The following is a 121,896-nucleotide window of genomic DNA, read 5'->3' on the forward strand; positions in this document are numbered from 1 at the left end:
CGATGAATGTGAAAAATGAACGGCGTGCCTATTCGATGTATCAGTGCCGATTCAGACCAAAGCATGCATGCATAAGACATACCTACAATATAATTAGGTGTGTGGTAAGATAAATTTGTTGTCCCCTAGACCCCCATGAGAACAGTGGACAATGTCTATAGTGACAGAGCCTCAACAGAAGCTTAGTTCCTGCATGTTTATGTCCGGTCCATATTGTTATCATGAACCACTTTCATTCATTTTTTGCATATATTGAAATCCTTGTCCTTATAAGGCACAGTATGTTGGTCAATGAAATGCACCTCACGTCCATGTTGTATTTTTCAGGGTGACCGTGAACAAGAGCTGGGTTTGCCCTTCTCACCTCTCTGTGATAGGAAGAACACCCTGGTGGCTGAGTCACAAATTGGTAATGTGGATGTTCAGGGAGAGGTTGCGATGTGCACAATCTTCACTAGAGGAGTCTGTGATACAACTGTTCCCCAGCAACCTAATAGGCTATGCTTGTCATACAAGGCGACATAATGGATGCACTGGTCAGATTCAGTGACTTACTTTACTAGGTGATATCAATCACAAGTTGTCTGGCCCAGATTTGATTATTTTCAGGCCACCATCTGAGTACTGCTGAGTGTGTCATTAAACAACCAACAAACAAATGTTCACTTGAGCTATGTTATAAACTCATGTTATCTCAGGGGTCAGAATACCTGGGTTTGCACAGACATGAAATATATCCCTTGAAAAGGGAAACTTTTCCTTTCCTAACCCCTCCCATATGCAGTAAATTACCAAAAAATGAATGTATCTTTTTATTGTTCGAAAACATCTTTTGAAAACTGTTCATTCTAGGAAAAGTGTTGAATACAAACTATTTATATATCAATAACCATTGGGTTATCTACTGTTTAATATTGGGCAGTTTCTGTTGAGTATGCCCGAATCCAAAACAAACTATGAATGGAAAAATATATAAAATTGAATTTGAATGGCCTTTGATTTTGAAATACATTCAAAATAAACTTCAATCTGACAAGGTTGTAACTCATTCATGAACTCCTTAGCTTTTACCCGAACATTCACCCTATGAGAAGAGCCTTTAAACAATCTGATTCAAAGAAGAAAGGCCTAAAATATCTCGATTCTGTGATTTTTTATGAAGCCATGTTTTTTGGCACAGGCTTCATTGACTTCATAGTCGACCCCAGCTTCCAGGTGATGGGGGATATGTTGGATAAAATACTCAGCCCACTTCACAAGCAAGAGCAATCCGCACGCAACATTGATGAGGCCATCTCAGAGGAAGTGTTTGAAGACAAAGTCAACCGATCATCGGGCGGATCCAGCTTGAGTAGTCGTCCGAGTACGCCCAAAACACCTCTCTCACCGGGTACCCTAGCCTAGACATAGCTGGACCAGATATTTCATTGTTCCATGTGCAGACTTTAGCTTACTCCACTTTCACGGAATAGTATTTTGTGAAAATTAAGCGACAAAAAGCTTTCCATATCCAATAGAAATCTCTGCATAAAGCAGAGTCAATTGTACCATTCCGACTATATTATGAGCATGTGTTTATAAATCACTATCAAAAAGTAATGATACCAGGTGTTCACGAAAAGGTGAGAATATCCTGCCTCATCACAAACTCATGCAAAGGCAAGTCAATTGTCATGAAAAAAAAAGAAATTATGGTACATTCATCATTATTAATCACAGGAAATAAGAGTCTTTTTTTTCCATAATGTAATTAAATGTTGATATTTTATTGATGTCAGTTGAATTTATATATAATTCAGTGAGAGTGTGAGCATCAAATTATGAACTTATCCTAGCTTTAATATCAGTATAATGTATTTCTTATATTTTGGCAAGATTTTCCTACAGATTAGAGGCATTGGATAGGTACTTATGCCTTTGGGAAAGACAATTATTTAAAATTTGATTTTAGTCATATAAATATTCTTTTCGACTCACAAAAACCACCTTGAGTGAAAACAAATTGTTTCTGACTTTTTCTAAAATTATAAAAGTGTTATCTGTGTAAAATTTATGTTTCTCATAGGAAAAAGGTGGCCACCTGCAGAAGTTTTTTAACATTAGTTCAAGAGAATTAGTTATGTATTTTGTATTGCAAGTATATGTGTGACATAGGTATCTCCTACAGGATTTATATAATGGAACAAAATTACATGTTCCATGAAAATACATGAGGGATCCTGGTTGAATATATATTTGGCACAAGACTGGAATTAGTACCTTTGAACAGTTGCAGGGAACATATTTATTGGCATCTTTTTGCAGTCTGTGACTCTAGTTACTATGGATACTATTAAACTTTCTTTGAGAACAGACTCAAGTAGAATTAGTTCACAGCAACCTGCGATGTTGGGAGAGGCAATTAGATACATTGAGTGCTGACACTCAGTGACTTGGTTGATTGCATGTCATCGTACCCTGATGGTGTATATCGTAGTTCATAATATCACTCAGTTGACTGTCTGATCCAAACTTGATTATGTACAGTCCATTACTGGAATATCACTGAGTGCAGCATTAAACAATAAACAAAACAAACAAACCTTTGACCACACTAATTTATATAACAGAGGAGATACCTATGTGCTCATGTATGTCTGTATTTTTGTATATTTAGTTCATATTTCAGACAGAACATCTTAAATGCATCTGGTGTAGGGTAAGGATTCTTGTTAGGACATGTTACTTGCAGATATCTGGTCCTGCTAGTGTACTAACAACAAACTTATAATGAACTGTATCTAAAAAAAACCTCAGATATTGAAATCTAAACCAATGTCAACACCTTACCAATATTTAATACATGCAATACCTTTCCTATTTTGTTTTACCCAACACAAATTGTGTTTGTCTTTCTCCTATTTACAACAATCACGACATATTCCTGTTTCTCAACACAATGTCATCCAGATGTCTTCATCCCCCCAAACTGCTATCTATTCCCCCAATTTCTGGCTCACTATCAAGTAGAAATCCTTTCCCTGGTCTATCTTCTCAACTTGCTGGCCTGTCTATCTAGACTAAAAAGCTTTGCTTGAGTGATTACCAACTCTTGGTTCTATGCTCTCTGTTCATTGTAAGTTAGAGTATAGAGAGTAGCTACTAACCAGATTTGAAGTGTGTGCATGCAGATATGGCTTTTAGCTCACCTGGCATAGTCTCGTGATCTCCTACCACTGTTTGTTGTCTGGTATTGTCATCAAATTCCATCCTATACAATTCAAATACTGAATACTATTATTGCTAGTTGTAAGAGACAGGTAACTTGGGGATTCAAGGTTAGAATTGGTCACTAGGAATCTATGGTAGTTGTAATGAGGTGACTTAATGGATTGAGTGGTCAGACTCTGCGGACTTTGTTAACGTCAATGTACCCCAAAGATGTGCATCGTGAATCATTTTATCAATCACTGGACTGTCTGGTACAGACTCGCTTGTCTACAGGTCATCATCATAGAGCTTGAATATTGCTAATTAAATGACATTAAATAACAAACACATGGAACATCATTTATGTATCAATGAATGAAGAAATAGTTTTATATTTTCCTAAGTGGTGAATATTGTATTAAACAAGACGATATGGAATATCAACACAATCAATACCTTTAAAACAAATAGTGTACGGGTCTTATGAGATCTTAAGCAAAGCACTAGTTTGATTCATCACCAACATGTTGTGCATGCAATTATTAAACATCCCGATTTACATGTACACAATATTCAGACTACTTTTTGATAAGCAAAGAATATAATCAAATATATATTGTTTCTATCCAATTAGCAAAAGAGGTCTGATATATTTATATAAAGAAACCTAATTAACTTACTTGAAACCATGGTTTTTGAAAATACTCAAATTCCACTTAGAGGTTTCAAATATCAACAACATGCCTCTGATTAAAACAGGTGATGTAACAGACACTTTACTTCAGATAGATTTCCACATAGCTTTCCATGTTAACCCATTGTTAATCTATACATGAAAAAGAGTTAGTGTGCCAGTGTGAAACAGTACTGCCCATGAACATGTGAAGGTATTGTGTTTTATAGTTATGTTGAGTTGCTTCTGGTTCATGTCCATTTATCAGTTTGGTTTAACCACTAAGATGCATGTTTTATAATGGTAATTTGATAATAATGGTCAACCTTTGATTCCTTTGTCAGTGTCAGCTCTGCATATCAACATATCAATTTTAGTTGAATTTAAAATTCAATTCATTTCCATTTTGCATGTACGTTTATGGTTACCCTTTCTATTATATACACTCAAGATGGAGGCACTGACTTATAGCCTCACCCGCTCTACACTTCTTCCTTACAGATGACTACATCAAAGTCCTATAGCATGGTTTCTGTGTAGTTCAAGGACTTGCATCAATTGTATCGTCCTTAAGTTAGATTTTGTAACAAAGTTTCTACTAAATCTTTAAAGAGAAAGAAGATCCCAGGTCAATGCCTTGTATCGAATGACTAAAAAGTTTAACTGTCATATCACAAGGCATTTTCAGTGTATGGTAAGATACAACATGTGAGATTTGTTCAGATCGCATGCTTCAACATTTTGATGTCAGGTTTCTAAACAATACAAAATACAGGACCCTGTTCCACAAAGCGACCACAGCACCACACCAGTCGTAAGTCTATGTTAAATATGGGAGTTTCAATCACCTCAGCTCTGATATCACTTTGTGGATCAGGGCCCTGAACTGTAGAGGGTATTTGGGGATAAAGCATGTAATCAAGTTTTCAAAGGATTTGATTTAGTCTACTAAATTACACATTAGATATAGTCTTGGTTAAGTGCTTTGACTATGGTGCTTTGGTCTGGACTTGTTTAGACTCTTATTTTGTAGACAAACACTTGACGATGTGTGTAATCATTTCAATATCTGTTGTCAGGAGGACGATACGAGTTAAAGCGGCCATGGGTTGAGTGTCTGTCTCACAACAAAGTCAACTGGAAGGAGAAGGCGTTGAAAGGTTGTGATAGGATGTTGCTGGGTTAATGTTGTATAACTGGTGAACTATTTTAGTTTTTAGAATAATATGATTGAAAATTTACTTATCTTAATGATAAGTGATGTCATTTGAAATTAAACCCACATAGTGAAAACAATTATCTCAATATTTCATAGATTCTGTGTTTCTGCTGCTATACAGTTAAATATTGAATACTTTCTTTCAAATTATCAGCAAAAACATCTTCTGTATATTAAAACAGCATTCATTGTTATGAAGTATTTCAATTTTGAATGCCCTTTGCAATTGTTTTCAAGATGCTGAGGAGCGTCATCTAGCAGCAGCACGAGCAATTGCAAATGACTCAGTCAACAGATCCAATACCGAAGATTCAGAGAAAAAACAGGCCAAAGAAACTGAGCCTGAAAATGAGACAAAAGACTCGACAACAGAGTCTGATAAGCAATCGAGTGCCATGAACTCAGACAGTATCAGTATTAGGCCACTTGTGAAAGGTAAGAACTAATGGACACAATGTTGTGCGCGTGCGTGACGTGGCATTAGTCAGTGACTCTGTGTGACTCTTGGCCACGTGAACTCCTCAACTGTACATGCGTACCTACTTGTAGGGCAGTGTGCATACAAACTGTGCCGTGAATCACCCTCCTCCCTTGGCTCCTAGTGCATCTTTGTTTCTCTCTCGCTCTCCTCGAGGTCAGTCCGTACGTGATGGAATGTTTCATCTGTGATCAGTGTAAAACTTCATTTTGTAATGAACAAAATCATATCCATATTTCTGTGCCGTCTTGTGAACTCTGACCTTGACCTCTTGACCTAACCCTGCAACCTCTGACCTTGAGCTCATCTCAGGACTTCTGGAAATATTTTAGAGCTACCTTCTGCTTGCTTTGTTTGTTGAACAAAACATTTCGTCCTGTCATCTCTCTTCCCTCTTCTGTGGAGTAATCTCGGTGCGTACGTCATCTGTGTGCGAATTACCTGCGTGCGTGCGTGCTTGCGTACGTACATGTGTGACATGAACTCGTCTGAGGACTGCACCACAGATCACTTCTACATAACAACTGTTTGTACGAACATGATGTGTACATAGATCTTACTTTCTGCCCACTGTTGGCCAAGGAAGGCTTCATCTCGAGGTATCAGAAAGGATGCATGTGATCTAGAGATAGGGAAAGCAAGGGTTTTACTATGCACTCCAAAAGCCCTAACTTTTTTTTTTGCTCTTTTATCAGTGCTTGTCCACATACTAAACTTGCCAAATTGTCAACCAGTGTGACCATCAAGGTTACAACGTTATTTATGCATTATCATTTATTTTAAATATGTGAAAATGTGATGTTTGCCATTATTATTTATTGTTTCATTACGATAATAGGATTGTTAAGTAGTAGTGCTGATATCCACCCTAGGTAGTTGTTAGGTGAATAGTCTATGACTAGGTGGAATTAATATATACCCCTGATACCAAACATAATATTTGATCTGATTTTTCATATGTATATAATATATTATCTGTTGGAATCTTAAATGTTTACAAAGAATCTAATTTAATTAAGAGTATTGTGAAAACAACATTCCTACCAAAGCTCAAAGAGATTAAATGATAGAATGTTTAGACAAATAATATATTCTGCTCAATATTATGAAAACAATAATTTTTTTGTACAGCTGAAAAGTATTTTTTTTTATATAATTGTTTTTACTATTTTCAGTTAAATCTCCTTTGTACTTGTATAAACTTACTAAATAGGTTGTGTTATATACTCACTGCCAACAGAAACGAGAATACTACGCATGTTGATAAATATATGAAGACTTACTCATATTCAAGAGATATTAGATTGGATCGATGTACAAACGAACATAATGTCATGTTGTGTGAACCGATACTCATGAATGCATCATGTGACGTCATAGAGCCATGACTCAAGATGCACCATGCATTTGTCTTGTGCAGGATTAGTGTTTAAAGTCTGGAAATCATGTGTATATCGTGATAAGAATAAGGGCACTGTTGTAACACTTGACTGATTATTAGTTGTGTCATTAATTGGTACACATTGGAAACATCTCTTCTTAACATAGATACTATGTTTCTATTATTCACACTTCTTTTGGCTGTGAGTATATATTAAGAAGTACATGATTGTTGATAAGGAAAATTTATGTTTTGATCTCTTTCTGTAAATGAATTATGATTGAATAAGTAAAGTATTATTATTTTTAAACAGAAATTAAAAGGGGAAAATATAGACACATAAAGTTATGTTATTTAACAGTTAATAATCCAAGTTCACCTGTTCTCTAACATGTTGTTATGTTATTTACTAGTTAGTCTTCTACTTGATTAACCAGTTAGTTATTTACTGATTGTTATGATAATGTGGTTGATTATTGTGATATCATAAGTTTATCATCATGCATTTTAGGTGTAAAGGTATATTAATTTAGGTATTCTCAGACATGGTATGATATAAACATTCTTATCAGCAACATCTCTTAATGCACAATTTGAATTTTCGATGCTGAAGCAAATCATTATGTTTCAATTTCATTATTTTGATGTTGACATGCACTTTTGATGAGAGAAAAAAGGCCATTTAAACTGTATTTAAACTGCTATTGAAACATATTCATGTGAAATAACTTCCAGTCAGAATGTTCTTAAAATGCCACAATTAATGGGAGAGAGAAATATACATCAAGTGCCAAACAGCATCCTGCTAGAACTTGTTTGATTGATGGCAAACGGCAACCAGAGAAATGAACACATGTCAATTTCGACATCTGATTTCAGTAGTCAGAAAAATAAAGAAAGAAAAGCAAAATAATGTCTTAATAAAAATATAATTTGTATATAAGTCTGATTTAGTTCAACAAATGTTTATCACTTACATATAATCAGAAAGAAATATGCAGCATGTTTTTGACAAGTTATTAAAGGGCAAATGAACAAGATTGGAGCTCACAAATGATATTAACTAGTTATGATGTTATTACACTATTATTGATCCAATTACGTGTAACAAGTCTTGATGAAATATGCAAGACTTTTCGTCACGGTTGCATGTTTCTACAACTGACGATGTTGAAATACACATGTTCCCATTTCTATTTATTTAAGGGAAAGAGTGTATTTGACTGTACATACATTTTTAACTATTTTTTTCTTTAATCATATGTGATATATCTCCATGTGTCTATGACTTCACAGACCTGTAGTTGTAACATAGTTTTCTCTATCATCAAATTTTATAGAATGTCACTATCATAGACGAGCGAAGTGATCAGTCCACTGATCTGTTCTCTTATAGTGTTAGGGAATACGGGAATAACTCTTGAGTGTGTGACAGGAAATATATGTCAGGATCATTAGGCCTCAATATATGCCAGAAATTGACTCAAAATTTACTGCAAAGAAAATATTTTCTTACCAATTAATTGTAATTGTTATGTTGAAAAATGTTTTCACTTTGTGTCTCACGTTCATTATTATTTGCCAAGGGACAGTTTCATGATACCATACTGTAACATTTAGGGAATGTTTTTCTTAGATATAGCCATCAAATATATATTTGCTTACTGTATCCAAACATTGCTATATATGAATGTGCAATTTATTGACATTCTTAAAATATGCATTTGAATTAACCTAGCACACTTTTTTTCCAATGCACACTTTCTGAACTAACACAATTGTTTTCACACAACTAATAGTTCTACAAATTTCTTAGTTATTATCTTATTTTAGATTTATAAATTCTATTATTTTCAAATGTATATATATATATAAACCAGCATGTAAAATTAAATTTATTTATTTCCAGAAAAAAAACCAATTGTTTTAAAATTTGAGTCATTATTTCCTTTTTTCAGTCCACAAGTCGGTTATTCGAAAATCTCAGAACATCCGAAAATGAGGAGTTTTGTTATTTCACCAACAGAAAACAGCATTGAGAAAATACTCACAAAATATATACCTCATGGGGGGGATGATCATACTTGATATAAAGACTTAATAGGGGAGAGAACTCTGACATTGACATTTGATATAGCTGCCCTCAGTATTGCAGATATATTTGCACACACATCAGATTTTATTTATTTCATCTTTTGTTACTTCGTAGTCATGGACTTAGATTAGATTGAATTGAATTTAATGTTGAATTTTCATTTAGAAATAGACTTGACAATTTTTGACGTATTGAAAATTCATCATAGAGTATAATAAGCAATCATATTATTTAAATTCTGTGTTAATGATAAAGTAAACAAAATTGTTTTGATTGAATAATATTTTAGAAAATTTCTGTCACAAACTCAAGAGAGTAGGGAATTTAACAGTGATTGTCTACCAGATATGTTATTGTGCCCTTTCTGTAGAATATGGCATTATCTTGTATAAATCTTCACAAGACAATTATTTGTGTAAAGCTTCAAGAATCTGGAGGTGTTAATGCATAGAGCATTGACCCTGTTCATTTCCAGTGTCACATATCAATAGTTACTGTTGAGAAAATTCATACTTTTGTATAATTAATTTCAGACATTGTTTTCAAAGTGTAAAAAGTTCCTAATTGTTACAGTGTTGATTGTTAAGGTGTTATTGATTGTTGTGTACAGTTGTTCATAGCGAAATGTACGTCTACAGAAGGGGCACTGAAGGTAGTGATAAGGCTGTGTGAATGCATTTGATTTCTTCCAGGCCTGTTATAGGCAAGACGTACATGTATACAGTAGTATACAGTGGTAAAGAAACATTATGCAAGTTTTGATCCATATGACTAGAGGAATCCTGTTGGAAATATACATGATTTATTTCATATGTACCTGTCAAGGATTAATGGACATCTGTGATGAATGTAAATGAAACCTGTAACCATTTTGTTGAATCTCTTGTTAAATAATATTATTGATCCATTATCATTTGATTAAAGAGTATGCACAATGTGTTGTTTGTGTTTGTTGATGGCAGAGAAATTGACAACACCCTGGACAAGAAGAGTTTATTTTAGAGGTATTGAATAGACACACAGTAAGAAATACAAATATGCTTATATTATGTTCCATATTACTTAAGAACATCCTTTAATTTTATATTACATGTCAGTACCTGTTATGGATTCTGTCAAACTACTTCCGTTATCAATTTTATGCATTATAGAAGTACATGTATGAAATTGAAATCCCTTTCTGTCCCCAAATACAAGTGCATGTACTAGGGTAGCAATAAATAAATTGTAAGCACCATTTATATAAATTTCATATTTCTTATATATAATATTTATGATTACTTATATTTATAACATGTGTGAAAATAACCTTTAAAAAGTAACCAAAGAATCTGTAATAATCCTTAATATTTGCTATGTGAAGGTGAAGTTATGTTACAAATTACATGTCAAACTTCATCTTCTATTGCCTGCAAGAATTATTAAATGTCAAGTTAAATGACTGACAATAAAACATCTGATCATTAACTAATGAACTTTTGTGAAACTGTATGATTTGAAAAAAATACAGTAACACATACCTGATGTATATATACTCTTTTTGTACCTGATAATCTCCAGATTACGAAGTATGTAGAACGGTGGCATTACATGTATTTAATGAAAATCCATCATTTTTAACATATTGAAACCCAACCAAAGATTATTGGTAAAATTCTACACGAGGGTTAATGTTGTAACTCATTGTCAGACAGATTGATGTGACCGGGCTTTAAAAAGAAACAATATTAATGTGGATCCTAGCTTCTGCTGACGCTTTACACCAATATATACTCTTTAAAAAAGTAGGGGATACACGGACATAACTAGAAATGTCAAAAATTGTAAGACATGTTAGTTTCAAGTAATCGTTGTATGATAATAATGAGCGAACTGGGAACATATTGCAACCAGTAGTAAAGTATAACAGTATATGTTGTGACCGCCAACGATCTTGAAGGACCATAGTGGGGAGATGGGACGTTTCAAAGTTGACGGTGTTCGATCAGTAGTGCGTAGTACCGCCACGATGTGTGAAACATTCATTCACTCGAGGAGGCTTGCTGCATGAGCCTCCAAATGGCGATTTGAGGGAGTCTGTCCCACTCCTCTTGCAGCGCCAACGTGGTGGCGGTCTATGACGTTGACGCAGACGCCTCCCTGTCATGTCCCAGACGTGTTCAATGGGGGAGCATCTGTGCTCATCGCTGGCCATGGCATTCTATGGATCTTGTGCTGTTGGAGTTGAGCATTGACGATTCGTGCACGGTGTGCCCGGGCGTTGTCGTCCTGAAAGACCGACCCACGCGCCTTGCGAATGGCACAAGAAAGGGTGTCAGTATGTTGTCCAGATAGAACCCTTCCTTGATCCTTCCTTGCACAATATGGAGTGGGGTTCGGTCAGGTCATGGTGACACCACACCCACAACATAACCGATCCACTGCCAAATCTGTCATGAGGTCTCAGGTTTACATTTCGACGTCGCCAGACACGACCACGCCTATCAAGGAAGTGCAAAAAAGTGAATCGGAACTCATCTGAAAACAGTCTATGAAACATTGAACGTATTAGCCAAAGTACTATGACTTCTGACGAGCAGAATCAGTTAGATTGACAGAATTAATGATTTAATCGACCGTCTTTTGAAAGTGTCACAATAAGAAATGACACCCTACTCACGTGTGTGGCGTTACTGCGTGAGGCGCGTGCAAACTATCGGATGTGTTTTGGTGTTAAGGTTTACAGACAAACGTTCTTGCATGTTATGTTTGTCGTGAACACTTATCTTTGTTCTTATACTTGGTATTAACATATATTTTACATGATCCCCTATCTTTTTTTAAGAGTATATATTACACACATTCTGAAAAAACATTGCAGGTATGGTTGACAGTTGTTTATTTAACTTTCTGTCATCGATGTGACGACTATAGACATACAATACACATGAAAGATAACCTCAAGTGTATATCAAGGACTCATGACTGAGACACCAGGGCCAAGTTCTACGCTGTGATATTAGCGCTAGATGATCAGATACCTGAACATAGACCTTCAACTACATATAAGATGACTTTGCATAACAGGGACCAACTTTTCTTTCTCAATAAGTTTTACATGTCTTTCTAATTTTTCCAATAATGATAATAATGTGGGTTATATGGTTTTACACCTGGATCAGTCTTTTATCTGTGTAGACAAGCCTGAAAGCTTGAGGTGGTTATGATATCTATTGGGGTCATAAGGGAAGGTCTGATAAGGATTTGCGCCATTACTTATGAAAATGACACGGAAAATGCTTGTCACAACCCTAGAAAAGGGATAACACTTGATAGAACTGCAAAAGTACTGTTTAAGTGGTGTTAAGTCAAATTATTCTGGTTGCTTTACCAAAACTACGACCTCCTGGAATCTAGTACCCATTAAAATGGGAAATGAACCTCTCAGGAGTCACAAAGCGATCTTCGCCATACCCCTTTCGTAAGTCTGTGTTAAAGTATGGGTGTTACGATCGTTGCAGCGCTAAATCACTTTGTGCAAGTGGACCCTAGGTAACTCCTTGTAGTTTTCCAGCAACCTGGCCCTTGTCTTCTGTAATGAAACATCATCTAACACAACTTTCAATTAACGTCAGCAGTATGCCGATACTTTTAATATCACTTCAACAAGCCTTAGATTTAAACTGAATTATTAACAATATTAAGGTAGACCCCTTCACTTGAAGGATGCACATATGGAAGAGGTGGTTGAATGAACCCAAGGTTTTAAACCATCACCGGATAGGGCATTATTAGCAGTTTATGATAAACTGCTTTCTTAATTAATCGGGAATCATTTGTCATTAATATTACACCACACACACACACACACACACACACACACACACACACACACATGATGATTGTGATGAACCGTCAAGGTACCACCATAAGCAAGATGTTGCTATAGCAACTCTACGAAACTTATGTCATGAAAGGTTGATGTAAAGGTAAGTAAATATATCTCTCACTCTCTTCAAGCATGTCCTCTCTGACTATTGCCCTAAGATTGTCGCATGTTCTGTCCTACTCATATATGTCAGTTTATTCTTCCCCGCAACAGTATATGAAAATGTTTGTCTGTGTGTGATATATGCATTGAATCTAAGTGTAATTGAAAAAAACCAACGTTTCCATGTATTTGTTGGAACCTTTGAGTATCAATCATTTGTTGTGTTTCCACGAGATAAATTGTGTATGTTATTTTCACGTCTTCCAAACTAAGGCATCTGAAAAATAACCTTCACAGATGTAATCACACAATATCTTAGCATGGTATGCATTTTCCTAACGAATAATCCGCAATATGAATGCTGGACGCCGTGAGGATTCCAAGTTGGAATAAATATCCCGAGTAAGAACAAGTACCCCAACAGGTGAATCGTTACTCACTTTATCAATCACTGGTTTGTCAACCTGTGCTGGTCGTAAGAGGCGACTAAATAGATGGGGTGGTCAGTCATGGTGATTTGGTTGTGTGGCATCGTGCCCGACGGCTTGGATCGTTGCTCACAATATCAATCACTTGTTTATCAACCTATGCTGGTCGTAAGAGGCGACTTAGTGGATCGGGTGGTCAGGTCCGGTGACTTGGTTGATAGTGTGCCATCGTACCCCGACAGCGTGGATGGATGCTCATGATATGATCACTAGAGTATCTGTCTGGTCCAGACTTGTGTTTTACAGGTCGTCGTCATGTAACTGGAATATTGCTGAGTGTAACGCGACACAACAAAGAAAGTTTTAACAGAATGCACAAATATAGTTGTGCTTGCCATGAGACAACTCCATTTGAGATCGGACAGTCACTGTGGCTACAGAGCATGGCACTTAGCTTTCACGTGTGAAATCTCCCACACAGCATGTATTCACACCACGACCGTTAGCTAAATGTCATGTGTATTGGAACTTCGATTCCTTGAGCCACTGGAATCACGAAATATCACGATGATTAACTGACAAAGATAAGTCCATGTGTGCTGATACATTTAAAGTGAAAACAAGCCATTCCGTCGATTAGGAATATTACTTATAGTAATGCAAGAAATGGCAAAGTGCACTTTTCAAGAAATGTCCATTTTCTTAGCGATAAACATCACCATTGAGTTTTGATCACGTGGTCACAATCCGTTTAAGGGTCGGCAGTCAGGTGACTGGAGCGACACTATTCAGCAGCGTGTACAGCGTACGTACATTATCAGCACGAACTGAAAGAAAAACACTCAGTGTCAAAAGTGGCCTATGTCACTTCTTAATATAACTACCCGCAGTCACCTGACTGACGATTCTTACCCGAATTGTAACCACGTGATCAAAACTCAATGATGTTTGAAATTATCGCTGAGAAAATGGCGCACATACCAATTTTTTCATTACAGTATGTAATATTCCGTATCGGCGGAATGGCTTGTTTTCCACTTTGTAAGTATTAGGAAACATTCAGCTATGTTTGTAAATTAATCATCGCGATAGTTGATGATTCTGTTTCATGTGTCGAGGTCAGTTGAGCACATCATGTGCTAAGTCGCATGTATTTGCGATGAACTTAACATACAAACGGATAGCAAAGTGCAATATTTCTATTTGTAAAATGAATATACGTATACGGTAGAAACAATAACATAGCAATAAAAAAAATTAATGCACGAAGAATTTTGTTATAAATGTATAGAAGCCATTACAGTGAACAGCTTACCATAGATATAATGCAGACAGGCAGATGACACCAAGACACCTAGTCACTTAGGGGGAAACACCACACGTTACGTGCAAAGTATGAAGTCATAATTTGATTTCCCAGTAAGTTTACATCCGCGTACCATATCTAGGTGGAGCATTTATTCTCACCGCATCGGATGGCACATCTTGATTTTTCGTCTGTGTAGTATTCTGTGCGTACGCACGAAGCAACGCTTTCAAAAATGGTCGTGGTGTGAATCCAGCCTTGAGTGTCATCATACTCAGATTCGATTTTACACTTGTCTTTTCTGATCAACGTTGAATTACCGATGGGTTATTACTAATCAAAGTTTAAATACTATTCACTCACACATTCTTCCATCAAATAAAACGTGATACTCCATAACAATTATTATTATTTGTTCTCCCCTTTCTTCGAAAGAATGATATTTGTTTAATTATGGGTTTTGAAGATTAATATATTTTCTCATGTCAGATGATATATCAAGTAATTTAATATCACTCGACGAAAGGGGAAAAGAACGCAGCAATACAAAGAGCCAATATGAAATCTGCTTCAGTGCAAGCTATAGAATTAAGTACTTGCCTTAGTTTCCAATGATCAAATTTTGACTTTGCTTCAACGTTTCATCCTTTCATTAACTGAGATAAACTCTTAAAGCGCTGTCACTAACATACACGTCTCAAAGGGAGACCGAAAATGTTATAAACAAGGTGGTTCATTTTCATCAAACTACCCTTTTATAATCTATTTTCTTCTAATCTTACGTGTTTTTCATGCAACACCTATTATATCAGTATAATTTTTTTTGTACAATTCTCAGGCATAAGCCGCAAAACCTCAACCGCCGACCTACTGACGACCTCGGTGTCAAGATCAACGTTCAGGTCACACGAAGGCAGGTCAGAGACTATCCAATCCGAAGATAGCTCAGAACCGGAAATGATTGACTCCGGATGTGGAACAGATGAGCTTTCACCTTCCCAGAAGTCCCCGCGGGAGTCTCTCACCGGACGCAGCAAGCATCTACCCCAAGTGTACGAGTCCAGCAATTATGAACACTCCACAACAGAATCTGAAGGCGAGACTTACCCCAGCAGTTAGCGGGATGAAGCGGCGAAGGAAGACCTCTTCAAATAATATACTTACAGTCGATAAATGTTATCCCGCCAGTCCCTCGCAGGAGAGCATTTGACACTAATGTTATCTCTATGCCAATATTTTCACCAACGTCATGTAACTTGTACATAGTATAACATTCCCAAAACGCTCTTCGTGGAGCATAATGTAATCTCATAGGATGTTTTCTGAATCATATTTGGTATGTCTACTGTTGTAATGTCCATTCATACTTAGGGACGAAGTTTCATTAGAAATTACAACAAAATTTGTTCGCACGACCACTGGCGGATCCAGAAGGGGATGCAAGGGAGAGCACCCCCTTTTTCAGATACTTTAGATGTTAACTGCATACTCGGCCAAATCTCACACACACACACGCACGCACACACACACACAATCACACAATCACACACACACACAATCACACACAATCAGACACACACAATCACACACACAATCACACTTTTCAAAATCTTGGATCCGCCTGTGAGGACGTATTAAAAATAATGTGTTAAGGAAAATATTTATTGAGCTCAATTCTGAGATATAAAAGTGTATTCCTTGAAACAGTAACCGAAATATTTGCTATCCCTAACAACAGTTTTTAAGACTGTACCGACTGACATATCCATTTCATTGTTCACCGACCCGCTGTCCATCTGATGTTCAATGTGTGGATTTGAATGTCGTTATTTGTGTGTTGAACTGTACAACCCAATGAGAGTATGCACACTATGTTAGGGCGTCCTGCGTCTGTTCAACATGGTGACGGAGAATAATGTATGTCATGTACGTCAGCAATAGGTTTTCGAGAACTACGTGGCGCCCGGTCTTATAATCAAACATACTCTTTACATACATAAGCAGTTGATGAACCAGGGTCCTTAAAGAATTACTTTTTCTTTGCAATTCATGTATTTATAGTGAATAGCAATCTAATGGACCCAAGTACTACTTTCACACTGTTGAAAAGCTTCGTGTGACAGTCGTTTATATTAGATCTCTTGAAACTGGTATACGTTCGTTATACAATAAGACAGTATCGACCGGCGTCGGTATTGATATTTTTCACGCTGTCTTCAAGTGTTGTGAATGCTAAAGGGTAAATGCTTTAGGCTGCTTAGAAGGAAGGGCATTTGTTTAGTCCATATGGCAATAACAATGATCTGGAATACAGACAATTACACCATCATATCAGCGAGAGACGAGGTAGAGCGATGACTTGTTTTACACTGACAATGTCAACTTTAAAAGTTATTGGATCCATTTCTATTTCTATATTTGGGGCGTTTTAGATTAATGGGAACATGGCATACAGAATCTTGTCTAAAAGGGAGATAAGGGCCTGTTTACCCGAAAATGTAACTATTTTAGCTTCTACGATTGGGAATATTATTAGAAGCATGATTTCTTAAATTTCATTTCAATTTATTTCTCAATGCAGATTAAGTGGTCGAAAAATTATTCAATTCATATCTTGTCCCGTCTTGTTGATTCCAAATGTCACTGGTAGATATAGTAAATTGGGTACTCTGGTTTGTCATACTCCCCTGAACGGATCGTATTCGTTACAGTATTTCTATTACACCAAACACAGAAAATTGATTCAACCTAACCACTCAGATCTACAAATCCCACATTTTTATAAATTATTTCTTTTCTTACTGGAGTTGTTTCTTTCATGGTTAAATGGCAAAGGCTTTCTGTAGCAGTTCTTTATTTTGTTATTCATTCGGAGCTCACATGCTGTATTGTGTTTTACTTTGGGTAATCTCAGACGTGGGACTCTGGAATAACAGAACATGCATTAATGTAATTTGGAACACATCAAAGAAGCATCTTGAAGAAAGGACTGGTAAACTTGCAGCTATTTGGGAGTAGTAAATCCTTTTGTGATACAACAAGTGTTACCAGGATGCATCCGGACATTTGGCTTTGGGTAAACTTCCCTCGGCTCATTTCACCGTCGCTGTGTACGCGAAGGCGATGTTTCCGAACTGTTGTGACAATGAGAACATAGATCCCACCAGAAACCTTTCAAATGGCATGAGTCGGCTATTTCTTAAACATGTATGTAAGCCCTGCGTTGCCAGTTGACGCCACGCGGATGTCACCTGATACATGCATTATGTATATAATGTTACACAATGACACAGGAATAGTTACCTGGTGTAAATTGATTGATTCAAAGAATAAATCAGAAAGCAGCTAGTGTGCCGGTACGAGGTCATTTAGTAACGACTGATAAAACTATAGGTGTGTAGTTGATGGCGATACATCAACATGTTAAATTTAGGGATGACTTTTTAACTTTCCCTTTATGTCGAGCAATATTCCGTCAACTCTACCCTTTGGTATGTACATTTCACAACGTTTGAGATGCAATCGAGCATGCTCTTTCTACCAAGATTTCAGCGTCATACAACTCTTTCTTAGAAGTTGTTTGATCAATGTTACAGCATTCAAGACCTCAGTAAAGCTTTCAAAAAGCTTTATGCAAAACATGTGGAGGACATTCCTAAATTTGACGTATCAGCGCCCAAAATGATGACCGATGCCATGCCCAATTTTGACGTGCCGTATGTACAGATATCTCATATCAATACAGAAAGGGGTTTGTTGCTTTTATTGATAAAATCTACATTGAGGTGAAATGTGTTTATATCATAATATCAACGAAAGTGGGATATTTGAGTTCGAGGACAGTGGTATTGTAGCATTAATAATAGGCTGTTAACAACATTCCTGGTGAGAAGAGGACCTTACGACCTAAGCTTGTAGTATATGGCGACTTCGTGGATCGGGTGGTCAGGCTCCGTGACCTATGTCGTGCCCCGACAGCGTTGGTCGTTGCTCATTATAACAATCACTGGTTTGTCTGGTCGATTATTAACTGGCCGCTGTCATATTGGAATATTGCTGCATGTTGCATTTAACAGTACGGACGAACAAACTAACGTAAGGAATATTAACACGTATCTAGTGTTGTGCGGCAGAATCATATCAGAGTGTTGTCTTATCCGGTTTGTTAGTTGATTTATAAACTGCTACTGGGTTGAGAACAGAAAGGCCGATTAGTAGTTTCATTGGACTGTGTAAATAACTTCAATTTACGGTTTATTTTCACAAAATTCAAGTAACAGTAACATGTGCTAGTCTTTTTTACTTCACTGGATCGACCAGTAGATTAAGACGCCGCAATGAGCTATTCAGAGTTGCGTCCCTTAGCTTTGCCAGGATCCTATGATCGTGGGTTCCAATTCCCATATTTGCCGAGGGTATGATACTTGGATTGTCAGCACCATACCCCTGTTCGTGGGTTTTGACAAAGTGTAAACATCAGACCTGCATCACTTCGGGCTTTCCTCCCACATCAAGCTGACATGCTAAGTTCAACTGGAACACTGTTCAGATTGGTTTGAAACCCAATCCATCCAGTCACCCTGAATGAGATTGAAAGACAAGAACCAAGAGGAAACACACCATACTGGCCCTATTTTTCTATATTCTAGTTCACATCTTCGTTAAATGGTTAATAACCAATGACATCTACAAGAATATTACACGATATATCCGTCTTGTGTCCAATCTTACATCAGACTTCAAACTGGTCGTTTTTAACATTCAGCTCGTAAGCAGTCGACATGCTTGTATATTTCTAAATATATCGACTTCGACTATACCGTTTTAACAGTGATATTCATCCAACCTTGTGATTAACCAAATGGATATTATGAATTATGCATTTCCTAGTTTTCAGAATTGAAAGATATCGGTTTTATTATAATTATGATTTGACTGTATATACCCCTTCCCATAATAAATGTTACCTTATTGTATATACATTTACTGTAAACTGTTAATATTATTGTTTATTTCATTCATATGTAAATTAATCTAAAACAAAATCAATAAATATTTCAGATCTTTGTTGATGTCTGTTTTCCCATGTATGCCTGGTGCGTTATACCCCGGGTTAGAATAAGTCCTCAGGACTTGATTGCTTGAGGCCAGAAGGTGTGACCATGCTCGGTCACTTGGCTAATATATGTTTATTTGTCGTTTAACGCTGCACTAAGCAATAACCCAGCTTTTGTTACGGCGTTTTGTAATTAATCGAGTCTGGATCAGACAATCCATTGATAGACATCCTGAACATCATTCTACGAAACTGGGATGCAATGACATGCGTCAACCAAGTCACCGAGCCAAACCACCCGATCCCGTTAGTTGTCTATTACGACAAGCATAGTCAGCTGAGGATCAGTTCTTACCCGGATCTTCATGGGTCCACTTGGATAATAGTGTACCCCGACGGCGTGAGACGTTGCCTATACTATCAGCCACTGGCTATTTCCAGGCCACCGTGATACAACTGGAATTGTACCGACTGTGGCGCAAAACAACATTGATATCGTCACGTCATTACATCCCTGTGCATACAAATCAAACTAGCGGTGAAGCAGTATCTATACACAAAGAAAGAAGTTAAGCACACCCTAATATATCAGTCAACTTCCTGTAAACACAACTGGGCGTAACGTTCATGACGGCGCCTCCACATCCTCGCCCTACCATCAGCAAATCGAAGATTAAATCGGGATTCATCACTGAAGACGACTTGATTCCAATTCCTCTGAGTCCATCGTAAGTGTCGCTGTGACCACAATTGACGTTGACGTCTGTGTAATTGAGTCAGAATCGGCCCGCAGTATGGCCGTCGTGCTTGAAGGTGAGCAGTTGTCAAACGGTTTCGAACAGTTTGCGCACACAGTCTACCCCTAAACAGTTCATTTCTGGTTCGTTTCTGAGGTGACGTAAGACAATCTGACGATCCTCTGCATGTGACGTCACACGTGGTCGACCTAGCCGAGGGCGATCAGCGGTGGTACCGGTTTGCTGTAGACGCGTCTGTAAATCATAAACAGTCCGTCGACTACAACCCATCGTCCTTGCGACTTCAGCTACGGACGTTCCCGTCTGCAAAATGCCGATGGCACGTTCACGTTGCACATTTGAAAGGCGTGGCATGACAAATGGTCGTAAAGACTTTTGTTTTCTTGTTTTTTTGTTGTTAATGACTGCTAACAAGTGTGGCTGAAAACACGTGCGGTATTATGGCCACGTGACCAGTTGCACGTGAAAAAATACTTTTGACACTATAGTGCTGTGCACATGATTTTGATCGATTCACTTGCACAAAAACGGGTGTTATCTGAAGACAATACGTGGCCATTACTGTTTAAATACACAATAAGGGCCCACAATGATAACTGGTTAAAATTTTAGGATTGTGAAGTTTTTTTAATTGGTTCAGTATATAATCGTACATAATAAAAACACATGCTGACCGGAATAAAAGACCACTTGATATCTTGTCACACTATGTTCCACATACGTCAGCCTACTTCCTGAACTTGAGACCGCCTCCGTGGTCGAGTGGTAGAACGTCCGCTCAGAGAGCCGAAGGTCCGGGATTCGATCCTCGGCCGCATCATACCCATAGACGTTAAAATATTTTACTTGTTGTTACACTGCCTGGCGCTCGGTATTAAGGGTCTTACTTAAGGACTGATCGGCTCGAAGTCAGTATACTGTGTGTGAGAGGCGTATTCCTGTTAATCTGCGGCCAGTGAGCTGGCACTATAATTCGGCATTAGTCCTGACTAGTATGTATATATATATATACACACACACACACATACCACACACCACACACCACACACACCACACACACTGTGAACCTCACTTCATGAGAGACAAATTCACGATCGTGTTTACTGTTATGGTACATGACAAACATTGGGAAACAACCATTGTAAACACCACCGAGACATGAACAGAGAGAAAGTAGTTATGATCTGAAGAAGTAGACGTCGAAAACCGTACACTTACTGCACAAGAAGGTCCTGATTAGGAGGGAGACGCCATTTCTAGTTTGATAAACAGACTTTTAAATATTGGAAAGAAAATTGTCATACATGTTCAGCTGGCTGACAACCAATCTTTTCTGGCATGACCAAGGCCATTAGAACGAGTAAAAAAGGTAGAATTTCAAAATTGAGGCGAAGCATGAGCAAGTCCGTGACCCAAGATGAATTATTTACAATATGTTCTAAGTGTCTTTACATCATCTGAAACAATCCGCTTGGTCATATCCAAATATCAGAAAAAAAACGTTTCTTGTAAAACCTCTGAGATTAGCCTTTTCGACAAATTTCAGCATTACCTATTCATTTAGAGCTAGTTGTTCGGTTATAAGACATAATAAATAGTCGTTTGTCTATCAATTAAGACACTGAATAACTAAAAGACGCAATTTAGTATCTTTTGCGGTTGTGTAAATAGATTCCCGATTGGGAACATAATGTACTAGGAACCATGCCATAACGTACACCAATCGTTGTCCCACGAAAACTGCAACAAGATTCGCTTCCTAAACCACTGGCCTTTAGATTTATGTGTACTTATACTGTCGATCATGCAACTGTCTATGTACTTATGTGGTTGGAATCATCACCGATAGGGTACAGGTTCATGGCCGCAGTCGCTGAGCGCAATGGCGGATACAAAGCTCTACTAGTCCGGTTTCCAACTCGATAATTTAATATATTGGTGCACAATCTCAAATCTAAGTACTCGTATTTGAAGTCAAGTGTCTTAGGAAATGAATTATGCTTGATCACGACGCATGCACTCTGCTGAAGCACATAAAGTGTGATGCAGATTTGGATTGGGAATCTATTAGGAAAAACAGTTAGAGACAGCCCGTAACACTGTGTAGCGTCAAGTCAACATCACACTCGTTTAGTTACAACTTAGGGGTACGCTTACCACAGCTGTTGTACTCGTATCCAATATTGCAGATTGTGAAGCCTGTCACGAATTTGAAGTTGTTTTGGTCATTTTCATCTTCTGTGACCGTTGAGTAGTAACCATTCTTAATTTGTGGTTTTCAATTTCAAAATTCCATGCTAAAAACAAATCACGCATTGGTGTGCTTTGTTTGTAGTTTCAGAGAAGGAGGTCCTTTTTACAATGTTAATATATTTTTTATTTTTTGGAAAGAACAGGTATATGAAAAAAGTGTCAGGTTACAGTCACTGATCCTGACACAATAGCTACAAAGATTTCGACTGCCCCCGTGGTCTAGTGGACAGAGCGTCCCCCTTGAGGACGGAAGGTCAGTGGTTGGTGGTATGGTACTGGATGTTACCCTGCCTTGTGCTCGGAATTAAGGGGCTAAAACCAGGACTGGTCGGATCGGAGTCAGTATACTGCGTCTGAGTTGGGTATCCGTGTTACAACTACAGCATGGTATCTCAGTAGGTTAGTGCTATGAACCTTGTGTATAAGTCCGGACCAGTACAAGCAACCACAAACACGTTTATACAGTGCAATCTGGAACGAGACGTTACACCCCATTTCAGGTCACCTCGCCAATATCCCACTGGACCAAGTCTCCGCACGATACAGATCAACTAACATCTCCCACATCTTATCGTTATTGATGCTTAGTTATGAATCTTGAATGGGATAGCAGCTTTCCCAGGCCTACGTGCTCAAAGAGATTCGCGGACTGCGATTATAGTCTACAGGTTCTGATTATGCTAGCTAACCACCTCCGGTATTTGTCATATCTCAATAAGAAAACTGATGGTTACAGGTTTTCTTAATGTTTTATTGAATCCCATCTTCATAAACATGGTATAATGTATTTACATGTATAACGGAAGAATGTCGTTTTTAATAAGAATGTAAATTTTTCTGTAATTGTATTTTTTTATCTTATTAGATTGTCCCTTAATATGACCTTTACGAAGTTCGAAAATTCATGACACATATAACTGAGTGAATGAGTGAATGAGTTGGGTTTAACGCCGCTTCTAACAGTATTCCAGTTATATCGCAGCGTGTCAGTTTACTGTGGGAGGAAAGCTCAAAGCGATGCAGGTCTCAGACGTTTACCACTTTGCTGAAATCCACGAGCACGGGTATTGTGCTGACAAACCGAGAATCATAATAGGTCGGACCGGGATTCGAACCCACAATCATACGTTACTGGCGTGTGCAAGGGGAGCAAGCCTGCAGAGCCAATTGCGTTTCCACCCGTGCACCCGCATATTAGTCAGGGTACAACATGGTTTGCTAGAAATCAGTGAATAATTTCAAGAAATACTACTTTTCCCCAAAAATATCTAGTTATACCTTGGTAGTTTGAAATACTTGAAACGCGTGCGCCATGGCTTTTGACAAACAGATTCTCGGGGATCATGTCATCTGATAGAGGAGAGCTTCAAAGTCAGAATTTCTTTGCTTCAGTGACTATGTTTTATACATGGCTGTTTATTTCGTCAGTACATAGAAAAGACAGGAACGATTTTCGTTTCACAAAGCAGCCTTGCTAAAGGTTGTTTAAGGTATGTGTTAGTCGATGCCGAAGTGTGGAATTGTCATGCGGGATTTGTTGAGGGGAAATAACTATAACGACGTCTTATGGTATATGAACCAGAACCAACAGTGCCCTAGATAGCACCTATACTGTGTAGGTGATATCCCATGTGCATTACTGGTCTGTTCATAAACAACACTACACGCGTCATAGATCTTAACATTACACACATACACAAGGATATTGGCATAGGTGTAATGTATGATTAATGTGTTATGACTGTACACGTGAAATGAACCTATTGTATAAAGAAGACACCCTTTTCGATTACTTTCGTGAAGGGGGGGGGGGGGGGGGGGGGGGGATACTTTTATACTCTAGCGTTTGGTATTCGTAGTCTGAAGCATTGTTTTCATGAATTTTCGGGAACAATATTCATTTCCCCGATAAAACCACAGGCCGTCCCCAAGAATGCCTAACTCCTGTTTTAACAGTATTTCAGTTATATGACGGCGCGCCAGCTTGATGTGAAATGAAGGCCTATAGGGATGCAGACATTTACCGCTTTGGTGAAACCAACAAGTACGGGTATGGTGCTGACAAACCTTGAAACTTAATTGGGGCGAAACTTGGATTCGAACCAATCAACGGCACTTGATTTAAAGCCTTACCAAGATTCGGGGTACAATAGGTCTTCAGCAACCCATGCTTGTCGTAAAGGACAACTAACGGGATCGGGTGGTCAGGATGATGCATGTCAACGTATCCCAATAGCGTGGATCGATGCGCCTGATGTCAATCACTGGATTGTCGGGTCCAGACCCGATTATTTACAGACCTCCGTCATATCGCTGAAATATTGCTGAGTGCGGCGTTAAACAACAAACAACAACAACTTCAAGACATAAGTCAAAGTAAAACGTCAAGTAAATGGTATGATTCAGGATCTTTCCTTATTTACAATGTCACTCCGAATCTTTGCTGAAAACATACGACGTAAAGGTAGAATACGTACTTATATATGTTGAAGGTAACAAATTTTTTTTTTGGCTGTAAAACGCATCACACAGTGACAAAAAGGCAAGATTGAACCATATTCGGGAGATATATAGTGAGTTATATATAGTCTCCGTTTCCACCAACCACATTGAGTGAGTTTGGTTTTACGCCGCTTTTAGCACTATTCCAGCAATATCATGGCGGGAGACACCAGAAATGGGCTTCACACATTGTACCCGTGTCGGGATTCGAACCCGGGTCTTCGGCGTGACGAGCAAACGCTTTAACCACTAGGCTACCCGACAGCCCCTCCACCAACCATACCATACATAAAAGAATCGTCGCTTCTATAGGGATAACAGTAAACAAGAAGTATCGATTGGTGTGTGGTTATGCTTAGGTAGCTGCTCTTCCGTCCTGGGCGCGCTGGCTATTTTCACAGCATGCAGCAGAGGAAAGGTTCTCCGAAGACCAGTCGCTAACTTAAGATGAAGAAACAGACATATTTTCTACTGGTAATATTATATACAACGTTTGATCATACAGGTAAGAACCGTTGTAGTTATTATGTGTTGGTAAACTTACTGTGGCATGAAACGCCGACTTGGATGGAATATTTGATAAGTTTGTAAGATACCTGCTTTAGTCTTCGTTTATGTCATTTCTAGCTTTTGTTTTGCTCTGTGAGCGTGTGTCATGTGTTATCAGAATGCCATGATGTAATATTTAAAACTTTATATAATACTGTATCTCGAGGTATGTATTATTTCAGGATATGTCGCAGTTTATGTATATATTTTGCCTTCAAAGGTCTGGGAAGAAATAACGCAGTATATAACATTCCGACGTCAGTGATCAGATATAATTATGTCTGGAAGTTCTTGTTAAGAATTCACGTCGAATATAATGTCTTTCATTGAATTTTCAAAGTTTATATTTTTCAAATTTTCGGTAAATATTCTGTTGTGTGGTATTCCATACTTTCCTTCTCTCTAATTCCATCATCAGTTGTGTGACGTGTACCGAACAAGTAACACAAACAGGTTTGTTCTGAACTGTGTTAATGTGCGCGAATTATAATGATTAATTTGTTTTGTTTCAATATATACTCAATATATGATCAGTTACATTTATTCATGACCGATATTTCATAAACATATTGGTCTTATGGCCCATTTGTCTAAGAGGTTAAAGACCGCCTCCGTGGTCTAGTGGTAGAGCGTCCGCCCGGGGAGCGGAAGGTCCGTGGCCGCGTCATACCAAAATACGTTAAAAGGGCAAAAGTTTCAGTTTAATAGTGATGATACCAGGTGTTCGCGAAACGGTGAGTGCATCCTGCCCCACCAGTCACAAACACACGCAAAGGCAAAACAATTGTTTACCTTAAAAACCTCTGGAACATATGGTACAAGTCGAAAGAAGGAATTGCATCGGACACCATTTTTATCATCGATACATTTAATTTAGAAATGTCTTCCACAAAGCTTTCGAAAGCTTTTCTGAGGACATGTAAGATCAAACAACTTTTGAGCAAGATGCGAATGGTTCTTTAAATAGTTCGTGGAAAGAGCATGCTCTATGGTTCTTCAAAAGAAGTGAAAAATATACATCAAAGGCTGGAGCTGCTGGAATTGGCTCGACACAAAGAGAAATTTGACTATTGTAAAGTTGAAGTCGTAGTGGTGAACCTTTGCAGATAGATGTTACTATATTACATGGCCATCATGTTCAGTGCCAAACGACACATGGAGCAAGGACTCCTCATTATAGACTTCTACGTCAGATCTCTTTGTCAATAATCATTTTAATTTTTAAAAAGACGTGCGTGTGTGTGTGCGTGTGTGCGTGTGTGCGTGTGTCATCTTGTACCAGACAATGTCAGTTTTATAGGGTTAGCCCACTTAAGTCATGCCGCAGTTTGGATTCCCTACTCTGACAAATTTAATTCACTCACCGACCAGTTCTTGTTCTAGCCAAGAGTATCAAGCAAGATAACATCAAGTACCATATTCGAATCTTCGACGGTCCTCAGACAATAAGAAACAGAACGAAGATCGATACCAAAACTCTCCAAAGTTACTTTCTCCCTTCATAGTTCAGCTAGATAGCCTTCTGGTGTAAGGAAATCTGCAAAAAATAAAATAACATAACATTTGTGAAACCCTTGATTATGCAGTGTATTTTTTTCGTCATTCTGTTATGTTTAATACCCTCGACCCAATCGCTGACGTAGCGTCGATTGAGCCCTGTTGGAATTGCACAACGCAAATAATATTCGTCCAATAAAATTACTCTCACGAGCGAGCATTATTCTGTGGTTAGTAATAGAGCGATGGAGGTGGTGACGAGATACCGAAACTATGGTGGCGACTAGGCCCAGGGTATTTAGCATAATAGAATGGCGATATAATGCACTGGTTAAACGAGGATACCCACGAGCAAGGTATGGTTATTAACCATGAATCATTATCGCGATGAATTTGTTACTGACATGAAACAAATTCTTTATTTGTATATTTAATCTCATAATTGGCATAAGCCCAAGATATATCGGGATGTGAACTCCTTTTACCAAAGAAAACGCGTTCGTGAACAATGTGCATTTTACCTTACGTATTTGCGCATTGGTCTATGTAAATGTATCTTCATTGGTTTCTGGTTGATATATGTAATTAGTTTAATACCCTATTTTCCTTTCCCTACTGTGTGTTTGTGTTCCACGACAGGTATATTGACATTACTTAGAAACTACATAACATGGCAGTAATTATGATACCCAACACAGTCGATGTTCAATACATTCATTGAATGAAATAGATAGTGTTCCTTTAGAGGAACTAACTGCGTCAATGTTTTCTATTTGTCAATAGCGTTTTCATTACAACACATTGATCGTCATCCAGATCCTTTGTCGCTTAGGTAGAAGGCAATAAAGAACGACACTTGTGGACATACACTAATAAAACACACACACGAGAATACACACTTGCTCTAGGCAGAGACCATATACACTCTTCAAAATAAGAAACGCACAGGTAGATTTTTAGTAAACGTGTTGATATCGATGTACTTAATGTAATATCATAGATACAAATATGAAATTTTGGAGCTCGATAGTCACATGTTGTCGTTGTGGAAAGGCATTGCAAACTGTTCATTGTGAAAACGATGCCGTTTAAGACATTGCAAATCGACAATGACTACGTTTTGACGTACCGTTTGCCGAACATCAGGCCACCAACATTTTACAATAACATAAAACTTTATATTCTATTTATATACCGGACTTTTTGTGTAGTCCGGGTCAATGAACTCCATACTACCTGTGCGTTTGGAGAGTGTATATTGATGGCAAAAAGATGCACTCAAAGTGAGGATAAGGTAAAGGTTTCAGTTTAAAATTATTTACTACATTCTTACAACTAACAAATATCTATATAGAATTGGATATGTTGATTCTCCAAGTGTAATTTCTGTACAAATCAACCTGAAACTATAATCCATAAGTTATATGATTGTGAACATGTAAGAAAGATTTGGGAGAAACTCGACATTTTGATAAAATCCGTTGCGGAAGGAACCATTGATTTAAAAAGAGAAAATGTTTTGTTTGGATTTCAAGGCAAACACAACAGCCCATTGAATATTGTACTTTTAATAACAAAACAAGTAATATACAGACAATGTAGGAAAGGATTAATGCCACATTTTGAACACAGACAGCACGAGATCATTAGTTATTTCAATGCTACAAAGGTAATATCATTTACAAATTGTAACTATGCAAACTTTTTTAGCTTGTGGCCTTCCTTTCACACTTTGTTTAACACCAACCTGTAAGACACACTGATACAGTACGTTGACTTTATAGGTAAGAATTTATATGTATGAAAAGATATACACTTCTTGAAAACCATATACCACAATTATGCCCCGGACCTGATGAATACATTTCAATTGTAATACCTAATGTAGGTTTTACAATTTCTCGTTTCGTTAATTTGACTCTTGATGTGAACACAATTGTGTTTGGTGATTGGTTAAAAGTCACAAAAAATTTGAACATGAAAATTCCATGGTGTGGATCGAGCCTGCAACCTCATATCGTGCTAATTTATGTAACCCAGTTTTCCCCACTGAGCGGCCGGGACTGGTGATGTCAAGCTGTTACGTTTATCCTGTCATGATTCCAATTGTCCACACTTGCACGTGGTTCCTCTCTCTTCCTTTTATACCGCGATACACTGTATTGTTTCACTATGAGGTATGTCGTTTTTTTCTGGGGGTTTTGTGTGTGTGCATTTAGTCGGTTCATAAGTTGGATAAAGCACGTACGCCTCCGAGGTTTTGTTTGAAAATGTACAACCTTGACCTTGGGAAAAGCACTCGGGGCCCCCCGGCCCCTGTTTTCCCTCACTCGCGGGTTTACATTTTGAAACAGAACCTCGGAGGCGTACGTGCTTTATCCTATACTGAAAATATATTTGCTGACTGATTGGGTCCCCGGACATTTTCTGAATTATTAACTGCGTATGAATACTTTTGCTGAAAGTATCATATCCTAAATTTGAAGGAAAGGGCATTTGGCATGGCAACAAGATTACCGCATCCATTATATACTCTTCAAAAAAAGATTGTTTCAAAAAAGGACACAGAAACCATGATTGAAACACTGTTTGAAGATCAATGTACACAATGTTCAAAACATTAATCGTGTCTCCTGGACAGACACACGTACACGATACAGTTAATGTCACAGGGGTACAGAAAATGTCAGTATCGGTTGTGCCCACCACGTGCATCAATCACCGCTTGACACCGACGACCAATAGATGCAATCAAGTTGTCAATAACGCGCTGTTGGATGTGCTGCCATTCATGCTGAAGTGCACCAAGAAGCGCCGGAAGTGTTTGGGGCGGTGGATTCCTTCTGCGAACGCGTCGATCCAACTCGTCCCACAGATGCTCAACCGGGGACAAATCTGGTGACCGGGCTGGCCAAGGTAATGTCTGGATGTTGTTGTGCAGTAAGAAGTCCTGACAAATACGTGCAATGTGCGGTTGAGCATTGTCCTGCTGGAACTGTCCGTCATGAACGTTGCCGTGAGGAAGAACGCAAGGCTGTAGGATCAAGTCTCTGTAACGCACACCTGTCAAGGCACCTGCCACATGCACGAGAGGCGTCCTACCACCGTGATGAATTCCGACATACCATACCATAACACTCACGCCGCAAAATGGAACAACCTGCTGCACACAGTTGGGGGCGTTACGTTCACCCCGACGTCTGTAGACACGTGCGCGCCCATCAGCAGGTGTGAGTAAGAAACGGGACTCGTCAGTAAACAGTACATTGCCCCACCTTGCACGTGTCCATCTAACCCTCTGTTGGCACCAAAGCAGACGGTCCGCCAGGTCAATACATAACGTCGAACAGGTCTTCGTGCAAAAAGTCCAGCCTCCCTCAATCTGTTGCGTACCGTTTGATCTGATATTCTGCGTACTCATGAAATCTGTACTCATGGTCTCGGGGATGTCGCAGCCGGATGTATCAATCTTGTTCTTGGGTTGTCACCCTTGGTCTTCCTGACCTTGGTCTGTCGTCAACTCTGTTGGTGTTGTATCGGGTCCACAGTGCGGAGATTGTCTGTCTGGATACGCCAAAGTGCCTGGCCACTTCTTGCTGAGTTGCTCCAGCTTGTAATCTCCCAATGGCATTGTTCCGTTGAGCTGCATTCAGTCTTAGCATTCTGTCACCGCCTCTACTGTCGTTATAAGGACTGCATGAACAGCCGTTGAAGTGGATTTTTTCACCAATTCAGCAGGGGGGGATGGGGGGGGGGGGGGGGGGGGGGGGGTTCATGCCTAAATGCAGGATCCTGTGCTGCACGTTTTTTACAGGCGATTGCGTTTGGATGAAGCTGTAAAATTGATCCCCAAACGCTACGTTTACGTGCTTTGCATGTGTTTTCGCGAATTATAGACACATCATCTTTCTGTTTGACTTATTTGGTTCTCATTTAATGTAATTATTTTAGATAATTGGCAAAAAGTGGTTTTACATTTATGTCAAGTTTCTTTTTTTTTGAAGAGTATATATTTGGTTTGAATCCCCTTGTATTGTAACCGTTGTCCTCAACAGGGAGCATAGCGCGCCTTGACTCCACATTTTTCCGATTGGTGTCAATAAACCTGCATCAACGTCCGAGTAAGCCTGTAGCATGGCGGGAGTTCCTTGTCTTTGCTTTTACGTTATATTAATAACAATAATGATAATGTTAATAATAATAATATACTCTCCGTACAAAGTTGTCCGACTCCCCATTGTTCTCAGTGCCTCAGATTTGGCACCTCCCAATCTGTTGACCGACATTAGGAGAGTACCCGGGTTAGCACTTCTGACAATCTGGGTAATGCAGAAGGCTGCAGTGTTGGGGCGTCTTCACATACTCCGAGGAGTTTTAGGTGGGTTCGATTAGGCAGCGCTTCCTGGCAGAAGGATAAATCAAAGCCTCTTTGCTGCATTTTGTATTATAATCTGTAAATAATAATAATAATAGAATTGTATTGTTCACTTTTCGACACTTTTCGGGCTGCAAGGGTCCTGAGCTGATGATGATGATGAGGCTAACAAGCCTGTCTGTGCCAGGATCACCCAACCCCACTTTGCTTCATTTCTTACTTTAATCTGTAAATAATAATAATAGGCCATTCATATTGTGCTATGTTCAACACCACACAAGGTCCACTGTGTGCACTCGATTAATTCTCAGCTCCGAATGAATTATACAACCCAAGCTGCCTGTGAGGCGCTAGAAGGTTAACAGTCACATTACAATCTTATTCAAAAGGTACCTAATCACTGCTGGGTTGACAGAGGCACTTGCCAAAGGAGACAACACATGTGCTAAATGTGTTTTAGTTTGGGTCAGGACCGAAGCCCTAGAAATCTCAGAAGTCAAGAGGTCATCCATCCATTTACTCTCCGTGACCAACGTTGCTTTGTGACCTATGCGCTGTACTCGTGCCACCGTAATAATAGGACTCAGGTGACTACGTGGCGTTAAAATAACTTTTTTTAACTGTGAAAAATATTCTGTCAAGTCAAATATTTTTACAAAGAAATCTGAAAAAGCATCTGCATCTGAGTAGCAAGGTCCAGAGAGTTGAAACTTCATAAAGTAATCTGTAAAAGAATTGATGTTACTTGGACATATTCATTATATGTGATCACCAAACAAATAGATAGTTGGACACGGTTAAAACAACCACAACAGTAATTTATGAGTATGGTAAAAGATTGACCAAATATTTTGACAGCTCCTGTGGTTTTAGACAAGGTTGCATCCTCAGTCCTACATTGTTTTCTTTATTTGTAAACGAACTTGTCATATCTTTAGAAGAAAAGCTTGATGACGGTATTTTCATCACTGAGGAAATGTTAAATATCATAGCGCTGTTGTTTGCCGATGACTTGATCCTGGTGGCGGACATAGTAATTAAGCTACAGCTGAGACTAGATGCATTGTATTTATATTGTCATCAGTGGGGCATGGACATTAATACTGATAAAAGTAAAATTATTGTTTTCAAAATGGGTGGTCCATTGTCAAAATATGAAACATGGTTTTATAATGGTTAAAATATGAAAACTGTTAACGCATATAAATAATTTGTAAAAGCTTGCAAAACTTTATCTGAGCAAGCTAGTAAAACTCTCTTTCCAGTTAAGTCTTTAATAAGACGTTATGAGTTATCAATTAAAGAAGCTTTTAATATATTTGATAAGAAGATTGTACCAATATTAACATATGGAGCAGAAATCTGGGGTTTGGAGAAAAGAGAAGGTATCGAAATTGTACACCGAAAGTTTTGCAAATGTTTGTTACATACAGGGTACTAGGGCAGCCAATGCAGTAGCATATGGAGAATGTGGTAGAGTTCCACTGCATACTATTTATCATATTAAATTTATTAAGTACTGGCTCAAAATTTTACAAATGCACTCAAGTTGGTATCCATTACATTATTATAAAATGTTATTGTTAACGGCCGACAGAAAACGTCCTGATTGGGCAACTTCTGTGAACTATTTAACTATTTCGTTATGGTTTTGGCTTCGTCTGGTTTGCACAAGATGTGGGTGATACCAATATTTTTGTTTATAAATTTAGTGAAAGAGTTTATGACTGCACAATTTAAGATTGGCTTGCATCGCTAGATACCATATCACCTGAATTTTATAAGTCTCATAAGTTTAATTTAACTTGTGAACATTATCTTTTAAATACTAATATTTGGGAGTATAAACGACTACTAACTAAATTGAAGTGGTAATAACACCCTTGATATTCATTTGGTTCGTAGAGGTTTAGTAAGCTGTGATGACCAAAATGCTTTGTGCAAGCATTCTAATGTAATTGAAGACGTAATGCATGTCATATACTAAGGTGTGCTCTACGATAAAAAACGGAAATATTTAATTCCCCAAACTGCAAGTGATAACTATTTTTCATTACAAAGAATATGTCAGTCAACAGATGATAATGTCAGGTTAAACTTTGCCAGGTTCCTGAATTCTATCTCCACAGGAAGTTAAAGCACCTGTTTATCTTCCCTCAAGAAATAACTCTCTGTAATATGGTACTTGTAAACCTTTTTGAACTATGGGTCTGATGGCCTTCCTGCCAATCAAACTGTCTGTCTGTCTGTCTAAAACAACCTCACATAAGCAAAATGTTTTCAGGGAGCTGCGATGGGGTCCAGCTGTAATCATGACTTTCATTTCCCAAAAAGGTAAAAAGTAAATCACAGTGATCTAGCTGGAACTGCAAATTTGCACTTTGGCCATTGTTGACGATGTTGCGCAAATCAAAATACATGTATCTTGGCCACTGCTTAACCAGATGCTGGGGAACTTCTTATAACTGTGTGTTCCATAACGATACTCTTTAAATTCATTGATTACATTGTGATGATGATGTTATCTCATATAACACATTACTTAATGGCTGAAGATTTCGCTACTTAAACAATTCACTTGGAAGGTACCTGGTTCGCCAGGTTGCTTTAGTGATATGATGTATATACTTGTGAACATGTAAGTTGAATATTGTCCTTCAATATCTATCAAATATTGCCTTTAAACTAAAGACGTCTTTCAGATTCAATGAACCCCCTCTCCTTCAACACCTTTTGAACTTATAAATGCTGAAAGTTTAATATTTTAACAAAAATAAACATAATGGCGATTTATGAACTAAAGTTCACTGATCTTTGTCAACTATAGAGCATCCTTGAAAAGAGATGTGAGTCAGATAATATCCATTGTTTTAGTTTGGTCAATACCTTCAAGTAAAGCTTTATTGATGTACTGCCTTTTGTATAAGCAGTTAATGTTGTCCCTCCCAAGACATGCATATCTTGTAGTTGAGGGGCGGTTAGCTAATCGTCTAAGGCGCCGCAGTAATATTTTGATACTCGGAAAATCTGGAAAACAAAGCCTCAGGCTTTACCCACCAAAACACTGCTGGCCGTCGTTAAAATAAATATGACGTGGATCCAGTAAAAGTGTTGGCTTCTCCTTTCAGTGAAAAAATATTGTACGGGGGCTGGTCAATAAGTTCTAAGTCTGACTAACTCTCAATTATGGGCCATAACAAAGTCAATGTAGTACATTGTTAGATTAGTTCATTGCAAGTGTATTTGGTCTTTTGAGGCCGTTTGTATATTAGTGACAGCCAGTTGAACGTGATAGGGGTCCAAATGGACTCAGAAATGGAAAAGAACGAGTACCGAGCAGTCATCAAGTTTTTTACTTCAGAGAAAAATACTCCCCAAGAAATTCATGACCAGACGTCACAAGTGTATGGGGATAAGTGATCTAGCTATTTCACTGTTAAACTTTGGGCGAGTGCTCTAGATATTTCACTTAAACATTTGGGCAGCTATGTTTAATGTAGAGAGAACAAGCCTACATCTGGACGTCCCTTAATTTCCATCATTGAAGATTCAGTCAAGAAGATGGAAAAACATTTACTGTCAGATAGAAGTATTACCATTGCTTATCTTGAGGAAGACACAGGTCTAAGCCATAGATCTGCTCGCTGGGTGCCAAAGTTGCTAACCACTGATCTTAAGAGCTAATTCAGGAAGATTTCGTCAAATTCAAAAAGAGATTAGTAACGATGAGGAAACAAGGATCTACCACCATGATCCCGAATCAATACGTCAATCCATGGAACAGCTACATTCAATTTCTCCAGCACCAAAAGAAATTAAGTCTTCAATATCAGTGAAGCAAGTTATGACCAGTGCATTCTGGGATGCAAAGGGTGTGTGATCCGTGTTGATTACTTAGAAAGTCATAAGACGATTAACGGCGATTACTCTACTGATTTGCTTATTGCCTGACTGATTTAAGCAAAGATCTTTATTTTAAAAAAGCGTCGAGGTCACGGCTGGTGTTCTACTTACTTCATGGCAATGCCTCTTCTCACACCTCTCGACTTGCAAAGACTGTTGTACGACAATGTGGGTTCAAAGAGCTTCCTCGCCCTCCATACTCGCCGGACCTGACCTCAAAGCTGCAGTAAATGGGTATTTCAGGGTGGCTTCAGCGTCCTGACTGGAATTGAAAAGCTTCACTATCGATATGTGAAGTGTATTGAAAAACAGGGAGATTATGTTGAAAATATGATTAAAAACACTTTCACAATTGTTGGTTTTGTTTGTTAGGCTTAGAACTTTTTGACCAGCCCTCGTATGTCTTGAAATAATACCAGACATCTATTTCTCCAGAATATTAAGTGGCCGGTCCCTAAGGTAAAGACGTTTCCTTTATCGGAGTGAACGTCCATAAAATATAAACTAGTCATAAAGAGCTCCATTATAAGCTGTTTGGGAGTATGTGATCCTGAAACAACACCATCGCTATTATGCACCTGGGAGTTAATGAACTGATCGTCCTTCAACCAAACCGTTCTTAATTCAGCTGAGAATTAAATCTCTCTTCCTCTTTAGTTAGTACATCTGTATGATGGGTGCGACATGCCTTGCAGGGAATCACAGTTGAATGGATGTTTACGTGCTGGACACAACTCTCCTTTAATAAATTAATAATTCAAACTCATAAACATAAAAGCATCCAACAATGCACTTGTTCTGCCAATATATAATTGAGAAATCGATGCCATGATATCATTTTCAATAAACGCATTTCAATAATGTATCAGCCCAAAGATATCTTTTATGTTTGACTCTGCATAATGTCAAATGCATTGTTTTTGTTCTTAATTATTGACAATAATATTGTGAAAAAACATAACACCCCATCCTTGTGTTTCGTTGACATAGCCTCTGAGTTTTGCTTATTTAATCGATTTGTATTGATGTATTTTGATATCCAAAGACAGGGGGGTCCTGTATTAACTCCAATATTGCAAGAATATCATGTTTGAAGTTTACAGTGTTTTACCTTACAGGTGCACAAAATTCTTCTGGTTACGAATTTATCATCACTTTCCTGGATGCAAGGCCGATTGGGACCCCTTTAGACAAGGAGATATTATTGGTATCGACGTTACCGCATGACGTTTCCGTCAACGTCACATTCAAAGAAGACATAGGCGAGAATGTCACCGATAAAACCATCACAATCCCTAGTGACGGCCAATATAGAATCACCCTACCAAATAACATCATAACAGAGGGAACGGGAAAATCAAAAAAAGTTGTTCACATGCTTGGAGATGCTCCCTTTTCCGTATTTGCCATCAACATTGAACACCTTTCAGCTGACGGTTACCTTGCCCTTCCTGTCAACTCCCTTGGGATGGACTACTATGCTGTCACATATGGTCGGTGCAAAAATGGGTGTCAGTTTGCTGTGACATCAGGCTCTGAACCAACCAATGTCCGTATAGAACTCCCATCTCTCGAAAGTGAATTCCCCGTATATTTTGACGGTGTTCTTGTGGACATAAAAGGCTCCGTTGCCATCACCCTTGATAGTTATGAAACCTTTCAACTACAAACAAGTCAGGACCTCACGGGCTCCTACATACATGCAGAAAAGCCTGTTGCCTTTTACAGTGGTAATAAGAAGACGGGCTATACTGGGACCTGTTGCAGGGAACATCTGGTGGAACAGATTCCGTCTGTGCAAACATGGGGGAAGACGTTTCTAACGCCTATAACGCCAGGCCGTAAAGAATTTCTCATCGACTTCTATAGAATCATCACCAGCACATCCAACACCACGGTAACCCTGCCCAATGAGACTGTATTCCTGGAGCATGAGGGCAACTTTGCGGAATTTAATCTCAGTTCTGAATCTATGTTCTCGGTGATCTCAGATCAACCGGTATTGCTGGTGAAATTTGTAGTTGGGGACGACGGGAAGAGTACTACAGACCCCTGCATGATGATGGTAATTCCAGTAGAACAGTGGATAACAGAGACAGTCGCGACTCTCCATGGAAGATATGACGTCAATTATGTCGTCATCACAGGTACTGCTGATCTCAGAGAAACCTTGACTCTGAATGGGGAAGCCTTGCCAGAAGAGACGGTTTGGATGTACCACAATGAATCCAGTCTTGTAGGAGTGTATCTCTTACTCACTAATGAAACAAACGTTATCAGGGTGAGCGGTTCGACGACCTTTGCTGCATATTTGATGAGTGGACGACATATAGAAAGTTACTGCATGCCAGTTGGAATGAGGCTGCTTCCCATCAACACGGTAAAGCATTCTGTATGATGTATAACGCTAAACTTTAGATTGTAACCATAAGCCACAATTTACGGTTTGGTAATAATTTGCATTTTGAAAATGTTTTGATGAAAGACATCATCGGGACAAAATATAAAATTGTCATAACTATAAAGAAACATCATCTTAATTGTATCTAATATATATTTGTTAATTTGCATCGTATTCGTCAATGATACTCTTGTCAAACCATTGTAAAATCTCATTACCCTGGACGGTACTGTACCCAGTTAAATACCCAGATGAACAAATTGAGATCAACTGCTGATGGCTACAACATCATGTCACTTTGTCCATATAGACGTTCTCAGTGTCTGGGTTTCCATTAAACCAGTGTCAATGCTAGTAAGGTTTCAAGGTGAATCTACATCTTTCTTTTTTTTCAACAGAACTGGACCAGGACCATTCCCCCTGCTTTCAATCCGTGTCTTGGACTCTACAACCAATCATACTGGGAGGATCAGTATTTAAAGTTCAACACTGAATCGCCAACCACAACCAAACAGGAATGTCCAACATCTGCTGTTACAACCGCTACATCTACATTCACAACAACAGAAACGGCAATAGCAACTTCCGCCGTGGCGACCGCAAACTCAACAGAGATGTCAACGCAAATGACCACAGAGCAGTTGCAGGTTGTTCTTGCAAGGATTGAGAAGCAACTTCGACTATACCCTCCTGGCACTTCCGCTTTTCGCCGGAACATGCACAGTTACCAAGTGAATGACTACATCAGTGCTATCATGGGTTGGGTCGCTGTGGGGATAATGTGTTTAATATTTGTCTTGTTTTTGTGTATTGACAGAGAAAGGCTTGTAAAAGATTTTTTCGGGGGAGTCCAGCCTGAATACTCCAGGGTGTGAGGTGAACAGCAAATGACCATGCACAATTTTCGTCCTCCAAGATCTGCTTGACACACCTCACATAACATTTTGGACATTTTGACGTGTGTTCATGTGAATTAGAATAATACAATGTTCTCTACAATAATTCAAAACCTAAGACTTAAAACAATACCAAAAGTATGGACAAAAGTATTAAACATCAGATAGCCTATTTGTTGGCAGATGTATATGCAGAGAGAACGGAATTACTGCAAGTATTCCTCTTGTAATTGGATCATTACTCGCTTAGATCTTCTCTTGAAAATTGCCCTTTTCCACTCATTATAGCTCTACCTCTACTATTGTTTCTGTCACAAGTCTTAAACCTACATGTGTAGTAAAACAACACCAAAAACTTAGTTTTCAAATATAATAAACATGTGCGTGAATTTGCAAAACATTACTTCGATGTAAAACAAATATAGCATATCTGGATCCCATTTGCGTCTAAGTGTATTTTGATACATTCATAACACATGAAGTCGATGATAGCGTGTATAGCATAATATATTCGACCTATTGGAACACAATCGTGTTTTCATCTGTGGTCAACTCACCTCGTATTTATTTTAAAACAACCATCAATTCTCAACCCTAAGCCTCGCCGCCGAGGTAAACAAGAAAAAGGTGGCTGGAAATTACGGCGATACACGGGTATGAACTCAGCAAACGTTTCTTGAATAAGAACCAAGATGGCGGGTGTCACTCCTTGTCTATATATAGAGAGAGTTTTTTTTGTCTATACGGATATATTATGCTATACACGCTATCATCGAGTTCCTGTGATTCATTACATGATCATCAAATGTGGTATCATAAACCAGCTGAGGTTTAATTTTCTCATTTGCTTGTTAACATGGCACCCGAGTTAACATGGCACCTGAGTGAACATGGCATCTGAGTTAACATGGCACCAGAATTAACATGGCACCCGAGTTAACTTGGCACCTGAGTTAACATGGCACCCGAGTTAACATGGCACCTGAGTTGACATGGCACCCGAGTTAATATGGCACCCGAGTTAACATGGCACCTGAATTAACATGGCACCTGAATTAACATGGCACCTGAGTTAACATGGCACCTGAATTAACATGGCACCTGAATTAACATGGCACCCGAATTAACATGACACCTGAGTTAACATGGCTCATGTTTATAATGTTGATTGTCCTTTCCGAATTAACTTACTACCGAAAACCATCAGGACTGTGGACTTTGTTACAATTTGGCTAATATTGATATTTCACCATTGCCTCCTATGAAAGAAAAGATGGAATAGCAACATGATATTCGAATGTAGATGCATGTCCTGCAAATATTTTTGAAGAACACATAAAAATGGTAAAATAATGCATGTTGTGCCTTCACTCTCTGTAACAAGTGCCTCACACCAAAAAATCAATCTTCGGTTGTCGGAAGATATCAGTGCTAACCTTTTACGCCACAAACAGTCGTTCACCATCGAAATGCAAACAAGAAGAAAAAATCATATTTATGTTCTGCGCTTTTGAATTCGGTAGATGTACATCACACAGGCGATTGACCACCATCATCTGTCTTTAACAAGGCTGTGACAGTAACCATCGAGAACGCACATTTATCAGTCAAATCAAACAGCTAAAAGCAGACGCCATTGAACGATTCCAACTGTATCAAGAGCATGTGTTCGACGGACGGAAACATAACATCGAACGGGGGGAATGGTATATGAGTAAACTGGGCATAAACGTGTTTGAGCTGTAGTATTTATCACGTCAGTTCTGATTGCAACTTTACACTCACGTGCTTCGTTTCGCTCACAGAAAAACATGAACAACAACAAAACATGAATCGCGACAAGGAAACAATATGCACATATTTCTGAAAACTGATGTAACCAGGAAGAACCACTTGTTTTAACTCAGGTCTACTACATGTTTTATTTGTCAGTACGGATTACCATTTCAACTAAATTTAAATATAAGTACATAATTTGTTGAAGAATTGGTGTAAATTACACTGTACTTTTACAGCGATTTTAGATGTGGGCCGGAGGGAATGTATGAATGAACCTGTTTACCTTGCATAGATTAGCTACATGCATTTGTAATAAGCTAAAACTAAACAAAAGTATATAAATAGATTTCTGCGTCTCTTTGTTTGCCTTCTGTCAATGGCTCTCAGTGGTCTGGTACAACTGACATGGGACGTCATCTGATCACGTGGTCAATGTGACTTGTGTCGCTACAGACCAGATCCATATTTTAGATGTGTACAGGAGATACTGGGTCCTATAGGACTTGAAACAACCACAACAATATCAAGTCCAAACAACATCAACCACGTATGAAGCTCTGTCGTAGCAATTGTTGGGATCATTGATCATGCCTGGGTCACTGGACCGATGAGTTCGGATTTTCATAAACATTGACGTGAGTGAGTGAATGAATATTTCGCTGCAGTCAGCAACATATACAGTCTGATTCGCTCCCAGTGAGAACGATGAATTGCAAAATAACTCAAAATAGTGAAAATCAATTGTTTCACATCAACTGGGTAGCGCATCTTGTCAGTCAACAACGATGCATACTATCTAGTACGTGCATTGCGTATTTGCTCGGGTTCTCCTACCGTTGCGCCCCCCTCCTTCAAGATGTCAACTTGTAAACATAACAACAATGTAGTTTCTTAAACAACATGTTCCACTGATGGGAATAGAAATAACAAACAGCAGATCTTGATGGGTACAGGGTATTCATTGCCATGTACCGCATTGACATGTAATAAACTATTCCCTATTTTGTTTTTTGTTTTTGTTTGTTGTTTAAGGCCGCACTCATCAATATAACGACGGTCTGTAAATAATCGAGTCTGGACCAGACGATACAGTGATTGACACCATGAGTATCGATCCACGCAATTCGGATATGATGATATGCATCAAATACACGATCCCGTTAGTCGCTTTTGAAGGCAGTTCCCTATTTTGAGTTTTTATGCGATTCATCATTCTCATTTTGAGCCAAACGGACTGTACAAGATACTTGGCTAATAATGTTCATCTCATGTGTCCTCTAGCTTTCTGAAATGTTCCTCTTCACTTAATCCTGTCACCAAAATGTCATCTTGATGACACAATACTTTGTCCAAGTTATTTTGGCTGGTGCAGAGGCAATGCCAAAAGCAAGATGTGTCCACCCGCCAAAGTATCAAAGAAATCTTCTATTTTGTACTAATGGGTACCTGTTGATATTCACCGCTGGGTTCATTGTAGACCACATACATTCTCACTGTTATATCCCCTTTGATTTCAGTACAATCACAGATGCCCCACCACTGTGATCCACTAATCAACACCCAGTTCTCCATTTCCACAATCTCATTATATTGTAATAGTACCAATGTCTTCAGGGAAAACATCACAGTACATATCAGTACTTCACGACAATTAAAACGATCTTTGTACACTTTGTATCAAGTTATATTTTCAATGTCATTGTCAGAGGTGCCACTTCCGGTTGGCCTTGATTCTTAATATCTCTCCTTATTTTTTAAAACAACAACAGTACAATATATACTCTTCAAAAAGGGAGAGGCAAAGTGATTTAAGATGTATATTTTATATTTCATATAAATAATTAACACATATAAATCGATTGTTCAAAATTGGTAAATATCATTATTGTCTTTGGCCCAGGTTCCACGTGGCACACGTGGAGCAGTAGAAATTCTATGTGTAGATCATCTGTTCTCAGTATGATTTATGGCCACCATTAGAGTCCAAAACAGACCGGCATTGTCGTCCCATGGAAGCAATCAATTGTGGTTGTGATTCCTGAAAAAGGCTGTTGCCAGTCTTGTCGTGTGAGGTTGGACGTTGTCTTGTTGGAAAATGATGTTCGCTTGTTGCACCTGTGGCCGAAGAATTTCATCCGTGTAACGCTGTCCCGTTAAACCAGGTCTGTTTTACCAGTGTAGGCCGCCCACATCATCACACTACCTCCACCGAAACTGTCCACTTCACGTATGCAGTTTCGGGCATGTTCCCCGCGATGCCTATAAACACGACGTCTACCATCTGCAAGTCGAAGCCGATGATGCAGATCTGTCAAAATGACAACTCGAACTGGCCACGAATACCTTCAGCGCGTAAATTGTTCCTCGCTGTCAAGGCTGATATCCTATCCTGGTATTGTCGTAGTCGTAGAGGTGACCGTGGTTGTTCTTTCACTTAAGTGACGTGGTCACGTGGATCCGTGATCTAGTAGTGATATGTAGTCGACCGGATCTGGTTGTCCCGTGTTGTCCCATATGTCTGATAACGATTCCTCAGTCGTGTAAGGGTGATTGGTGCTACGTTGAAAAACCTGGCTTTAGCTGAAGATGATTCTTCTGTTTGATGTCAGCCAATGTCGTTGTTTCGTTGGGCTTCCGTCAGCCGTGGCATGTTTTCGCTATTCACTTGAAGTGATGATTAATTCACCATCCAAAATGACAAGACAAATTAAATTTGACACCTTTAATGAACCCACAAGTATATACAAATGTATTTACAAACGTCTCCCAAACAGTGGAGACATGTGGTTTTGCTAACAGTTGGTTATGTTAAATATAAGTTTAATGTCACTTACTGGGACTAGTTTCCCCTGTTGCCAACTTGACAACAGTGGTAAGATTGTGGTGGCATGCAAATGAAAACAAAACGTTTTAATAGCCCAACAAGTGATGTTGCACGTGCAATCATGTTGATGTGTTTCGGCGCTCGGCGCTCGGCCCTCGCGTGGTTGTGTTTTTGCCATCTTTTCACCATAATTCATTTTTGGTATTAATTTGGTATGGATAGCTACAACATTCTGTCAGATTTTACTACTTTTGCTTTCTTGTATTTTTTTGCAGTGTATAATTTTGTTGTATTGGTGAAGACGCAACCTTGTTATGGCAACAACAATCAATGCTCAGCAAAACTGGTTCTGTAGACTGAGTTGCCTTACAGTTGAAGCAATAGATATTTTGGCTTTGACCAGCCAAGGGTTAATGGTTGGTTGGATGGCTGGTTTGTTGTTTAAGGCCGCACTCAGCAATATTACAGCTATATGACGGCGGTCTGTAAATACTCGAGTCTGGACCAGACAATCAAGTGATTGACATCATGAGCATCGATCCACGTAATTGGGATCGATGACCTGCATCAACCAAGTCAGCGAGCCTGACCACCCGATCCCGTTAGTCGCCTTTTACCACAAGCATAGTCGCCTTTTACGGCAATCTAGGGCTGCTGGACCTATTCTACCCCGGAATCTTCACGGGTCCCAAGGGTTAATGGACATACTAAACAAAATGCTGGCCTCCTGTCCACGGACAGTTTAACCCTGCTTAAACTTGTTTCACAATAATTTTTGAAAACAATAAAGGCCAAGCCTTCTTACATCATCACCTTATTCTGCTCGAACCGTTCCTGTTTGGGTTTCCATGGTAACCATATAAGGAAAGCCTACATTTTACCATTCCTCCTCAATGTAAGCAGATCATTCACTGAAATGTGGTGGCAGGCTAGTTTGCAGTGGGGTCTAAGGTAGACTCTTCCAATTTTGCACTTTAATGGCTGCATGGATTCTGAAAAGTAAATTGTTTAACATCTTTGATTTTTTAATTTAGGCTAAATTAGTAAATTATACATTTCTGATCCACTTCAACCTTGTGGAAACAAAAATCTCTACGACACAGGAGTTGATTGATGATGAACAAACTTGAATAAAGTTATATCATTCACACAAAATTCCAGCTTTCTGTATCTGTTTGTTTTTGAGAATATGATTTTTAACGTTTTTGTTAAATTCAATTTTAAAACAGCTTACGACAAAAATATGACATTGAAAAAATCAGTTATTTGAAGTAAATATTATGTCATCATAAGAAGGGGCATGCATGTCAAATGTCAGTTTCATTACTCCAGAAGTTTCACAGGAGCTCTCTACAGAGCTGAGAATGCCTTGTGTGATAATTTAAGGTGTGGTGACATAAAATGGGGATTATTGTACTTAGATATCGATAGTTAATTTAAGGACGTGGTAAAGGTGGTATCAAGGTCAATGTATAGAATATCGTAATCAAGAACCACTACTAACTCCAAATACACCATAATTCATTACATTTGGTCAAAAGACGGCCACAGTATGGTCTTTAATTGGGGTTGATATGGCTGCCATGGCATAGTTGGTTTCAGCTTCAAATGTCCATGGTTTCTGATGAGATGACCCCATGCTGCTGCTGCTGTCGACGGACACTGGACAAGCAAGTCAGGACATCAGCTCACTTGAATTTTAGCGAAGCATGGCAAGTATTATGGCAGAAATCAACAGTCTTGATACTCTCAATTGATGTTTATTGTCCCTTATTCCTTGACAATAATAAGTGAAAACCTCATTCGTTTGGATCTGTTAACATGCTTTTCCTTTTAACGTTAGCTTTGAATGAACAGTGTTGAGGTTCAAGAAACTAGAAAATAATAGTCTCGGTAAACTGTCATCCATTATCAGGCCAATGTCATCCACTTGGATATTCCGTTTTGGGATCGTGTCACTTTTGCCGTTGCAGTGACACCAATTACTCCTTTCTCCATCTGGACCAAAAGACATTGGCCAAATATTGGATCCGTCTCCACCTTTTCCGCATGTATACTTCATTCTTCTGGAATTGGACAGGAGGTGGTACAGACACGCTAGTTTTCATCTGTGGGAGATTATTTGGAGTAAGTGGACATAGGTCATCAGGACTGTCAGATACTGTGGTTAGTGGCCGTGAATTGACAATTGCCTCAACTTCGCACATTAAAGTTCGGAACGATTCATCATCCAAGCGTTCATTAAAATCCTTCAAGAGTCAGGGTTTTTCTAACTGTTCTGATAATCCGTTCCCAGGTGCCACCCATGTCACTGGCCGATGGAGGGTTAAAGTTCTATTTGATGCTACTTTTCAACAGGTCGGATTTGATACTATCTTGATCCATTACTGACACAGCCTTCTGTAGTTGGTGCCATTGTCACACCATATCTCTGACACTTGTCCTCTATGTGCTATGAAGCGTCTTAGAGCATGAATAAAAGAGTCAGTGTCAAGTGAATTTGCCGTTTCAATATGCACTGCTCGGCTAACTATAGCGTTTTACGTACTTGCGTCCATCTTTGATAACGAAGGGTCCGTAAAAATCCACACCGGTGAAGGTAAAGGGTGGAGCAGGTTTGAATTCTAGATGGCAAGTCAGCCATTTTCTGTTGATATGTTGAACCACGCAGACGTCGGCAGGTTACACAGTGTGACAAGACGTTGCGGACAGCAGAGTTAGCCTTTATAATCCAGTAGGTTTCTCTCAGCATGGAAAGTACATGGTTACGTCCTGCATGGGCTAGCTTTATGTGCTGGTCTGTAATAATCAGTGACGTCACGTGACTTCTGTAAGGAAGTATAACTGGGTGCTTCATCTCCTTGGGGATATTAGCTCTGCCAATGCGACCCCCGACTCTGAGAATTCGACTTTCAAGGAATGGGTCAAGTTTATACTCTGAACTTGTCATTGGAACTCGGCCTCGTGTACCTTCACATCCTTGAAGCAGTTCAAACTCTTTGCTAAAGTGTATTGTCTGCACACATTGAAGAATACTCTTCTCTGCTCGACTGAGGTCCTCCACAGAAAGAGATCTGTTGCTTTTAGCATGCCTCTTATTGTTGTATTGATGTTCATCGCTCCGTGGCTCGAGTGAGTCAAACAATCTGTTATCTATGGCTACAGCACGCTTGAGACGATACCAGCTGGAGTAACGTTCGAACAATTTATTCACAGTGTTGTGAGAGCAGTCATCCTGTAATGCATCGGTTGCTGTGACTGTTTCTTCAAGCATCTTCTCATCATGGATAAGATGTGGCTGTACTGGCCATTCTGATTCTGAAGAAGAAAGAAATTTGGGCCTATGAAACCAATTCATACAGGTAAGCAGATGTGATGCAGATATACCTCTGGATGCAACATCAGCCGGATTGCTTTTTCAATCTACATACTTCCACTAAGTAGGTTCTGAAAAGTCTCTGAATTGCTTGACACGGTTGGCAACGAAGACTGGAAACCTCTTTGTTTCATTGTTGATATAGTGTAACACCGTCGTTGAATCTGTGTGGTAAGTGACACTTTCAGGTGTAGTCTCCAGTTCCTTCATTAACAGTTGTCCGATGTGAATAGACACAGTGGCTGCAGTTAATTCCAACCTGGGAACAGTGATAGTTTTCACTGGAGCAAGCCTAGACTTTCCAATCAAGAAAGCTGTGTAAATACCGCCCTCATCGTTAGACATACGTAGTTATGCTACACAACCGTAACCAACAATGCTTGCATCGGAGAATACATGTAGTTGAACAGAAACAACATGTATAAAATCAGAAGGTTTGAGACATCTATCAAACCGTAGTGTATTCAAATGCTGAAGCTCTTCTATCCACTGCTCCCACGATGCCTTGTATTCCACGGGTATGTCATCATCCCATCCGAGCTGCTTGTTGATGCACAGATCCTGTAAAATCTTCTTGGCTGGTAACAAAACCGGTGCAACAATTCCTAAAGGATCGTAGAGTGACGACATCGTAGACAAGAGTCCTCTTCGTGTGAATGGCTTACTCTTCAGGTGAACTGAGAATCCAAAAACATCACCGTTGATATGCCACTGCATCCCTGGAGCACGTTCAACAGGCAGTCCGTCATAGTCTAAATCACGTGTTTGGGGTTCTTTTGAGTGATGTTTCTGTGGTATGGATCTGAGAAGATTGTTGTGAACTTAGTAAGCTTGAAGCCACCTTCTGCACATAAAAATTGTTGCAGATTGTGTCAGCAGCAAGGCTTCCATACTTCTCTTCAGCTTTCTTTGCATCAGCTTTGAGAGCAAAGTTGGATATGCTGGGGGAAGAAACTGCTCCAAAAATGTGAACAGCCATCCTATACTCATGTAGCTCCGAGTTCGTGAGATCAGGTCCTTTCAAGAGTCTGTCATTTAAAGAAAACCCTTCAAACTTTGCTCTGCAGTCAAATACTACGCAGATTTTTGAAGGTTTCTTCGGATGGTATACACCATGGTGTGGCAGGTACCAAACCTTTCCTGGTACAGGTGCCAGCTCATCACTTGGTAACTTGTAGGCATATCCATTGGAAAGAAGACTATCCATAAAGGCAGTATAATGTTCATGATACTCGTCATCGTGTAGCATTTTCATCCTTTGCCACATTGCTCTCTTCTCGGCTTGCTTTCTGTTGTTGGAAAACTCAATGTCTGGATCACTGAGAGGTAATGGCAATTCAAAGTGGCCGTTAACTTCCGCGATGACTTTATTTGCTATGTCAATAAACTGATCATCCTCTCTAGATACACCACGTTCACCAGATAACATTCCAGTGTCCTTGGGGTTAAACTCCATTTCGAACATATTCAGTATCAAATCAGTGAGACATTCTTTTGCCGAGGTGAGTTCTTGGAAGAGCACACGATTGCATGTGAGCGTATTATCAAATGGGTTGAACTTGATATGAAGCGGCCCACTGACAGTCCATCCATCTCTGCAGAGTACGGCAATAGGACCTTCACCTTGAGATGGAATCACTTGCTCAGGTCGTAGTGCAAGAGGACGGTTACTCCCAATAAGAAGACCAATATCCAGATGAGGTAGGTATTTGGGCAACTTGTCAGCCATAGCACACAGATGAGGCCATTTCTTCAGAATGTCAAGATTGGGAATCTGACTATCACTTCTCGAGTGAAAGTTCTTGGAAGCGTCACTGCATTATCACCACTGAGATCTGACCCAACAAGACCTTCCAAAACATGCGTACTCACAACATGAAGTCCGTGCATAGTCCGAAGTTTCAGTGAAGATTCTGTTGATGTAGTCTCAAGTCGCTGTCTAAGATCCTCCGTTATAAAGCAGCCAGTACTCCCAACACAACTTCAACACAACAGCTTGCAAGTTAACAGAATGATTAAGAACAGTCATGTGTGACATAGTCTTCATTGCATGAAAACATTTGATGAGGAAGTGAGAGAATTGTTTAAGTCCATGACAATCATCATGCTTGATCTGAGGCCATGATAGAACTTGATTAACATAGGCAGTTGAAACTTTGTATGGGTCACCATACTCACTACTCAACAGGTCCCTGGCCTTAGTGTAGCCTTCCTCTGGATCCATGTAGAGACATCCAGCGATCAAAAAGTCCTTTGGTTCTCCCTCAAGCTGCTGCTCCAGAGAGTAGAGTCGATCTGTAGAGCTGCTAGTGTGAGGAACAATACGGGCAACAAAAGACATGATAAATGCACCATATTATGTAGGGTCACCTTTAAACTTTGGCACCTTAGGCTGAGGTAACAACATAACTGTTGCCATCTGTCTATGAGCTTGCAAATCAGTTCATTCTGATCATGTAAATGCTGGGATGTATCTTCTGTCCTGGAACTTTCCATACCAGGACACTTTGAAAAGGATGGTTGAAAGTCAGAAGCATTAGGGTTAAGCCCTTTCTGATGCACAATATCGTCCAAAGTTTCATGTATGAATACAAGATGAGGTCTTTTGTCAAAAAGGTTTCAAAATGGGGTTACTACTTTCAACAATACTGGCATCTGACAACTGGAGCTTAAAATCAGCACTATATGAACTACCCACTCCAAGACATTGGGGCATGTTGCCAGGAGATCTTAACATATCAGGCACAGTAGCTTTGACATCAGGCATGGAAGGCTTGACATCAGGCATGATAGGATTGACACTAGATCTTGATGCTACAGAGATCCTATTATCATGAACAACTAAAGTGTCAGAAACATAAGGATTACACTCCACTACGCCAGGCGTATTAGTTGTTGTGTCTGCTTGTGAATCAGCATAGACTTTCTCACGTGCCGTAGATTTAGCAATTTTAATGTCTAACTTCAAAGATTGCAATTTCTTAGACTCTTCAAGTAAAGACTTTTCAACTAAATGTTCAGCCAACCTTGCACGATCCTTTGTATATGCTGACCTGGTTGAACTCCTGGAATGTCTCAATGACTTGAAACTTTTTGATGAATTGAATTCTCTAGAAGACACACTTTCAAGAAGATCCGCCAGGACATTCTCCATAAGAGTATTCCAATTTTCTACTTCACTACGAAACTGTAAAATGGAAATCTCACTCTCCTGGTGACGCATCTGCTCTGAACTCTGCACATCCTCTGAAATAAGCTCTTCATAATAATTTGTGAAACATACAGAATACCTTTGACACAAGTCTTTAAATTCAACAAAGGTAAGCTTAACAAGATGCAAATTGTCACTACTGCAACTGAACAAGAGTCTAGAAAGTTTTGTTCTCTTCTTAGTAAGAGAAGAGAGAACACCAGTCAGTCTGTTTTTCAACAAACGAATATGTTCAGCTTTCCCTTTCTCAGTAAGTGTCCTTTGACGAACAGAACGACGTAGAATGTTCTCACCACCAGAAACACTATCCTCCTGAATGTCATTACTCACTTCATTACCTTGTCCAGTCTCAATCACACTTGCACCTTGAGCTAGTTGTTTCTGTTCTGTAGCAGTCTCATCACCACTATCTATCAGCATCCTTTCTTCTGTGTCTATGCCTCTGTTGTCATCTAGAGCGTTGTCGTTGGGTAATACACCGTTAGGATTCATGATGTTGTAACAATCACAAAACTTCAATGAAAATTCACAAAATTCAAAATCCAAAATATGTTCAGTCTACGTTCAACAGTCTACACAATGTCTTCCTAATCATTCAGATGCAGGTAAGATTTTCTTGAACTATATTATGGCAGAAATCAACAGTCTTGATACTCTCAATTGATGTTTATTGTCTCTTATTCCTTGACAATAATAAATGAAAAGCTCATTCGTTTGGATCTGTTAACATGCTTTTCCTTTGAACGTTAGCTTTGAATGAACAGTGTTGAGGTTCAAGAAACTAGAAAATAACAAGAAAATGTGCTAAGTTACAGTGTAAACAGTGAATTGGCTAAGTTGTTACAAATACAAAATTCTACAAATATTATATCATTTGAAGATAAATGATAGCTTCAACATTATTTAGATGCACACATATTGTATAAATATGAATAAGCAGGTTATTAACTTACATCTGTGTTCTGCAATAGTTCATGAAATGTTTCTCCAACCTGGAGACCTTTCAAACTGAAGGTGACAGTGGATGAGGTCACAAGACTAATCCCATGATGCAACACAACTGATTATAAGTCACAAAACCTTTTGCCTGAACCTGGGATCGAACCCTGGACGTTTATGCTGCTAGTCCAGTGACATAACCAACAGACCATTTTTGGCTGATATTTGTACATGAAATTCATAACATTTTGTTACAGATTTGCAACATAAATTATACATTCTGCACTAACACACTCGGCCTCTTAAACAGACCGGGCTGTTTAACACAAATATAACAAAACAGTACAGAAATCACACGCTTGTATATACAGACACATTTCTTTTGACTGATGGCTTAATTCGACAAAATCACGACTTGCTGGATAGATTTGCAACATAAATTATACAACAAGCTTCAGTTTCATTAGTGCAGTAGTATTTTAAGAGCAGGCGATGTTTAGAGGTAAAATTCCATTTCACACAATTGTTGTCAAATCATGGTCAAAACTTAAGATATTGCCCCAAAAAGTTATTTGTTGACTACTTCTGACTACACACATACCAAACTCAATTCCATTTTGAAGTAAAATCGCATAATCGCCATAAAAAAGTTTGGAAAATGTTTGCCATTGATTGAAACCTCTTGAACAAATTTGGGTGTTATCATTTCTGGAGACATGCATGCAGGACAATGTTTTAGTATTAGAGGACCATTTTGACAGACAAAGGACAAGCAGGCCACGACATAGGCTCCTTTGACTTTTAGTTAGGTGAGCTCAACATCATGCCTTAAAAAAGGAACATGTATTTTGAATTAAACTCAACAAATACCAATTTTACAATTTACCAGTTGGTACAGCAATGCCCATAAATATGGTTGCTGTGGTGGGGATACTGAAAATCAGATTCGAAAGTCTCGGACACTTTTGAAAGAATTTAAAAGCATGGTCAAAAAGCAAAGATCAAATAAGGATCAACATTTAAAATATCGCACAAGGAATAAAAAAACATATGTGGTGATTCTAACTACACATGTACCACATTACAATTTATTTTTAACAAATGTGGTTGCTCAAATGGTCAAGTTTCAGCTTCATAGGTTTAGTGGTTTCCAAAGAGAAGATGTTTGTGATGGACAAAGCATAACGGACAGGAGACAAACAGGATACGACATGACTCAACTTTCAGTCAAGGGGAGCTAAAAACGGATATATGATGGTAAAAGGTCGTAGCTAAAACAAAAATCAAATTATCCAGATGACATAGCTCACTTTTGTGAATTTCAGTCAGGTAAGCTAAATATCTACAGAATTTTTTGTATTGTGACGGTTACATTATAATTCTCTTATTCATCCCTTTGCTGTGTTATTATTAAGAAATGGTCAATCATGTTCATGTCATTAGTATAACATATAACGTTGTCTGTTACCTGCAGTCATGCCACTTCTCACAGAAGCACAATGGAAGCGAGAGAATTGCAGTCAGTTGGAGTTAGGGTATTCAGTTTGTATCAGAGCACATCTCCAGACTTGACTGACCCGGGTCAGGGGGACACAGGACTTGATACAGCTGTACGTCATTTGTCTCAGAGATAGATAGCCTGTCAGAGGTGTTGTTTTCATGCATAATCATCATCACCTGAGACATCAGAGGTGTTGTTTTGATACAATATCATCATCAACTGAGAAATCAGAGGTGTTGTTTTCATACAACATCATCATCAACTGAGAAATCAGAGATGTCAAGCACACACAGTATTGTCTAATCAACGTTGTCAAGATGCTAGGATCTTTCTTCATGAACGATTTGCAAACAAATGCGTAGATGAGGTTATGTGGTGTCAATGTGATCATGAAGTCAACAATCTCCCATTGAACTTACGTAATCAGGCCCTCTAAATTGAAAGATGTGAACCCAACATAACACATTGTTTGGATTGCTGTATATATCCTAAACCACAGACACTGCAACAGCTTGCTTGAACTGAGTGGGTTAACCTTCCTCAATGTGTGATCCTCTCATTTCATTCACATACCAAATTAATCTAAATATCAATTTCTATCTGCTAACTCTACTGGGTGTAACCCTACTGGGTACAAGTCTACTGGGTGTACCTCTACTGGATTTACCTCTACTGCTGTTCCTTTACCGGGTGCACTCCTACTGGGTGTGCCTCTACATGGTGCACCTCTACTGGGTGCATCTCTACTGGGTGTACCTCTGCTGGGTGCACCTCTGCTGGGTGTACTGTATGCACCTCTACTGGGTGCAACTCTACTGGGTGCAACTCTGCTTGGTGCACCTCTACTGGGTACACCTCTACTGTGTGTACTGTATGCACCTCTATTGGGTGTACTGGGTGCACCCCTATTGGGAGCACCTCTATTGGGTGCAACTCTACTGGGAGCACCTCTACTGGGTGCACCTCTGCTTGGTGCACCTCTACTGTATGTACTGAGTGTATGTCTACTGGAAGTACAGGATTACTGGGTGCTCCTCTACTGGGCGTAATTGGCGCACATCTACTTGGTTCACCCCTACTGGATGTACTTGGTGCACCTCTACTAGGTGTACTGGTTGCACCTCTACTGGGTGTACTGGTTGCACCTCTACTAGGCGTACTGGGTGTACTGTTCGCACCTCTACTTCTAATGGTTGTACCGGGTGCATCTCTGCTGGGTGTACTGAGTGTATCTCTACTGGATGTACAGGATGTACTGGATGCACCCCTACTGGATGTACTGGAGGTACCTCTACTGGGTGTACTGAGTGCACCTCTACTGTCTGTACAGGATTACTGGGTGCTCCTCTTCTTAGTGTAATGGGTGCACATCTACTGGCTGTACTGGGTGCATCTATACTGGGTGTATATCTGCTGTGTGTACTGGGTGCTCCTCTACTGGGTGTACAGGGTGCTCATCTACTGAGTGTACTGGATGCACCTCTACTGGGTGTATCTCTACTGGGTTTACTGGGTGTTTCTCTACCTCTACTAGGTGTATATCCACTGGGTGTACTGGGTGCACCTCTACTGGATGCACCGGGTGCACTTCTACTGTGTGTGTCTCTGCTGGGTGTACCTCAACCTCTACTGGGTGTACTGGGTGTACCTCTACTGGGTGTACTGGGTGTTTCTCTACTGGGTGTAATAAATAAACAGTATAATGGCTAGTTAATCTTTTCAGTTTCAATTTTAACGCATTATCAGCATTAAACTTATACACAGTAAAAACATGAATGAAGACATCAGAGACCAAAAGAACTTTTATTGTACACAGCTAAAGTATTAACAAAAACTAAGGATTTCACAGTGCATAGGCAACGAAACAACACGTGCAGTGCAGAAGAGTTATGTTTATTACCCAATTAACCTAAATATCAATTTCTATCTTCCCTTGGACTGTGAAGCTAGATGAGTTTATAATTCTTATATATATCAACTTGAGCAATGATGTCTCATCCTGCTGGTTTATCACTGGGTGTATCACAGCCGGGTGCACTTCTACTGGATGTACTGGGTGTAAAAGGGTGTACTTGTTACTCGTCTACTGGCTTACTGTGTGTACCTCTATTTGGTGTACCTCTGTGGGGTGTACAGGGTGTACTGGGTGCTCATTTACTGGGTGTACTGGGTGTCCGAGTCGCACATCTACCTCTACTGGGTGCACTAGATGTATCTCTACTGAGTGTACCTCTATTGGGTGTACTGGTCGCATATCTACCTCTAATGGGTGTACTGGATGCACCTCTGCTGGATGTACTATGTGCATCTCTACTGAGCGTACTGGGTGTACATCTATGGGGTGTACTGGGTGGACCTCTACTGGGTGTACAGGATGCATCTCTCTCCTGGATGTAACTCTACTGGGTATACTGGGAACACCTCTATCTCTACTGGGGGCACCTCTACCTGTATCTCTCCTGTTTGTACCTATACTGGGTGTACCTTTACTGGATCTACTGTGTGTACCACTACTTGGTGTGCCTCTATTGGGTGTACCTCTACTGGGTGAAACACTACTGGGTAGATCTTTACCTCTACTGTGTTTACCTCTGCTTGGTGTACCTCTTTTGGGAGTACGTCTACTGGGTATACTGGGTGTATCTCATCCCCATGTACTGGGTGTACCACTACTGGGTATATCTCTACCTCTACTGTGTTTACCTCTGCTGGGTGTATCACTGCTGGGTTTACCCCTACTGTGTTAACCTCTACTGGGTGTACTGGATGTACCTCTACTGGGTGTACCCATACTAGGTGCACCTCCCCGTGTGTAATGCATGTGATGTGTAAGCATACCATGCATTATTAATTATTAGCATTTACTAGTTTAATCTGGGGTAATTTGCAGGACACGTCTGGTTGCTTAGGTGACATAACAATACATGTGAGGATCAATTGTCATGGTTTGAACATCATGTGTGTAGTCTACAGATATGATCAGCATAATCCTCTCATCATGTCATGTCATCGTATGCAACAAAATTCACGACAATGTGTAACATGACTTTTACCCTTCCACCTCTCCTTAGATCACAGTCATATACTGGCATATGGTCTCTGCTGGATGTACTGTCACCTGCACCCCTCCCACCTCTCCTCAGATCACAGTCATATACTGGCATATGCTCTCTGCTGGATTTTCTTTCACCAGTACCCCTTCCATCTCTCCTCAGATCACAGACATATACTGGCATGTGGTCTCTGTCTTGGTGTACTTTCACCTGCACCCCTCCCACCTCTCCTTAGATCACAGTCATATACTGGCATATAGTCTCTGCTGGATGTACTGTCACCTGCGCCCCTTCCACCTCTCCCACACCCGGCAGAATGGCCAAGGTAACATAAACACTTTTAACCAGGATCACCAGCACAAGGAAAAAACATTCTCCATATGAAATGTAAATCAACACACCATGCACTTACAAAGCCCTTGTCCTAAATCTGTCAGATGACAGGATTAGAATCAAAAGAAGTTTGCTTGTAGTTTTATGCAACAACAAGATTCTAGCTATATCACAAGGACCTTTAAACAATCACGTGCTGCACATAAAATATTCTTACCTGAGGTAAAAATTGTCAGCATTATGTTTAGAAACAATTAGATTAGAGAATTAAACATGTCAAGCTCAGAGTATTCTTCCTCTGTTTGGCTTTGCAGAAATAACAATCTTTTGCAAAACTCTCACTATTATATATTATGTCACGAGAACATTAATGTGTACATGTCTGTCAAAATGGACCAGCTCCAAAACAGGTTTGTACATGAACTTCCATTGTTGAAATGAGATGTATGCGGCCCCTTATTAAATGACCTCACCAATAGCCATCTAAATTCTTCTTTGAACCCTAAAGTTGTCCAATGCAGTACAATTCATTCCTACGCCTCTAGCTTCCCAACTAAGAAGTTCTAAGCACATTAAGTTTTATGATGTCATTTTGGGATTTAGGAAAAATATACCCAACGCAATGCAACTTTTTGAAAAAGGAGGTTCTTTGCTTCTAGCAACTTTAATAACTAGTTAAGCCTTATGGTGCCACTTTGCTATCATTAATTTTTAATTTGTAATCGAAATTTCGAGTTCTTTCTTGTTACTTTAAATTCGTTCTCGTTATTTTGATTATTTACTCATTATTTCAATTATTTTCTCGAAATAAAGATTTTTTCGCGTTAATTCAAATTAGTTCTCGTTATTTCAAGTTTATTTAAAAAACTCAAAATTTCAGTTTTTCTCTCGTAACTTTGACATTTTCTCATTATTTCAATTATTTCTCGAAATTTCAAGTTTGTTTCTGGACAATAAACCAATAATTGAATTTACAAGAAATTTTGATTTAAAAAAAATATATGCAACAAAAGTGGCACATCAAGCTTTTCGGAAATAGCAAAGTGGCTTAGGATATCATTACTTCCAATCTGCGGAGATCTTGTGATGATGATGTTGTGAGGTTAGAATAGCAGCCTATGCTGGTCATAAACATAATATATACCTCACAAGAGTGACAGTACACACAGCAGACAACCAATCCATGATTGTCAGTCAGGTGGGCTACAAACTTTTGTTTAACTTTTAGCTTCACTGCAAACATGTGGTGGAATTCTAATAACCACTGGGTCATTTTCATTAGAAAAGTATGGCATTTTGGTTGGATTTTCAGTCCATTGAAAATTTTGCCACAAACCTAGAATTGCCATTCGGCAGTAGAATTGATGCCACTACGAAACATAACAAAATTCACACTGAATGGCCATGAGTCTTTGGCTACTAGGATCTGCTGCTCTCCAACTTTTGTTCCACTTCCCACCCTCAGGGTCTTGTCAGCCCATTGCAGCCAGACATGTTTTAAAGTAGTACAGTCAAGTATACTGATCTCCCTGTGAACCAGCGTGACGGGAGGTCTGTTTGGCCAGATTTTCTTGATGGACATCTCTGTGACGTTTCCTCTGTTGAGACCAATGCCAATGCGGTACAAGCGTCTGTTTGTCTCAGCCAGTGCCAGGACTGCAGAATGACATGACTTCACCTTCAGCCGCAATGTCATGCTTGGCGGCACAGAGAAGTCTGATGGTGATGGCTTCATCCAAGATTTGGCGTCAGATGTTTCAAGTCTCGTAGAAAAGTCTGAAAAGTGAAAGCATGTACTGACCAAATCTCTGAACAGAAAGATGAAGTAGTGAACATTCAATGTAACTTAATTCAGGCAATGGTAAAATGAGTAAATATATTGTCAAAACACTCTTATATATCTGGAATATCTTAAGTTGGTTTACAACTTTTGGGTCTCAACCGTAAGTTTGTTAAAAATATTTAAAAAACAGCTATCAAATATATATTTTGTCCATTGTGAAAAGATACGGTTGATAGGTATAAAAAGAAAAGAAATACGAATTGTAGCCTAGTGGTTGAAGTGTTTGCTCGTCGTGAGGAATGCCTGGGTTTGATTCCACATATGGGTTCCAGCATGCAAGGCTGATAGGGCTTTTATTTCATGAACGTGAATGGTTCAAATTCGGAAGTGTCAGCTCTGCATGCTGACAACTGTCTGATCTTAAAAAGTGAAGCCATCCAGCTACTCTGGTTTTTGAATGTCTTCATCTGAGAGTGTCATGCTTGAAATGATAACACGTTGTCTGAGCCAGATGTGCGGTTGTGTCGATTTCCCCAAAAATCGAACAGCATTAACACCACCAAGATGAAGACCTGATGGTTTGTTGAGGACTGTATGATCTATAGAAAATCCATCACATTGAAGAACTGAAATAAGGGCAGACCTGTATCCTTTGATGGTGCTGTGATGGAACTTGGCATCCAGGGTGCCATGGTACAAATCGAGCTCAGTGCAAAGGTGATTGTAACTCCAATAGCATAGGCTTATGGCCGTTACAGCGCTAAGGCTGTTTTGTACAACGGCATCCTGGTGAAATGCACCACCATAGGAATATTTATAGGTACCATCACTCCTCTGCTATTGCCACAATCTTTGCCATTTACAGAACTTCAATCTGTTGTAAATGGTGGACAAATGGTCTCCATGTGCCACTACTGCTAAGATGGTTTTGGAGTAACCAGAAGCTTGCATCTTATGAGTGATAACTTCCAGGCATTATGATGAAGACTGTGTTTACTGCCTTACATGAAGTATGATCAGGGTCTTTGGAGAAGATCTCGCATTCCAGTAGTTTGTCCAGGTGCAGCGAAAACAGTCTGGGAAACCAAGGCCGAACTTGCAACACCAGTGCCACGAGGATGATCACGCAGACTGTTTCCTCTATCTTCATTGCATCTAAGAGAGACTGTGGCGGGAAGGCATTTGTAAACATCCCCATCCAGTCCATGGATAATGGATGATGTGCCTACTTGGAGAACAAGTCCAGGTGAGTTGTGTCCCACACCGATGTTGTCCAATGTAATATTTCCAGGCGAAGAAACCATTCCGTAGCCACACATGATAAGCTGCCTGCCAAGATGTTGAGCTTCTCCAAGTTTAATGACAAGATGTCGGCTGCAGTTTTTCCAAACGTTTGTTTGGTTTTGATGATTGTATTGCTTAAATGGGCGTACGTTATCATGCAAGCAGCAGTTTTCAAACTGGCTGGTTTATGAGGACGTACATTAACTTACCTTGTCTGCAGGTCCTGTTGTTCTTTTGAAGTGTGGAGTCTGATACACAAAAGCAAATTCGTTTGGTTTGATTGAGGGGGTAACACCCTTGACTACAGTCGTTCCTTTTTCCACTGCATATATTAACAACTGCAAAGAAAAAGTGTTTAAGCATAAAGATGAAGTATATTGTTAAGGTGAAAAAAACATCTGATGTGCTGAGGTAAACTTTCATATTGGTTTGGGTCAGAGCAGCCTGAGGTGTTGGTTTAACTGTGGTATAGGTGTAAGTTCTCAAGGTGACATCTTCAAACTATCTGAAAGCTTGGCCACCATAATCAATAGTAGTTTAACAGGAATACCCCATTTAGACACAGTATACTGACTCCGAGCTGACTAGTCCTTGTTTTAACCCCTTAATACCAATCGTCAGATAGGGTAACAACAAGTACCATCTTTTCACGTATTCCGCTCTCCGGGTGAACGCTCTAATTCTGACCACTACCACTGGACCACGGAGGCGGTCTGAATCACATGAAGTAGTACAATGGATTCAGTATTTATCTGCTGGCTTTACCCTGCTGAGAAACCCACCCTTTTCATGAGTAACCAAATCTCTGCTGGTGTCCTCATGTCGATGATACTCAGTGTGTGCAACACCGAAGTGACAAAACTATCTTGGGACGAAGAATAATACAAACAGTATTTTATATCTGAATAGTTCATGCAAACACCAAGCTCCTTTGTTCAAGAAGGTTATCATGCGTACGTTGATGCAATCTATCAAAGTTTATGGTGTCAATACAAACAACACTCACGGCTTGGATCATCCGTTGTGTTGACCAGTCGCACCCTTGTGACAGAGAATGGCAGCACATATACAGCTGCCCTAGCGCTCAGGTCAGAATTTACTCGCATCAGCCTGAAAACAATGGAAGTCAGTGTCATATAAATAACTATCCTTATAATGCATAGTGAATGAGGTATTTTAGAATTGTATAACTACCCGACCCAACAAATACAAATGTTAGGTTGATAAAAAACATATACCAGTAGTTCTGACATGTGTAGTAAGGCCTAACTGGCTTGCCAGTCATTTTGTAACGACAATAGTGGCCAGACACAGTCATAATGTAACAACAATACTGGCCAGACAGAGTTATATTGTAACAACAATAGCATCCCGATACAGACATAAAGTAAAAACAATAGTGGCTTCAAAATTATATAGTAAGAACAATAGCAGCCTGACAGTCATATAGTAACAACAATACTGGCCTGACAGTCATATATACTCTTCCAAAAGAGTAGGGGATCATGAAATATAAATGTTATACCAAGTTTTAGAACCAAGATAAGTGTTGACGGCAAGCAAACTATGCAAGAACGTTTGTAAAACTGTGCATGTACGTAGGGTGTCATTCCTGATTTTGACTCTTTCAAAGAAAGGTCAATTAATCTCCGTGGACCATTATTTCTGTCCATCTTATTGATGCTGCAAATCATACAGTTGTGAATTACTTGGTTTCAGTCATTGTTTGTGTTTGAACCAGCGATGCAGTGTCTATCAGCAGACCATGGAACAGGTACCAAAAACCCAAAACATGGACCATCGACCCTGTTCAGGACGTTCCAGGTCATTGACAAGAGTACCGGATCTAATGATCCCAAACCAGACTCTATGAAATCGAACTGAAACAACGAATCATGTTGCTGTAAACTTGGATCAGGCTACTGGAGAATTATAGGTCAGATTAGAACTCATCTACATGAAACAGCTCTCCACCTGCTTAGCCGCCCGTTACAAATCGTCACATTGCCAACAGATGTCAACGGTACACATATCATTAAAACTGGGGTAATCGTCGCTGGTCATGTGTCATGTTTCCAGATGAGTCCTGAATCACTTTGCCCCTCCTTGATACCTGTGGTCGTTTTCTGGTAAAGTCGAAATGACGGTCAAGCCAATGTCAACCTGAGACCTCATGACACTTTTGGTGTTGGATCGGTTATGGTGTAGGGTGGCATCACTATGACATATTGAGTAAACCGTGCACGAATCATCAATGCTCACCTCCATCAGCACAACATCTATAGAATGCCAGGGTCAACGATGAGCCCAGACACCTCCCCATTAAACACATCAGGGACATGATTGGGAGACCTACATGTATGCATCAGCGTCATAGGCCGCCGACCACATTGGCGGAACTTAGCCAGGCGCTGCACAAGGAGTGGGACAGACTCCCTCAAATCGCCATTGTGCGACTCATAAGCCGTATGCCTCGTCGAATGAATGAATGTTTTTTGTGGCAGTATTACGCACTACTGATCCACAAACGTCAACTTTGAAATTTCCTATCTTGCCCCTACCGTCTTTCAAAATTGTTGGAGGTCATAATATCTATGTGTAATTTGTTCCCAATTCGTTCATTATTATCATACAACTATAACTAGAAAATATTATCTCTTACAATTCTGGAAATTATAAGTTAATTCTAAGTTTTCCCTCCTCGTAACAATAATACTGGCCTGACACAGTCATATAACTAGCCTGACACAGTCATATATTAACACCAATACTGGCCTGACACAGTCATATATTAACAACAATACTGGCCTGACACAGTCATATATTAACAACAATACTAGCCTGACACAGTCATATATATTAACAACAATACTGGCCTGACACAGTCATATATTAACAACAATACTGGCCTGACACAGTCATATATTAACAACAATACTGGCCTGACACAGTCATATATTAACAACAATACTAGCCTGACACGGTCATATATTAACAACAATACTGGCCTGACACAGTCATATATTAACAACAATACTGGCCTGACACAGTCATATATTAACAACAATACTAGCCTGACCCAGTCATTGATAACAACAATACTGGCCTGACACAGTCATATCTTAACAACAATACTAGCCTTGACAGAGGACTGGTGAATAAGTATTGTCATTTAACAGTACTCACACAATCAGTTACTCACTATGCTGCATTATGTCAAACACAAATATACATACACTGCATTGCTGTCAACATAGAAGTAATATTTGTCTGTGTAGCCAAATCTAGATGTGAAGTTGGTAGCCAAAGTCTGGGAAGTCGAACCATTGATGTATGCTGTCCTCAGTCTATTATAGCTTTGCCACATTATTCTGTTGTCTGAAGAACAAATAAGATCAATGGGAGATACAAAATACTCACAATGAAACGAAATCAATAGGAATTGACATAGCATTTGTTACATGTAAAAAGGAAAATCCTTAAAAATACATTCACAATGTACAACAGATATCGCCTCAATCTTATCTTACTTATATCACCTCATGCACTTATGTTATACTTCAATTGTTAATTCCAATGAGATATTAACTATACATTTCATTAAGACATTATTAAGCAACAGCCTGTGTCGCTTCACAGGAAGTTTTAAAATTAGTTTAATTCTGAGGTTTCGCTCAAGTAATTGTTTTCCATGCAGTCTGTCATTAATTGGCTAGTTTTGTCAATACGCATGCCTCTCATATTCTGCGCAGATGAAAAGTTAGCGTCCTCATGTATTTCATCAGTGATATTGGACACGTCCTTGGGGACATTGTAGACTAAACAACTGACATACCCATGTGTTATAAGTCTACATTTCCTCATACAATGCTATATGAAATTCAACAAAGGAAGTTATATAATATTATGTTTTCTTTAACTGATATTCCATATATATGGTATCATGAAAGTCATGGAAATATCAACTGAGGTCAAACGTATGATGAAAAAAAACATGTTTTTGGTGTGGATCACACATCATCCACTGATTGATAATATGGGCATAGGATTAGTCACCCGCTTTGAAATTCCTGCCTACGCGCCTGTCATGCATGATCAAAGTGGGACTCCTCTCTTTATGATAGAGTTCCTAATAATGTCTTCCAAGCATTTGTTGCATAATATAAGATAACTACACTTTATAAATTGCAAAGAAGAATGAAGTATGGTTTATTTCACGATAAAACATTGTTCTATCATGACGTCATTTCTGGAGTTTCAAACATGCGCTCACAACTTGAAGATGTCATTTATTAGATGGCATTATCATTTTTGAGTTGGGGAGTGTTTTGTGAGTTGTTCCAAATAGTTATAGCTGGGCAATGCAGATTAACGCAGTGGCCGAACGATCGCATCTAAAATGACAATCAGTACTTGGAAAAAAATGTAGAGATAATTGACGTGAAAAGTGTGAGAATTGTGAACCAAACTTAACCCATGTTCATAACATGGACTTGTCCAACATTATGTAACAAATAAAATGGGATAACACTTTCTCAGGAAAGTACAGATTCTCGTACTATTGGGGTTGAGTCCCGTCCGGGATTCGAACCTAAATTGGCATTGTTTGTTCATTGTTCAACATTGCCGAGGTCAGTCTGTATTCAGGGAGTCATCATTATTTAAATACTGGTGAACATTTTTTAAATTTTGTACATTTTATTAACATCCTTAAAGAGGCTGTAGATAATATTGAAGAAAAAAACATGCAGGGAGAATAAACCAATCAGGGCTGCATGTGCCTCTCATGGTTTATTCTCCCTGCATTGTTTTATTGTAAGATAAACAATGACCACAAGTCGTATATTTCTTCAATATGCATGATGCGGGTCCTTTATAGAGACATACCTTGTTTGTGAAGGGTAGGGTTCCATACAGCATGAGTGTCGCTCACAACAGTGGAGGCTATTTCACTTCCATACTGCAGGGACATTATCCTTTCATTCTCCACCCAGTACAGACCACTAGGAAATAACAATTGCCAGTTAGTTCTTTAGAAAATTGAACACCAACACCTTTAGCAGGGTCCAGCTCCTTCTCCATGTACAATAGCCAAGTGGATGAAGATTATACAGATGCGCACAGATGATCTAGATCACTTCTCACATGCATTTTCGAAGGTTAGAATTTGCGGGTCAGCCAGTTTTGTGCACTAAGGATGTGGGTAAGCCATGGTCTTGAATGCTGGCAAGATCGACATCTAATGCTGTGGCATTTACTCCAGCGTCTGGGTGAGTGAGTGAGTGAGCTGAGTTTAAACGCTGCTTTTAACAGTAGTCGAGCTATGTCAGCTTAATGTGGGAGGAAAGACCGAAGTGATGCATGTCTCAGACGTTTACCACTTCAGTGAAACCCACGAGCACGGGTAGACTGCTGACAAACCTAGAAACATAATCGGGCGAACCGGCATTCGAACCCAAAATCAGGTTTCTGGCGTGCCCAAGGGACGCGACTCTGCATAGCAAATCACAGCGCCTTAGATGCCTGGGCCACCCGTGCCCCTTCTACGGTCTGACATAGTAACAGAGAAGAATCCAGGAACAAGGACCACAAGACAAGTACAAGTTAGCAAGGAAACGTGTATGACAAGGTTGGTCAAATTCTTGTGCAAACTGCCATGTGGCAGTGCTACACAACAAAATATTATCTGGTCTTTGATCAAGACATACTTACCGGAATTTTCAACAGGAAATGATGCAACAAAAGTTATGAGGTTGTATGTCCACAATAATACTCAACAGAGAGATTTGAAGTTGATAAAGAAATGAAACTCACAAGTCTTGGTTCACTTGAAGTCCTCGTGGTTTGGTCAGGTTAGATAGCAGGACCAGTTCAGCACCAGATGTGATGTGAAGGGTAGATAGTATACCCGACGAAGTTGTGTAGAACAAGAGGTCAGATGCAATGTCTATGTCTAGGCCTGTCAGCACGATCCCTGGTGGACATACATGTAGAATAGGGTTATTGACATTGATGCTATACTTGGACACAACATAGTACACAGCTTCCAGGACGGGCTCCAAATAACAACACCTCTAAACTACGACAAGTACTATTTTTAAAGATGCGACCAATTAGGCATAACATGAATAAATGTACCAATATGTTCCTGTTCCTGTTCATGTTCATGTTATAGATAGAGCCAGTGCCTTATTGAAAGAACTTTGCCTCACGACAGTATGTTTATCTCCCCAAAACGTATTAGTACAAGTTCTCTGTCATAGAGCAAAGGCAAATACCCGAGTTCCATTAACTTGCACTGCAGATCGCACAAACTCAACCAATCATAATCAAAGCAGATTGCACAAATTCCTATTAACTGTACTGTTTGTGCACTCAAGTGTTTGTTGTTTAAGGTCTGTCATGCTGAAATGTACAAGTTCCACGCCTCTATGAACTGTATACTTTACTGTTCTTTGTCAGCATATAAAGGGACTCCACCTGACCAAAAGAACCCATTGAACAAAAGTGTTCACCTGTGAATAGTGAATAGTTCTGGTATCTGACCACTTTTGCTCGTCGGATACGTAAACTATTTACTTGTTTCATAAAATTGGTATTACACAGGAGCTTGTTTAGTATTTCATTCCTTCATGCAAATTCAGAACTCGCCATCAACTTATTCTCTTTTATGAAGTTTTAAATGATATGACACCTAAATACTTGTTCCAAGACACTTGGCCCTTTACAACCATTTAGTTTAAGAAACAATGACATTGCCTGTTGACTTAATCTTAACATTTCTTCCCATAATTAAACAAATAAACGTGCTCATCTTTGAAAAATCAACTATTACATGATGATGTAAGACCCACACCACTGTTATAAAACTTCCAAAATAATCAACCTTTGCCTCTGACTTAACAGACCTCAACTCAAAGACATCTCACGTCCATTTTGCTGTTGTGGTCAAACTTATAAAGATGAATATTGCATTATTTTTAATGTCCACATATCCATATATCTTGCCACAGATTTAACAGTATTTTGTAAAATATCAACCCTGTTACACACTAAACATTATTGAATAACTTCTTTTCTTAGGGAGAACAAACCCTTTAAATATATATGATATTACTGTCAAATTGGGTAACTTCTTACGATGAGACACATGCCTATAAGCATTAATCTTGTTCATTCATTATCCATTATGTCATATATTAGGCTGTACTTAATACCATATTATGCATAAAAGCACATGCCATAAAGAATGTTTAAGGAGAGAGGTTCAGATAGTCATCTAGTTGCCTCCAACTGATAAGGGAATAAGTATTGTTTAAAACACATGGAAACTGCTAAATACGGAAAGCCATTGGGAAGAATCTCAAGGGATTTCTTTAGCTATTGAAACACATCAGTGATATTTCAAGGTATCATATGCTGGCCTTGAGGCATACATTTCACTGATCATTACGTCCTCAGAAACCACAAAAACAACATTTAGGCACAATTATTTTGATTTACCTCACTTAACATCGCTCCTTGAAATCCTTCCATGTCATGTTTTGTGCATGATTTAATGTGATAGTGTGATCTAATCTGAGCATGGTTTAATCTTTCATTTTCATTTGATTAGGATGTTTCAAAGATAACAAGCCCCTTTCTACATGCAAGTTTTTTTCATGTTGCTTAAAAATGCAACATGGCTCTCTTGAAATTCTTATTAGTAAACATATAAGTAGGATATTTTGACAGTGTGTATACAATTTCACAATTAATGTTTTAGAGTGGGTGCGGTTATGTCTCTAAACATGTGGATTTACGTCATTCATCCTACATTGAATTTTGTTCCCTATTGTTACATTCCAGAATTACCTTTTGGGACCATATGAGACAATTAGAACAAAAAGTTACTGGCAACAAGAAAACAAGGCTGTTACTCTTGTTTTACAGTTGTCTTCTTGTGAAAAAAAGACAGCTTGAAAACTATACCGGTAATTAATAACTAGACAACAGTAATTAGCAGCCAGAGAACCAGTGACCCCTCATTAAACAACAATTTAAAAAGACAACTAGAAACAAGGTATATAACAAGTTTTGAAATGACAACAAGAAGCCAACTAGAAACTGCTTTTTCTCAGAAACCATTGTTGATATACCTTCGGGGAATTTCAAGAGCAATTCCTGTCCAACGCCATCCATCTTGACTCTCCCGATTGTGGTTGGGGTATGTGTGGCGAAGTAAACGAACTGATCCCTCTGATTGTACACGAGAAGATCAACAGTTCCAAAGTACCTCTCCACACTTACTGTACCTATTGTCATGCTGTGAAGGTTAAGGATTCCAAACTCGGAGTCACCCATACCAAACAGTAGTTTTAACTCTGACGTGTTTGTGTCTGAAATGGAGATAAATATGAATATTACATGCTTGATTTAGGTAGGTCCTTCAGTAGCAATAACAGCTTATTGAGAGTTGGAATTGAAATAAAATTATCAAGTGTCAAAACAGATGTTCTATGAAGTTGCAGGGAGATTTGTGTAAATATTACTAAAACATCTTCTTTACTTATGTTGCCGATCCGTGAAGATCCAGGTTAGAATAGGTTTTCAGCAACCCATGCTTGCCCTAACAGGGTACTATGCTTGTGGTAAGAGGCAACTAACGGGATCGGGTGGTCAGGTTCGCTGATTTTGGTTGATGCATGTCATCGTATCCCAAAAGCGTGGGTCGATGCTCATGACATCACTCACTAGATTGTCCGGTCCCGATTTGATTACTTACAGACAGCTGTCATATAGCTGGAATATTGCTGAGTGCAGCATGAACAAACAAACAAACAAACAAACTAATGCTGCCTTACTGCCCTGTTGGAAAATTCCAGTAAGATAGATTAAACCAGCCAGATTACTCCTTTTCCATAATCATAAGGAAACGCTGTCAAAGGCCGAGTCCACTGTACGATTCCGATCACAGGATAAGCATGTGCTTATGAATCACTATCAAATTGTGAGGATACCAGGTGTTCATGAAAAGGTGAGCGTATCCTGCACCTCCGGTGACATCCATCAAAACACATGCAAAGGCAAGTCAATTATGTTAGTAAATTGCATCGGACATCTTTGGCACTGAGGCGTCAAAATTGGAAATATCCTCCACATGTTTCCATAAACTGTTCTACTGAGGGCTTGAATGTAACCCTGATCAAGCAAGTTTTTAAGCAAGAGTCGTATGATTCTCTTTTTACATCTTCGAAGAAAGAACCTGAAAAGTTAGTAGTGGGCGATTGAGTACAGTTTTACGCTGCTTTAACAAATAGTTTAGCAATATCACGGCGGGGGACACCATAGGCTTCACACATTGTACCCATGTTTGGAATCAAACCAGGGGCTTCGGCATGACGAGCGAAGGCTTCAACCACTAGGCTACCACACCTCCCCTACAAAGTTAGTGAAGAAAGGGGGTAAATCATAGATCTTTCAAAAACATTCAATTCTGTCAATAGAGAATAACTCTGGTATTTATTTTCAAATAGCGATATCACTACTAAAATGGATGAAGGATTGAAATCTGTGTAGCAAAATGTCATCGCTTGTTGTGCATATCCAAAATGGTAAAGTCTTTGAATGTCCCCTAGCTTTTTTTGGTTCATCTTTGTGTCCAGTTTTCATTAATTAATTAGTCAATATCGACTATATGTCACGTTGATCTGGGCAAAGTCAACAAAGCGATCTAAGCACAATGACTCCGATACCCTGACATAAACTTATGATGGTCATGGCGCTAAGACGCTTTGTGGAACGAGGCCCTGTACCATAATGCTATGTCTCACCTGTGCACTGCTTGACATCAGGACTTCCCTTGAGCTCCGTAGTCTTGAATCCAGGACATGAGTGGCAAAATGACATTCCTGGTTTGTCCTGGTAGAACCCATGTTCACACGCCTTGCATTGTTGAGTGTCAAACATCTTTCCAGGAGGGCACTTGACTAAATACACATATGGGTATGAAGTAGTTTGTTGTATATTAAAATTGATATATTTGAACCATTATTCAAACAACGATGATAACATGTCCACAAAACAAAATTCTACCATGAATTTGGAAAACACTCAAAGTTAATTGACCAAACAGATGTTTCAAATCAAAATATCCCACCATACTCAATTTGAAACAGCTGAATTGATGGTTGCATCATGACAGAAGCTAATGTTTATACATACAGTCAAGTCATGTTAATCTGACATGGTTGGTTGCATATGATTATGTTGGATTATTAAGTATAAGAAATTAAGAAGTATCAGCCTTTGTGATCGAAAATCGGACAACTACACGTTTCTGTTAGTTATTTCACTGGTCGGTCAAACTTTGAGAAAGGTCGTTTTGACGTAATCTGTAATGGGATGTTCATAGCAGTAGCGAGAACTTGTATCTGATTTCAATTGTAATATGCAGCTACCAGCTGACTCATCTCGTATCACAACACGGAGTATGCTGATCACTGTTGAATTAACGAGACTGATTACTGAGTGATTTTGGCAATTCCTTGCAAATTAGGTGTGTTGAAGTTGGAGTGCAAGACTGACGCGTTAACAGGTCCAAATAGCACTGAGTGCTTTTCTATCTTGATCTGACTATAATGGATGTAGTGATGACATAACAGCTTTGTTCAACTAAAAACTAAACCTTTCAAGGTCCTCTCCTTTTCTTCAGGGGAGTCCACTTGCTTACAAAGTAGCTGTGCTTAATCCTTTCAATGCCTGTCATATATGCGAATAAAAATCACTAAAGCAAAACACAATGTTTGAGAACAAACAGTAACACACCATGTTTTTTTTATAAAAGGCAAGATCATTATTTCCGTATTTGGCTACCTACATGAAACATTGGACGCAAACCATGCCACTTCAGTCCTGGTTCTACTTACTACAGAAGACGCCACCTTGGATGGCACCAGTGGGGCATGTCATGATCTGTACAGCTGACATGAAGGTGGGTTGTAAGGGGTTTTGCTGGTCCAGTTTCATGTTGAAGTCTGTGTAGTTCTCACTCCTCACCTCCCAGTTCGTGTCATCCAGGAAGTGCCAAGTTTTCAGGATGTTGCCAAACTGACCTGGAACTGAAATATTTATTAAATAGAATTAAATTTTGCAGTTATCCTCTTGATTTTATAAACTACATGCGAAACACCTGTATAAGAACAAATGCCCCGGCAATGGGACTCCATCAACTTGCCATCAACACCTAACTACATAACAGTGCATCTCTTGTTGCGATGAAATTTATCTCCTTCGATCCTATGATCTATTTAGCTCTAAATCTGTATAAATGAACCACATGTGACAGTTTGTGAAACGGAGCAGCAAATATTTCGGAGAAGAAAATGCCATATAAAAACTTTTGGTCTGATGATATCTCTCCAAATTGCAAACAGTTCACAATAATCTTTACCTCAACGTAAATAAATGGCAAATTTTAATCACTGAACAGATCAGACCGAAGATTTTTTTCCGATCGTGACTCACTGTCAGCAGCATTCCTGAGTGAACCTGGAAACCTGATGCTACTCGGGTGCATCCAAACACAGGTCTTCGAACACTTGGAATTGAAAGCTTTGCAGAGATGAATAGATGGTCTACAGATTGGATGCTAACAGATTGATGGATTGATGGATGATAGACAGGCATGATAGATTGATGGATGATAGTCAGATTGGATGATTACAGATTGATGGATGGATGGATGGATGATAGTCAGATTGGATAATTACAGATTGATGGATGGATGCATGATAGTCAGATTGGATGATTACAGATTGGTGGATGGATAGATGACAGTCAGATTGGATAATTACAGATTGATGGATGGATGCATGATAGTCAGATTGGATGATTACAGATTGATGGATGGATGCATGATAGTCAGATTGGATAATTACAGATTGATGGATGGATGGATGCATGATAGTCAGATTGGATGATTACAGATTGATGGATGGATGGATGATAGTCAGATTGGATAATGACAGATTGATGGATGGAGAAGACTTCATTTAACACAGAGCATCATAAGTTTAATGGTTCCTGAAAGTTGTTCACAGATGACCATGTAGCATGAGAACAGACTACAAGGCAACGCCATAAGCTCACTTGATTGTTAGTCAGGTGAGCTAAGATAATGATGAAGACCTTCCATTATTTGCCCAAAAAAGATACATATCAATATAATATGATGTATCTTGTCTGTAAAATGAAAACAAGATCCACTTTAAATTTAGTTCTCTCGCTTGCACAATTCCTACTATCTACTGGTGTGATTTTTCTAGTGTTTTTGTGTGTGATATTACTGAGCATGTCTAGTATAACGCACCTTGAAAAGCCAATGATGGATGATCATATGGATTCACTATTAGTGAGTCGTTGACAACAGACAATTCCAGTGCTCTATGTTCAATCATTGTTGGTTCATCACTTGTGTGGGTGAAAACGTTCCATGTTGCAAACAGCGGTTCTAAGTAAGTCATCACTGCAAAGGAAAGCAAAATATACAAGATGGTACCAGGGCTACATAGTATAGGTTCTGGTTATTCCTAATTGAGATCCATATTTTCTTTGCAGAGACAATAGGGACAAACTGATAATAATACTGACACGCTTCGAAAATGCATACATTTTTTCAGAATTTTATTTTACACATGAAATAAATATTTATAAACAAGTAAACATTGTAAATGCAACAGAAGGACATGTGTTGGGTTGTTTCTGAAAGTGGACAAGATCACGAAAACACATCTTGCACGTGCAATCCCTGGAGTCGAAAGAATAAAAGGCATGGCCATCAAGATGACAGCAGCGATTTGGAACGATGCCACGACTGAGTTTACAAAAAGTGTGCTCTTGGGCGGCTGAAGGCAGGAACTTCACAGGCAGCAAATACTGATGATGAAGTAAATGCAATAACCAGAATGTGAAACGTGGCCTCGATTCATTGTTGCCGAGTCAAGGGAGGAAAAGCAACTGTAACTGTTAAATAGTCCCCCAATTAGATCTTTTGCAATTCTGATAGAATGTTTAAGGAGAAAGCTTGAAGCTAATCTCATGGAAGGGAATTGTCATGCAAATAAACTACTCAATATACTGCTGAATCCGTCGAATTCGGTGTCACTGCCTTCGCCGGCCTGAATGGCATCGGCATGGATACAAACTCCTCGTACAGCACTTCATCCACTGAACCGTCCATTGCGTTTGAGATTCCACATTTTCAGAATGACCCACTTTCGTTCACCCTCTTTGCAACTTCTGTGAGTGGAGCTCTTCACATGGTATCTGACTTTGTGAACTTATGTTCTCTGTAAAGTTTCCACTCTGACCACTGCTCTCGGACGTTGGTCTTGAAAGGCTTGTTTAAACACACATCAAGTGGCTGAAGCAATTAGGTACAGCCGCCCGGGATCACTGTCTGGTGGGTCTTCTTCCCTGTTAGTGAATTCTTGAGAGTCAGGCATAAGTGCGCCCTGAACATGTACCACCTGTGAAGCGACATGCATCATCTCAAGCCACCGGCCACTTCATCTTCTTGGCCTTTTATAGATGGTCAGCGCTCGATGTCGAATCCTTCAGCTAAACGTATGGCGATACAGTAAACCGTCGGGAATTTCTTCATTTTCGATATTTCCATGAGTGACTTCTTTGCTTTTCTCCAATTTTGGGACTCTTTTTTCATTAATGTCAAACTCTCGTGCAGTCGCACTGTTGTTTGTTGTCTCTGTTAGAGCGACGACTCACAGTTTAAAGTCAGCATCGTAAGTGTGGTGTTTTCTTTTCAAACACATGAAGAGACTGTCAGTCCCTAAAACAAATCAACTTTAACACCCCTATACAGTAACTATGCAGTTTGTCAATACTACATCTCATCAAACATTGCCGCCATTATTGTATGTTCGTCCATCATAATTACATAAACTATGTGAACATTGAATGACCATCACTTACTCACAGGCTTTCCCAGTTTATGAAAATAATCTCTCGAAAACAAAGAAATTAAGCCCTACTCCCAACCGCTACGCACAACTTGAAAAGAGTTTGTGTAAACAACATAACAATACCAATCAGCCCAATAATTATCAGTGCTCATTTCCTTGTGTACCGCATGTGTTGCTTTCTTAACAACAGGAAGCAATCACAGTCTTCACCGTTTGTGACAGCTGCTCTCAATAACTCGCCATTTCAGTTGTATATTTTGCCACGGTAATAAGGTAGATACTTGTTCACATTCAATAAATAAACTTCGCAAAAAGTTTGTAATAGCTATTTGCGATTTCATTTGTTACAAAGAACATTTGAAAACTTATTTCGGGTAATAGTAACATAAATGAAATTATTGGTGTATAATATGCATTTTCCCTTACATAAGCCAAATCATTTTTCCGGTCCTCAATATTCAGCTTATCTATGGTCATATACAGAAAATCTTTTTGAAAGTTGGCGATTCCCAATTCCCAATCCTTGAATGTGCTTTAACTTGGCCCTAGGCACCCTTGGGCACATATGATTTTTATGAACCCCGATATGTTTGCCCTCGTAGGTAATATATATATATTATCCTTGTTTCTAACTCATTTTAGCCAAATGCACAAAATCCTTAAAGAAATGCATGCAATGATGATAATGTTGACAAAATAATGACCTACCTTTCTTGTTCTTCTGAATCTTTGATACATCTATTTGTCCTTGTGGTACATCTCTTCTGACAATGAGAGAACCGTAGTGTTGACCATCAACTTTATTGCAGTTTGTAATACTCTCATGGCATACAGAAGACCCAATCTGAATGGAACAATTATGACTTCTGACACAATTGAAACTGCTTCCCACAGAGTGCAGCTTGGAGCTGATGAGGCCAGGTGTTATGACAGAGTTGCCAAATACCACTGTGTAGTTGATGCCAGCTGAGAGTGGAGTCACCGGGTCTGTGAAGTATATCATACAATTAGTGCACAGTACTGTAGCTCACCTGGTTATATATGACAGCTTTAAACAGTCACTTAAATGTTCAATATTTTCGATGTAAATTGAAAATAGTACACAAGTTACTAAATTTAAACAATGTCTGAAAGGGGATGACTGAGTACAATGTGTGAATATACTGCTGGAATAATATGGCTTGAATTTTGCTTTCTAAAAGTGACAATTACTCACTCAACGTACCTTTCAGTAAAGCACTACCTTGTCCACAATTACCAGAAGTGCCATATTTCATCGTGTAACACTACATATACCAACTGGAATGGTGTTTGCATTACATGCAAAAACAGAAGCAACCTCATTCACCCATCACCTCCTGAATGCTCCCAAACTATACAACCAGAAACACGTATCACGTAACATCAATCAAGGTTTACAAAGAAATGGTGCTGTTACAGATTATTAACATTAATCTCCTGCATAGCATTCATCATGAGAAGACTTTTGCAAAATATGAATAAAATTCTGAAAATATTTTTCAAATTATTGAGCCTTGAAATTGTCACATTTATTGGCTTATTAAAATATATCTAATGACTTATTCAAAAATAATGCAAGAGATTTTAGGGTAACTTTTTAGGGTAACACTGGGTGCATCCGGAATCCATTATCTACTATTGGGTATCGATAATCCTGAAATCACCTCACTAATGCCAAGGATGTATGCAAATATGAGTTAAAGTTCCATTAAATCTGCGTCCAATTACCTATTTGTGTACAAGTTTGAACAGAATCCACATTTCCAAAAGGTAACAAGTGGCCCTTGAAATGCCGTACATGTTGGTGTAGGAGACGCCACCTTGGAACATGAAACCCTAATCCTCGAAACGAAGAAAACTAATCCTCTTTAGCATCTACTCAGGTGAGAAGCACGTTCTCGTCTTCTTGTAAAGTACTTAAACTGACTCCCTGCTTTAAAACAGCAAACTTTCATGCTATTACTACTCAGAATATTTTTTTATTTATTATTTTTTTGTGTTGACAGTAGCTCACACAGGGAAGAAGTGAAGATTTAGGAAGGGAGGCACTATCAGAAGACAGAAAAGAAGACTGAATCTGAAGATTGTATTGTGTGATGACCACCGAAATACAGGATTTCTGGCACTTTACAAATAGAAGTTTTGCATTCATAAGAGTTATCATGACTTTCTAAACTTTGTTTATGTTTGTATCATCAGCAGTGACCTTGCCTGACTACATTGTTCCGGGAAAATATAGTACAATGGTTATAACTACCAGAAAATGCAAGAAAACTCCCACTATATCTTTGTTACTTTGAGTATTATGTATGCCCTGGAGATGTCCCTAACATGTGTATGTTTGTTGGTAGCGAGGTGTCATATACAAACAATCATATTATAGGAATATACCTTAATGCAATAGTATACAAAGTAAACAACACTCGAACAAAGCAAAACAAACCTACCCGTGCATGAGACAGTTTGCCTTGTTGGTGTCCATATACCGTGGCCACATGTGTAGACAAAAGGCTTCTCGGGAAACACCAAGCCGTGCTTGCATTTGACTTGACATGTTATCGACGTCTTCTGTATGTCACAAGTTTTGATTATACCTTTCCCAACTACTAGGTCATCCGTGTTGCATTCTGGAAAAAGAATTCAAGTTATATCCATATACCACATATAATTATCTCAGTTTAAAAAGTGTAAATCATATCACAATTAGTTATATTAGATATTGTATCTTGTGTATCACACCTATGATTGTGGGTTCGAATCCCGGTTCGCCTCGATTATGTTTCTAGGTGTGTTAGCACCATACCCGTGCTCGTAGGTTTCACCGAAGTGGTAAACGTCTGAGACCTTCATCACTTCGGGCTTTCCTCCCACATTAAGCTGACACGCCGTGATATAACTGGAGTACAACGAGTACAACGAGTATCCATTCCCAAATAAATTCTTCATTATATCTGGTATTACTTGCAGACAGGTTGTTTACACAGATACTTATTTCGCTCAGGTCAGCAGTGAAAAAATAAACATTCTCAGTTACTTTTTCAACTTTCTATATAAGGTTGGTAGATCAGTAAATAAGGAAATAAAATTAAAGTCTGGCCTTTTGTGTATAGTCAGAAGAATAACCACTTTACCTGGGCATGTCTGTCTCTGACAAAACAGTGTCTGTCGTTTGTCACCAGGACACTTCTTGCCATTTCTATCTGGTGCTGGATTAGTACAGAAACGATGTCTTCTCCTTGTTCCATTTCCACAGCTTACCGAGCAAGCACTCCATTCCATCCACTTACTCCATCCTCCATCAGCTATAACATTGTACAAAACATTATGTATAAATAAGATGTACATGTATTGTATAAAAGAAATGAATGTCATCAGTCATGGTCTTGGTATATCATCACTCCTAGGGCATGTAAATGCAACACCAAATACTGAAAATCTGGAAAGTTTTGCAAGCAGGAAAGTATAGTATTTCACGACACAGGGTGTCGCAAAACTTTCCACGCGCAGTTAAAGGGAATCAACACTCCAACTTTGAAAGTACTCAAATATGGATCAGCATTTTCTTTGCGGATTCAAATTTTACTAAATATGGACTATTATCTCGACTCGTTCAGCTTGTGTTCAGCATTGTTTTCGCTGCTCTCCGTGAAGTGACATCTAGCAGAGGATCAAAGTATGAGAAACTGTATATATAGTAACAAAGGATCTAAAGATGCAGCCAAACTGACATGTGTTTTTGTTGATGATGAACGTATAGGACTTGAAGGGGTGAAGCTATTGGTCAACGTCATAGTATGCACAATAAAAAACTACATAGTATTCCTTTAGAGAATTCAGGTAAAAGACAGTTGATAAGAAACTTGGTCAATAAAAATGTGAAATTTGAGATATATCATCACTACACATCATGATGAATTCCCAGTTATTTCCCAGGAATAAAGATTACCATGGGGATTTTCTCGCAAACTAAGCAAGAAATAAAAATCTGTTGTTTCCAAAAAATGTTTACCAATTTAACGGTGATACGGTTAAACAAAATACCTGATGACATATATTCAAAGAATTTTGATGCAATGATTAAATGAATTGTATCTTAACTATTATTTTATCAGAAATGATATATTCCAATATTGATTATTTTAGTTGCACCTTTTACTTCATACAATTAAAATAATAATAACCATAAGCGTAGCATTTAGGAACAACTGAGTGCTATTGCCGGATATATATAATTGGACAATTTGACGAGGTTGCGCTGTCATTGCATATTAAATAACATGTGACCTGGGTTAATCACCCAATCTAAGATTAAATAATAACCCCAGATAGGAGAAATGCCATATGCGAACCACTGATTGATATATGTCCTTGATACCCTCAGAAGCAGGGGTTAACCTTATTGAGTTACTTTGCAGAGTCTTTGTCAGGTAATCTGGAAGTTCGAACACTAATTATACTTGTGATAAAGTCATCAACTGAGTATCAAGTGAATGATGACAAATACAGAAGTGTAGGGTTTATGCCATGAAACATAACGAGAAGGGGGGTAGTAATTGTTGTATTATATGCAATTTCCATGAAAAAATAAGGCTCGTTGCTGTTTTGTGTAAATAAACTGAACTTCATTGTAGCAAAACAAATATGTACATGTATTTGCCGTATACCAAACTACATAGTTGTGCATACTCATGTACTCACGCAGACGAATTTGCATGATCAAAGGTTTTATAGCATTCCCCCTCACTGTCAGGGGGGTTCTCCCTCGCTGGTCCAAAGCCAATTTGGTTGGAACACTGGTGCTAATTGGCATCTTGTGATTACACAGGGTAATTAAAACTGTGCAGGCTAGTAAACTGAGAGTTTGAATGATGTTTCCCTTTCAGTTCACTGTAAGTTCAATTTCTTGGTGCCAAACTTTCCACATTCACAGTATATTCTCATCACGGATCACGTACCTATTTCCACCTCGCAGAGTTCTCCTCTATAACCCGGAGCACAGTCACAATGGTATCCCCGTCCTGATAACAGGCATGTGGCATTATTTCTACAAATATTGTCTTTACACAAATCTGGGGGCACGTCACATTTTTCCCCAGTGTAACCTCCTCTGCAAACACATTTGAAACCTTTGCGGGTTGGAATGCAGATATTGTCTCCACATGGATCAGAAGCACAAACATCAGGCTCTGTTGAAAAAGAATATTTGTTCAGTTAATGCAAAACAGAGTTCCAGAGGTACAGAAGCTCACCTTTATTTGGAAAGATATAACTGAGAGGTTAGAATATGATAAACTGATGTTTTGCTTCTGTTTCATTTAATGTAATAAACTGTTAATTTACTTTTCAATAATAGTGATGGGAAATGTTGTAGGACCTATGATAATTATATATAATGGACATTCATTGATAGCACAATGGGGAAGTGTTAGCTGTATGAATATTACACAGAATATTACTCAAAGGACAGTCTCAAAATTATATTTCTAAATTCTATTCTTAAATTATTTTGCTCTTGTAGAGTCCCTTGATTAAAGAAACAACTGACATGGATACTGCCTTAAAAAAGCATAACTTGTATAATCAGTGTCTCTTACTGTGTGTTTTAGTTGTTGGAATTTTAGGAATTAATTATGATACAAAATAATACTGAACCAAACTTGCTGTCATCAATGATATTCAAATATTTCTGACAAATACTTCTCATATATTGATAACGTTTCAATATGCAAATAAAGGCATACTGAGACTGGATACTCCCATGGAAAATATTTTTCAAAATTCAAAAAAAAAGAAAGAATTGTGTATAAAAATGTCTGCTCAAAATGCAATGATTAAGTCAAAACTGTGATTTGGTTCCAATGTTTCTACACTTAGATAAAAAGTGCAAAAATAGTACAATTGGACTGTATCCTATCTGGATATTGGTATATATACTGATGGAAACAAATATGGGAACAGTGAAAACTATAGGGAAATAGACTTTACTGTCAATATCAAATGTTAAGATGTCTTCGTGTGCATTGCTTCCAACTCATATTTGGTAGACAAGGGTGGGAACTCATGATAACGCATCATTTTACAGTGTCTAAAACTAAGTGTTCCCTTAATCATTACCATTAGTATATATAGTAAACTGTGTGAAATGTCAACAAAGACTGCCACATAACTTCACTTCATTTTGATCAACTGTTTCCAAAGGATAAACTTTAACTTTTACCTAATGATGATGGCAAACATCCACCTGTTGTTTCCAAATATTAACCTTTTAAGAAATAATAACCATACACATGGCATATTTATTTATTCTGCGGAAATGAGCAACTTATTTTTGCAATTCGGCCTGCGGTAACAAGTTGCATTTGATGAAAACTGTTTTTCACAAACAATAGAATTCGTCGTATCCTGCAAAAGGCATGCAACCAACTCTCTGACTTATCCCAATGTTTGCTAAAACTCTAAATTCAAGATTAAAGGGTCTTAATGAGAAACAAAACTTCTGTATTTATTTGTGCTAGGGAATTCACAAGGTTTTTCCCATGAATGTGGAAGTAGTCTGTCAGTGTTTTCATTATGTAAAGAATACAGTCTCATGAAAAATGTATGAACCTCAAAAAGTGTCATTCACACACTTATGAACTTCAGTTTCACGGTCATGTGACCGACCTCTCGTCCAATGGAAATGCTGTATATCGCACAAAATTTACATTTATTAAACTTTTTTTTATCATAAGGAGTTTCAGAGAGGATGTTTACACAGCGCAAAATGCATTCTGAAATAATTTAAAGGTTATGCAAATCACTTTTCACACTATCCAAAATCCCTAGATATCTTAAAACATACCACAAACTATAAATGAATTGGTTTTGAACCTCTTTAACAAATTTGTGGGAGAAACATGGCAAGTTTTAGCTTTAGTGTGACGTTGAGACCAGATGACAGACAACAAGCAGGTCATGACATAGGACTTTCTGTCATCTGTGCTTAAAAGGCTCATCAAGTAGTTTAATTGGGCAATTGTAGCAGTTGAACTAAAGACAACTGTATATGTGGATACTCACTGAGACAGGTGCTTGGAACAACTTTATACACTCTGTCAAGAGCATGCATGTTGATCTGTTCAGAAGAAAAGATGGTGTCATTGCGACGAGAGTCGCAGGAAGTAGTGAGACTCCTGATGACATCAGCCTTATCCAGAGGCCAGAAATTGAGATCTCGCATGTACATGTCTAAACAGAAAGCATCGATAATTGATAAACTGTTCATGATAGTTAATCCCTTTTTTTCTATGAGGATAACAAAAATCAACAACATAAGGCAATGTCTATTTTAAAAATTGATCCACTCACCCTCATAATAAATAGTACCCCACCCCACCCCACCCCCTAAACAAATACATTCAGTCAAATGCAAATTAAAGTATTCACCTATTGTTTTCTAGTCAATACTGATCATGTGATAAGTCAGTCTTCAAGGTCAGTGTCAGTAACATGATTTCGTGGTCTACATTGAAATGTATTGTTATACCTATATTAAGAATCTTGCAATTCCATTGGTTAATCCATACCACATGAAATAATACATTTCAATGAAGACCCCAAAATGTAACTGACACTGACCTCGAATATTGACTCGGCCGTGTGATTTCCTCGGGTCCTTTTTTTCGCATATTGACCTCATCAAGAGTAATTATTTGTATATTGTTTCGTCATGTGGAATGGATTAACCAATGGAATTGCAAGATTCTTAATAGAGGTATAACAATCTTACATGTTTACCTGGCTATTTAGAGGGCAAGTATTTCGTTCTTATGATGACTGCAATGTCTCACTTTGTAACTAAAGGAGGTACATGTCCATGAATATCACAGGTTGAATAAAAACAACAAAACCATTTTAAATTCGCAAGAAATCTCTGCTAAAAGCAGATTTCATTATTCGATTCCAACATGTTTATAAATCACTATCAAATTGTGATGGTACCAGTTGTTCGTGAAAAGATGCCAAAACCCGTGCCCCCCAACACAAACACATGCAAAGGCAAGTCAATTGTTCATCTAAAAAAAGCGTGAACATATGCTTTGCATCTGACATCATTTTTGTCACTGAAAGCTGTTGTAACCTTTATCAAACAACTTCTGAGCAAGAGTTGAGTGATACTTTTTGAAATCTTGGTAGAAAGGGCATGCTTGATTGTTCCTCAAAAGCTGTGAAATGCAAACAACTAATTGCCCTATATAAAGGGAAAACAATCGGATTTTTTTACGCATAGATCCATCAGTGGAAGGGAATTGCCGATTTGACCGTTTTTTAATCATATCAGATCAGTGATGTACCTGAAGCTTAGCTTCTTTGGAAAAATGGCCTTGGTCTGACTTTGCCAATCCAAGCAGAAATTCAGATTCAAATGCATAAAGAAACAGATCAGCAAGAAGGTGTCCATGAGGATGCCTACGTCATGCCCAAATGTCTTTCCCACAATTTTACATAGATATAATCGTTGAGGAAGTCCGGCATTTCACATATTGTTTTCTCAGTAAACTGCAGATGACATTTGCTTTTTATTATTGACAAATTGCCCTGAACCCCTGAATATAGATATGTCACTATATCTGTGGTCACCAGGCTCAGTAACAAATGCACCATGGATCAACGAATGAAGCTTGTCATGTGGGGTTGTGGTACATAAAGGTAAAAAAATCAAATGTTTTGACAGAAATGAACTTGGTTCTTGTCTGAGACTGCAAAAAAATCACGCAAATCCTTTGCGTTCTGGATAATTGGCATGGTATTAATTCAACTTGTCTCAAATACTTTCTGTGAACATAAAGAAAGCCCCTCCTTGGTTGTATTAAAGGTTATGGTTAGTCATGCCAAATATAACAAGATTCAGCAAATATTGACATCTGTTGTAGGACGCACCACATACTTTAAGCACATGACATTTTTCATAATGATAGGAATTTAATAACATCACAGATGTAAACACAATGCATTTCCAATATAGCTGCTAATATTACTGAATGTGATATCATTCCCTGATTTATAATAATTAATTTAATAATAATCTTAACATTGTAATATTACAAAATAGCAACGAAAATCTATTTGTCTACTTTGTTTCGTGCTCTGTCATTTTAACTTTTTCAATTGCGACTGATATTCAATAGTCTACTGACTATTCTCAGACAAAACGATTCTCAGACAAAACGATTTTAAAGTCAATAGTAACAGACTCGTGTTTTCAGAGGAAACATGGAAAAAGTAGCACTTACGAAGGACAGACAATGCTCATCATGTCATAAGCTAACTTAAACTTTAAGGTACTACGGATACGAAAGCTTGCTTTTATTCCGTGATATAAAACAATAGTTATTATTGTTAATAATTCAAAGGATACTACCTCTGTTACACCAACGTCATAAATCCTGTATTTTGGCTTTCATCCCACAATATAAATCTTATAAATATAAATTTTCAAGAGAAGTCCTCTTCACTGTCAACTATCCATAATTAGTTGTGCTACTATTACTCTCTACCTTTTGTAGAAATGACGAATTCAAATACCTTAACAAAACTAAATCATCTCATTTTTTCAATACCTGACATCCTATACCATTGGACCCTATGTACAAGTCAAATGGAAAGCGACTCACATGCATGATCCCTGATAGCTATTGACATAACTGATGTTGTTGGCGAAGGACACCTGGGTGCACTTTTATGATGGCTTTCTGCCACAGCCTTCCCTCTGACATACACAGTGAGTCTCTGTCTGGACCATACCACAGCAACATGAGTCCAAGTGTCGTCCATGATGTCCTCCACAATTAGTTCATATCTGAGGGTGACAATAACATAGAACATAAGAAAAGTACTAGTCATATAAGGAGAGTGAAGTCAAGTCTTTGGGGTTTTTGAATTTCATTTGCTGATCAACTAGTACCTTGGGCTCTGCAAGAGTATCTTTCAGGCCATGTAATAATGGCTCAGGATGTCACAAAAGTACCAAGAATGGTACTGTAAATGTTTGTGCTTTCCACTTTTGAATTTAAGGAAGGCGAATATAATTCATATCTTTCTTTCCGTTTTCAACATTAATTTAGTGAAGACAAATCTTTGGGGGTTTTGAATTTCATTTACTGATTAACTAGTACCTTGGGCTCTGCAAGAGTATCTTTCAGGCCATGTAATAATGGCTCATGATGTCACAAAAGTACCAAGAATAATACTGCAAATGTTGGTGCTTTCCACTTTTGAATTTAACGAAGTCGAATATAATTTATATATTTCTTTCCGTTTTCAACATTTATTTATGAAAATTGATTAATGATGAAAATCATAATAGTTGAATCTATGAACAATGGCAAAATCATCAGCATGCTCTGTTCCATCTGAAATTCAGACCACAAATCAATACATGTACTGGGATAAAGTGCAGAAGTCCCAAGATGTATGGATTAAACTAGCAGTACAGACGAAGGGCCTGAAAGATTTCAGAAGAAAAGTCTGACTATCTTACTATTTTGCTGATAATCAAGATCGTGATGACTGTAAAAGAACCAATGAACATTGTTCAGGGAGCTTTGTGAGCCACAAATTCAGAGTTACCACTAAAACTGGAAGAAAAAAATATTTAGTTGTCTCTGGTGAAGCTATGCTATGATTCGACAGAATATATCTCAATGGGTAAAACATTATATTGATAACTCTGATATTATCATAAAAGAAGGGACAAACAGGGCTGCAAAAGGACAAAATACTTTTCATGCTAGAGATCACGAATATTACGCCCCATCTTGTGAAAATAAAGACAAACGGGTAAAACGTAAAATGAAGGTGCTGTTGGAGAAAGATGATCTTGTGAAATCAGTGAAGCTGAAAGTGACTATCTAAGACTCTAAAACTGAATACAGTTCTTTTATGGCCTCTCCAAGATACATAAGAGCAGAACAATTCATGCAGACATTAAAGATGTCGTTGTTTCTATTAACAACCTTCTTGATCTTAAGGTCTGACCCATAGTTGCCGGATCGAGTCAAACTCCTCCCCGAGAGCAGAAGGTAGGTGGTTCGATCCCTGGACATTTTATACCAAAGGACATTAAAAGATTGTACCTGTACTTACCCTGCCTGGTGCCTGGCAGTTTCAAACTGCTGACTACGCTTTGAAACATATTTCCACACATTCTCATTTAAACATTTGAAACTGAAGAAAAGAACATTCTGGAATGGCGAAAAGATGTCCTAGATTATGTGGATTTAGTCATAAAGCTCGTAACTGTTGTTCGGAAACCCTGTGTTAAAGTTTTCAAAGTTACATGATTAAAAAACAACTTCCAACTGACACCATTATAATCTAGTAAGCGACGCTCTGATAAGTCGGATGAAAGGTAATTCTGACATGACCCCTAAGGCAATGTTCCCAGATCTTTGTTCAGTGGTAGCAAGAACTAAGATATGATTTTAATTAGTTTGGTGTCTTACACACTGGTATTTTCATGCTGAGTAGGTGAATGAGAAAAAGACCCAAAACAACTAAATTAGCTTCGGTTGTTTGATGAAATTGGATAACAATCATAGACACTAAAAGAATGTACCTGTTTCTCAGGATCACTTTGATGTCTGAAGAGATGGACACTTCAATCCCAGTTTTTGTTATAGGACTGTAGATCTGGAATTTTATACCACCATAGTCTGGGTCTTCAACTTTAATCCACAGAGCAATTGTAAAGTCACAAATGGAGGATGGAACGCTGCCTTCTACTGGAATTGTAACAGGTCCTTGAAACAGGATATCATAGGCTGAAAAGATATATTTTATACATAAGTGGAGTAACAATTAAGACAATATTTAAATTAGAAGATTCATATTTCACAATGGTGTCAAAATATAGGTGATATCTTCACTGCATTGACTTACCAATTTAAAAACCTAAATCCACAAGGTCATGTAGCTCCCTTGAAGTTTTATCAACAGAAAAGTCATACAAGGTCGAAGATGGAAAAGCAAAAGAAATAGCAGATGTCTCTTTTAAAGAGCCATCCTCACAGCATGTTCATTAAATTATACATAACTATGCAGAAGGCCGAATTACATGTATGAAGCATGTATGAGGGATTCTGTGAACAGATTTTACAGAAATAATTGCTAGGAACAAAAACATTATATTTCAGCATTATCAGAGGATTCAGAGGAAATTTAAAAAAAACATCACTTATTTGGTGATATCCCGCATGCCACATACCTACTGCATAAGAAATTTCATAATGATACTAACATTTTCCATAAAGCTGAAATTATGTGAGCACTTACTCCAGACACCAAAGCTGGTACCAACATTCACATTGTTAGGTAAAAGTATCTTGCCTCAAGCTAACATGATGAGGAGCCTTAAAGTATTTCTGCTCCAACCACTTTTCATTCCAGTCTAATGATATCATTTCTGGTTGGGAAAAGACATACCCTATGCAGTACAATTCTAAAACAGAAAGTCAACCTCGAGAAATACATTATACTCGCTTGGTTTGAATGATATCTCTTCCCGTTAGGCTAAATGTCATTTTCTTACATGTTGATTCCCAATAACCCAGAAATCGGTACCTACAGATTTTTGCCTATTTCATAGTAGGCGGTGTTACACTTAATAATGTTTGTAACGTCCACTCAATGCTCCCACTCCCTAGACCTTAAACCCACTATAATCTTTGTTCTTATATGTGACTCCCTGAGGGAAATGACCCTGCAGCAATACTGAAGTGACAATCTACATGAAAAAAAATTCTTAAGTCAGTGTTTTATGAAACTAATTCAGAAACCAACCTAAAAGACAAAAACATTGCAATGACAGAGAATTGTACAAAGCAGAGTGTCTCAAATAATAATACAATGATTGCATATGTTGATCCTGTTAAGTATGTCTCACCAATGCAGAGTGATGATGAAGAAGCGCCTTCGGCCAATGTTGTTTTGCCAGGGGGACATATGAAACACTCCACCATATTATGGCGATCTTGATAGGTACCACGTGGGCACTGAGTACAAGGAACTACACCATCCTTAGAGTACGTGCCAGCCACGCACATATCTGAAACGATAGTACAAGAAAGGTAAAACATTCATACACATAGTAGGTGGACCAAATTTTGCAATCTTTAATCCTGTTTCATCTCCTCGAGGCTAAGGAAGTTAACTGACTCTACATTTCCAGTTTGTGGTTCGTGTACACATTTCTTTTGGACACACGTGTAATTGTTGACTTTGATGATCTGTTTGACCCCCGTTTCTAGGAGATAAACCCACGATTATGATGTCAAATCCGTCATTGTTTTGATCCACTCATTACCAACATGTAAAACATAAGACCTACATATTCATCAGATTTATTCAAGTCCCTTCCTTTTATATAAATTGCAAAGAACAATAAAGAACAAAGCATGGTATATTTCACAATGAAACATTGTCCTGTCATGATGTCATTTCTGGAGATTTGAACATGTGCTCGCAATTTGATGCCCTTTCTAAACTGGATGACGCTAATTTTGCTAGGGAAGGGTCCAGTGAATTGTTCCCCATAGATGAAGTTCTGCAGATAATTGACGTGAAAATTGTGTTTACCATACTAACCACCACCACGTACATAAAACTGACTTGTCCCACATTGCCGAGGTTGGATTGAATTCAGGAAGTCATCCTGACGGGTAAATGTCTTTGAAGCTTACACATTTTATTGACATCCTCAGGTTTAATTTACAAAATGTTGATATCTCATGCAAGAAATTAACGGCTAGTGGGAGTTGTTATTTTCTTAAATAAACAATATTTTGGGAATCAGAACATCTGTGTGTGTCTTATCACACCTACCTTTGCAAGATGATTTGTCTTGATTAGCGAGAGTTAGGGTAGTCTGTCCTTCTGGACACATTGAACATGTGACTTGACCCTGAAGTTCCTGATATTGTCCATAGGTGCATGCCATGCACTCGTCTCTGGTAGAATTGTAGTAGGATCCTTTTGGACAAGGTACTGAATGAGAGAGTGGTTGTATTAATCTAAATGATAATGACCTACCACTGGTTAGACTCAGTCATCAGAAAAGAAAGCCATATAATGTAAATCTTGAAATTAACGCAAGGATGAATTAAATGTGAAAAATGTGGTCTTTGTTCGCATTGATTAAAACTTCGCATTTATGTTTCCAATATTACTATTGATATTGCGTCGCATTTTTGGCTAGGGATCAGCAGTTGTATTAATTTGGCGACGCATTAGGTCCAAGATTTACAGTATATATTACAAACAGGAAACCACATTTTTTCCAGTTGTGTCACAGGTCCTGGTTCGCTCACCAGCTTAAACTGCACGGTCGTCAATCACCCACGCCCCTGGGACGGACAAATATGAACTTGGAAATGGAGATGGCGAACTTATATCCACAAATTACAATTGCTGAGAGTCCGCCGAACTCTCAAGAGAACCAGCCCAGTTCTCGAAAGGGTCAGCCCAACCCAAATAAAGGGAATCCCTTCACTCTGGTCACTAGAAAAACTGCCAACTGACTTATAGTCAAGCCGCACTAAATGTCCCTGGCCGTTTTCAGGACAGATTCACGTTTTCAGGGAATAAAAAAGAAAGTCCAGGACAAACACAGTCAACAATATTCTATACGAATATACAAAACTGTCGGACCACGGGGAACAGGTGGACCTGTGTTGGATCCCTCTCACATATATATTTATGGAAATGAAAAAGCAGACTCACTGGCGAAGCTAGCTCTAGACAAAGCGGATATATTCCCTTTTGTAAACTAGAGATAAAAATCAAAATCAAAGCTTTTATAGCAGAAAGATGGCAAGTCCAATGGGACTCAAGTAAGATCGACAGACGGCTATACAAAATTCAACCCAAGATCCGACAAAAGCCAAAAAGAAAATTGAAATTGCCATCTCATGCCTCAGACTCTGTCACAAAAAGCATTAAGACAAGGTTTGTTCATCTTGTAATCAGGCTGAATTCATTGCTCACGTGTTACTAGAATGTCAAGATCATACCCCAGCCCGGCTCGGTTAAAACAAGAATTGCAGTTAGATCCGCTATCTGTCATAGATCTCCTAAAGTCAAGAGATGCAATAGCAAAGGCCAAACTAACTCTATTTCTGAGGGATGGACAGCTACTCGAACGTATATAAACAGAGCACCAAGGATAAAAATGAAATTAACTCTAACTTGAAAAGCAGCGAGGATGTGTTAAACTTGATTTTTGTTTTCAAAACTTTATGTCACTGCATAAGACCTTTTAGGTATGAAAATCTCTAAATAATCTGGAAAAATACTGAGTAAGAGTGTTGGGCATTGTTTCCGACAATCAAATTCACTCTGCTATGGCAATGTAGCTCACCTTGATACGAGACTAACCTTTAAAATGTCAACAAATAGAGCCAAAATGCAAAACAAGGTCCAAATTTAAAATATTGCAAAAATAGAATGTGTTGAGCCTCACTCACAAGAAGGATGACTGACAATGTGCCATGACATGAGCTCACTTGAACTTGACTTAATTGTCCTTATGGCCCCAATAGATGCCTGTCAAGGTCCAGTAATGCAAATCTGATAGAATCAAACGTTTTCTCAGTCATGACTAGAAACTAGTTGGGAAAAGCAAGATCAAACACTCATCATGTGGGTGGTCAGTTAGGCTCGGTTAGTTCAAATTCATGTAGTTTTGGCCAGAGCTGTCAATACCCATTGACAAGTGATAGGACAATTGCGATAGTGTGATGTTACCAGATACGTTTAGGAAACAGGAAACAGGAAAGGTGAAAAGTGAAAAGAAGGAGTTGAGGTTCAAGTTAAGGCATCAGAAATTTGAAAGCCTGGAAGATGCTTCCTGTAGGGAGTGGAGGGCCATTGAACCAGTCAATGGAAAAGAAAGGAAGTTGATATATGGGTCTGTTGGTCACCAAGTCATAGTGCTCAGGGGCCAGATGGATAGGCAGACAAGGAGAAGAAAGCATCTTTACATTCCGAGATCAACCGCCTTAAGGTTACGCCTGCACAATCAGAAAGAACTACTCAGTAGAGGTGCGAAAACAAAGTGGACAGGGAGCACACAAAAGAAAGAGGGTTGCTGGGTTTGTGGATGAATGGGACATATTTCTCTGGTATGTAAACAGAAAAGTCGGTCTCCATCACAGTAAACAGGATATTCCCAGATGTTTAGGAGCTTAAAATAGGCTAAGTTTTCAGCTCAGGATCATGGATCATACAACAACAGGCTGCGTCTCCGATCAGTCGACTTACCGATCTGTCTGACCATGATCCATACTATCGCTCAAAATTCTGTGGATTCCAGGGGTCAGGGAAATTTATAAATACAGAGTCAGTTTTCCCAGACACGTCAGAAACATGAGGATTGTCTGTCCATGTCCATGTCTATCCATCTGCTCCCAAATCTTCGGCTAACTGTTGAGCCAACCTCGCCTATCCTCCACCCAAGCCTTAATAGTATGCAGTGGCTGCTTTGTATTTGTCATGCAAAAAACAATTTCCAATGCACTAAACGGATGATTAAGTGATCCATTAAGCAGTCAACTTATATGACACATGGCTCTCTGCTTTCGCAACTACCCTCAATTGACGACAACCTTTATAGTCTAGTCAGGTTGTCTATGAATAGAATCATTGTCTCTATGACAAAGTTCCAGGACTTTGAATCAGTAAATCATCTGACCATAAAAGATCTTACTGTTCTGTTTGATCCTGGAGAGCCCACTGAACGTGAAAGAAATCCTGCTCTTGAAATCTAACAAGGTAAGTTGACCTTTTGATCAAATGTTACCACTGGTTTTCGGACTGATATCTGGAGGTGATCTAGTCAATTGGGTTTTACGAAAGTAACGACAGATTAGACGACGTTAACACTGATTGTAACGTCAAAGCAACCGAAGTGATGTCAATCGAACTGAAGGGTAATCACTTATAGAAATGGAAGCGACATCACAACCGGAAGTGATGTCATGGACCGGAAGTGACATCATGAAGATGCCAAACATCCCGGTATTTACAGTGAAAGTATCAAGGGATATATATCCATAAACATAGACATGGGTTGCCAGAACGAAAGCTGACTAAACGAAGTAAAATACTCATATATCCCATCTTATGGGTTTTTTGAACCCCTAAGAAGTATTTCTGATTACTTGACCTATAATAATCCCCAAACTCCCAACAAATTAAGTCTTACCTTTGAGAATATTTATTACTGTTAAGATTTGGACCGTCAAATGACCATGTCTTGTCAATTTTAAAGTGATAATGCCTTGCTGAGCTTTAATAAAATGATTGTCAATGTGATTGACAACTATAGTTAGCTCCTATTGGAATGTGTGAATATTGGTTCATTATTGTTTATGTGTGGCAGGAGCAGTAGTGAAGCCACAATATTGTAAAAAAACCCGGCTGTTAATGAGAAAAGGTGGTATATGGAAGGGTGCCCATTTTACCCAGGAATAAAAACTACGTTCTGTGACCTGATTGGTGTGGAGGGAGCATGGACTGCACAGCGGCAGTCTATGTATATCTCACTACAAATAAACAATGTGAGAACTTGACCATGGTGTTTTCCTTTGCTTTGAACATATATAGACACAGATTCAGACGGCTCTTATGTTTAAATATATGACCCTACGGAACCATCGTTACACAATCATATGTCAGACATAATCCCCAGGGATATGTAGGAAGTAGAGCAGGTACTATGGTAGCAGCTATGTCAGTCAAATATGAACTTACTCATTTTGAAGACTTCTGTGAGTGTGTTTGAGGGTTGATTAACAATTGCTACATGTACCATGATCTAACACATTTTGTAAGTACCGATACTCACCACATGAATCTTTGTAGAAGAATCCAATTTTATGTCCTGGTTTACAAACAGGAATTACATCTCTCACTCGAACTTTTGAGGCCTTGATAAGCCGCCCACCAGCATGAAAACTTGATTTTGCTATTCTTACTGCAATGGACTTCAATCTTGAAGAATAGAGTCTCTTGTTTTCAGAAAAAGATTTTGACATCACTTGAGATCGGAGTACAATTTTAAAAGAAATGTAATTAGACGTTGTGGACACTGTTTTTCCTCTGCGTGATTTTATTCTCTGACTACGACGTCTACCGCCGCGTGTTGCACGTTTTCGGCGAAAGTCCAAAAAGTCATCATCAACTTCATCCCCACATTTGATCTTGACATTGTCAATATGACAATATTTCTCTAAGCAAGCATTTATTGTTTTCATAGCATTCAGGAAGTTGTTCCGGATTTCCTCTTTCATGACATCACATCTTCCAGTGAAGTAGTATATTTCATCCATACGATACCCTTCACTTTCTTCACGGTCTGAAATATAACAAGTTTGCATATGGTTAAGTTAAGTTAAGAATTGCTTGACAACCGAGATGGAGATGCTGGTAATTGGCCACACTTTTGACAAAATAACAAACGGAGCCCATGAAACTATACACCTGATACCACAGTATTTGGAAATGTCAGACCTTGTGTCACTTGACTACATGGCACCTAACACAATAATAAAAACTAAGGAAGAGTAACTAACACTTACATGTACAGTCGGGTACAATACTATTACTCCATATGCCTGTATCAAGTGTACACAGATACAGCTTCTGTAGGGTGACAGAGTCCGGAATGTCATATTCGTCATTACACTGCAGCTGACATTGGCTACCCAGTGTCCAAGTGTCACAGGCCATGGCCCCATTGTTTGGAGCAGGTAGTTCTGGGCAGCTGTGAACTGAAAAAATAAACAGGTTGTAATGTAGGACCAATACTAGAAAATGTTTTTCAGCCCATGCAGTCCAAGAAAATAAATGCATCTACTTGTGTCAATATGAATTTGATTAAAAACAATACTCTTACTATTTCACACAAAATAAGCGTGAATGCAGTTACCTTTATTTGGAACATGTTAAAATATAGTACGGTAAACCACGTTTATAACGAACACGCTTATAACAAACTTGCGGATATAACTAAATGTTTTTTTGTCACAGACATTTGCTGTGTATATGTTGTATATATGCTTGCAACGAACAACGGTTATAAGGAATTAAATTAGTGGTCCCTTTGAGTTTGTTATAACCATGGTTTACTGCATATAATTTGATTTTTACATCAGTCATGCAAGATATTACGTAACCCAATTGGTTTTCTTTCCTGTAGATATTTCTTCTTCTTTTTTATCTAAGTATTTGAATCCTATCTCAGTTGGCCGAGGGACCAGCTCAGTAATTGTAAATATATCTTCTGTGTCTGTGTTCTTCCTCCTTCTATCAATGAACTTGTCAAGATAAGGACATCGCTAAGACTGATTTGTGGAACGGGGCCTATATGCTATATTAGACCATTACTCTCCATCAAAGTCTGACGGAGCTCAATCCAACTAATGGCTGTTAGTGCTAAGCTATATCAAGTTTCGACAGGGTATGACCTGTCCTAGGAGGCTGCAACAGGTCAGGTTGTGTTGAAGAAATCAATTCTTCTCTAGTCTACCGAATAACATGTTCCCGAGGCAAGGGAATTAATTGACAATATAGGCCAGGTTCCATCCTTGCCGAACTAGGCTGGAATTTCTTGACTCGGTCGTAGCGCCACCAGTGGCTTTTACAAACGATGCCCCTTCTATGTGCCTCCCACTGACCAATCAGATCCCACCTCTCACTTGCACATCCTTCAAACAAAATGGCAAGTCCCAGTCAAAATTATCTGATCGATAATCAAAATCTATATTGTGATAAAATTGGTCTTATTCCCGAAGTGCATCAAATAACGTGAGCACCTTGATTAAAAACATGAAAAGATTTGTAAAATATCTGTTGACGCAGAGTTGGCAGTACACATCCTTTGAACATCCTGCAATCGACAATCTACATGGTAGTTTACAAACCAGATATTGATTTCCTACGCGATTTTGATTGGACTATGCATAGACTCGTTAGTCCAGCCAAAATATAACCCCTTACAGTCTGTTAACTCCCTTGCCCCAGGAAGATGACTGAATCATTTCTGACTAGAAAACCAAGAGTTTCCTACTTTCAAAATACTAACAATAAAACCAAGAAAACACGTAACAAACAGCAATTGCTGATTATGACCTCTGATATTGAGTCGAAAGCAGATTATAGCATTAGAATCATTCTATACAACATGGTCTGCAAAACGACATACCATTGTCACATGATTCCGTTGAAACACTGGCAGTGTGTCTGCATTGTATCACTTTTACTGGGGAGAGTATTTAATCAAAACTAAACTGAGAGTCAAAAGAAAGTATAGTGGGTTTTTGTACGCTATTGAAACCTGAAAGAACTGTTGTTAAATATTTTCATGTCTATATAACCATCACTCATTCCTGTAACAGATTGTATAAAAAAATCTGTGGCTGGGTAAATTTGTGTAAAAATACATTGGTTCAATGAAGACTGGGATAAGAGATGAATTTGCCACTATACGACCCCTAAAATGTTTGAGACGTTATAAATATGCGACGAGAAAACCAGGTTTATTGAGTTCAACTATAAGATGTCCAAGATACCCATCAGCAATTGCGTAATAATAATTACGTTTTAAAAGTTTAAAGAATATATATATTTTAACCACGTGGGTTTCTGACGCACATTTTCATAATATCTGAAAAGTGAACGTTGTGCAAGAATTGCTCTCGCGCGGCACTGGATCTACCTTCGATTATTAAATTATGCAGACATGTAGAATATTACATTTCCTATCTGATGGTGTAAATGTATCTGCATTATTAACCCAGTTTGAGAAAAGACAGTGTTGTCTAAGATTTTGTTATGAGTTAAAAAACATCAAAATGTCTCCACTATTTATCGTACGCTGATTAAAGTACTGTAGGTTTTGTATTTTTATTTTTATTTTACAGCTTTATCGAAACTGTGCGGAAACAAAATACTGCCCAACATCTGAATGACATAAACACATATCAAATCATCATGGCATTGTTCAATGTACCTCCATCGTGATATAATGTATCCTTGCTTTAAACTTGTCAAATATTTGAATACTATTACTTGTGAACCATCCACTGTATCCGAGCAACGGCAGTCACAAAACTGTCCGAGGCGGGCGTTGGTGCCCTAGAAATTCTGTAAGTCTCTCTGGACAAAGCAATGAGCAATCCTTGAAAAGTTTCATAACCACATGCACGCCTGCTACTCAGCGTACGGCATTTACCAATATAACACAGTTAAAACAAAACGTCCGCTGTAGCTCTTCTAACGCCAGGTTCGTCCAATGCAACACAATATCACCCCCAGGCCGTTGATTCACGTCACTGACGGTATCAAGCAGCGCAAGCAGCTAAGTAAGCCCACTATTTCGTGGCTTGCAGTTGCTACAGTCTGCGAACATTAGTGGGGAAAGCCAAGGAAAATCACACACTGAACAGATAATGAAATTAGATGTATTTAAATAAGAAACAACACGTTTTAGTGTTTCTGTGTTATGTTTAAAAAGTAAATATGTCTTTTAACATACGGGTACAGACAATCAAGCGGAACAGCCCTTCAATAACTCATGTTTGGATTTTTAATTCATACTTCATAGGTCATTATATATTTGATTTTAAACCCAGCTCCAATAAAACATAAGGTTAATCTTAAATTCAGTATATTAGAAAGGTAATTAAATGGAATATGAAGGTTTTTTTAAATTTACATTTCAAATGAGCATTTTTCTGAGCACAGCGTTTATTGTAACATCTAATTCATTTCATTTGATGTCATCTGGACACTTTCTTTTGTCATTAGATTCTTACATGTATCAGGAATTCAAGGATGTATGAATTGCTGCTGACATTGAAATATACATGATGTAAAAGGTAAATTGTATTCTATTCAATTTTAAATATCATCATGCCTCGCGCAAACCAAAGAGTCCAAAGAGTGAATACACTTTTATGGCAAATGCATCTTACCTTTGCAAGAAGACTTTTCGCTACTTGGGTTATCGTATGTGCCATACACCCATTGACCTCTGATTCCGTTTGCCTCCTTCTTGCAAGTGATGTATTTCTCTCCTACCAATTTTATAGCCTTATCACATTCCAGTTTGCATGAGGCCCCCTCACGAAAGTTAAGGCAGCCTGGCGTATCCATGTACTCATCATCAAACCTTGGAGGATCACACGTGACAGCTATAAATGAAAGATTAATCAAACAGTATTACACATCAATGAACCTGCAAAATTCCTAATGATCCTATATAGAACAAGAAGACAATTAGAAGATACTTCTAACTGGAAGGGTGTTTGAACTGTAACACCTTCCCCAACTTTTCCCCGAATGCTTGGAAACTTTCCCATTAAAAACATCGTGAACCATTTTGACTTTACAACATCACAGCCCATTTGGCTCCAGATAAAAACGATGAATTGCAAAATAACTCAAAATCGGGCTAGTGTATTAAATGTCAATACGGTAATTAACAGTCCCACCTAATGTTGTGACCATCAGCAGTGACACAAGCAGTTCCGACGACGGGGGCTGTGATTGTGTCAGATTGAGATGAAAAGTATCAGGAGATGACACCTCTTATGCTGTTATGCCCTATACTGTTGTGTAGGACGTGCAGTGCGTGTTTGCGTTGTTCCTCCTACTGTTGTACCCCTTCTATTCAAGATGTCAACTTGTACACATACAAACATGAGTGAGTGAGTATGGTTTTACGCCGCTTTTAGCAATATTCCAGCAATATCACGGCGGAGGACACCAGAAATAGGCTTCACACATTGTACCCATGTCGGGAATCGAACCCGGGTCTTCGGCGTGACGAGCCAACGCTTTAACCACTAGGCTACCCGACCGCCCCGCATACAAACATGATAGTTTCTTAAACAACAATTTCATTTGATGGGGGGAAAAATATTAATTAGCAGATATTGTTGGGTACAGTGCATTAATTACTGTTTGGGGGCACGGGTGGCCCAGTCGTCTAAGGCGCCGCAATTCGCTGTGCAGAGTTGAGTCCCTTGGGCACACCAGAAACCCTTGATTGTGGGTTCGAATCCCGGTTCGCCCCAATTATGTTTCTAGGTTTGTCAGCACCATACCCGTGCTCGTGGGTTTCACCGAAGTGGTAAACGTCTTAGGTCTGCAACACTTCGGGCTTTCCTCCCACATTAAGCTGACAAGCTGTGATATAACTGTAATACTGTTAAAAGCGGTGTTAAACCAAATTCACTCACTCACTCACTCAGTACTGCGTACCGTATTGACATTTAATAGACTATTCCCGATTTTGAGTTATTTTACAATTCATCATTCTCATTTGGAGCCAAACGGACTGTAACATTTCTATGACTTATGTTTCCCTTAATGTATAGACTCGTCAAGAATGAAACAGATGAAAACTATATGCCATATCTTGAATGGACTATGTAAGATGTGACGAATCGTCACATGGCACTGGCTTGTGGCAAATGTACTATTTTCTGGCTGCATGGAACTCTGGGTAGGAGAGTATCTTTCCAACATGCCGCCATATTGTGCAGGTGTGATGTCGACAATTTGTGTCGTGATGGTTTCAGGGAAGAGATTTGTTTGTTTGTTGTTCAACGCCGCACTCGGAAATATTCCAGCTATATATCTGTAGATAATTAAGTCTTGACCAGACAATCCACTGATTGATATTATATAAGCATCGAACCACGCAATTGGGATAAGATGTCATGATCAATGAAGTCATAAAGCCTGACCACCCAATCCAATTAGTTGCCTCTTACGACAAGCAAGGGTTCATGAAAACCCATTCTAACTCAGATCTTAACAGGTCTCCATCAAGGAGAAATGGTACAGTGTCTTGATGCATTTTGACTCAGATGATGATGAGAAGTAAAGGAAAAAATATTGAATTTGCTGCATATTACTATCAAAATCCTGTATTCAAGTCGGGTCAGATTTGATAAACAGGTGTTTGAGTCAATTCTATTCTACAAATCAGAGCCCTATGATGGACCATCGAACATGATCTTAATTTAAACAGACATCAGGTCATACTTTAAACAGCACACCCGGAGTTGTTGCTGCAAATCTTGTTCTTGTGGTTAATGAGTGAGTGAATAATGTTTTACACCGCTTTTAGCAATATTCCAGCAATATCACGGTGGGAGACACCACAAAGGGTACCCAATGTACCCATGTGAAGAATCAAACATGGGTCTTCTGCGTGAAGAGCGAACGCTTTAACCAATAGGCTGCCTCACCGCCCCTCTTGTGGTTAATTAGGAATTGACCTTCACTTTGTGTGAGTTCATTGGAGTATGAACCTTCATAGAGTGAGGGCCAAACTGTATGAACGTCGGAGCTTGCGAAAATTTGTATCACAATTTCTTACCTCAAAGGATGTAGGCCAAGATCTAAACACAATTTTATTTTGTACGTGTGACTTCATGTTTACACTGACAGCCATACAACAACCAGCTATATCGCGGAGTAAAATAGTTCCTCAAAAAGAGAGGTGACATCATGACATGGGCGTATGGATGCACAACTTGCTCTTCAGAAACATCTTACGCAGTACGTGTGTTCAAATCATATCCACATTAGATAAGACAGGTCTGGTAAGAACTACCTCAGTAAGTCAGTCACAGCGCGTCGTAATACATTTGCATCAAGTACAAGACGTCAAAATGGCCGACACGATAAACGTGACGGGAGAGATTTCCGAAGTTGTTAATGAACGTGTGGCGGTTACATGTGTTAGTCATCATTGATCAACTGGCCGATCATTGAAGGGTGAATAAAGATGCGTCAAACAGACACCAAGGTAAATTCATAGATTGCTGGAGACGGTCAATGTCAGCATGGGCACGGATCGAGTCGTCACTACGATAGTTTAGATGTGCATTTCATCGTTTGTTCATTGGGATAGGCCACAGCGAAGATATTCGTGAACAATAAATGCAGTCACGCTCTCTGACATTTCTCAATGTATACTGAAACGCTGAGACCAAGAATAAAGGTTCTAAATGATCAGAAAGAACACTTATGTGTGCTTTCGTGCTAGGGAATTCCCAGGGGTTTCCCCAGGAATGTGGAAGTAGTCCGTCAGTGTTTACGTCATTTCAAGAACACGGTATCGTGAAAAACGTATGAACGTCAAATGGTATCGTTCATACACTTATGAACGTCAATTTCGCGGTCATGTGACCGCTCTCTCGTCCAATGGAAAAGCCGTATATCGTGTAAACTTCAAATTAAAAAATTATTGACAAGTATTGTTTGCTGATAGTTACTTACACTGTACTTTGACGAGGAAGAAACATGGATCGGCTTTGTTGTTAGACGAGTCTGTTGCTGTGAAACTAACTATGTGTGTTCCCACAGAAAATGATCCACCATTTGTTATTGCAGATGAACTTCTTAAAGGGATGGTTTCCTTCGAGTTGTCAGACACAGTAATGTCTGGCCAAATAACATGAGTAGTTGGAGCATTTGGGTCAGCTGTCTTCAGGATTGTTGTCGCAGGACAATTGTTGATTTGTGGCGGTTGAGTATCTGCATGAAAACAATTGTATCAGTTTGCAAGAGTGAGTGAGTTGGGTTTAACGCCGCTTTTAACAATATTCCAGTTATATCGCGGTGTGTCAGCTTAATGTGGGAGGAAAGCCCGAAGTGATGCAGGTCTCAGACGTTTACCACTTCGGTGAAACCCACGAGCACGGGTATGGTGCTGACAAACCTAGAAACATAATCGGGGCGAACCGGGATTCGAACCCACAATCATAGGTTTTCTGGCGTGCCCAAGGGACGCAACTCTGCACAGCGAATCGCGGCGCCTTGGACGACTGGGCCACCCGTGCCCCCCAGTTTGCAAGAAAACACATTAATCTAAGTTGGTACATGTTATCTTTAAGGCAGAATATCTAGAAGTTATCATGTTATCCATGATCACAAGGGATATTATTTATGAAAGCATCATGGAAACTGAAGTAACACTTTTCAACTGGCAAATGTGACATAATGATGAAAGATTATACATTTAGTCATTCACAAACACTTGCTAAACTGGAACAGGAAGTCATTCACTCTGACAGTCTGCATACACAACTATATACATGTAGTTCTCAATAGGCGCAAAATGGATGACTCACAAGTGGTCCGAGTCTTTCAGATTAGAGGGTAACTAACTAACCAAGGTAGAACAAAATACAGTTTTATTCAATGTATGCACATGACCATGATGGAAATAGCACTGAAGAAATATATTCAGCAGTGATCAACATCACTTCCCAAGGTTGAGCTGTTACTTTGAAGGTGAAAACAGTCACTTCTGGGCCGATATTTAAACCAAATTACATGTTATATATGCCATTGGTGTTGGCAAGGTGACCAATTCTTGAAGGTAAGAACAAGTCTTTTCACTCTTCTTCCTGACTGATATTATAACCAACAACAAAAGGTGCCGACTTTTTCACTTACATCATAATAGGCTGAGAACAATTGTCGATAATTTCTTAGCAGGAAACTTGAATATCCCAATGAATTAAATCGGTCTCTAGCTGCAGGAACGAGAAATCCTTGGAAATATTCATACCCAATGTGCACCTGTTGCTCAGCATACACACCACAGTCAAACAAAATGAATCCTGTTGCTCTTCTCCACCTTCTTCCTCCCTAGGTGATACCATTTAACATGTCTACAGTTTCCACATGGCTCAAGCATATCATAAACTGATTACAAACAATCAGTGTAGTTGCCTGATACATTTAATGTGAATTTGAAGGTGACTGGTGTCCTACAGGGCCCGTGTTTTTCCCAAATATTATCAATATTCCCTCAATATTATAATACAAAGGGATATCAGAAAAAATTGAGCCTGGTATATTTTAGTGGCTTGTTGGTTTCTCTACATGGGACATATATTAGTATTGATCTGTGTTAGTTGATTTGGTGTGCTTCAGTCCAGACTTCGACTCTGAGATAACATACTCTACGTGGGCCACCACCTCTTATGGTCTGTTAACTAAATATATCACAAACAGAAGATGTTTTCAACCCATGTGATCAGACCAGGATCCATAACTTTTATCTAGAGAGCGAACAAGAATCCAAGTAAACCAAGAAGTCTGGAAGCAACAGATCTGGCCCACAGTCACTACCACCTGTTTTCATATTGGACAAATCACTTGCGTGGTCAGAGATTTCACATATAGAAGTGTTGTGTGTTCTATGGTTATCTACGAGTGTATCAAGGCATGATGTCAAACTTCTGTGTGGTCCTGATTGAGTTCTCAACATACCCAAATAGTGGAAATGCCATCTTCCCAAGGCAAGACTGTACACTAGCCTGTATCAAAGACAAGTTTCCACTAGACTTTGAAATGTAGGCTGGTGGACGCTCTTGCCTCTGAAAGATGGGAAAGTCAAATCTCTGCTCACACGTAAACACTGTCAAAGATGCTGGACATATGGTAGACCTGATTGGCGTGTGGGTACAATAGTCGAAGTCGAAACTAGTTATGGGATATCAAAAATCTGTATTTTAATGTAATGAATGTCTCACCTTCACACATCATGTCATATGTTGTCCATGTTTTGTCTTTGGTACACATTGTCCATTGTCCCCTGACCGGTGCATAGCCATTCTCCTCATCACAAGTCAACCAACAAATGCTCTTAAAAGTCTTTCCATTGGTACAGCGGAAGCTCTTGCCATTCTTTGGTACTGTTAGTTCTGGACATTCAGTTGCTAAAAATACAACAGAGTAGGTCAGTCATCAAACAGTTTTTTAAAAAGATATTAAACTCCATTTGGCAATGACAGAGCTTTTCTTTTTGATCTCTTGATAATAGAACAATTTCATGAAACACATGTTGTCAGCGGGATTCGAACCCACAAAGTCTGCACCGAAATAGTTTTGGAAGAAACAATCTGAAATTAACAACTAAACATGTATCTTCCTATAAACAGTATCTCCGTCTGTGAAATATGTGTTTTATGTTATTCTGTGCATTGTACTTATGTGTGAGTTGGTAGCTCTTTGTTCAAGAAACGAACAGATAGAAAAGACATAACTCTTATCTTGATAAGAGTTATCAAAATATGGTTATCAAAACAATGTTAAAACAGTTTAGAAGCTAGAGTTCTCTGAATGTTGGCCATGTTTTCAGTAGGTTAGTCCATTCATGATCAGACCATGGAGTCTAATCGACAACTTCTGCATGCCAGAACTTCTACTCTTAACAGCCCAAAAGTCTGGACTTGAGGAGAAGTCGGTGAAACTCACATATAAATTAACAGTCACATGTCATCAAACAGGTTTTGTATCTACTATCTTTTGAAACAAAACATGATTTAAAAATATTTAGAGAAAAAGAAATATAAGAACAATAAGAAATTACATACATTGTGTAGAAGCAATGGATTAGGTATACAATGGACCCTTTTGTTGTTTTGAGCTGTAGAGGTTGTGGCAGATAGTCAGAAAGAAAAATAGTTTGCGGTCTAACTTTAGGTACAGCGCTGTCATCACACTATAAAATCATTTATATTTTCAACAGATGTCCTCTTCAGTGTCAGCTATTCCCATTAGCCTTTAGGAAAATATGGCTTCTGATAGTCCTGAACAGCTGACAGCAATGAAATATACATTCAGAAACGATAACAAAAAAGCACAATACTTGATTCTTCCTCTGAAAGTACCGTTATATTGACATATCTTTGACGTCACTTCTGATCACGTGACGTTACTTCCTCTCTAACATCTATTTATCTCTTCCAGTTCCAATGATGCCACTTCCAGTTATACTGAGGTGACTTCCTTTGATGACGTCTGGTATTATGACGTCACATCTCGGTCATGTGACATCACTTCCTCTCTGACATCTATTTATGTGTGTGATCTCTTCCAGTTCCAATGATGCCACTTCTGGTTATACTGAGGTCACTTCCTTTGATGACGTCACTTCCAGTTATCTGACATCATATCCAGCTTTGAGAGGACTCCATTATGGTGTCATTTCGTTGAACCATACAACCCCTCAAGATGTTACAATATGAGTCAAGCCATTAACCTTAGATCTGTCACATCATAGTCACAAATGACCAAAAGGCTAACTTACCTAATAAGGTTGTAGTTGTTGAAATCGTTATCCACACATGACCTGAGAAACAAAATCCTCTGCTTCTACTGACGGTCCCAGCGAATACAGCCCTCAAGATCAGGCTGGATATCACGCAAGTAGAGGTGTTGTGGGATTTCCACTGACATCTTGTCTGACAGAGACTGAGTTTCATGTGCTCGGCTGGTATTTCATGGGGTGTGCAGTTCTCAAATCTTGTGCATGGCAGTAGTTGTCGGCTTCTGTTGTTTTAAGCCATCCTGCAATATTATCCTTTGTGATGTCTTTAATCGAACGATGGTTTGCAGGAGAAGAACAGTCATTCTATGTGTCTTCCATGCATTTCAGATGCTGCTGGAGAATTCTAACTATGAATAAGAGTTTGTCGGGATTGTCTACAATTTTGTTCAATGCTCAAATGGAATGGTGTCTATATCATAACAGTAGCCATGGACGCAGTAACCATGGCTAGAAGGAAAGCTGTCTTCCTCCAAAAGTGTAGATTTTGTCAGCAGCTCGTGTGGTGCTTCCATTAAGGCCGGCAGGATGTTGGATAAATTCCATTTTGAGAAAATGTGTGAGGTTTTGATATCCTCTAGTACTAGAGACTTCTTGACTCGATTGAGTACTGTGTAGGTTAAGATTGTGGAAGCTTTTGTAAAGTATGTGCGATCTGGGCTGGCACAGAAGGTGATCTGGTAGTTCAGTGGTTCTTCCAAGTGTAGAGGAAACAGTCTGGGAAACCACACTCTGTTTGGCCAAGTTTCTGTTTGACATAGTCTGTGTCCTCAACCTTCCTCAGACCCCTGTCTTGGAGAGACGAAGATGGAAATGCATATGCGAACAGTCCCTCCCAACTCATGCATTGTACATCTCCTTGTAGAGCTAGTGGGTCCGGTACTGGAATGACGTATTCTGGGAGCTTGTTGTTGAGATGGTAGAGAGACTGAGATGTGGAGTGTCCACCTTGGCTGTTATCCACTGAAACACTTCAGGATGTTGGGACGATTCTGTCGTAAATATCTTGTACTTCCATGTCAGACAGTATGTGGAACTTCCCTGGTATGTGACAAGCTTCCAGTCTGCAGCGGATCGAGTCTGTGAAGCCAGATAAACGTTTAGTCTCCCTCAACAAATTCCTGTTCCCCTTTGTCTCTAAATATAGGCTACCACTGAGGTCTTGTCTGCCGCAACCAGAACTATTGAGTGGTCCAAATGGCGACTCCAAGCCTTGATTGCTGTGTATATCGCTTTCATTTCAAGACAACTGATGTGTCATTCCATGTCTGATTCTGAACATCCCTCTTGGACTGTAACTGTGTCCATATAAACACCCCAACCTACGCCCAAAGTTCTGGAGAGGGGAGTATTAACATGATCAAGGAAATCCCTGTCATGACGATGCGATCATTTAGATGTTCAAATCCAACAACCAAGTAGTGGGAAGTTGTATCAATGTCACTAGATAGCGAGATCTAGTCCAGTTCATCCATGTTTGTATAGGATGTAGCTGAAGCCTTCCTCTCTATGTAACGTCTCTTGGACAGATGTGGGTGTCCCTAGACATGACATCCACCAACGGCCAATCCTGTGCGCCTTGAGTCATGTCCCCTGCCTTCAAGCACCTGTCCTCTAGAGGGCCTAGGATACTTATGTGAAGTTGACATCTGGCCCCGAATGTAGACGTTGTCTTGTAATGGTTTTAATTCGGTGGGGTGAACCAGGAATCCCAGGTAAGATAGCAACTGTATCAGAAATCTGCTTTTTTGTTGGATTTGAGCTTGATTCTGAACTGCAGACAGAAGTCGTCGATGTACGATGAAAGCCTGACAAGATGTGCAAAGCCTATAGTCGATGAGGTTATCAAAGGGAATAGACGGAGATACTGGGACAACTTGGATGGATGGGGACATGAAGAAATGCATCCTGTAGATTGGAGCTGATTAACTCATCTGTTCTGCGATTCTTGATGGATTCCAACTGAAACTTTGGCTGATAATCTTTGACGAGGAACTTCAAATCGATTATCATGCATATGTCTGACATAATATTTTTCAGCACTAGGGAGACTGGTAAATACAACCCCATGGAGAAGTCTGAACGTCCAAGTGCATGAATCAACCCTTTGACTTGTAGATTCCGTATGGCAGATAGAATTAACTGACTATAGTTTTTTGCAAGTGCTGAATGTAAGTTGAAATATCCTGTCCTTATAACTTTGAGTAATCTGCGGTTGGTCGTAATGAGCTTCCAATTGTCGGCGTAATGTCAAGTAGGGTAGAGACGTGCTTCTCCTTCCAAACCGGGGCAACAAAAGACTTTAAGGTGGGAGACTCGATGGGTCACTTTTGAGTCTTCACACTATGTTGACAGTGGAAACCTGAAGGGTTTCTTTGGTTTCCCAACGGACCTCGTCCAATACCATGTGAAGTTCCTTGTTAAAGAATTCCGGTTATGTGATTGGCTGGGAGGTAATGACGTTCTTGACGGGATCAGATATTCGAGAGTAAACCAATTTCATCTCGAATGGTGTATGTTCCGGCAAGTCCCCAAAAACCTCATGAGGTGTGGTGAGGTGAAATTGGGTTTAACGTCGCGTCCAAGATTATTGCACTTATATAGCGACGTGCATGTACGTGTGTGTGTGTTTGTGTGGCTGCTTGTACTAGTCTGGACTGATGCCGATTTATAGTGCTAGCTTACTGAGATACCATGCCGCAGTTTAACATGAATACCCCACTCAGACACAGTATACTGACTCCAAGCCCACCAGTCCTTGTTTTAGCCCCTTAATGCCGAGCGCCAGACGTCTTTTGGTATGACGCGGCCGGGAATCGAATCCCGGACCTTCCGCTCTCCGGGCGGACGCTCTACCACTAGACCCCGGAGGCGGTCAAAAACCTCATGAAGGGGAGGTAACATATGATGTACTCCTGCCACAAACCAAACGATGTAAGCACCGAAATTCACCATTTGACTGTTGACAGTATCTGTATCCTTCAACTTAGACAGCTAAACATTCATCTTAGTTGACAGAGGCTTGACAGAGTCAGAAGAAGTCATCATCAATGGAGGGCTGTTGAGAGAATGGCGACCCATCAGTCTTATACAATCTTTTACCAATTTGTGGCAGATGTATCCTGTCATCCAACTTAATTCATTCATTACACCAGAGCATGACATCTTCACCTTCAAGTCTGGGTTAGACACGGTGGCGGTGCGCTTTCCCACACCGGAGCATGAACCTGCACCTTTACATCTGGGTTAGACAGGTTTTCCCACGTAAGCATGTTTAATCTTTTCTTTCCCATCCAGGGGAGAACTTGAGCCGAATTCCTTCCTGGTCCCAATTCCATGCATCACCTTATCCTTTGAATGGGTGGAATATGGTTAGGGCTCTTTCACTAACCCTCTGAATTAGGCGTCTCCTCGTCCTTGTCTCTAGCCAGTTTCCCCTTCTTCAGGCTCGGAAGGCGTAAGAGAAAATTTCTCCGATGAACGAATCTTCATTGTCGATGTTGATGAGGTGGCAGAATTCCAGGCATCCTTTAATCTTGAAATGATGTAGGGGTGCAGAGGGCACAGCTTGAACTTAGTGTGCATAATAAATCCCTGCACCTGTAACACGTTGGCCGAGTGTCCCCGATGGCATGGACAAGGCTTGCATCAAAGAGACGAAGAAGGAAAGTCCATCTCCACAATATGCTCAACAAACAATCTACTTATGTGATTATCCTCTCTGAAGAAAAAACACATAAGTACTACATGTGTACCATAAAGTGTCTGTTTAAATGGAAAACCTCACAAATTACAGTGTGAAAACAAATCAAACGTGTGCTAAACTCTCTGAAAATATAATCAGTGTCACAGGAACGAAATGACATTTTCCCGCCTCACGTATGTGCAGTAGCGATGTGAGTGGGATAGGGTTATCCTTAACCCTGAATGGGGAAAGCTGACATAGAGCAGGACGTCTGATGAAAATCTAAAGGATTACATGTGATGACAACCAAAATATGTGAAATTTATGGCTATGATCTAATAGAGGTATAGTGTTCAAAGGAATTCTGTGGTGCACAGCTGTAGCTATTTTAGTCCTCTAAATTGTTCTTTCGTTGTACCTACCTTGACACTTAGGTATGTCAGAGCTCCATTTCTCGCTTACCAAGCAGTCGATTTGAGATGCCCCAACCAATTTGTAACCCTCTTCACATCTGAATGAACATCTCCCACCATAGATGTAAAGATCACACGTTACATCCCCATTCCGTATATAATGAGGTGGACGGCATTCCTTCACTGAAAATATTCAAACCAATGAGCATTTTAATTAAAATTCAAGGTATGCAACAACAAAAAGTACTATAAATGTGGAGATTCTTATTTCCTATATCTCAAATTTGCTTAGAAATTCAACAACACTAGAAAGGTCAAATCATTCTATCACTTGTAGGTATTCTTTGGCATAAAAATTGCAGGAAAGAAAGAATCCTGACAATAACATGGCATGGACCGTTGCTCATGCCAAACACTGTTTTTTGTTGTTTTCCAAATGAATTTTTTACTTCTGAAGCATTCAACTAGATATGTATTAAATACAGTCTATGATGGCCACCGTTGAGTTTTACAGTCAAACACTATTGTGTTGAAGTTGAACGGAACTATGTAAATTCTTTGACTTATGCAAGGTTAGAAAATAATTACTATAGAAGAAATACGCAGGAAGCAAGCTTTTACTTTGAGACAACCGTAAGTTCGACGCATCGAAGTTCGACGCATCGAAGTTCGACTCAACGGTATTTGACTGTATTTCCAAAACATATTGTTTACCTGTACAACATTAAAAACTTAAAGACAGAACTGAAAAATGTGTGAGATCCTGATCCATAGCGTTACCATATCAATGCTATATACATACAATATAATGTAAACTTATGGTATCATAAAAACGTAATGATAGTTTGCAAACCAACCATCCAGCTCATGTTGCCTTACATACGCCAAGAACTATTGACATCACAAAGGACCAACTGGAAGTAGGTGTTTGTTTCGTCATCTGTACCACCATCTGTACCACATCTGTACCACATCTGTACAACCATCTGTACCACATATGTAACACCATCTGTACCACATCTGTGCAACCATCTGTAGCCTCCATCTGTACCACCATCTGTACCACCATCTGTGCAACCATCTGTACCACATATGTACAACATCTGTACCACATCTGTACCACCATCTGTACAACCATCTTTACCACCATCTGTACAACCATCTGTACCACCATCTGTACCACATCTGTACCACCATCTGTACAACCATCTGTACCACCATCTGTACAACCATCTGTACCACCATCTGTACAACCATCTGTACAACCATCTGTACCACATATGTACAACCATCTGTACCACATCTGTGCAACCATCTGTACCACATCTGTACAATCATCTGTACAACATCTGTACAACCATGTGAACAAACATCTGTATAACCACCTGTACCACATCTGTACAACCATCTGTAAAACATCTATACAACCATCTGAACAACCATCTGTACAACCATCAGTGCAACATCTGTACAACCATCTGTGCAACAATCTGTGCAACCAGCTGTTCAACATCTGTACAACCATCTGAACAACCATCTGTATAACCACCTCTACCACATCTGTACAACCATCTGTACAACCATCTGAACAACCATCTGTACAACCATCTGTGCAACCATCTGTACCACATCTGTACAACCATCTGTACAACATCTGTACAACCATCTGAACAACCATCTGTACAACCATCAGTACAACATCTGTACAACCATCAGTACAACATTTGTACAACCATCTGTGCAACAATCTGTACAACATTTGTACAACCATCTGTACAACCATCAGTACAACATCTGTACAACCATCAGTACAACATATGAACAACCATCTGTACAACATCTGTACAACCATCTGAGCAACCATCTGTATAACCACCTGTACCACATCTGTACAACCATCTGTAAAACATCTATACAACCATCTGAACAACCATCTGTACAACCATCAGTGCAACATCTGTACAACCATCTGTGCAACAATCTGTGCAACCATCTGTTCAACATCTGTACAACCATCTGAACAACCATCTGTATAACCACCTCTACCACATCTGTACAACCATCTGTACAACCATCTGAACAACCATCTGTACAACCATCTGTACAACCATCTGTACAACCATCTGTACAACCATCTGTGCAACCATCTGTACCACATCTGTACAACCATCTGTACAACATCTGTACAACCATCTGAACAACCATCTGTACAACCATCAGTACAACATCTGTACAACCATCAGTACAACATTTGTACAACCATCTGTGCAACAACCTGTACAACATTTGTACAACCATCTGTACAACCATCAGTACAACATCTGTACAACCATCAGTACAACATATGTACAACCATCTGTACAACATCTGTACAACCATCTGAGCAACCATCTGTATAACCACCTGTACCACACCTGTACCACATCTGTACAACCATCTGTGCAACCATCTGAACAACCATCTGTACAACCATCTGTACAACATCTGTACAACCATCTGAACAACCATCAGTGCAATCATCTGTACAACCATCTGTAAAACCATCTGTACAACCATCTGTACACCATCTGTACAACCATCAGTGCAACCATCTGTACAACCATCTGAACAACCATCTGTACAACCATCTGAACAACCATCTGTACAACCATCTGAACAACCATCTGTACAACCATTTGTACAACAATCTGTACAAACATCTGTACAACATCAGTGCAACATCTGTACAATATCAGTACAACATCTGTACAACATCTGTACAACCATCTGTACAACCATCTGTACAACCATCTGCGCAACCATCTGTACCACATCTGTACAACCATCTGTACAACATCTGTACAACCATCTGAACAACCATCTGTACAACCATCAGTACAACATCTGTACAACCATCAGTACAACATTTGTACAACCATCTGTGCAACAATCTGTACAACATTTGTACAACCATCTGTACAACCATCAGTACAACATCTGTACAACCATCAGTACAACATATGTACAACCATCTGTACAACATCTGTACAACCATCTGAGCAACCATCTGTATAACCACCTGTACCACACCTGTACCACATCTGTACAACCATCTGTGCAACCATCTGAACAACCATCTGTACAACCATCTGTACAACATCTGTACAACCATCTGAACAACCATCAGTGCAATCATCTGTACAACCATCTGTAAAACCATCTGTACAACCATCTGTACACCATCTGTACAACCATCAGTGCAACCATCTGTACAACCATCTGAACAACCATCTGTACAACCATCTGAACAACCATCTGTACAACCATCTGAACAACCATCTGTACAACCATTTGTACAACAATCTGTACAAACATCTGTACAACATCAGTGCAACATCTGTACAATATCAGTACAACATCTGTACAACATCTGTACAACCATATGTACAACAATCTGTACAACATCAGTACAACATCGGTACAACGATATGTACCACAATCTGTACAACCATCTGTACAACATCTGTACAACCATCTTTGGGGGGGGGGGGGGGGGGCAGTAGGGGGAGGATACAGCTTTACTGCCTTGGGAATTAAGTTTAGAATGTGTCATTTGATAAACCATGACTGAGGTAGGTAGTGTTCACTTTACTTCATAAATATGTTTCTCACGAATGTAGGTATATAGCTCATTTCTAAAGAAATAGATTTTACCATCTTTACCATGGAGCTAGCAAATGTTCTTTGTCAATTTTGTTTATATGTTGGAAATTGTAGAGAGTGAGTTCAGTTGTTTTGTATTTCAGTCATAAAATGGTGGGTCATCTTAAGCAATTTGTAGTGCATCAGACAACTGCGACACCTGTATGGCTTAAAAGTGTAAATACAGAGATACATGGCTGGCTTTGAACATAACCTATGCCTTTTTCATACATATGTTCTCAATTTTACACTCAAATTATTTCCTGAATAAAGTTGATTTCATCAAGTAATTTTCCAAAAGCCATGAACACCGCTGTAGTTCTACATATCCAACCCAACAGTCAGCTCTCTGTGTCAGTTGGTTTCCAAGAAGGTGATGCTTAAACATGTTCACCAAAAGAAGACAAAAAATTCAATTAACATTTTTTCCCTAACCTTTTCAGGCCTATAACATGAACAAAATCCAAGTTATATTATGGCCCAATACATCTTCATAAAGATTCAGGCCGTGTAATGTCTGATGACCTCATAATTAGCAGTGTTCAATTAGCTCCAATATATACAGATGTCTGGAGCCATCTAAATTTAGTTCTCATACCTATCCTAAATAACTAGCCTATTCTTCCCTGACTACACTATAATTGAAGACTCTCCGTACCCTTCACATAAAACGTCATCATACAGTTAGGAGATAGGTCTCCACTGTCCTCCCTTGATTACACTATAAGTGAAGACTCTCCGTACCCTCGACATAAAAATTAATCATACAGTAAGCAGATAGGCCTCCACTGTCCGTCACTGTGTATGCTACAGCATGGCTTCCACGTCCAAACTTGGATCCTGACCCCTTGCCACTCTTCAGCACAGCTCTGCAAGGTCAAGTGAACAATCAGAAATATTCAAGTAATATCACATCAGCCTGTATATATTAAAATTGAGTCTGGCCCTGACATACCTAATGTTGATCGCATGAGCACAAATCCACTCTTTCTTGTCTACAACATTGGTCAGTTAAAGTTAGCTTTAAATTTAAAGCTGCTTTAATTAACCATGTGCATTTCCTTAAGTAAGCTGAATTGTTTTCTGAAACTATTTCATGTAACTATATACTAATTACCCAATTGTAACCACTAGTTCCCCTACTGTCACAAATATTTGAATACACGATGTCATTTAGAAAGTTGTCATATGTAACAAATGTTATATCTGGGATAATATTTCCTCAGTACAAATTCTAGTTTGGGGTTGCGTCTCACCCGGGCCCACACTCTCAGAGTGAGACACCAAATCGCCAGCACACACAGTCCGCGATCTAAACCAATCAGCCACCGAGGCTTCCACAAAATGAAAGTCCGACAACTGGTAGTCTAGATCACGTACTTTGTGTACCCTTCTGATAAGTGTAGGTTGTCATATAGAAAGCGGTTAAATGTAACAAATGTTACAAATGTAACAAAAGTCAAAAGTGCTTACACAGATTTTATTGGGTATTTTTAAGCGAATCATCAGTAGGTTGGGAGAAAACGTGTGTACAGCCTTATAGGTGGATCGCGTTGTGAACATCGATATACAGTACTCACGTCAAGCTTGAATCATTGGGGTCACTGACTGTAGGTGTAGACCAATGTACTGAAGTTGTCGTCTTTCTTTTGTCAGCAACCCAATTGCCTTTAATAGTTGGGCATGTTATGGAAGGTGGTTCATTTGCGGCTGAAAAAGATTATATTGTTGGTGTAATTGTGTAGACAGAGGCCATTTTCACCAACATATTTTACATCTTCTCTCAAAATGCTGTTATATACCAATGAACTAAGAAAGAGCTTGATCTAACTAAACAACAGGGTCCCAAATATTATAGGACTAGAATATCCATCTACACATCAATATTGCGCATTTCAATTAAGATAATAGTAATGATCTGGGTTTAACAAGTGCATTAATATATTTATATTACATTTACCACTGAAGCCATTTATGAAATATATATTTCGCCCATTGCTTAGGTATTTCGTCATGTATCTTTATGAAATTGTGCTAATAACAAGTTTCTGTTGCATATTCCCGAACAGTATTTTCACATATTTTCACAAGTTTACAAACCTACATTCCATGATCAGTGCATAGTTTAATGTATATGCTGTATGTATCTATTATGCAGGAGCTTGTTACTAATTTCAATCTTGTTTTTTACCAATTGAAATCTAAAACAATTCAGGAGAGATACAGAGCCATGTGGCTCGATAATATTGTTTGCACAATCATGCAGTATTCTTATTAAACCTAAATATGTTATAATAAGGTCAAGATCACAATACAGTCAAACAGCATTGTGTCGAACTTGGATGTGTTGTCTCAAAATAAAAACTTGGTCCCTGTGCACTTCTTCTTTAGTTATTATTTTCGGATAACTTGAAGTATTTTAAGTAGGTCCCTATAATTTTGACACAACAGTGTTTGACTTTACGTCAATAAGTGTTTTGCAAGGCAGTGGTAACATCATTTAAATATATTTCCTTGGTGGGAACTAATAACCATTATCATACACCAGTATTGGGCTACTCAAGGAGGCACACATGGAATTGCAGATGTACTCCCAAACTGGGTTTGACATCATCAGACCAGAAGTCCTTATACCTTTCTTCATCCATTATGCACTATTTGCACATGAGGTTAAATACCCATTTTAATAATTTAATACATAGGGAAATATAACTTAAAATGTCTCTATTATTTATGCACCATAACACAGAAATTGATTGTCCAAATGGTAGCCTGGAAATTACATAATCAAATAAGTATTCACTGACATCTATAGCTCTGAACGTCCAAAAGTTAAGGCGACAATCATGAAAGGTAGAATTAAAGCTGTTATTTACACTCCCATAATTTGTGCTGATAACATTTTTGTTGTACTTGTATACACGGGATGCGTATAATTCAGAAGCTGATAGAGGATTAATGATTGCATAAAGAGCAGTATAAAGAGCAAATGTGATTGAAAATGTGTTTGATCAATGCCCAGTCGTTTTCACACAATTTTGTGTATTTTTTTCTTTGCAAAAAAAGATTGTCTTTTTAATGCAGAATGATGCATCTGAAGGTGTGGTTGCTGCTGCTGAAATTATTCTGTAGTGCAGAAAGGCATTGGCCATAATCTGTAGTGCAGAAGGGTGCTGACCATAATCTGTAGTGCAGAAGGGTGTTGACCATAATCTGTAGTGCAAAAGGGTGTGACCATAACCTGTAGTGCAGAAGTGTGTGACCATAATCTGTAGTGCAGAAGGGTGTTGACCATAATCAGTAGTGCAGAAGGACATAGACCATAATCTGTTGTACAGAAGGGCATGGACCATAATTGCTAGTGAAGAATGACACAGACCATAATCGGTAGTGCATAAGGACATGGACCATAATCTGTAGTGCAGAAGGACATGGACCATAATATGTAGTGCAGACTGACACAGACCATAATTAGGACATGGACCATAAAATGTATGCAGAAGGACATGGACCATAATCTGTAGTACAGAAGGGTATGGACCATAATCTGTAGTGCAGAAGGACACAGACCATAATCGGTAGTGCAGAAGGACATAGACCATATTCTGTAGTGCAGAAGGACACAGACCATAATCGGTAGTGCAGAATGACACAGACCATAATCTGTAGTGCAGAAGGACACAGACCATAATTGGTAGTGCAGAATGACAGACCATAATCTGTCGTGCATAAGGACATGGACCATAATATGTAGTGCAGAATGACACAGACCATAATCTGTAGTGCAGAAGGACATGGACCATAATCTGTAGTGCAGAACGACATGGACCATAATCGGTAGTGCAGAACGTCATGGACCATAATCTGTAGTGCAGAAGGACATGGACCATAATCTGTAGTGCAGAAGGACATGGACCATAATCTGTAGTGCAGAAGGACATGGACCATAATCTGTAGTGCAGAAGGACACAGACCATAATCTGTAGTGCAGAATGACACAGACCATAATCTGTAGTGCAGAAGGACATGGACCATACTCTGTAGTGCAGAAGGACATAGACCATAATCTGTAGTGCAGAAGGACATAGACCATAATATGTATGCAGAAGGACATGGGACATAATATGTAGTGCAGAAGGACATGGACCATAATCTGTATGCAGAAGAACATGGACCATAATCTGTGGCACAGAAGGGTATGGACCATAATATGTAGTGCAGAAGGACATGGACCATAATCTGTATGCAGAAGGACATGGACCATAATCTGTAGTGCAGAAGGACATGGGCCATAATTTGTAGTGCAGAAGGATATGGACCATAATCTGTATACAGCAGGACATAGACCATAATTTGTAGTGCAGAAAGACACAGACCACAATCTGTCATGCAGAAGGACATAGACAATAATCTGTAGTGCAGAAGGACATGGACCATAATCTGTAGTGCAGAAGGACATGGACCATAATCTGTAGTGCAGAAGAACACAGATCATAATCGGTAGTGCAGAATGACACAGACCATAATCTGTATGCAGAAGGACATGGACCATAAACTGTTGTGCAGAAGGACATAGACAATAATCTGTAGTGCACAAGGAATTGGGCCTAGACTGTAGTGCAGAAGGACCTTGACTATAATCTGTATGCAGAAGGACATAGACCATAATCTGTAGTGCAGAATGGTATGGACCATAATCTGTGATGCAGAAGGACACAGACCATAATCGGTAGTGCAGAAGGTCATAGACCATATTCTGTAGTGCAGAAGGACACAGACCATAATCGGTAGTGCAGAAGGACACAGACCATAATCTGTAGTGCAGAAGGACATGGACCATAATCTGTAGCGCAGAAGGACATGGACCATAATCTGTAGTGCAGAAGGACATGGGCCATAATCTGTAGTGCACAAGGACATGGGCCTAGACTGTAGTGCAGAAGGACATTGACCATAATCTGTATGCAGCAGGACATAGACCATAATCTGTAGTGCAGAATGGTATGGACCATAATCTGTGGTGCCGAAGGACATGGACCATAATCGGTAGTGCAGAAGGTCATAGACCATATTCTGTAGTGCAGAAGGACACAGACCATAATCGGTAGTGCAGAATGACACAGACCATAATCTGTAGTGCAGAAGGACATGGACCATAATAGGTAGTGCAGAAGGACACAGACTATAATCGGTAGTGCAGAAGGACACAGACCATAATCTGTAGTGCATAAAGATATGGACCATAATATGTAGTGCAGAAGGACATAGACCATAATCTGTAGTGCAGAAGGACATAGACCATAATCTGTAGTGCAGAAGGACATGGACCATAATCTGTAGCGCATAAGGACATAGACCATAATCTCTATGCAGAAGGATGTGGATCATCACCCTCTGCACTATGGGACCCTATTCTCCGAATGAGGGAAACACATGATGGATCCTTGACCAACATGTTCTCTTTAGAATTACTTGAACCTTATCTTCCAAATAAACGTATGAAATACCATCATGGTCTAACCAGAAAACACAACATTCAAAATCACACACTTCCATGTGAGCTGCCATCCCAAATTGTGTTCATACTTTTCATTCCCAAGCAAATAAAGACATAAAATATACATATTGCTGACACACCTAAAATTAAAACTTAAATCCATTAAACATTCAAAAATATTTTTTCACAAAGCTGTAATTAACTTTATTTAGGGCTGCAAGTGATACTTGTATATATTGAATTATCCAGTTTGACAAACAAGGAGGTACATTTAGATGGGCTTTCATTTGGCTACACCAAGAATGAAATATATAACCTAAAGCACTCACCCAAAATTCTTCATGGCTTTTGCTTACTTAGCATTCAGACATTTATTAAATGGGCGTATTAAATAAGTTCCTGTTTCTAAAAACATGCTTACTTATTTGAGGTTAAAACATAAAATCTAATGGTTGAAGCGGCCTTACTTAGTACTTCCAGTTTGAAAAAGATATTTATTTGGATTAAAATTTTAAACCAGAGGTCCCCAGGATTCTAGCTCAGATTATAACAAAGTTGTCATCACTGCCAGTTTGTCACATGTCACCTCTGGTTTTGGAAAACACTTCTTTCTGCATTTGAAACTTTCTTTACCAGTTACTTTACAATAAAGTTTGGGAAATTCCTTAACAGCACTAGAAAAAAATAACTTTTAAAACTTCCTAAGAAGAAAAAGGTACTAGTTCATTTCTAGATGTGGGAAAATATATCAGTGTATGGTCTCTGTCTAGCCTGATAGCTGTGCAAAGTTTGGACCAGAAATATTGAACCATAATTGGGTTATGCTCTGGAAACACACCTTAACCTGATTGATTTAAATTGTTGTCATGGAAACTATACAAATATGTTCCTATTATTCCTAAATAGAAGGGCCGCCTCCGTGGTCTAGTGGTAGACTAGTGGTAGAGCGTCCGCCCGGAGAGCGGAAGGTCCGGAGTTCGATCCCCGACCCCGTCATACCAAAAGACGTTAAAAGATGGTACTTATTGTTACCCTGTCTGGCGCTCGGCATTAAGGGGCTAAAACAAGGACTGGTGGGCTTGGAGTCAGTATACTGTGTCTGAGTGGGGTATTCATTTTAAACTGCGACATGGTATCTCAGTGAGCTAGCACTATAAATCGGCATCAGTCCGGACTAGTACAAGCAGCCACACACACACGGATGCACGTCGCTATATAAGTGCAATAATCTTGGACGCGACGTAAAACCCCATTTCGCCTCACCTCACCTCACCTAAATAGAAAGGGCACCATTTCATGCCAAGAATGATGCAATGTTTGGTCCAGATATATTGAGCGTTCTTTGAGTAATACTCACGAAGCAAAAAAATGACGGCGGGACAGCACCAATTCCACCCTCATTACATTTGGCGATGTTTTAGTAATTCGTTGGGTGCTTTTGTCATGGAAAGGTTTGGAAAGATCATCCATGCCTTTGCCTTCCTATTCCTTTACTATGATCCACGTCATCCTTACAGTGTTCCCTCCAAAACTTTTCCTTGACAAAAGCACCCAACCAATATCTCAAACACCGCCATTCATGCGCACTGAGAAAAAAGGTCACTGTGCATATTTTCTCTATATTTGATAGACACGTTCACTGAATCAACTGGGGGTGTAGTGTGTGGTGCTTCCAAAATGTCTACCTCACATTTTTGCCTATTATTAAAAGAGTCAGTAAAATATCATACAGTCCTAAGACCTATCCCCTGCCTACCCCACCCCAAACCCCATAATGAATGACCAGCCCCTGATACAAATGGTCTCCATGTAGTCAAGCAAAATATATTGTCAACAAACACGGCAAAATTCAGATTTAAGAGAGTGGGGCATCTCCTCCTATTTTTAGAAGTCCACTCGTCTATTCGGCTCATACTTTGGCTCACAATTGTTTAAATATGCATAGGAAGACTATCGTAGCAATAATTAGGGAAATATATATAGATAAATTACAATGAGTTGGAAAATTCAAGTGAAATGGTCAATTTTTCCGTTCCGTGTGACACCATGACTAACGCAAAAGCACGCACAACAACGGCGGTACTTATCTGCAATTCTGACCAGTTCTCTTAGTCACACTGGAAGACATGAAAACTAATAACAATATGCAGAATGTCGGATTGTTTCTGATAACTTACATGACACATTTATAAATATTCTCTCCCAAAAAAATAATAGCGGGAAAGGACTACAGCTGTAACCTGACAATGAACAGAACACGTTGGTGGTGTATTGTAAGCATTATGAAAGACGATATTTTGGGGTACCTGTGATGGACTATGCCTTGTTGGTCAAGCATTCGTATGTATACGGCGTGACATGGTCCAAATCAATCTCCCAATGACCAGAGACCATGATTATATTTTAAGGTAACTGAAATGACAATTTGATGGAGTCTTGTTTACTCTCTTACAACGACTGGCCTGGTCGCGTCTAACGTAGCGGGTGGTCTTTGGCGTGCTATGAGGGAAAGGTCAGGACCCATGGCTGACCATTGCATTCCGGTGATCTTTTGCTTCTGGTGTAACGATACGTACACGGAGGGCACTTGCGTTATTGTCTTTTAATTCCGGGGTTATGTTTTGGCTGGACTAATGAGTCTATGCATATTCCAATCAAAATCGAGGAAAGAAATAGACAACCGTTTCGAAAACAACATGGAATCTATGTGCAGATTTCAATTGATTGCTGGATTTGCAAAACATGTGTACCGTCAACAGTAGTTGATAGATATTTTCCAAATCCGAATATTTTTAATCAAGGTGCTCAAATGATTTGATGCACTTCGCGACGTAAGACTCGTTTTGTTACAATATAGATCTTGATTATCGATCAGATCGTCTAGGCTGGGTGCTGCCATTTTGTTGAAGCAAATACAAGTAATATGAGAGGCGGAATCTGATTGGTCGAACGGAGGGGCATAGAAGGGGCGTAACTCGTAATAGCCAAGAAATTTCAGCGTAGTTTGGCTAGGGTAAAAAATTTACTTTTCTTGTCAGTTAACAAATTTGCCTCGGGATTACCGTCGGCGATGACCCAGTTTCTACGATCTAAACACCAGTGGCGTCTGGCAAGAATGTGTCGATTAGTTAACGATGGTACAACACGTGGACGCGTAGAATGCAGACGATTTCTATTCGTCTGGTCTCTAACTTGAACTCTGATGGTCGATTTCTTAACTAGTGTTTCTGATTAATCGTTCCTGCACTTGTTGACCTCGGGAGTCATGTGCGGGGCCGATCGTTAACATGTTGTGTCTGCAGAAACATGTTCCAAAATCTGCAAATCACAGTCACATTGGACATATTGGGTACCTCTCGCTAAGTTCTACCAGTTTGAACTGTGTCAACAGCCCTGTAGACAAAGCATTCCTAATCTGATCACAATACACTGCATGAAAGAACGAGTAGAGAGCTTACGTGTTATTGTGGATAATGAAAATAAACAATACAAATGGCTAAGAGGGATTTTACGACGTTCCAAAATCAAGGCTGGAGGAATTGCATGGTCATCGTGCAATGTTTCCGGTGAATGGGTGACTTAGAATTTTGTTCCGAAACCGTACCATCTCTGGCAATCATTTTTCAAAACAGATCTTTCTTCTTCAGATTGATCTTTACATTTATATTTAATGATCCCATACTGTTTTGGAGGGTATAATTGTGATAAACTGAAAAGGAAAACAAAGATAGAAATATATACTAAATACTGCTTCACCACTCGTATGTCTAGTACTAATAACGCTACGATTAAAGCACCGGTACATCATTATTTATTATTATGGGCTTTGATGTGGTAATATAATGTTGAATAATATCAGAACTTGTGAACTGTATATACATTAAAGCTGTCACACTTACAACAGTTGCTTGTCAAAATTGTGTTATGGGTCAGTGACCGCCATGAACTGAAAATATAGATTGATGTTAGCCGGTGGATACATTGTGCATACAGTTTTGTGCCTAGATGACAAAGTAATTTTACCTGCTCCTCCGCCTCCGCCGCAGCTGATGCATATATCTATTCCTGAAATAAGACGTCATTCATGTTATTCACTGTATTCAATGACTACGTCAACATTACACAAAAGTGTGACTGATAAAAAATGTGATCCCTATGTTAAAGGTAGTTCTACTGTTCGTATAACATATAAAACATACATCACCATGTTTCCACATAGCAATAATCAAGCATGCTGAAATTGAAGGTCATGGACATTACGTCAGAAGTGCATATTCCACTAACCTCTTTGAGTGTTAGTTTTATGTTGGTGTGATGAACAAGTTCTTATGGATAAACATCATCTTTAGCTGTCCAGCGCTTTGTAAACGTTGAGTTATATTAGTTATTTTATTAAAGGACATTTATGACTAATAAATATATGTATACATGAACATTGGCGATCTGCGAGAAATTCACAATTTGTCCATTTTCCGCTACAAATTGCTCCATTAAAATATGAAACCAAGTCCTCAGTTAATGGGACCAATCGGAAGATTTACTGTATTTTTTGTCATGGCATAATTTATTTCATTATTCATTTGGGTGTAGCATTTACCAAAAGAATGTTGAATGAACAAAATATAAACTGTTTGGGCCGAGACATTGACATGTTCACAAAAAAGGACGAAGACCAAATGATGCCATTCAGTTAGACGATTTGTTGCCTCTCCTTCACGAACCACTGCTTCTGCACAATGTAACGTACATGACTATACTCTGTTTCAGACACCAGCAACTGATGGGTGGGTCTACAAACAGAGCCCACAGTATCGACTGGAGAGCTTAGTTCTTGATATCGCTTTGAAACGTTTGGCCAAACCAGAAACAGAAACCACTGAATCAGACAAAGACCGCATGTTCTTTATTTTGAAATTTGCAAACAAGGGAAATGATGCCTTAAGTTTAAGTTAATTTCTCAGACAACAATTAATTTCCCAAAACGTCCCACAATATTTCAAATTTCAGTAACCACCAACAAATTTACTTTCCTAAACGAACTCCATTTCATCCAGGTTTTTCAATGATAGGATTTGTTGTTTAACGCCGCATTCAGCAATATGTCAGCTATATGACGGTGGTCTGTAAATAATCGAGTCTGGACCAGACAATGCAGTGAATGATCGCAAAAGCATCGATCCATGCACTTAGGATACGATGACCAACCAAGTCAGCGAGCCTGTCCATTCGATCCCGTTATAGGAACGTGTTGCAGAACGTGGACTTGGCAGTTCATAACGTAAATTCCATTACTTGTAGCTGCCGAGACTCATCATACTGCTATCAACCTGTAGGTCATATAATCACAGGTGACTTATCTAGTGTTGACAATAATAACCTTTGTCAGTTATTTAAATATGGACCAAAATATCGTGAGCAACCTCCTAACAATTTGAATCACAAGTTTATGAATGATGTCGAAGCATATGCCCCAAATGGCCAAACGAGAAGAGGAACCTGTTGTATATGTTTCAGAGTGGGTAAAGTCAGTGCGTGGTGTCGTCATTGGTAGAAAGGACAAACATAAAAAGTGGAGACGGATTTGGAATTAACCCATTCTGCCCCAGCATGCTGTCATCCAAAGCATGGCTGCCCTACCTAAAAGGGAAGTTGTTGTTCCCATTGACAAGGCCTCAAATAACGCAACTATAATATGTAAGTATCACTACAATAATTGTTTGACCAAAGAACTTGGTATAAGTGACATAAACAATGACGCCACATATAAGGCCAGTACGTTAACCGAGGAAGATATCTGCCAAATCCAGGCATCAGTACTATCAACTTTTGACATGTTCATTCCTCTTTTGTACTGGATTCCAAAGATGTGTTCCTATAATTATTCCCAATTGCTTTAAGCCATTCTAAGATTTCTAACATTCGCCATCTGAATATTGTTTTGCAAAACAAAATGCATCGTCGGCATAACGTAATTCAAGTTTAAGCATACTTATATTCATTATTGCAGCTTTATATATAACCAAGTATTAAGTATATTATGTCTATTATTCACCAAGGCGTCTAATACACCTACGCCGCCTGTTCATTAACCTCTTTTAGAAACTAAACCATAAACATAGACTTAATGCAGTCACAAAGTCTTTAGGTTTATGATTTGTACATTGAACATTTCGGGTTTGTTTGGTGGCTAAAGCAATATAAACGTCTGGGTAGGTGTTGATAGCAGCTGTCAACACTCAGCATTTCCGACATTTACGGAACATGTGGTACAAACACTCAGGTCCTCAGTTTGCATGAATCAGATGGACCGAGGACCAAAATTGGGGTGAATCTAGAACTCATACACAATCAGTGTATTCAGGCACCACTGCGAACTGCGTTCTCATGCACTACTACCGATTCCGAAGACAATTGATAACTGATACAAATGAGTTACTAAATCTGAGAAAT

General features: G+C 39.0%; 3 protein-coding genes across 11 annotated transcripts in view; 1 reads left to right on the forward strand and 2 right to left on the reverse strand.

Annotated features, from left to right (window-relative positions):
* LOC139463782 (dual specificity calcium/calmodulin-dependent 3',5'-cyclic nucleotide phosphodiesterase 1A-like) overlaps positions 1-9,970 on the forward strand; it is a 497,801-nt gene extending 487,831 nt beyond the window's left edge. For 8 of the 9 annotated variants that reach the window (XM_071245091.1, XM_071245089.1, XM_071245082.1 and 5 more), the window contains 4 exons: positions 328-409; positions 1,181-1,390; positions 4,942-5,022; positions 5,319-9,970. In XM_071245091.1, coding sequence (XP_071101192.1) covers positions 328-409; positions 1,181-1,390; positions 4,942-5,022; positions 5,319-5,527 — 582 coding nt within the window. In that variant the 3' untranslated portion in view covers positions 5,528-9,970. The remainder of the gene's footprint in view (positions 1-327; positions 410-1,180; positions 1,391-4,941; positions 5,023-5,318) is intronic. The other variant, XM_071245084.1, reaches the window with a different exon arrangement.
* Positions 9,971-48,847: 38,877 nt separating this feature from the next.
* Positions 48,848-49,249, reverse strand: LOC139464144 (uncharacterized). Its single transcript, XM_071245675.1, has one exon. The coding sequence runs from the start codon at positions 49,247-49,249 to the stop codon at positions 48,848-48,850; it is 402 nt and encodes a 133-aa protein (XP_071101776.1).
* Positions 49,250-56,937: 7,688 nt separating this feature from the next.
* LOC139464145 (uncharacterized) lies at positions 56,938-112,597 on the reverse strand. The gene is made up of 28 exons (XM_071245677.1): positions 112,549-112,597; positions 111,530-111,659; positions 110,694-110,818; positions 106,278-106,451; positions 100,594-100,779; positions 98,327-98,584; positions 95,005-95,223; positions 91,609-91,800; positions 90,876-91,385; positions 86,855-87,016; positions 85,917-86,078; positions 84,591-84,795; positions 82,648-82,832; positions 80,054-80,221; positions 77,950-78,180; positions 76,126-76,296; positions 75,442-75,621; positions 73,682-73,960; positions 71,362-71,517; positions 69,920-70,111; positions 68,825-68,980; positions 67,151-67,390; positions 64,827-64,986; positions 63,900-64,015; positions 62,249-62,390; positions 60,019-60,122; positions 59,222-59,350; positions 56,938-57,721 (listed from the first exon to the last, which is right to left on the reverse strand). The coding sequence occupies exons 1-28, from the start codon at positions 112,595-112,597 to the stop codon at positions 57,282-57,284; spliced, it is 5,421 nt and encodes a 1,806-aa protein (XP_071101778.1). The 3' UTR covers positions 56,938-57,281.
* Positions 112,598-121,896: the final 9,299 nt, after the last annotated feature.

This window comes from Haliotis cracherodii, unplaced genomic scaffold (genome assembly GCF_022045235.1).
Source record: "Haliotis cracherodii isolate W230 unplaced genomic scaffold, xgHalCrac1.p SCAF_16, whole genome shotgun sequence".
In the NCBI taxonomy this organism is placed as follows: domain Eukaryota; kingdom Metazoa; phylum Mollusca; class Gastropoda; order Lepetellida; family Haliotidae; genus Haliotis; species Haliotis cracherodii.

Bases quoted from the DNA above. Each gene is read 5' to 3' on its own strand.
- LOC139464145 (XM_071245677.1), bottom strand. From the start codon at position 112,597: ATGGATGAAGAAAGGTATAAGGACTTCTGGTCTGATGATGTCAAACCC. The intron at 95,224-98,326 runs GTAAGTAACTAT...TTTCATTTATAG, and splicing joins CTTCCTCGTCAAAGTACAGT to CTGTCACGTGTGATCCTCCA. The intron at 91,386-91,608 runs GTAAGTGTTAGT...GTTATATTTCAG, and splicing joins TATTGTACCCGACTGTACAT to ACCGTGAAGAAAGTGAAGGG.
- LOC139464144 (XM_071245675.1), bottom strand. From the start codon at position 49,249: ATGTCTTTTGTTGCCCGTATTGTTCCTCACACTAGCAGCTCTACAGAT.